Source organism: Orbicella faveolata, unplaced genomic scaffold (assembly GCF_042242905.1).
Source record: "Orbicella faveolata isolate gen_17 unplaced genomic scaffold, um_ofav_v1 contig_14, whole genome shotgun sequence".
Lineage (NCBI taxonomy): Eukaryota > Metazoa > Cnidaria > Anthozoa > Scleractinia > Merulinidae > Orbicella > Orbicella faveolata.
The window spans coordinates 1,207,820-1,348,475 of record NW_028301541.1 but is presented as its reverse complement, the minus strand read 5'-3'; the positions used below and the strand labels follow the sequence as shown (position 1 = coordinate 1,348,475).

The 140,656-nt window shown below is 42.7% G+C and overlaps 8 protein-coding genes, 2 long non-coding RNA genes, 1 other non-coding gene and 2 pseudogenes across 12 annotated transcripts; 8 read left to right on the top strand and 5 right to left on the bottom strand.

Annotated features, from left to right (window-relative positions):
- Window positions 1-48,521: 48,521 nt before the first annotated feature.
- Trnah-gug (transfer RNA histidin (anticodon GUG)) lies at window positions 48,522-48,593 on the bottom strand. Its single transcript has one exon. It is a non-coding gene; the product is annotated as a tRNA-His (tRNA).
- Window positions 48,594-50,381: 1,788 nt separating this feature from the next.
- On the top strand, window positions 50,382-51,940 carry LOC149113592 (uncharacterized). The gene has a single exon (XM_089286142.1). The coding sequence runs from the start codon at window positions 50,655-50,657 to the stop codon at window positions 51,474-51,476; it is 822 nt and encodes a 273-aa protein (XP_089142268.1). The 5' UTR covers window positions 50,382-50,654; the 3' UTR covers window positions 51,477-51,940.
- Window positions 51,941-52,898: 958 nt separating this feature from the next.
- On the top strand, window positions 52,899-54,158 carry LOC149113591 (uncharacterized). Its single transcript, XM_089286141.1, has one exon. It carries the CDS (start codon window positions 53,012-53,014, stop codon window positions 54,101-54,103), a length of 1,092 nt encoding a protein of 363 aa, XP_089142267.1. The 5' UTR covers window positions 52,899-53,011; the 3' UTR covers window positions 54,104-54,158.
- Window positions 54,159-54,175: 17 nt separating this feature from the next.
- Window positions 54,176-55,311, top strand: LOC149113590 (uncharacterized). The gene has a single exon (XM_089286139.1). The coding sequence runs from the start codon at window positions 54,273-54,275 to the stop codon at window positions 55,134-55,136; it is 864 nt and encodes a 287-aa protein (XP_089142265.1). The 5' UTR covers window positions 54,176-54,272; the 3' UTR covers window positions 55,137-55,311.
- An 869-nt stretch (window positions 55,312-56,180) lies between these two features.
- Window positions 56,181-58,009, top strand: LOC149113589 (uncharacterized protein F54H12.2-like). Its single transcript, XM_089286138.1, has one exon. It carries the CDS (start codon window positions 56,618-56,620, stop codon window positions 58,007-58,009), a length of 1,392 nt encoding a protein of 463 aa, XP_089142264.1. The 5' UTR covers window positions 56,181-56,617.
- Window positions 58,010-59,315: 1,306 nt separating this feature from the next.
- On the top strand, window positions 59,316-61,248 carry LOC149113588 (uncharacterized; annotated as a pseudogene).
- Window positions 61,249-61,438: 190 nt separating this feature from the next.
- LOC149113587 (uncharacterized) lies at window positions 61,439-62,767 on the top strand. The gene has a single exon (XM_089286137.1). It carries the CDS (start codon window positions 61,791-61,793, stop codon window positions 62,286-62,288), a length of 498 nt encoding a protein of 165 aa, XP_089142263.1. The 5' UTR covers window positions 61,439-61,790; the 3' UTR covers window positions 62,289-62,767.
- Window positions 62,768-64,676: 1,909 nt separating this feature from the next.
- Window positions 64,677-65,966, bottom strand: LOC149113586 (uncharacterized). Its single transcript, XM_089286136.1, has one exon. The coding sequence runs from the start codon at window positions 65,864-65,866 to the stop codon at window positions 64,766-64,768; it is 1,101 nt and encodes a 366-aa protein (XP_089142262.1). The 5' UTR covers window positions 65,867-65,966; the 3' UTR covers window positions 64,677-64,765.
- A 21,648-nt stretch (window positions 65,967-87,614) lies between these two features.
- On the top strand, window positions 87,615-92,829 carry LOC149113584 (uncharacterized). Its single transcript, XR_016206305.1, has 2 exons — window positions 87,615-87,696; window positions 92,493-92,829. It is a non-coding gene; the product is annotated as an uncharacterized LOC149113584 (long non-coding RNA).
- LOC149113585 (uncharacterized) lies at window positions 90,943-92,541 on the bottom strand. Its single transcript, XR_016206304.1, has 3 exons — window positions 92,433-92,541; window positions 91,520-91,607; window positions 90,943-91,194 (listed from the first exon to the last, which is right to left on the bottom strand). It is a non-coding gene; the product is annotated as an uncharacterized LOC149113585 (long non-coding RNA).
- A 16,303-nt stretch (window positions 92,830-109,132) lies between the features above and the next one.
- On the bottom strand, window positions 109,133-140,204 carry LOC149113582 (uncharacterized). The gene is made up of 19 exons (XM_089286157.1): window positions 140,183-140,204; window positions 139,648-139,732; window positions 135,589-135,698; window positions 132,065-132,132; window positions 130,096-130,149; window positions 128,712-128,883; window positions 127,713-127,837; window positions 126,935-127,087; window positions 126,368-126,702; window positions 124,926-125,202; window positions 122,598-122,932; window positions 121,836-122,118; window positions 115,228-115,363; window positions 114,192-114,315; window positions 113,107-113,194; window positions 112,040-112,063; window positions 110,698-110,827; window positions 109,819-109,921; window positions 109,133-109,324 (listed from the first exon to the last, which is right to left on the bottom strand). The coding sequence occupies exons 4-19, from the start codon at window positions 132,123-132,125 to the stop codon at window positions 109,133-109,135; spliced, it is 2,592 nt and encodes an 863-aa protein (XP_089142283.1). The 5' UTR covers window positions 132,126-132,132; window positions 135,589-135,698; window positions 139,648-139,732; window positions 140,183-140,204.
- On the bottom strand, window positions 116,928-120,767 carry LOC149113583 (uncharacterized; annotated as a pseudogene). Its single transcript, XR_016206511.1, has 3 exons — window positions 120,317-120,767; window positions 119,872-120,014; window positions 116,928-118,196 (listed from the first exon to the last, which is right to left on the bottom strand). The product of XR_016206511.1 is annotated as an uncharacterized LOC149113583 (transcript).
- Window positions 134,874-137,852, top strand: LOC110069435 (hemolymph lipopolysaccharide-binding protein-like). The gene is made up of 3 exons (XM_020776957.2): window positions 134,874-134,984; window positions 135,197-135,267; window positions 137,305-137,852. Exons 2-3 carry the CDS (start codon window positions 135,204-135,206, stop codon window positions 137,733-137,735), a joined length of 495 nt encoding a protein of 164 aa, XP_020632616.2. The 5' UTR covers window positions 134,874-134,984; window positions 135,197-135,203; the 3' UTR covers window positions 137,736-137,852.
- Window positions 140,205-140,656: the final 452 nt, after the last annotated feature.

The following is a 140,656-nucleotide window of genomic DNA, read 5'->3' as shown; positions in this document are numbered from 1 at the left end:
ACCTGACTCTGTAAGGACTGACAAATCCTGCTTGTGGTTGACAGTTGCTGAGGACTGGAACTCTATAGCACACAAATTACTTTTCATGATAGTACAGTTATATGAAATAAATTATACGTGTGAACAGTGACTGAAATTCAAAGCAATAAATTTCACCCTCAGTTCACATGATTTATTTCATAGTGATTTATAATGTAGTCATCTTTTCATAGGCTAAGATATTTGTATCTTACAGTGTACATGCTCCCAGTAGCTTTGAAGCTCTGATTGAGCAGTTGAACTGCAGTCCCTTTTCATGGGTTTGAATCCCATTGAACCCTTAACATTTTTCCTTTTTAACTACTTACCTTCTTTTGTTAACGGAATTTGCTTGACATTTCCTTTCACATGATTCTTTTGGTGTCAGAAGTAAACAGGCAGCACATTTTGACGAAAATAAGTTTAAAAAGATTATTTGAACAACTGAGTCTGTTCCTTTTTTGTGATTTTAAAAATCACGTTTATCCAATAATTGACTTGATCCTGAAGTGACTAACACATTGTAATTTGCATGGTGAGGTGTACAAGACTGCAGTCTTTTATCATGGGTTTGAATCCCATTCAAGCCTAAATTTTCACTTTTGTTAAACACTTTGCTGGCTGACCTGTCACCACATAATAACGTAATTCAGTTCAAACTCTGGAGAAAATTCTAAACAGCAAACAATTTTCACAGTATCCATATATAAGTAAGACAATTTTTTAAACGCATAACTGGCCTCGAACACTCCCAGTGGATTTGTCAGCTCAGCACTTGAAACCAATAACCTCTGGAAAGGTTATGAGTTTGAATCCCTTTGTTAGCTTAAATACATTTTAATGTTACTTGCTTTCTCAAAAAATATGACAATTTGTTTTGAACTTAAAATGTTCCAAAACGAGAGAAGAATGATTATTTATGAGATGCAGAAAACTGTTGAGAATAAATAAAAGTAGATCAGTGTGGCAGATGGGGTTTGATTGATAGGAGGCAGAAAATCCTACCAAAAAAAGAGTTGTGTAGAGTATAGACAAGAAACAACAGTCTAAATCACTGAGAATAGAGAAAGGACAAAGATGATGATGTGAGACAACAAACCACAACCTGACCTCGGGTCAAGAAAACCATTGTGTCCCAGTTTGCTGGCTAAAGTATGCCATGTTTATTGAAGTTTTCAGCAGCATGATTAGCTCAAGGAGGCAAGGAAATAAAGCTGGTCAGAGAAAATTGGTCTGCAATTTGAAAACTAATGAAACTTGAGGATAAATGTGCACCTCGAAAAGCATCAATTTGGAGGAAGATGTTTAAGTATCCAGAAAGGGAACAAAACTGTAGACCAATTCTTTGTGAGGTTGAGAAGAGTGAAATCTCAAAAATAACAGAAAATTTATAATCATCAATTCTTGATATGTCAGGGGTATGTGGGTGTTCTGTCTAGCAAGAAACTGAATAGTGTTAAACCTGAGATACTGCTGAGACGAGAATAGCTCAGTATTTTTAGCAAACATTGTTTAAGCCTGTATTCAAATATTGTAAGAGCAGGTAAGGCCTCAAAAGGGGAGATCCAAGTTTTGATCAGTCCACAGGAGCCAAGGGGTTGAAATTCTCTTGCATGCAGATTAGTCATGACAGGTATTTACAGCAGATGGTAAATAAGAGCAGAATCACATGATGCAATATAGTTTGGGGGCAGAGTATCTTCCATATTTTTTTTCTGTTGATTTTCCAATAGGGGAATGTGTCATCAAGTAGAGAAAGGTTTCACAAGGTGATTTCACTGAAGATAACTTGATGTGTCATTCAAAGGTGAAGTCCAAATTGTATCCAAATGTAGATTGTATGTGATTACACTCCAAATATATTGTTTGATTTACTTGAAATGGCAAACCAAGAATTGTCGGAAGTTATGATGAATATCTCCTTCACATGGCTGCAAGTAAAGTCAGCTTGGAGGGGGTAACCAATGGAGAGAGAAAAGGCTTCCCAGGCAAAATACATCATCGATGCTCCTTAAAATTTCATTGAGAGATGATTTAGATATGGAACTGAAAGCTAAATCCTGTATGTGGTTGTAGTGCTACATTGTAATTGGAGGAGTCTTCATCGCAAGAAGAGATGATCAAGTAGTATTAATGCTGCAATCAATGATGACAAGGATAATGCAGGAGTGAACTAGGAGGAACAATGTTAACTTCCAGGTGCTCTAATTCTTTAGCCACTTGAAGAAATGCAGGTCAATAGAACTGCTGTTGGAGGTTCTGGAGGCAACAAAAGGTCCCACCCTTCGACTCATCTTAATTTGATGAATCACCAGGAAGAAAACTACAAGATTTCACAGGCCTGGGGTATATTTAGGTAACAATCCCAGTGACCACAGGTTCAAGCTGTGGCATATGAGCACTTTCCTATGACAGCAGGGGGTATTGTCCTTAACTTAAAGGACAGGTCTTTTGTGTCTCTGACACAAATAGCTTCTGGCTTAGCCATGAAGCTAAGCTAGACAGCACTGAGAAACAAGCAAGCATGCAGACATTATGTGATTGAAACCAGTTTATGATGGTGATGTTTTAGTGGTGGAAAGTCTTCTCCCATTTAATTATAAGCAGGTCTTATGTCTATCTTGCTTTATCTTCCAAAGTTCCTTTCTCGGTGATCTTTCCACCCAAGAAATGTGCAGGATGTTGCGAGTTTGAAAAAGACTTTTTAATCAAAATTAGAGTGGAGCTCATGTGGGCATGGAGAACACAAGCTACTTGGTTGCAGTATTAAAGCCTGGTATCCACCAAATTTTTTGTAGATTTGATGATGAAGCACTCATTTGAAAGCATCAGCAAAGCAAATAGAAATTTACAAGGGAATGAAAACAGTCAAGAAAACCACACAGATCTTTGCTCAGCTTGTAACAACTCCTTTAATGTGAAAGAGTACAGAGCTAAATGCAGTGTTCACACAAAGGTTTGAGGCAAGCAGATTTAATGTTAGATTGAGTCTAGTCTCAATTGTGTTTGCCCCTTGTTAGGCACAGGTCTTGTACCATAGCTCTTCACTGTACTCTGTTGTTTGCAATCAGTTCAGTCTCACCCTTTTTCGTCCTGGCGCACTCCAGCTCTTTTCTCACTGTGTGTCTCCAATTGACTGTTTTGGTCTTGCTGGCTGATTTTGCCATCTCTTTTGACAAGATCATAAAGTAATTTTGATTTTGCTGCCAATGTGCCACAAATGCTGCCAAATCCTCAGGGTGCAGAATTCTGGCCTCAGATAGCCATACAACATGCAGAAATAGTTAATGGTAATGATACCTGAGGACAACCAAGCTCTACATTGTCAAAGAGAAATACTTAGAGCTCAGCAGCTGCTTATTGGACTCCCTTGTGTGTTGGTTGCATTCAGATGCAAGCTGATAAAAAAAAAAAGGCTGTAAAAGGACAGAGATAGATACACATGCTATAAGTTGTTGCATTCTGTTGCTCAAAGGTGCACCTTTACATTGTTCCATATAGTCTTACTGGTAATATTTGCAAGCAGATCATCAGATACTGAGTACATTTATTACCTTATTATTTGCATTTGCACAAGCATAATTAGCTACTGCAGTACAGTATTCTGGCCTGGTATCCATATATCAGATGTTACCACAATTTACTACATCATCAAAAGTATTGACAGAGCACAGACTGATATCACAGGAAGTCACAGAAAGACTTTTGGCTCCAATTAATGTTGCAGTGGAGGTGTTATTTGTCCAGAGCTGAACATTTTTCTGTGTCAACTTGATCACTAAATTAGCAATGTAGTCCATCCAATGATAAGTGAGGAGTCTGGTTAATTGTTGTGGTATATGTATTCCAGAAAGAAGAAAAATTGTAGGTTGTATTAAAGAATCACACTCCTCTAGTGTGACTGTCTGGGTGGAAGAGTCCTGAAAAGGACTGCTTTACTGAGCCTGTTAAAAGACTTAAGTTTAAAGTTTTTGTCAGAGGATTGGACATTGATGTCAGTTCATTTGAATGTATAACCAATTCAAATCATGGCTAGAGGCCATCACTATCTGTAGTCTAATGGACTGTGAACAGGGACATACAGGCAGAAAAATCAAACCTTGAAATAAAGTGTGATTCCTGAGAAATAAAAGGCATGATTACATATTGGACTAATGTAGCGGTCCCTTCATGTTCAGTGACACTGATGATCCCTTGCACTGAGCTTCCAAAACATAAACTAATTGTTCATCAGCAAGTAGAATTGTGCCAACATCGATCACCCCATGACTCAACATGACAGAACATTGCATCAAGAGCAATGTCATCTCTGCATTAAAAGTCTTTGGGTTTAAGGGCACAGTTTAAATAGGACCCTGCAGTATGCAGTGGTTGTCAAAGAACACAATGCTTCCCTCACTAGAATATTATTTCCTCTGCATGTTGACAAACACGTCAAGATGACAGACAAACTCTGTCAACTGAAGAGGCAGTGTATCATTATTGACAAATAAAGCAGCTGGACAATGAAGAATCATTTGATAGGGGTTATGAATTTACTATAGGAGAGTAAATTCTATAACTGCATCCAAATCACCTTGAGAGACTTCTCTATTCCCGCAGTGTAAAAGAGTGACTGCATAGCATTCAAAAAAGCCCCTCATCATCAAACACGATAAGCAGTTCTGTTTAGTCCATCTTTCATTTCACTATCAGTCCTCACTTGTTGCTTTTGAGATGTGACCTGTTGCTTCCTGTCGGGTTCCTTTGAAATTCACATAACTGTTTAGTGTTGGTGTGTCATCCTTCTTTGCTACCAGGTTCTTTCCAAGTTTGCGGCAGAACCAGTTAAGCATGGATAAGTTTCTCCACCAAGACCATTAGTACTATTGCATCTGGAGGTCATCTGTGTTGTTGGCTGGTCAACCTCAAGGTGTTTGTTCCTCAGATTATCCTGCTCCTAGCAAAAGTTAAAACTACACACTGTTGAGGCATAATGTGGAATAGAGTTTTTTAAAACAATTTTGAAGTGACAGACAATTATCCTGGTACAATGTCTTTTGCACACTGCAGAAAAATGTTGCCCGTTAGTTTTTTTAAAACAATTTTGAAGTGACAGACAATTACCCTGGTGCAATGTTTTTAGCACACTGCTGAAAAATGTTGCCCATTATTTTTCGCATCAACAGACAATTGGGCATATAGAATCCTTCTGAAAGGAATGATCAGTGTAATCCATTATTTTTTTCAGTCATACTGCAAAAAATTGTCTATAATTTGAGCTCCTTAACAGACAATTGGCTTAAAAGCATCCAAAGGTATTATAATTGGCCTTTTGTATTTTCTTTATGACACTGGAAAAGACATACAGAGACGTATTATTCACATCACTCTGCATCATACAGGGTAGCCTCTACACATCACTGTCATCAATGAGGGCCCTGTTGTTTTAAAATAAGGATAAATGCACGGTTTGTTTTACACTGATAAGCGACATATGATCAATTTGAGCTCCTCAACAGGCAACTGTCTTGTCAATAGCTAGTGGTGGCGTCAGTTATACCTGATAAAAATAACAGTCAATAATTTATGAGCAGTGATAACTGATAAATGAATAAACTCAAATTTTGACCTCCTATGCCCACAATCGATGGTGAAAGATGGTGTAAAATTTGATCTCATTTCAGACAATTTACCTTGAATATATCACGTCAAAAATATTTTGTAAATGCCATAAATAAGGGTATATAATTTGGATCCTTCACAGACAATTGATCTTGAGTGTTTTGCATCATCTTATGTGCTGTTGAAAAAAATGGCACCTTCAGGTAATTTTTTTTTCCAATAATTCATCCACAGGCAATTCATAAAGCCTTATTTCCCAGATGGGAAAAGGATGTGATGATGATGAAGATGATGAAAGAACTTAATTGCTTAAAAATGATCCATGTAAAAAAAAAAGTCAGCAGCTAAATGGCAGAATTTATTTGTGTCATTACCTGTTTTTTTTTTAGGTTGCATTGGAAGAGGCTCTATTCTTGTGACTGGTGTCACTGGCTGTGTGGAGGCTTCCTGGAAACTTAAATGAGAGCAAAAATGTTATCATGTTCATGTTCCTATTTACAAGTACGCATGTATGACTTACCACCCAAACACACGATCCAAAATTCTCCTGGACACTGACAGATGTTAGCGTCATGTAGACAACTGTTCTCTCAAACTTCCACAAGTTTCTTCCTCATGGCTCCTGTGATGCCATTGCCCTCAGGACCACGTTGCACAGCTACACCTGTATACTAAACTGGAGATAATGCTCCCGAAAATGAGCCAGCCCTCCAAAGTGGGCCAGAAACACCTTGATTACTCACCTTATTTTTAAATTTATTTAACTGTGCGTTGGCTGCAAGTGCGCCCCCGAAAATGGGCGAACCCCCGAAAATGGGCTCAGTAAACTTTCCAAGTAACTTACCATTTGCCAAAGGAGCTGAAATTGCAAATGGTTAGTACTTAATTTATCTTCTTTTGCATTGTTCAACAATGCTTCACACCATGCATTATTGCTGTAAATTAATGTTAGCTATTAGGCTAAAAAAAGACACAGAGACACAGTTTTGTTGGATTTATTGTTTGAAATATGTTACATGTTTGCTACATTATCCCACATTAAAATGGCCGTGCCCCCGAAAATGGGCTCAGTGCGGAGAAAATACTTACAATAGTCGAAGGTCCTGAAATTGAAAATGGTTAGTACTTAATTTATCTTGTTTTGCACTGTTCAACAACAATGCTTCACACTATCCATAATTGCCTTGAATTAATCTTAGCTAATAGGTTTAAAACAATGACACAGACACACAGTTTTGTTGGATTTATTATTTAAAGTATGTTACATGTTTCCTACATTATCCACAGGACCTAATTAAGGGGATGCGCATTCCTATGTGAAAAATTTGACATCCTAAGAAACCTCAAGTGTTCCGTGTCAGTAAATGTCGACACCCCGAAATGAACACTTAGGGTGCCCTGGATGGTACATGGGGGTTATTAGCGGCTTGCTAACGAGTTATAGTCGATACCAAGCCTTTGTTTGTAAATTAGCGCCAATTGGTGTTCTGAGTCGAAAGCCGAACCGAAAACCGAATCCGAAAGCGAAATTTGTCGTCCTTAAATTACACCACATACCTGATGCCAGGGTGTAGAACTTGCCCTACCTTACATGGATTGCTGTTAAACACCAGTGCTCCTCCTCCTCTCCATGCTCATCACACGATTGGCGATAATTTAAGTTATGAAAATTTGGCGGGCAGCTGAAACTGCCATGTCAAGACAATTGGCCTAAAGTGTGAAGTGAAAACAACTGTATGGGCCATTGTGGAAACTTGAAAACTGACCTTTTTATTTGTGTGATGTTGATGTAATAATTTAGCAGACAGTTGACAAACTGCCACAACAAGACAATTGGCTTAAACCCTAAAATGTACACAATGGCCCAAAATTTTGACTGACAGTTGTGAAGCTGTCAAAATATGACATCAGACAATTGGCCTAAATGTATGCAAACGAACTAAACTGAAGTGTGTGTTTTGTCCCCTATATTCCCTCCTAAACTGCTTTGTATTCCTGGCCTTAACTATTAGCTACAACCAGAGTCAAGCCACTAAACTGCATAGGAGTAGGAAAACAGCCTTCCTCCTTTCAGCTGAATGACCTGAAATCTCCAGTTATCTACTTTTGAGTCATGTCTGCTTGAACCTTTAGGCCGAAATGGTTTTACTGATGAAAAGTTTTTTTGAAAAATTTTGGTCGAAATAGTTTCACTTGATCACAGTCCCTGTCATCAAGTAAAGCATGGAAAGAAAGTTTTTATTGCGCAGCTAAGCGGGAGACGCAGTCATGAAAATGTCGAGCTGAAGTGGATGCCGAAAATATCCACATTGTAGAGCCAGTGTCCAGTTGAACAAAGTCGAATCTTGTCCGAATAAATCCTCGAAGCAGACCCAGCATCGAGTTGAAGAAAAGTCGAATCTTGATCGAAATAACCTGAAAAGGAACCCAATGGACAAACCTTAAGGAAGGAACCACCCAAAACCTTGGGACCCAACTAACTAATCTAACTACATTAAGTTAAGCCGAATCAGAGGTTTGTTGACCTCTGGCCAAAATTTAGTGTTAAGGTTCATCCAGAGCTTTACAGTATTTTAAAACCTCCCCTACCAACCCACAATCAATGTTACCAACCAACTGCATATGTTTAGATATGCAAAAAAGTCTTCCTTCAGAATCTTCGAACTGACTCGTTCCCACTCTCCTCGTCTGAGTAAATCAGAAGTAGCAGTAGACAATGGGAAGGGGGAAAGAGAAGAGGTTACTTCATCTTCCCCACCCTTCCATTATCCTTGCATCTTATAATGTCCCCATCAGAGTCGATCGGGTCAGAGTCAGGCCTTGTCTTGCACAAGTGGACTGTATGGTGCTGAAGTGATGGACCAAGCCTGTTCCTCCTCCAAGGTCAAGAAATACTAAACCAAGGAAAGATAACAAGAACTAATTACACAAGGTATTGTGGTAACAAGTTTGCTCCAGAAATTGCAACACATCATACATACAATTAAAAACAGCTGACTGGATTAATCCTTTAAGTTCCAAGTGGAACAAAGGATGTGACTCCTGGCAAAGTTTATAAGTGTGCATTTTTTTTTTGTTCTACGTGGGAAAGGATATCACCAAGACTGATGTCACAATTTTTATAAATTTCGCTCTTTGGAATATTACAGTCTATTGTTTGTTTTATTATTATTATTATTATTGTTATTGTTATTGTTATTGTTATTGTTATTGTTATTGTTATTGTTATTGTTATTGTTATTATTATTACAGTAAAGTGATTTTGGAATCAGATTTGGTTACTGTGGATTAAAAAGACCAGTCAAACCCGTAAACTGAATTACTCGCAAATGTTTCAGCGGACTTTGAATGGGTTTACTATTCTAGTCACGAAATGTTAGGAAAACGTAGGTCTCGAATATAATGTAAGCTTCTTTGCACCTATAACTAAAAACATTTCTCGATACAACAACTATTAAGTCAATTTATTTTTCATTCAACGATGATCCAGTTATTTCCTTCAAGATTATTTACCAAATCATGTTTGTCTCATGCAGTTCGCAACAAAATATTCAGAACGCGAGTGTGCGGAGTTACATGAACTGTAAAGCGGCCGAAGTAATTAAAAGTAATTAACTCTACGTACAGAAATTAAAATTTTTGAAAGAAGCACTTTGCTTAACTCAAGTTTAAGGATTTTAAAGGAAATGGTAATTATCTGTACAGCAAACTGTTGTTGAAGTCGGTGTTAGAAACTCGAGTGTCACACAACTGATTTAAACATTTTCAGGCCGTTATTTACAACTTAAATTCAAGATCCCATAAAACCTAGGCACGATTTTAGAAAAACGGACCACTCATTTGCATCTCACTTAATTTGAATGATTCTTTTTGATATGTTAACAAGTGGCCGGTATTGTAAAATCGCTCCAAAACCAAATACGCTCATAGTCCAAAACAGAATATTGTTTACGTAGGTGCTAACAAGAAATTTGACTATAAATCGTAAGTCGCATCTTCGGATAATTATGGCGACTTTCTAAGAAATTTCCCTTTTCCCTAACTTTTAATTGCGGAATTTAGAAGCAGCAACAATAATTTAAAGAAAAGAAAAGTAATTTACCTTTATAGAGCGACTTGGAAAAAAAAAATTTCATTCCGCGAAAAACGCATAACCACTTGAGAAACATTTTGGTTCAGTTTGGCGGCAAAAGTCGCGCTTCGCGCGGGAACTCTCTAGCGTTCCTCATTTCTAGAATAATAAGGGAACTTCAAAGAAAATTTTGCGTATAAAAATAATTCCAGCTACTTTTTTTAAATTTAGCTCAAGTGTAACAAGTGAATTTCGCCTACCTGTCGATTTGTGAACTGTCAACATGGTTTTTAATCCGGCATGGCGAGGGCGAGTGTACAGCAAATTTGTGTACGGAGGTGTACGACCAATGTTCCCATTTTCTCTGGCAAACTCTGCGTACAAATACAAAATTACAATTAATTACTAAAGAGGAACTAGTTCGTACGTATAATTTTTTGAGGAAAACGTACGTGAACGGAAAGCGAGCTTTTCTTCGCCGCGAATGAAGCAACATTAACTCCCAAACATGTGTTGATTTTTGAAACATTTTGTGGCCTGAAACAATAATACACTCACATGTTTGTCGCAGTTAGCTTCTCGTAACTGCAAGAATGTTGCTGAAGCTGGTTACACCGTCAATTAAGTCGGTAAAGAATAGAAATTCCGAGCTTCTTCAGTGAAAAAAATTCACTTCCTTCGAGGTGCATGTTTGGCGGGGAATGAAATTTTGAAAGCAGCGCTTTTTTCGGCCGCACATCACGTGATGAACTACTCTACGCTGATTGGCTTGTTTCGTTGCACGGGCTTTCGTCGACTACGTCATTGACTGTCAGTGACTTTTCAATTTGATGAAAAAAGCCATTACGCAGTTTGAAATCTGTAAGTTTAAGATGTTTTAGAATTCTGTGAATATTTCCCGTTTCTTCTCGCCATTCAAGATTTTAAAGTAGACTTTCAAGGACGAAGAGGACCCGCGAAATTGAGTAATCCTTAACACCTAGGTTAAACCTTATTTCTTATTGGCTTCCTGACCCACGTGGGTAAGGTCTGGTTTCTGATTGGCTTTTTTAATTGCACTGGCCTTTAAATGGTTTTGCTATGGGTTTCTTGGGGTTTTTTATGGGAAAACACTCGAAAATACCGCACAGATAAAGGTTAAATGAACCAGCAAGTCAGTGATAAACCTTGGCGCATTTCTATACAGGTTAGCCATTTGTCCTCTGCAAAAGCCACATCGTGAAATCAAGTGTTCAAAATTCTGCATTTATGTGAGCTATATCGCTCGATTTTCTTTCATGTCTCGCAGGGGAAAGGTGCCAAAAAAAAGAAACTCTTCCTTCCACACCTCCCAAACACGCAGGAATAACGTCCCCTTATTTAAGGGCTTATTTTATATGTCGTTAGAGCATGCTTAAGAGACTTCTGTAGAACTTCCTTGTGTTTAATCACAGTATAATGTAACGTGTTTACGGAGTTAAACCAATCTTCCGTTTAGCGTACGCTTTTAGCAAGGGAAAAAGACCCACCTGGGGGAGGGTCCCGCTCATGGGAAATAAAAACTGAGATGTTTCCTGACCGATGTCCGCTCACGGGAGGTCTACATAAGGGGTGGCCTGCGTGTAACCGTAACCACGCTACTCGTAGGCCGCGTAAAGGGATGCCAAAAAATTTTGAAGCGCAAAATTCCTTACGATCATAAGCCCCCCTCTTCTCTCTCTATCACAATAAACCTCCATCGAGTCCACGGTGCATTTTTTTCAGACAATTTTTTTTTTCTCTCGATTTTGTAGTCGTTATCTCATCGCCTAGGCTCGATTACCAGTCGGCGTTGTTCGGGAAATGGAACTCGCGCTAACTTAGAAAGAAAAGAAGAAATGGCTGTGGACAAACAAGTCTTGCTGCTCTCATCAGGTTCTCCTGTGATTTCTGTAGCCCGCAGCAGCTGGTTTAGCGGGGCAGAGCTCCGATACTCAAAGCGCGATACACGAACACGGAGCGCGCGCTTGTGCTGTGCCTTTGAAACCATCTACTGTATGATGCGGCCGGCTAAACGTCCGTCACATTATGCGGGCGCGTCTCGGCCGCTTGTGTTCTCGCGCACGCCTTATGTCATCACATGCGTTTTATTTCTGTCCCTTCTCGCTTGTCGGACTAATAAAAAGGCAGAACGGCTTGTAAGGTTGTAATGTACAATTCGCTGGCATACACTTTAAAAGTACTTGGACGGAAAAGTCATACTCTTCCCAAGTATTTTGTTTACATTCCACGCGAGACTGAAAAAGACCGTGGGTTTAACGGAGTGGAGCCCTGGGGAGCAGGGTAAAAGCAAACATTTATTTTTTTTTTTGTAATATTACCTTTAAGGCGCGGTGGCTTTAGGACCCTTCAGTCTCTATATTTAACAGCACTGAGGGTTTTCTAAGCTTACAAACACCATTTGAGCAGTAGATTACACAATCTTGAAGTGGTCCGAGACTGAATGCTATGTTGAAAGCCACGTTCTAATTTATTACTCCAAGTTTCCCAGCACTTTTTCGCCAACCTCCCGGCAATTTCTAACTATTTCTTGTCTTAAAACCAATTTTTCGAGTTTAATAACGTTTTGTGTAGTACTTTGGTCCTTTTTGCGGGCTGAATATCAAGATGGACTACTGTTGGCAAGGTCCTACAGTAAAAGATATTAGATCCCAAAGGTTGAACCTAGTTTCAAGATGGAACATAAGTAATACCTATCCGAAGTTTGACATCATACTCTTTTCGACCCGTGAAAGAGACGTGATTCTATTAGCGAGAGATGAAGGTTTTGGCGACTGTGGTATCTTTTGATATCAGCCAAAAACTACCAAGGCACTACATAACAAGTTATTAGACCCAAATATTAGACGTCGTGGCAAGTTGGCAGTACGTTTACGAGCCATGACTCACATGTTAGGGATTATATTTCCATCCAATGTTTAAGAGACAGGGTTCTAATACCAAGAGATGAAATATGCGTTCGAAAAGCATTCAATGTTATATTGTTTGGAAAATAGCGAAAGCATTCCTAAAAAGTTATTACCGTGTGAAAATCCATAGTTATGCGTGCTTCTAAGTAAGTCTTGATACGTAAACCATATTACATTTGTGTTGTTTAGTTCTGCATGTGCGCAAATGTTATTTTCCGGTTGCGTGCGGGGTTAGAAAGCTAGTGATTGCAGCAGTTGTATAAAATCAAAAGGGAAACAAATTGGTAGTGTACTTCTAGCGGGGGAATTGGCAGCAGGAGATTCTGTAGTGAATTGGAAGACAACTTCAGCCCGCCGGGAAATACGCAGTCGTTTCGGTGGGAAACTGGGAAATGGAAACAGTCCTTTCCACCATTCCCGATCCAGACCTTCACTTTCTGGACTAGGTATATAAGACACGAAGCCATCAGGCATGCGCAAAAGAGAGTAGCTCTGGAGTCGAGAATGTTCTTTCCAATGGAAGGTTTTCAAATGTTGTCAAATGGTACACACTCATCCCTTCTCATTTTGTTTGCTGGTTTTCTACACACATGGTAAGCGCTCAAGATATCTAAAGTCCCTTCTTATACCGAGCAAGTTTCAAACTCACTGAGAAATAACGATTTCACTGTAACCGTCTGGGAATCCGTGAAACTTAAGAACTGGACTTGAATAAGTCGTAAAAGAAACTTCAATCATAAATCTTTTATTTATTTTTTTTCACTCGTTTACTCTCATTGCAGATTATGCGCATGCTTTTTGTGCTCCGTTCCCTTTCCGCTGACCGTTATGACCCAGACGGTGGGCTAGACGCCTGTGCCCTAGCTGCAAAACAAAATGCAAAATCATTTTATTTAACTGATAATCAATAACTGTCTCTATTAGTTCGAACTTTAATCAGCTTACAGCATTATACAGCCAACTTTCCTTGAAACTATTATTAGTCCGATACTGCTTTATTTACTCAGTTAATGTTATAAAATTTATCTTTGGCCACCAAATTTCCTACAGATAGATGAAAAACGCGAAACCAATACACAGTGGAAATCAAAAGAAAAAATAGGACTTGAATTAAGTAGGAATATCAATTCTATCTTCGAAGTGTTGTCATAATTTTTTGTGATCAATACTTTCATGGTAATTCAGACCGCTAGCTAGGAAAATTAAAACCCAAATTGGCTGTATTCGAGAAGTGAAGCGTGTTCCCATAACAACTTGAGTCTAGGGAGCCAACAACAAGGGGTCGGGTGGTAGCTCTCGCAAGGTCTCATACGAATGGCTTGATACCCTTTGAGAGGACAATAGACAAAACAACAGAAACAATGCCCCTAGCCTCAAAACAATAACAGCTGCTAGCAGGAAAAAAAATATTACAAGCTTACGAGAGCTAAAACACTTCTGACAACAAAAACAAAAAGTAAATACTATTTTGAATAGTTTCAAGTCAGCTGATCTGACCTACCTCGATAATTATTTAGATTAAATGCGGTAGTCTTTTTGTTGAACACTGCAGTTACCGTCTCCCTTCCCTTTGTAACCTTTACCTGATACACAAGCAAAACAAATATTACTCGGCGACCCTTGGAATCAATAAAACGGGGTAGAGGCAGGAGTAAAGTTTCAGTTTAGTGCTAGTAGATCATGCAGCAGGCCATTTTCTTTGGTTTTAAATTACCACGCTAAGTAATTGGCTTAAAATGGCGAAGCGACAACTTCTGGTCAGGGGATCATTTGCGGTACAATTTGGGGATGATTTGCAGTCCCGAGATCATTTACAGGCCTGTAAAACTCGTTCGCGCAGATTTTCCCGCGCATCGGGCCGACTTCATGCATTTGCTTCGAGTGTTGATTGGTTAATTGGACTGGCTACCTCCTTCATGGTTGGTCAGAGGGATGTCATCGGTTTTGGTTTTACAACACACAATTGAAAACCGCTCTAAGTGTTAACCTTTGTAGAGGCAAATTACTTCAAGTGCCAGTGCCTGAACTTTTTGAACTACGTCACTAAAGATACTTTTACGGGAAATATCACTGTACCTCTTTAAGAGTCCAATCAATTATTGTCGCTGTTCTTACCCGAATCCATTCCATAATACCCACATTAATATCCCTGAAACTGCCTTTGATGACGAGTTGGTTACTAAAGGGAGTAAACAAGAGAAAATTGGCAATAAGAACCGATTTTTATAGATTTTTCCTCCCTGTAACCGTACGGGAGATAAATTTGACGAGAGCTATCATCGGTAGTCCCAGTTCTCGATCCCAGTGCTACTCGTTTTAAAATTGCCGACCACATGACCAAAAGAAACGGAGGCACTGGGGACGAGAAAGAGGACCGGAATCGCATTTTGTGGGCGCTGCTGGAATTCTTTTTACATCAATAAATAAATAAGTAAATAAATAAATAAATAAATTAATTAATTAATTGACTACTTCCCCGATGGGGCTTTTCAGGGCCAAAGAAACCAAATGATGAAAAAATAAAGATTTTAAGGAAAACGACCAATTTTTTAAGTTTAAAAGACATGTTTCGACGGAACTTCTGTCATCTTCAGTTGAATGAATGATTACAAAGCAAATTGAATAATAAGTAGACAAAAATGCTGATTGAGACAAATAGTAACAACAGAACGTGAAAAGGTGTATATTAAAAGGATAATTTTAGATTTACATGGTGTAATTGATGATTGAGGCAAGGTAGTTCTTTTTGAATATGGATAGCCTCCTTTATCTTGAGTTGAAAGCTGGTAGTGGCGTGATCTAAAATATGAAAGCAGTCTATTGAACACAATGAGCGACAACGTTCAGAATTCTGAAGATGTTTGAAGATGTGAGAGGCCCTATCAACGGCTAAGTGCTCACGTACGCGTGTGGAAAAATGTCGGGAGGTTTCGCCGACATAACAGGCATTACAGCCCGCACATGTAAACTTATAAGCCACACGTGAACGAAGCCCGCCGGGGATAGGGTCTTTCACACCAAAAAGGTTACCTATCTTAAAGGAAGAAAAAGCTAATTTCATGTCTAAATCATTACAATAGCGCTTGATTAAGTGTCGAATCTTCTTCTGAGTGATGACAGAGAAATGGCCTATGTACGGCAGCTTAAAGTAAAACGTGGGCGAGGTGGTAAGGGGGTAGCCCCGGGGACAATGATTGCTATGGGTCCCAGTGATGTAATGGTTAACCACTTTTTCAATTAAATGGGCAGGGAAAAGGTTCTTTTTGAGAATTTCAGTAAGCTTGGTTATATCCTCGTGTAACCCCGACCAAGTGTTGTTGATCTTGTAGGCCCTGTCAACAAGAGTCCTAATGAGACCTACTTTAAATGAGTACGAGGTGAAGCTAAAATAATTAGTTAATAACCCAGTGAAGGTTTTCTTACGGTAAACCCTAGTTAGGAAGGAATTAGTGTCACTATTATCAATAAGAACATCTAGAAAGGGTAATTTGCGATTAAGTTCTTTTTCCATAGTAAACCTTATGTTGGGGTGCCTAGAGTTAATGTAGTCAAAAAATATAACAGCATCGTGCTCCGAGTGAAATAAACAAAAAGTGTCGTCAACATACCTACGATAAAATAAAATTTTAGAATATTGAAAATTTTCCAACCATAGCTTTTCATGATGCCCCATAAAAAGATTGGCTAATACGGGAGCAAGGAGAGACCCCATGGCCACACCGTCAATTTGGTCATAGAAAGAACCGTTAAATAAGAAATGGGTCTGGGCGGTGGCTACAGTGAAAAGGCTTCTAAGTTCAGGCTTACTTAACTTGAGGTCAGGATTGCCCTCGGAAATGTAATTGACCGCCAGGTCAATACATTCCTCAAGAGGTATGTTAGGAAAGAGACTTTCAACATCGAAGGAAACCATAAATTTACCAAACATAGATAAAGATTGAATGTCCTGTACAGAAGTACTACTTATTATTCAACTTGCTTTGTAATCATTCATTCAACTGAAGATGACAGAAGTTCTGTCGAAACATGTCTTTTAAACTTAAAAAATTGGTCGTTTTCCTCAAAATCTTTACGTGTCTGCTGCTATCTAGACCTTATGAAACAAATATTGCAAATGAACATAACATAGTTGCAAATCCCAACTGGAAGGAGGCAGAACACTTGGCTATTTACAAGCGTTGCCGAAGAGTTGAACTAGGGTCTACTGAGAAACAAATCCAGCTTAGTGGTCAGAGCGCCCTAACCACTCGGCCATGCCGTCTCCCCCTTTTTCACCTACAAAAGGTATCAGTTCTCTCTGATTCCAAACGTACTGTGTTTCCAGCTGCCAGGATAAACATTTGTCAATTTATTAAACATGCCAAGCCAAGCTATACCAGCCCCCCCCCCCCCTCCAGTCCCCCGACCGGGGCCCGCCATTTCTCTGCTGAAGACATGATGAACATTTCATACTCCTCTGTCGCTTTGTTGGTCAAGTATTTGAATTTAGTTTCTGTGTCATCTTCTCCTTCAATCACAACAGCCAGTGACAAAATATTTTTAGTCTCTGTGTCCGATCCGTAAACTTTGACCGAGTAGGAAACTGTTGAAATAAACAGAATGAACATGAAAGGAGCATGCAATGAAATAAGACAGGCTCCACATGCATTTTTTCTAGAATGATACGTACATATATGCATGGGTAATCGTAGACATGGAACTTCGAGTGTTCACCTCGATATCTCACGAGAGAGCTGCACTCACTCCTAAGATATAAAGTTGAACACGAGAATAGAAATTCCATATCTAAAAGCAACCATGTATTATTTTGTCTATTACATAAACATAAAAATAACGACGTTTTTGACGATTTTTGGAAGATTTCCGACCAGTTTCCGAAAAGTTTTAAGTATTCTCCAAATGATTCCTAAGCCCACGCACGTTTCCGAAGACATTTTCCGAAAATTTCCGAAGATTACCGAAGTTGCAGAAGACTTTCGAGGAACATCTGAAGATGTTTCGGTTAACACCAACAAATTTAAGTACGATGAAAGGGTCAAGGATGCCTTGATATCAAACATCACGTCATTGATATCATTACAGTTAAATTATCATAAGTTTACACACGTGTTCAGTTTCGGCTTTTCTCAGGGCTTGAAATCCTTGTAAATCACCGAAGTTATTATAATAAATACAGTTTTAAGCCGTTGACGATCGGAAGCTTTCGACTGAGAATTTCAGGTCCAAGGCCAAAACACAGCGGTTCTGAACGCAGCGGCTTCTAAGTAGATCTAAATACCCTCATTAGAATGGTTTCTTAACTTTATGTCACTAATTTCTTTCATCATATTTAAATTTATTTATATTTTTTTGCGTCATTCTCATTTACTTACTGTATGGATTAAGCCAGGTTCTAGCTGCAAAGCAAAATACGAGATAAGTTTATTAAATTGACTTCGTATAGCTGTTTGTGTTACACTTTAATATCACTATTATCACTCAGTGCGGTCAAGAGAGCATGAAGGCTCGATTTCCGCCACTCTCTCGAGTCTGGTCTACGTTCCTCCGCGAGAAGAGACGGCTGGACGCGTGAGCGGCAACTTTCGGGGGAGGGGTAAGTAAGTAAGTTTGATCCTTTATTTAAACACGATGAGATTAAAAGCATTACATGCTCGAGGGGTCATGTGTAACTGACTAGTATCTAAGTAACCTACATTGAAGTTAAAGTGGATAAAATATATCAAATGCATAATCACACTTAAAAGTAAATCCAATACAATGCATAATATATAGCGGGTAGGCGTATAAATGAGCAATCGTACAATTTTTTAACATTACTCGTGGTGTAGTCCTTAATTGCACTCGCTTTCATACGATTACCTATACTAATAATAGAGTTCAGAAAATTATCATAGGGTACTAGGAAACCTTGGGCATAGAGTGGTTTTCAATTGAGTGTCCTAAAACCAAACCCAAACCAATTACTTACCAATTAGACTACTATGGGTGCATTGGAAAGTTTTAGCTTGAATAAGGTCTAGTTTTAAGAGTACACATGGGCATTAGATTTCTAGAACAAATAATATTTTCCAGCTGTTGTTTTGGCGTCAGGACGTACCAGAATACCAGCGGATGTTGGAGGGCCATACTGGAATGGTTTCCTTGAACACTGCAGTTCGCGTTTCGTCTCCCTTTGTAACCTTCACCTGATACAAAAACAAACCAAATATTCTTTAAGTGACATGTTCTGAGCATTTGAGTAACACGAAATTAATGGCTAGTTTAGAGCTACTTATTTGTATTACTCTTACTGTAGATACCAGGTCTAAACATGCGCATATTTTCCGCCTGTTTGTCAATATAAACCAGTCTTTCGCCCACAGTGGCAAACGTAAGCAAGCAAGCATAAATGAAGTAAATAGGCAGGTAGATAGGTAGGTAGGTAAGTGAGAAAGTAACGTATTGTAGGTAATTTATGTGTCGTTCATAAATTAGTAAACGCATGGAAACAAAGTAATAATATATAACTGAGCAATGAATTGTACTAAATGTATTTTAAGTATTATATGTAGTGTATGGAATGGAATTTAATAATAATAAAAGCAGTCGTACACTGCTGTTCCTCTGTCCCTGGCCGGGATATTGTGTTGTGTTCTTGGGCAAGACACTTTACTCTCACGGAACCTTGCGATGGACTAGCATCCCATCCAGGGGGGATTAGAAATACTCCTGGTCACTTCATGCTGCTGAAACCAGGATAACCTCCGGCCTGATGGGCCACTTGGCTCGTATGCAGACTTTACCTTTTGCCCACCTACCTCGTTAAGGTTCCAGGTATCACTTCCGAAAAAGCTCTTTTTGACTCTTCTTGGTCTTATCTCAATCCTCTCCACAGTGCCTACATCAAGATCATAGAACTCTGATACAATCACGTGTAGGTTGCTTAAAAGAATAAATCAGTTGACGATAGATCTAAACTCAAATAAGTTATCTATATTCTAAATTTTACTGTTCAAATTTAGTCTGTTTGCCCCAAGTTCAGGGAACTACCATATACAAGCAGTCTCAGTTGAAAGCATTCCTGGTTGAACAAGTCCAGATATAGAGAGCTGAAATAGGGTATCAGTTTTAGGGTCAGGGGCCCGTTTCTCGAAAACTTCTCGAAAACTTTCCCGGAAACTTTTCGGGCCCGTAAAGCCATTTTTAGTTCATCTGTATCTAAAAACGGAGAAGTGTATACGCCTCAAACTTCTTGTATGAAGGGAACCTCTCTTTATATTAAGAATGTGTGAATAAAACAGCTCTGTAATCGTTAGGTTCGAGTTTTGCTATGGCTTTACAGGTCGGAACAGAGTTTCCGAGGCTTTCGAGAAACGAGCCCCAGGTCTGAAAAAGGGAATCGAAAGTCACTATACTCTGGTCTGAATTAGGGTAAGGGTTTCAAGGAACGCACTGCACATCCCCACCTAATCTCGGGGAGTCCTCCCCGGGCTTGTCTGCTACAACTTGGAACAATTAGTCCTCTCCTCAGAGTCTTAAAGTGAAGTGGGGCTATATTTCGGCCCAGAAGTTTGAAAGTGAGCCTTAAAAAAAGTTTTGCTCTGTCCATTTCACTGCAAACCAAGTCCATCAGGAGTTAGTTTAGAGTACCCGGGACTGGAAAATATCCCCCAAGTTCCAAGAAATTGAGCTGAAGTTGGTTAAAATCACGATGCGCTCAAGGCGGTTTCGGCTACTCTTTCAGTCTTAAAATGAAGTGTGGCTATATTTCGGCCTAAAAGCTCGACACCGAGTGTCCGCTCCTTTTATCGGTGTCCATTTCACTGAGAACTAAGTCCATCAGGATTTAGTTTAGAGTTTCCGGGACTGGAAAATATCCCCCAAGTTCCGGCAAATGGAGCCAAAGTTGCGGAAAATCACTAGCCGCGTAAGGTGGTGTCGGCTACTCTTTCAGTCTTAAAAAGAAGTGCGGCTATATTTCGGCTTCGAAGCTCGACACCGAGCGCGCGCTCCGTTTACCTCTGTTTATTTCACTGAGAACTAAGCTCATCAAGAGTTAGTTTAGAGTCCCCCGGACTGGAAAATATCCCCCTAGTTTCAGCTAATCAAGCCAAAGTTGCCCAAAATCACGATGCGCGTAAGGCGGTCTCAGCTACTCTTCAAGTCTTAAAATAGAGTGGGGCTATATTTCGGCCTAGAAGCTCGAAACCCAGCGTGCGCTCCTTTTACCTGTGTCCATTTCACTGAGAACTAAGGCCATCAGGAGTTAGTTTAGAGTCCCCGCGACTGCAAAATATCTCCCAAGTTTCGGCAAATCGAGCCAAAGCTGCAAAAATCACGATGCCCGTAAGGCGGTCTCGGCTACTTTTTCAGTGTTAAAATGAAGCAGGGCTATATTTCGGCCTACAAGCTAGACACCGAGAGTGCGCTATTTTTGCCTGTGTACATTTCACTGAAAACTAAGGTCGTCAGGAGTTACTTTAGAGTCCCTGGGACTGGAAAATATCCCCCAAGTTCCACAACTAAAGCCAAAGTCGCTGAAAATCACCATGCGCGTAAGTGGGTCTCGGATACTCTTTCAGTCTTAAAATGAAGTGGGGCTATATTTCGGCCTAGAAGCTCGACACCAAGCGTGCGCTACTCTTACCTGTGTCCATTTCACTAAAAACTAAGGCCATTAGCAGTTAGTTTAGAGTCCCCGACACTGGAAAATATCCCCCAATTTCCAGTAAATCGAGCTAAAGTTGCTCAAAATCTCGATGCGCGTAAGGCGGTCTCGGCTACTCTTTCAGTCTTAAAATGAAGTCGGGCTATATTTTTTGGCCTAGAAGCTCGACACCAAGCGTGGGCTCCTTTTGCCTGTGTCCATTTCACTGAAAACTAAGCCCATCAGGAGTTAGTTTAGAGTCCCTCGCACCGGAAAATATCCCCCAAGTTCCAGCAAATCGAGCCAACGTCGCTCAAAATCACGATGGGCGTAAGGCGGTCTCGGCCACTCTTTCAGTCTTAAAATGAAGTGAAGCCATTTCGGCCTAGAAGCTTGAAACCGAGCGTGCGCTCCTTTTGCCTGTGTCCATTTCACTGAAACCTAACGCCATCAGGAGTAAGTTTAGACTCCCCGAGACTGGAAAATATCCCCCAAGTTCCGGCAATTGGAGCCAAAGTACCTCAAGATCACGATGCGCGTAAGGCGGTCTCAGCTACTCTTTCAGTCTTAAAATGAAGTGGGGCTACAGTTCGGCCTAGAAGCTCGACACCGAGCGCGCGCTCCTTTTGCCTGTGTCCATTTCACTGAAAACTAAGCCCATCAGGAGTTAGTTTAGAGTCCCCGGGACTGGAAAATATTCCCCAATTTCCGAGAAATCGAGCCGAATATGAACAAAATCACAATGCGGGCAATGAAGTCTCGGCTATATTTCGGCCCAGAAGCTCGAAACGGAATGTTCAACAGATTTTGCTCTGTCCATTTCACTGCAAACGAAGGCAATCAGCAGTTAGTTTAGACTCCCCAGTACTAGAAAATATCCCCTAAGTTCCTGGAAATCGAGCAAAAGTTGGTCAAAATCACGATGCGTGGAAGGCGGTCTCGGCTACTCTATGAGTCTTAAAGTAAAGTGGGGATATATTTCGGCCCAGAAGCTCAAAAGTTAACGTTCAAACAGTTTTGCTGTGTCCATTTCACTTCAAACCAAGCACATCAGGAGTTAGTTTAGAGTCCCCGGGACTGGAAAATATCCCCCAAGTTCCGGGAAAGCGAGCCGAAGTTGGTCAAAATCACGATGCCCGTAAAACGGTCTCACCTACTCTATGGGTCTTAAAGTAGAGTGGGCCTATATTGCGGCCCAGAAGCTTGAAAGTGAGCGTTCATAGAGTTTTGCTGTGTTCATTTCACTTCAAACCAAGGCAATCAGGAGTTAGTTTAGAGCCCCCGGTAGTGGAAAATATTCCCCAAGTTCCGGGAAATTGAGCAAAAGTTGCTCAAAATAACGATGCGCGGAAGACGGTCTCGGCTACTCTTTTAGTCTTAAGGTGAAGTGGGGCTATATTTTGGCCCAGAAGCTCGAAAGCGAGCGTTCAAAAAGTTTTGCTGTGTCCATTTCACTGCAAACCAAGGCCATCAGGAGTTAGTTTAGAGTTCTCAGGACTGTAAAATATCCCCCAAGTTCCGGGAAATCGAGCGGAAGTTGCTCAAAATCACGATGCGTGTAAGGCGGTCTCGGCTAGTCTTTCAGTCTTTAGGTGAAGTGGGGCTATATGTCGGCCCAGAAGCTCTAAAGTGAGCATTCAGAAAGTTTTGCTCTGTACATTTCACTACAAACCAAGCCCATCAGGAGTTAGTTTAGAGTCCCCGGTAGTGGAAAATATTCCCCAAGTTCCGGGAAATCGAGCAAAAGTTGCTCAAAATAACGATGTGCGGAAGGCGATCTCGGCTACTCTATGAGTCTTAAAGTGAAGTGGGGCTATATTTCGGCCCAGAAGCTCGAAAGCGAGCGCTCAAAAAGTTTTGCTGTGTCAATTTCACTGCAAACCAAGGGCATCAGGAGTTAGTTTAGAGTCCTCAGGACTGGAAAATATCCCCCAAGTTCCGGGAAATCGAGTTGAAGTTGGCCAAAATCATGATGGGCGCAAGGCGGTCTCGGCCAGTCTTTCAGTCTTAAAATGAAGTGGGGCTATATTTCGGTCCAGAAGCTCGTAAGTGAGCGTTGAAAAAGTTTTGCTGTGTCCAGTTCACTACAAACCAAGGCCATCAGGAGTTAGTTTAGAGTCCCTGGGACTGGAAAATATCACCCAACTTCCGGGAAATCAAGCTAATGTTGGTCAATATCACGATGCGCGTAAGACGGTCTCGGCTACTCTATGTGTCTTAGAAAGAAGTTGGGCTATATTTCGGCCGACAAGCTCGAAATTGAGCGTTCACAAAGTTTTGCTGTGTCCATTTCACTGCAAACCAAGGCCATCAGGAGTTAGTTTGGAGTCCCCGGGACTGGAAAATATCCCCCAAGTTCCGGGAAATCGAGCGGAAGTTGGGCAAAATCACCATGCGCGCAAGGCGGTTTTGGCTAGTCTTTCAGTCTTAAAGTGAAGTTGGAATATATTTCGTCAGAGACGCTCAACAGTGAGCGTTCAAAAAGTTTTGCTGTGTCAATTTCACTGCAAATAAAGACAATCAGGAGTTAGTTTAGAGTTTTCGGGACTGGAAAATATCCCTTAAGTTTCGGGAAATCGAGCCGAAGTGGGCCAAAATCACGAAGCGCAAAAACCGGTCTCGGCTACTCTATCAGTCTTAAAGTGAAGTGAGGCTATATTTTGGCCATAAACCTCAAAAAGGAGCGTTCAAAGTGTTTTGCAGTGTCTCTTTCACTGTAAGCCAAGGTAATCAGGAGTTAGTTTAGAGTCGCCGGGACTGGAAAATATCCCCCAAGCTCCGAGAAATCGAGCGGAAGTTGGTAAAAATCACGATACGCGCAAGGCGGTCTCGGCTACTCGTTCAGTCTTAAAGTGAAGTGGGGCTATATTTCGGCCAAGAAGCTCCAAAGTGAGCGTTAGAAAAGTTTTTCTGTGTCCATTTCACTGCAAACCAAGGCCATTAGGAGTTTGTTTAGGGTCCCCGGGAGTAGAAAATATCCCCGAAGTTCCGGGAAATCGAGCCGAAGTTGGTCAAAATCACGATGCGCAGAAGGCGGTCTCGGCTACTCTTTGAGTCTTAAAATGAAGTGATGCTATATTTCAGCCAAGAAGGTCGAAACGGAGCGTTCAAAAAGTTTTGCTGTGTCAATTTCACTGCAAACCAAGGAAATCAAGAGTTAGTTTAGACTCCCCGGGACTGGAAAATATCCCTTAAGTTCCGGCAAATCGAGCCAAAGTTTCTGAAAATCAAGATGCGCGTAAGGGCTTCTCGGCTACTTTTTCAGTCTTAAAATGAAGTGGGGCTATAATTCGGCCAAGAAGCTTGACACCGAGCGTGCGCTCCTTTTACCTGTGTCCATTTCACTAAAAATTAAGGCCATCAGGAGTTAGTTTAAGTTCCCCGGGACTGGAAAATAACCCCCAAGTTCCGGGAAATCGAGCCGAAGTTGGTCAAGATCACGACGCGCGGAAGAAGGTCCCGGCTGCTCTATGAGTCTTAAAAAGACCTGGGGCTATATTTCGGCCCAGAAGCTCGAAAGGGAGGGTTGACAAAGTTTTGCTGTGTCCATTTCACTGCAAACCAAGGCCACCAGGAGTTAGTTTAGAGTTTCCCGGACTGGAAAACATCCCCCAAATTTCGGGAAATCGAGCCGAAGTTGGTCAAAATAACCATGCGCGCAAGGCGGTCTCGGCTACTCTATAAGTCTTAAAAAGAAGTGGGGCTATATTTCGGCCCAGAAGCTCGAAAGTAAGCGAAAAAAACTTTTGCTGTGTGTATTTCACCGCAAACCAAGGCAATGAGCAGTTAATTTTTGAGTCCCCGGGACACGAAAATATCGCCCAAGGTCCTGGAAATCGAGCCGAAGTTTGTCAAAATCACGATGCGCGCAAGGTGGTCTGGGCTACTCTATGAGTCGTAAAAAAAAGTCGGGCTATATTTCGGCCCAGAAGCTCGAAAGTGAGCGTTAAAAACGTTTTCCTGTGTCGATTTCACTGGAAACCAAGGCCATCAAAAGTAAGTTTAAAGTCCCGGGGACTGGAAGATATCGCCCAAGTTCCGGGATATCGGGCCGAAGTTGGTCAAATGACGATGCGCGCAAGGCGGTCTCGGCTAGTAGATGAGTCTTATTATTAAGTAGGGCTTTATTTATGCCCAGAAGCTCGAAAGGGAGCGTTCAAAAAGTTTTGCTGTGTCCATTTCACTGCAAACCAAGGCCATCAGGAATTAGTTTGGAATCCCAGGGACTGGAAAATATGCCCCAAGTTCCAGGAATTTGAGACGAAGTTGGTCAAAATCACGATGCGCGCAAGGCGGTCTCGGGTACTATATGAGTCTTAACGTGAAGTGGGGCTTTATCTCGGCCAGAAACCTCGAAGGGAGCGTTCAAAAAGTTTTGCTGTGTCCATTTCACTGCAAACCAAGGCAACAAGGAGTTAGTTTAGAGTCCCCGGGACTAGAAAATATCCCCCAAGCTCCGTGAAATCGAGCCGAAGTTGGTGAAAATCACGATGCGCCTAAGGCGGTCTCGGCTACTCTTTCAGTCTTAAAATGAAGTGGGGCTTTATTGCGGCCTAGAAGCTACACACCGAGGAAGCGCTTTTTTACCTGTGTCCATTTCACTGAAAACTAAGCCCATCAGGAGTTAGTTTAGAGACCCCGGGACTGGAAAATATCCCTTAATGTCCGGCAAATCGAGCCAAAGGTTCTGAAAATCACGATGCGCGTAAGGCGCTCTCGGCTACTCTTCTAGTCTTAAAATAAAGTGGGGCTATATTTCGGCCAAGAAGCTCGACCCCCAGCGTGCGCTCCTTTTACTTGTGTCCATTTCACTGAAAACTAAGGCCTTTAGGAGTTAGTTTAGAGTCCCTGGCACTGGAAAATATCCCCCAAGTTCCGGCAAATCGAGCCAAAGTTACTCAAAATCACGATGCGCATCAGGCAGTCTCGACTACTCTTTTAGTCTTAAAATGAAGTAGGGCTATATTTCGGCCTAGAAGCTCAACACCGAGCGTATCCTTCTTTTACCTGTGTCCATTTCACTGCAAACCAAGGCCATGAGGAGTTAGTTTAGAGACTCCGGCCTGGAAAATATCTCCCAAGTTCCTGGAAATGGAGCCGAAGTTGGTGAAAATCACGATGCGCGTAACGTGGTCTCGGCTACTCTTTCAGTTTTAAAGTGAAGTGGGGCTATATTTCGACCTAGAAGCTCGAAAGTGAGCGTTCAATCGTTTTACCTTTGTCCATTTCACTGCAAACCAAGGCCATCAGGAGTTAGTTTAGGGTTCCCGGGTTTGCAAAATATGTTCAAAATTCCGGGAAATCGAGCCGAAGTCGGTCAAAGTCACATTCCGCGTAAGGCGATCTCGGCTACTCTTTCAGTCTTAAAGTGGAGTTGGGCTATATTTCGGCGCAGAGGCTCGAAAGTGAGCGTTCAAAAAGTTTTTCTGTGTCCATTTCACTGCAAACCAAGGCCATAAGGAGTTCGGTTAGAGTCCCCCGGACTGGAAAATATCCCCTAAGTTCCGGAAAATCGAGCCGAAGTTGGTCAATATCACGATGCGCGTAAGGCGGTCTCGGCTACTCTTTTAGTCTTAAAGTGAACTCGGGCGATATTTCGACCCAGAAGCTCGAAAGGGAGTGTTCAAAAAATTTTGCTCTGTCCATTTCACTGCAAACCAAGGCCATCAGGAGTTAGTTTAGGGTTCCCGGGTTTGCAAAATATGTCCAAAATTCCGGGAAATCGAGCCGAAGTCGGTCAAAGTCACATTCCGCGTAAGGCGATCTCGGCTACTCTTTCAGTCTTAAAGTGGAGTTGGGCTATATTTCGGCGCAGAGGCTCGAAAGTGAGCGTTCAAAAAGTTTTTCTGTGTCCATTTCACTGCAAACCAAGGCCATAAGGAGTTTGGTTAGAGTCCCCCGGACTGGAAAATATCCCCTAAGTTCCGGAAAATCGAGCCGAAGTTGGTCAATATCACGATGCGCGTAAGGCGGTCTCGGCTACTCTTTTAGTCTTAAAGTGAACTCGGGCGATATTTCGACCCAGAAGCTCGAAAGGGAGTGTTCAAAAAATTTTGCTCTGTCCATTTCACTGCAAACCAAGGCCATCAGGAGTTAGTTTAGGGTTCCCGGGTTTGCAAAATATGTCCAAAATTCCGGGAAATCGAGCCGAAGTCGGTCAAAGTCACATTCCGCGTAAGGCGATCTCGGCTACTCTTTCAGTCTTAAAGTGGAGTTGGGCTATATTTCGGCGCAGAGGCTCGAAAGTGAGCGTTCAAAAAGTTTTTCTGTGTCCATTTCACTGCAAACCAAGGCCATAAGGAGTTTGGTTAGAGTCCCCCGGACTGGAAAATATCCCCTAAGTTCCGGAAAATCGAGCCGAAGTTGGTCAATATCACGATGCGCGTAAGGCGGTCTCGGCTACTCTTTTAGTCTTAAAGTGAACTCGGGCGATATTTCGACCCAGAAGCTCGAAAGGGAGTGTTCAAAAAATTTTGCTCTGTCCATTTCACTGCAAACCAAGGCCATCAGGAGTTAGTTTAGGGTTCCCGGGTTTGCAAAATATGTCCAAAATTCCGGGAAATCGAGCCGAAGTCGGTCAAAGTCACATTCCGCGTAAGGCGATCTCGGCTACTCTTTCAGTCTTAAAGTGGAGTTGGGCTATATTTCGGCGCAGAGGCTCGAAAGTGAGCGTTCAAAAAGTTTTTCTGTGTCCATTTCACTGCAAACCAAGGCCATAAGGAGTTTGGTTAGAGTCCCCCGGACTGGAAAATATCCCCTAAGTTCCGGAAAATCGAGCCGAAGTTGGTCAATATCACGATGCGCGTAAGGCGGTCTCGGCTACTCTTTTAGTCTTAAAGTGAACTCGGGCGATATTTCGACCCAGAAGCTCGAAAGGGAGTGTTCAAAAAATTTTGCTCTGTCCATTTCACTGCAAACCAAGGCCATCAGGAGTTAGTGTAGAGTCCCCGGGACTGGAAAATATCCCCGAAGTTGGTCAAAATCACGATGCGCGCAAGGCGGTCTCGGCTACTCTATAAGTCTTAAAGTGAAGTGGGGCTATATTTCGGCCCAGAAGCTCAAAAGTGAGTGTTCAAAAAGTTTTGCTGTGTCCCTTTCACTGCAAACCAAGGCCATCAACTGTTACTTTAGACTCCATAGGACTGGAAAAAATCCCCCAACTTCCGGGAAATATAGCCAAAGTTGGTCAAAATCACGATGCGCGCAGGGCGGTCTCGGCTACTCTATGAGTCTTAAAGTGAAGTGGGGCTATATTTCGGCCCAGAAGCTCGAACGTGAGCGTTCAAAAAGTTTTGCTGTGTCTATTTCACTGCCAACCAGAGCCATCAGGAGTTAGTTTAGAGTCCCCGGGACTGGAAAATATCCCCCAACTTCCGGGAGATCGAGCCGAAGTTTTTCAAAATCACGATGCATGCACGGCGGTCTCGGCCACTCTATGAGTCTTAAAGTGAAGTGGGAATATATTTCGGCCAAGGAGCTTGAAAGTAAGCGTTTAAAAAGTTTTGCTGTGTCCATTTTACTGCCAACCACGGCCATCAGGAGATAGGGTAGAGTCCCCTCGAATGGAAAATATCCCTTAAGTTCCGGCAAATCGAGCCAAGGTTGCTCGAAATCACGATGCGCGTAAGGCGGTTTCGGCAACTCTTTTAGTTTTAAAATGAAGTGGGGCTATATTTCGGTGTAGAAGCTCGACACCGAGCGTGCGGTCCTTTCACCTGTGTCCATTTCACTGAGAACTAAGGCCATTAAGAGTTAGTTTAGAGTCCCCGGAACTGGAAAATATCCCCCAAGTTGAGGCAAATCGAGCCAAAGTTGCTTAAAATCACGATGCGCCTAAGGCGGTCTCGGCTACTCTTTCAGTCTTAAAATAAAGTGTGGCTATATTTCGGGCCTAGAACCTCGACACGGAGCGTGGGCTCCGTTGACCTGTGTTCATTTCACCGCGAACTAAGGCCATCAGGAGTTAGTTTAGAGTTCCCGGGACTGGAAAATATTCCCCAAGCTCCGGCAAATCGAGCCAAAGTTGGTGAAAATCACGATGCGCGTAAGGCGGTCTCCGCTATTCTTTCAGTCTTAAAATTAAGTGGGGCTATATTTTGGCCTAGAAGCTCGACACCGAGCGTGCGTAACTTTTACCTGTGTCCATTTCACTGAAACCTAAGGCCCTCAGGAGTTAGTTTAAAGTCCCCGGGACCGGAAAATATACCCCAAGTTCAGGCAAATCGAGCCAAAGTTGCTTAAAATCACGATGCGTGTAAGGCTGTCTCGGCTACTCTTTCAGTCTTAAAATGAAGTGGGGCTTCATTACGGACTAGAAGCTTGAAATCGAGCGGCGCTCCTTATACCTCTATCTATTTCACTAAAAACTAAGGCTATCAGGAGGTAGTTTAGAGTCCTCGCGACGGGAAAATATCCCCCAAGTTCCGGGAAATCAAGCCGAAGTTAGTCAAAATTACGATGCGGACAAGGCGGTCTCGGCTAATCTATGAGTCTTAGAGTGAAGTGGAGCTATATTTTGGCCCCGAAGCTCGAAAGTAAGCGTTCAAAAAGTTTCGCTGCGTCCATTTCACTTCAAACCAAGGCCATCAGGAGATAGTTTAGGGACCCCGAAACTGGAAAATATCCCCCAAGTTCCAGGAAATCGAGCCAAAGTTGGTCAAAATCACGACGCGCGCAAGGCGGTCTCGGCTACTCAATGAGTCTTAAAGTGAAGTGGGGCTATATTTTGGCTCTGAACCTCGAAAGTGAGCGTTCAAAAAGTTTTTCTGTGTCTATTTCACTCCAAACCAGGGCCATGAGGAGTTAGGTTAGAGTCCCCGGAACTGGAAATATCCCCCAAATTCCGGCAAATCGAGCCAAAGTTGGTCAAAATCACCATGCGCGCAAGGCGGTCTCGGCTACTCTATGAGTCTTAAAGTGAAATAAGGCTATATTTCGGCCCAGAAGCTTGAAAGTGAGCGTTTAAAAAGTTTTGCTGTGTCCATTTTACTGCAAACCAAGGCAATCAGGAGTTAGTTTAGAGTCCCCTGGACTGGAAAATATCCCCTAAGTTCTGGCAAATTGAGCCGAAGTTGGTGAAAATCACGATGCGCGCAAGACGGTCTCGGTTACTCTATGAGTCTTAAAGTGAAGTGGGGCTATATTTGGGCCTAGAAGCTCGACACCCAGCGTGGGCTCCTTTTACCTGTGTCCATTTCACTGAAAACTAAGGCCATAAGGAGTTAGTTTAGAGTCTCCAGGACTGGAAAATTTCCCCAAGTTCCGTGAAATCAGGCTAAAGTTGCTCAAAAGCACTATGCGCGTAAAGCGGTATCAGCAACTCTTTCAGTCTTAAAATGAAGTGGGGCTTTATTTCGGCCTAGAAGCGCGACACCCAGCGTGCGCTCCTTTTACCTGTGTCCATTTCAGTAAAACTAAGGCAATAAGGCTTTCGTTTTAGTCCCCGGGAGTTGAAAATATCCCCCAAGTTCCGGCAAATCGAGCCAAAGATGCTCAAAATCACGATGCGCGAAAGGCGGTCTCCGCTACTCTTTCAGTCTTAAAATAAAGTGGGCCTATATTTCGGCCTAGAAGCTTGAGACCTAGCGTGAAGTCCTTTTACCTGTGTCCATTTCACTGCAAACCAAGCCCATCAGGAGTTAGTTTAGAGTCCGCGGGACTGGAAAATATCCCCCAAGTTCCGGGAAATGGAGCCGAAGTTGGTGAAAATCACGATGCGCGCAAGGCGGCTCGGCTACTCTATGAGTCTTAAAGTAAAGTGGGGCTATATTTGGGCCTAGAAGCTCGACACCCAGCGTGCGCTCCTTTTACCTGTGTCCATTTCAGTGAAAACTAAGGCCCTCAGGAGTTAGGTTAGAGTCACCGGGAATGGAAAAAGTCCCTCAAGTTCCAGCAAATCGAGCCAAAGTTAGTCAAAATCACGCGTTAAGGCGGTCTCGGCTACTCTTTCAGTTTTAAAATGAAGTGGGCCTATATTTCAGCCTAGAAGCTCGACACTGAGCGTGCGCGCCTTTTGCCTGTGTCCATTTCACTGAAAACTAAGGCCATCAGGAGTTAGTGTAGAGTCCCAGGGATTGGAAAATATTTCCCAAGTTCCGGCAAATCGAGCCAAAGTTGCTGAAAATCACGATGCGCGTAAGGCGGTCTCCGCTATTCTTTCAGTCTTAAAATGAAGTGGGGCCATATTTCGCCCTAGAAGCTCGACACCGAGCGTGCGCTCCTTTTCCCTGTGTCCATTTCACTGAAAACTAAGGGAATCAGGAGTTAATTTAGAGTCCCAGAGACTGGAAAATATCCCCCAAGTTCCGGCAAATCGAGCCACAGTTGGTCAAAATCACGATGCGCGTAACGCGGTCTCGGCTACTGTTTCAGTCTTAAAATGAAGTGGGGCTATATTTCGGCTTACAGGCTTGACACCGAGCGTGCGCTCCTTTTCCCTGTGTCCATTTCACTGAAACCTAAGGCCATCAGGAGTAAGTTTAGAGTCCTCGGGAATGCAAAATATCCACCAAGTTCCAACAAATCGAGCCAAAGTTGCTCAAAATCACGATGCCCGTAAGGAGGTCTCGGCTACTCGATGAGTCTTTAATTGAAGTGGGGCTATATTTCGTTCAGAAGCTCGAAACCAAATGTTCAAAACCTTTTGCTGTGTCCTTTTCACTGCAAACCAACGCAATCAGGAGTTAGTTTAGAGTCCCGGGGACTAGAAAATATCCCCTAAGTTCCTGGAAATCGAGCCGAAGTTGGTCAAAATAACGATGCGCGCAAGGCGGTCTCAGCTACTCTATGAGTCTTACAGTGAAGTGGGGCTATATTTCGGCCCAGAAGGTCGAAAGTGAGGGTTCAAAAAGTTTTGCTGTGTCCGATTCACTGCAAACCAAGGCCATAAGGAGTTAGTTTAGAGTCCCCGGGACTGGAAAATATCCCCAGAGTTCCTGCAAATCGAACCGAAGATGGTGAAAATCACGATGTGGGGAAGGCGGTCTCGGCTACTCTTTCATTCTTAAAGTAAAGTGGGGCTATATTTCGGCCTAGAAGCCCGAAACCGAGCGTGCGAGGGTTTTACCTCTCTTTATTTCACCGCAAACCAAGGCCATCAGGAGTTAGTTTACAGTCCCCGGGACTCGGAAATATCCCCCAAGTTTCTGCAATAGAGCCGAAGTTGGTCAAAATGACGATGCGCGCAAGGCAGTCTCGGGTACTCTTTCAGTCTTAAAATGAAGTGGGGCCATATTTCGGCCCAGAAGATCGAAAGTGAGCGTTCAAAAAGTTTTGCTTTGTCCATTTCACTGCAAGCCAAGGCCATTAGGAGTGAAAAATATCCCTCAAGCTCCGGGAAATCCAGCCGAAGTTGGTCAAAATCACGACGCCGGCAATGCGGTCTCAGCTACTCTTTCAGTCTTAAAGTGAAGTGGGGCTATATTTCGGCCCAGAAGCTCGAAACTGAGCCTTCAAAAAGTTTTGCTGTTTCCATTTCACTGCAAACTAAGGCCATCAGGAGTTAGCTCAGAGTCCCCGGGACTGGAAAATATCCCCCAAGTTCCGTTAAATCGAGCCGAAGTTGGTGAAAATCACTATGCGCGTAAACCGGTCTCGGCTACTCTTTCAGTCATAAAGTGAAGTGGGGCTATATTTCGGCCCACAAGCTCGAAAGTGAGCGTTCAAAAAGCTTTGCTGTGTCCGATTCACTGCAAACCAAGGCCATCAGGAGTTAGCTTAGAGTCCCTGGGACTGGAAAATATCCCCCAACTTCCGGGAAATCAAGCTAATTTTGGTCAAAAGTTAGTTTAGAGTCCCCAGGACTGTAAAATATCCCCCAAGTTCCGGGAAATCGAGCGGAAGTATCTCAAAAGAACGATGCGCGGAAGGCGATCTCGGTTACTCTATGAGTCTTAAAGTGAAGTGGGGCTATATTTCGGCCCAGAAGCTCGAAAGCGAGCGTTCAAAAAGTTTTGCTGTGTCCATTTCACTGAAAACCAAGGGTCACAGGACTTAGTTTAGAGTCCTCAGGACTGGAAAATATCGCCCAAGTTCCGGGAAATCGAGCAAAAGTTGCTCAAAATAACGATGCGCGGAAGGCGATCTCGGTTACTCTATGAGTCTTAAAGTGAAGTGGGGCTATATTTCGAACCAGAAGCTCGAAAGCGAGCGTTGAAAAAGTTTTGCTTTGTCCATTTCACTGCAAACCAAGGCCACCAGGAGTTAGTTTAGAGTCCTCAGGACTGGAAAATATCCCCCAAGTTCCGGGAAATCGAGCTGAAGTTGGTCAAAATCATGATGCGCGCAGGGCGGTCTCGGCTAGTCTTTCAGTCTTAAAGTGACGTGGGGCTATATTTCGGTTCAGAAGCTCGTAAGTGAGCGTTGAAAAAGTTTTTCTGTGTCCATTTCACTGGAAACCAAGGCCAGCAGGTGTTAGTTTAGAGTCCCTGGAAGATGACTCCCAAGTTGCAGGAAATCGAGCCGAAGCTGTTCAAAATCACGATGCACGCACGGCGGTTTTCGCAACTGTATGAGTCTTAAAAGGAAGTGGGGTTATCTTTCGGCCTTGAAGCTCGAGACGGAGCGTTCAAAAAGTTTTGCTGTGTCCAATTGACTGGAAACCAAGGCCATCACCATTTTGTTTAGAGTCCCTGGGACTCGAAAATATGCCCCAAGTTCAGGGAAATCGAGCCGAAGTTGGTGAAAATCACGATGCGCGCAAGGCCGTCTCGGCTAGTCTTTGAGTCTTAGAGTAAAGTGGGGCTATATTTCGGCCCAGAAGCTCGAAAGTGGGCGTTGAAAAAGTTTTGCTGTGTCAGTTTCACTGCAAACCAAGGCCATAAGGAGTTAGTTTAGAGTGCCCAGGACTGTAAAATAACTCCCAAGTTCCAGCAAATTGAGCCAAATTTGCTGAAAATCACGATGCGCATAAGGCAGTCTCGGCTACTCTTTTAGTCTTAAAATGAAGTGGGGCTGTATTTCGGCCTAGAAGCTCGACACCCAGCGTGCGCTCCTTTTACCTGTGTCCATTTCAGTGAAAACTTAGGCCATCAGGAATTAGTTTAGAGTCCCCGGGACTGGAAAATATCTCCCAAGTCACGGCAAATCAAGCCAAAGTTGCTCAAAATCACGATGCGCGTAAGGTGGTCTCGGCTACTCGTTCAGTCTTAAAATGAAATGGGGCTATAGTTTTGTCTAGAAGCTCGACACCCAGCGTGCGCTCCTTTTACCTTGTCTATTTTACTGAAAACTAAGGCCATCAGGAGTTGGTTTAAAGTTCCCGGGACGGGAAAATATCCCCCGACTTCCGGCAAATGGAGCCAAAGTTGCTGAAAATCTTGATGCGCATAAGGCGGTCTCGGCTTCTCTTTCAGTCTTAAAATGAAGTGGGGCTGTAATTCGGCCGAGAAGCTCGAAACCCAGCGTGCGCTCCTTTTATCTGTGTCCATTTCACTAAAAACTAAGGCCATCAGGAGTCCGTTTAGAGTCCCCGGGACTGAAAAATATCCCCCAAGTTCCGGAACATCGAGCCGAAGTCGGCCAAAATCAAAATGCGGGCAAGGCGGTCTCGGCTTCTCTATCAGTCTTAAAGTGAAGTGGGGCTATATTTTGGCCCAGAAGCTCGATAGCGAGCGTTCAAAAAGTTTGGCTGTGACCTTTTCACTGCAAACCAAGGGCATCATGAGTTAGTTTAGAATCCTGAGGTCTGGAAAATATCCCTCAAGTTCCTAGAAATCGAGCTGAAGTTGGGCAAAATCATGATGCGCGTAAGGCGGTCTCGGCTACTCTATGAGTCTTAAAATAAGGTGCGGCTATATTTCGGCCCAGAAGCTCGAAACTAAGCAGTTAAAAAGTTTTGCTCTGTCCATTTCACTGCAAACCAAGGCCAGCAGGTGTTAGTTTAGAATCCCCGGACCTGAAAAATAACTCCCAAGTTCCAGGAAATCGAGCCGTAGTTTGTCAAAATCACGATGCGCGCAGGGCGGTTTTCGAAACTCTATGAGTCTTAAAGCGACGTAGGGGGTATCTTTCCGCCCAGAAGCTCGGGACCGAGCGTTCAAAAAGTTTTGCTGTGTCCAATTGACTGCAAACAGAGGCCATCAACAGTTTGTTTGGAGTTCCTGGCACTAGAAAATATGCCCCAAGTTCAGGGAAATCGAGCCGAAGTTGGTGAAAATCACGATGCGCGCAAGGCCGTCTCGGTTAGTCTTTGATTCTTAATGTAAAGTGGGGCTGTATTTCGGCCCAGAAGTTCGAAAGTGAGCGTTCAAAAATTTTTGCTGTGTCCATTTCACTGCAAACCAAGGCATTCAGGAGTTAGTTTAGAGTCCCCAGGACTGTAAAATAACCCCCAAGTTCCAGCAAATTGAGCCAAATTTGCTGAAAATCACGATGCGCACAAGGCACTCTCGGCTACTCTTTGTCTTAAAATGAAGTAGGGCTATATTTCGACCTAGAAGCTCGACACCCAGCGTGCGCTCCTTTTACCAGTGTCCATTTCAGTGAAAACTTAGGCCATCCAGAATTACTTTAGAGTTTTCGGGACTGGAAAATATCCCCCAAATCACGGCAAATCAAGCCAAAGTTGCTCAAAATCACGATGCGCGTAGGGCGGTCTCGGCTACTCTTTTAATCTTAAAATGAAGTAGGGCTATATTTCGGCCGTGAAGCTCCACACCCAGCGTGCGCTCCTTTTACCTGTGTCCATTTCACTGAAAACTAAGGCCATCAGGAGTTAGTTTAGAGTCCCCGGGACTGGAAAATATCCCCCAAGTTCCGGGAAATCGAGCCAAAGTTGCTCAAAATCACGATGTGCGTAAGGCGTTCTCGGCTACTCTTCCAGTCTTAAAATGAAGTGGGGCTATATGTTGGCCTAGAGGCTCGACACCCAGCGTGCGCTCCTTTTACCTGTGTCCATTTCACTGAAAACCAAGAACATGAGGAGTTGGTTTAAAGTTCCCGGGACTGGAAAATATCCCCCAACTTCCGGCAAATGGAGCCAGAGCTGCTCAAAATCTCGATGCGCGTAAGGCGGTCTCGGCTATTCTTTCAGTCTTAAAATGAAGTGGGGCTATAATTCGGCCTAGAAGCTCGACACCAAGCGTGCGCTCCTTTTACCTGTCTCCGTTTCACTGAAAACTAAGGCCATTAGGAGTTAGTTTAGAGTCCGCGGGATTGCAAAATATCCCCCAAGTTCCGGCAAATCGAGCAAAAGTTGCTCAAAATCACGATGCGCGTAAGGCGGTCTCGGCTACTCATTCTGTGTTAAAATAAAGTGGGGCTATATTTTGGCATAGAAGCTCGACACAGAGCGTGGCTCCTTTTACCTGTGTCCATTTCACTGAAATCTAAGGTAATCAAGAGTTATTTTAGAGTGCCCGGGACTGGAAAATATCACCCAGGCTCGCGCAAATCAAGCCAAAGTTGCTTAAAATCAGGATGCCCGTAAGGCGGTCTCGGCTACTCTATGAGTCTTAAAGTGAAGTGGGGCTATATTTCGACCCAGAAGCTCAAAAGTGAGCCTTCAAAAAGTTTTGCTGTGTCCATTTCACTGCAAACCAACGGTTTTAGGAGTTAGTTTAAAGTCCCCGGAAGTGGAAAATATCCCTCAAGTTCAGAGATATCGAGCCAAAGTTGCTTAAAATCACGATGCGCGAAACGCGGTCTCGGCTGTTCTATGACTCTTAAAGTAAAGTGGAGCTATATTTCGGCCCGGAAGCTCGAAAGGGAGTGTTAAAAAAGTTTTTCTGTATCCATTTCACTGCAAACCAAGGCGATCAGGAGTTAGTTTACAGTCCCCGGGAATTTAAAATATCCCCCAATTCCGGCAACTCCAGCCGAAGTTGGTCAAAATCACGATGCGGGGAAGGTAGTCTCGGCTACTGTATGTGTCTCAAAAGTGAAGTGGGGCTATATTTCAGCCCAGAAGGTCGAAAGGGAGCGCTCAAAAAGGTTTGCTGTGTCCATTTCACTGCAAACTAAGGCCATCAGCAGTTAGTTTAGCGTCCCGAGGACTGGAAAATATCCCCGAAGTTCCGGTAAATCGAGCCGAAGTTAGTCAAAATTACAATGCGCGCAAGGCGGTCTCGGCTACTCTAGGAGTCTTAAAGTGAAGTGGGCCTATATTTCGGCCTAGAACTTTGAAAGTGAGCGTTAAAGAAGTTTTTCTGCGTCTCTTTCACTGCAAACCAAGGCCATAAGGAGTTAGTTTAGAGTCCCCGGGACTGGAAAATATCCGCCAAGGTCCTGGAAATGGAGCCGAAGTTGGTGAAAGTCACGATGCGCGCAAGGCGCTCTCGGCTACTCTATGAGCCTTAAAGTGAAGTGGGGCTATATTTCGTCCCAGAGGCTCGAAAGTGAGCGTTAAAAAAGTTTTCCTTTGTCAATTTCACTGCAAACCAAGGCCATGAAGAGTTAGTTTACAATCCCCGGGACTGGAAAATATCCCCCAAGCTCCGGGAAATCGTGCTGAAGTTGGTGAAAATCACAGACCGCGGAAAGCGGTCTCGGCTACTCAATGAGTCTTAAAGTGAAGTTAGGCTATATTTCGGCCCAGAAGCTCAAAAATGATAGTCCAAAAAGTTTTGCGGCGTCCATTTTACTGCAAACCAAGGCCATCAGGAGTTAGTTTAGAGTCCCTGGGACTGGAAAATATCTTCTAACTTCCGGGAAATCGCGCCAAAGTTGGTCAAAGTCACGATGCGCGCAAGGCCGTCTCGGCTACTCTATAAGACTTAAAGTGAAGTGGGGGTATATTTTGGCCCAGAAGCTTGAAAGTGAGCCTTTAAAAAGTTTTCCTTTGTCCCTTTTACTGCAAACCAAAACCATCAGGAGTTAGTTTAGAGTCCCCGGGACTGGAAAATATTCCCCAAGTTCCGGGAAATAGAGCTGAATTTGGTGAAAATCACGATGCGCTCAAGGCGGCTCGGCTACTCTATGAGTCTTAAAGTGAGGTGGGGCTATATTTGGACCTAGAAGCTCGACACCCAGTGTGCGCTCCTTTTACGTGTGTCCATTTCAGTGAAAACTAAGGCCATCAGGAGTTAGTTTAGAGTACCCGGGACTGGAAAAAGTCCCTCAAGTTCCGGCAAGTCGGGCCAAAGTTGCTCAAAATGACGATGCGCGTAAGGCGGTCTCGGCTACTCTTTTAGTGTTGAAATGAAGTGGGGCAATATTTCGGTCTAGAAGCTTGAAACCCAGCGTAAGCTACTTTTACCTGTGTCCATTTCACTGAAAACTAAGGGCATCAGGAGTTAGTTTAGAGTGCCCGGGACTGGAAAATATCACCCAAGCTCGCGCAAATCAAGCCAAAGTTGCTTAAAATCAGGATGCCCGTAAGGCGGTCTCGGCTACTCTATGAGTCTTAAAGTGAAGTGGGGCTATATTTCGACCCAGAAGCTCAAAAGTGAGCCTTCAAAAAGTTTTGCTGTGTCCATTTCACTGCAAACCAACGGTTTTAGGAGTTAGTTTAGAGTCCCCGGAAGTGGAAAATATCCCTCAAATTCAGAGAAATCGAGCTAAAGTTGCTTAAAATCACGATGCGCGAAACGCGGTCTCGGCTGTTCTATGAGTCTTAAAGTAAGGTGGGGCTATATTTCGGCCCGCAAGCTCGAAAGGGAGTGTTAAAAAAGTTTTTCTGTATCCATTTCACTGCAAACCAAGGCGATCAGGAGTTAGTTTACAGTCCCCGGGAATTTAAAATATCCCCCAATTCCGGCAACTCCAGCCGAAGTTGGTCAAAATCACGATGCGCGGAAGGTAATCTCGGCTACTGTATGTGTCTCAAAAGTGAAGTGGGGCTATATTTCAGCCCAGAAGGTCGAAAGGGAGCGCTTAAAAAGGTTTGCTGTGTCCATTTCACTGCAAACTAAGGCCATCAGCAGTTAAGTTAGCGTCCCGAGGACTGGAAAATATCCCCGAAGTTCCGGTAAATCGAGCCGAAGTTAGTCAAAATTACGATGCGCGCAAGGCGGTCTCGGCTAGTCTAGGAGTCTTAAAGTGAAGTGGGCCTATATTTCGGCCTAGAACTTTGAAAGTGAGCGTTAAAGAAGTTTTTCTGTGTCTCTTTCACTGCAAACCAAGGCTATAAGGAGTTAGTTTAGAGTCCCCGGGACTGGAAAATATCCGCCAAGGTCCTGGAAATGGAGCCGAAATGGTGAAAATGGTGAAAGTCACGATGCGCGCAAGGCGCTCTTGGCTACTCTATGAGTCTTAAAGTGAAGTGGGGCTATATTTCGTCCCAGATGCTCGAAAGTGAGCGTTAAAAAAGTTTTCCTGTGTCAATTTCACTGCAAACCAAGGCCATGAAGAGTTAGTTTACAGTCCCCGGGACTGGAAAATATCCCCCAGGCTCCAGGAAATCGAGCCGAAGTTGGTGAAAATCACGGAGCGCGGAAAGCGGTCTCGGCTACTCAATGAGTCTTAAAGTGAAGTGGGGCTATATTTCGGCCCAGAAGCTCGAAAATGATAGTTCAAAAAGTTTTGCGGCGTGCATTTTACTGCAAACCAAGGCCATCAGGAGTTAGTTTAGAGTCCCCGGGACTGGAAAATATCATTCAAGTTCCGGCAATTCGAACCAAAATTGCTCAAAAGCACGGTGCGCGTAAGGCGGTCTCGGCTACTCTTTCAGTCTTAAAATAAAGTGGGGCTATATTTCGGCCTAGAACCTCGACACGCAGCGTGCGCTTCTTTTACCTGTATCCATTTCACTGAAAACTAAGGCCATCAAGGGTTAATTAAGAGTCCCTGGGACTGGAAAATATCCCCTAAGTTCCGGCAAATCAAGCCAAAGTTGCTGAAAATCACGATGCGCGTAAGGCGGTCTCGGCTACTGTTTCAGTCTTAAAATAAAGTGGGGCAATATTTCGGTCTAGAAGCTCGACACCGAGGAAGCGCTTCTTTTACCTGTGTCCATTTCACTGAAAACTAAGCCCATCAGGAGTTAGTTTAGAGTCCCTGGGACTGGAAAATATCGCTCAATGTCCGGCAAATCGAGCCAAAGTTACCCAAAATCACGATGCGCGTCAGGCAGTCTCGGCTATTCTTTTAGTCTTAAAATGAAGTAGGGCTATATTTCGGCCTAGAAGCTCAACACCGAGCGTATCCTTCTTTTACCTGTGTCCATTTCACTGAAAACTAAGGCCATCAGGAGTTAGTTTAGAGTCCCTGGGACTGGAAAATATCTCCCAACTTTCGGCAAATCGAGCCAAAATTGCTCAAAATCACGCTGGGCGTGAGGCGGTCTCGGCTACTCTTTGAGTCTTAAAATGAAGTGGGCCTATATTTCGGACTGGAACAACGACACCGAGCATGCGCTCCTTTTGCCTGTGTCCATTTCAGTGAAAACTAAGGCCATTAGGAGTTAGTTTAGAGTCTCCGAGACTGGAAAATTTCCCCCAAGTTCCGGGAAATCGAGCCAAAGTTTGTCAAAATCACGATGCGCGTAAGGCGGTGTCAACTACTCTCTCAGTTTTAAAGTGAAGTTGGGCTATAGTTCGGTCCAGAAGCTCGAAAGTAATCGTTCAAAAGGTTTTGCTGTGTCCATTTCACTGCAAACCAAGGCCATCAGGAGTGAAAATATGCCCCAACCTCCGGGAAATCCAGCCGAAGTTGGTCAAAATCACGATGCGCGTAAGGCGGTGTCGGCTACTCTTTCAGTCTTAAGGTGAAGTGGGGCTATATTTCGGCCTAGCAGCTCCAAAGTGACCGTGCGATCGTTTTACAGTTATCCATTTCACTGCAAACCAAGGTCATCAGGAGTTAGTTTAGACTTGCCAGGTTTGGAAAATATCTCCAAAGTTCCGGGAAATCGAGCCGAAGTCGGTCAAAATCACAATTCGCGTAAGGCGATCTCGGCTACTTTTTCAGTCTTAAAGTGAAGTTGGGCTATATTTCGGCCCAGAAGCTCGAAAGTGAACGTTCAAAAAGTTTTTGTGTGTCCATTTCACTGCAAAGCAAGGCCATAAGGAGTTAGTCTAGAGTCCCCGGGCCTGGAAAATATCCCCCAAGTTCCTGGAAATCGAGCCGAAGTTGGTGAAAATCACGATGCGCGTAAGGTGGTCTCGGCTACTCTTTCCGTCTTAAAGTGAGGTGGGGCTATATTTCGGCCTAGAACCTCGAAAGTGAGCGTTCAGTCGTTTTACCTTTGTCCATTTCACTGCAAACCAAGGCCATCAGGTGTTAGTTTAGGGTTCCCGGGTTTGCAAAATATCTCCAAAATTCCGGGAAATCACATTCCGGGTAAGGCGATCTCGGCTACTCTTTCAGTCTTAAAGTGAAGTTGAGCTATATTTCGGCCCAGAAGCTCGAAAGTGACCGTTCAAAAAGTTTTTCTGTGTCCTTTTCACTGCAAACCAAGGCCATAAGGAGTTTGGTTAGAGACCCCGGGACTGGAAAATATCCCCGAAGGTCCTGGAAATCGAGCCGAAGTTGGTCGATATCACGATGCGCGTGAGGCGGTCTCGGCTACCCTATGAGTCCTAAAGTGAAGTGGGGCTAAATTTCAGCCCAGAAGCTCGAAAGTGAGCGTTCAAAAAGTTTTTCTGTGTCCATTTCACTGCAAACCAAGGCCATCAGGAGTTAGTTTACAGTCCCCGGGACTGAAAAATATCCCCCAAGTTCCGGGAAATTGAGCCGAAGTTGAGAAAAATTACTATGCGCGGAAGGCAGTTTTTGCTAGTCTTTAAGTCTTAAGGTGAAGTGGGAGTATATTTCGGCCCAGGCGCTCGACAGATAGGGTTTAAAAGGTTTTGCTCTGTCCATTTTACTGCAAACCAAGACCATCAGGAGTTAGTTTAGAGTTCCCGGGACTGAAAAATATCACTTAAGTTTCGGGAAATCGAGCCGAGGTTGGCCTAAATCACGATGCGCGCAAGGCGGTCTCGCCCAGTCTTCTAGTCGTAAAGTGAAGTGGGGCTATATTTCGACCCAGAAGCTCGAAAGTGAAAGTTCAAAAGGTTTTGCTGTGTCGATTTCACTGCAAACCAAGGCCACCAGGAGTTAGTTTAGAGTGCCCGAAACTGAAAAATATCCCCCAAGTTCCGGGAAATCGAGCCGAAGTTGGTCAAAATCACGATTTGCGCAAGGCGGTCTCGGCTACCCTACGAGTCTTAAAGTAAAGTGGGGCTTTATTTCGGCCCAGAAGCTCGAAAGGGAGCGTTCAAAAGGTTTTGCTGTGTCCATTTCACTGAAAAGCAAGTACATAAGGAGTAAGTTTAGAGTCCCCGGGACTGGACTATATCCCCCAATTTCCGGGAAATTGGGCCGAAGTTCGTCAAAATCACCATGCGCGCAAGGCAGTCTCGGCTACTCTATCAGTCTTAAAGTGAAGTGAGGGTATATTTCAGCCATGAACCTAGAAAACGAGCGTGTTAAGGTTAAGTGGGGCTAGATTTCGGCCCAGAAGCTCGAAAGTGAGCGTTCAAAAAGTTTTGCAGTGTCCCTTTCATTGCAAACCAAGTCGATCAGGAGTTAGTTTAGAGTCCCAGGGACTGGAAAAAATCCCCGAAGTTCCGAGAATTCGAGACGAAGTTGGTTAAAATCACGATGCGCGAGAGGCGGGCTCGGCTACTCTATAAGTCTTAAAAAGAAGTGGGGCTATATTTCGGCTCAGAAACTCGAAAACGAGCGTTCAAAAAGTTTTGCTGTGTCCATTTCACTGCAAACCAAGGCCACGAGGAGTTAGTTTAGAGTCCCCGGGACTGGAAAATATCCGCCAAGTTCCGGGAAATCGAGCGTAAGTTGGTCAAAATCACGATGCGCGCAAGGCGGTCTCGGCCACTCTATGAGTCTTAAGTTATCAGTAAGGGGAAAATTTGCAATTTTGTATAATTTTACTTTTTTAAGCGGTTGGATAAATCATAAAGTAATCTTTAAGATAAAAAAAACTCCACGAAAAAATCTTATTTCTGCCGCTAGTTGTTGCGCGAGAAAGATTGTTTTGCATATTAATTACTTAATTGAGAGTTGACAAGTTCTGTCAAATGAATTAATTATCGAGGCAAGAAGTCACATGACATCAAGATCATGCTGAGTTGACACGCGATTCGCGCGCCATAATCAGTGGCAGATGTCTTCGAAGAAGACAAAGCGATCTTGCCCGTTTTCACCGGCTAAAGGAAGGCCAAAGAAGGCGAAAAACACTTTCAACAAAGAGTGGGCCGCTAAATTAGCGGAAAGCGGCAAAGGGTTCGTTTTACAATCAAGAAAAATTGCTGGATGAACGTGACAACGATCGCGATCACGAAGCCAGCGAGCAAGCCAAAATGAGCGCAAGCCGCGCTAAAATACTGTCGCAAGAAACTGTCGAAGCAGAGGAGATTGACGACCCAGCTATTGTCATTTCTTCCAGTATCTTTGCCTTTGCATCAACATCAGTCGATGTAGTCCCGTTTACGACGTCCTCTCCAGCGTTTCCCTTTGTGCGCTTGCATTTTCTCGGGAACCTTCTACGGGCCTTCGGCATGTTAACAGTGGCATGGTCATAATTTTGAAGATTAGTCAACCGATACGTAAAATTTCGAACGTTAATATAGTAAATCAAAAGATAATTTCACGTTTACTAACTTTGGAATTCTGACTTCACACATGAAAAAGCGGTTTATTCACTGGTGAATAATTTACCGCGCGCCGTCGCGGAAATTTGTACCTGTTCCATGTTAACTGTCACAGTCCTATTGTTATACAGAAAGTTGATTCCTCTGCGGTGTCTCCCTTGGTGTGATAATCTCTTAACACTTGGATGCCGCCGAATTTTATTTTTTCTCTGTTTCTCGAAAGTAAAAAATAGGCGAGTTGTACGTGCATTTCGAGTTCCAGGTCGGCAGCCCCTGGACCAAATTGGCTGAAATTCGGAGAGAATGTTGTCAGAACTATCGCCGACAAAACTGTGTCTGCGAATTCTGATTACTCTTTTCATTAAAAAGTTATGCCTTTTTTTCGCGGGCAGTCCTATTTTTTTCCCTTTTCTAACTTTATCCTCTTGTAAAATAATAACAAACGCATGTGCCAAAAATCTGAGACACGGTTTTTGAGGTCAAGGTGTGAAGAAACGGATGCCATGTTAATCGTTTTCTCCGACCTAAATTTAGCGGGCGTATACCTTGATTTATAGGTTCGTGAAGCTTTGTAAATATATTCACATTTTCGAAACACGGTAAATTTTTACCGTTTTAAACAGGTCAGGTCATAATCTGTAGTTATTAAGCTTCCAGTAAATATACAGTTTATATGGGTTTTTGTTAAAGCCACGAACGCTAGAGCGGACCGCGCGCGGATGGTCAAATGGGTTATACTAATACCTTAAAGTAAAGTGGGGTTTTCTTTCGGCCCAGAAGCTCGAAAGGAAAGGTTAAAAAAGTTTTGCTGTGTCCATTTCACTTCAAAACAAGGCAATCACGAGTTAGTATAGAGTCCTCAGGACTGGAAAATATCCCCTAAGTTCCGGGAAAATGCGCCGAAGTTGGTCAAAATCGCGATGCGCGCAGGGCGGTGTCGGCTACTCTTTTAGTCTTGAAATGAAGAGGTGCTATATTTCGGCCTAGAAGCTCGAAACCCAGCGTGCGCTACTTTTACCTGTGTCCATTTCACTGAAAACTAAGGCCATCAGGAGTTAGTTTAGAGTCCCCGGGACTGGAAAATATCCCTCAAGTTCCGGCAAATCGAGCCAAAGTTTCTTAAAATCACAATGCGTGTAAGGCGGTCTCGTCCACTTTTGCAGTCTTAAAATAAAGTGGGATTATATTTCGGCATAGAAGCTCGACACCCAGCGTGTGCTTCTTTCACCTGTGTCCATTTCACTGAAAACTAAGGCCATCAGGAGTTAGTTTAGAGTCCCCGAGACTGGAAAATATCCTCCAATTTCCAGCAAATCGACCCAAAGTTGGTGAAAATCACGATGCGCGTAAGGCGGTCTCGGCTACTCTTTTAGTCTTAAAATGAGGTGGGGGTATATTTTGGCCTAGAAGCTCGACTCCCAGCGTGCGCTCCTATTACCTGTGTCCATTTCACTGAAAACTAAGGCCATCAGGAGTTAGTTTAGAGTCGTCAGGACTGGAAAATATCATCCAAGTTCCGGCAAATCGAGCCAAAGTTGCTAAAAATCACGTTGCGCGTAAGGCGCTCTCGGCTACTTTTTTAGTCTCAAAATGAAGTGGGGCTATATTTCGGCCTAGAAGCTCGACACCCAGCGTGCGCCCCTTTTCCCTGTGTCCATTTCACCGAAAACTAAGGCCATCAGGAGTTAGTTTAGAGTCCCCGGGACTGGAAAAGATTGCCCAAGTTCCGGCAAATCGAGCCAAAGTTGCTCAAAATTATAATGCGCTTAAGGCGGTCTCGGCTACTCTTTCAGTTTTAGAATAAAATGGGGCTATATTTCTTCGTAGCAGCTCGACACCGAGCGTGCGCTCCTTTTACCTGTGCCCATTTCACTCAAAACTAAGGCCATCAGGAGTTAGGTTAGAGTCGCCGGGGCTGGAAAATATCCCCCAAGTTCCGGCAAATCGAGCCAAAGTTGATGAAAATCACGATGGGCGTACGGCGGTCTTGGCTACTCTTTAAGTCTTAAAGTGAAGTGCGGCTATATTTCGGTCCAGAAGCTCGAAAGTGAGCGTTCAAAAAGTTTTGCAGTGTGCATTTCACTGTAAACCAAGGCCATAACGAGTTAGTTTAGAGTCCCCGGGAATGGAAAATATCCTTCAAGTTCTGGGAAATCGAGCCGAAGTTGGTCAAAATCACAATGCGCGTAAGGCGGTCTTGCTACTGTTTCAGTCTTAAAGTGAAGTGGGGCTATATTTCGGCCCAGAAGCTCGAAAGTGAGCGTTCAAAAAGTTATGCTGTGTCCATTTCACTGCTAATCAAGGGCATCATAAGCTAGTTTAGAGTCCCCGGGACTGGAAAATATGCCCCAAGTTCCGGCAAATCGAGGCGAAGTTGGTCAAAAGCACGGTGCGCGTAAGGCGGTCTCGGCTACTCTTTCAGTCTTATGTGAAGTGGGGCTACTTTTCGGCCGATAAGCTCGAAACCGAGCGTTCAACAAGTTTTGCTGTGTCCCTTTCACTGCAAACCAAGGCCAGCAAGAGCTAGTTTAGAGTCTCCGGGACTGGAGAATATCCTCCAAGTTCCGGGGAATCGAGCTGAAGTTGGTCAAAATCACGATGCGCGTAAGGCGGTCTTGCTACTGTTTCAGTCTTAAAGTGAATTGGGGCTATATTTCAGCCCAGAAGCTCGAAAGTGAGCGTTCATAAAGTTTTTCTGTGTCCATTTTACTGCAAACCAAGGCCATCAGGAGTTAGTTTAGATTTCCCGGGAATGGAAAATATACCCCAAGTTCCGGCAAATCGAGCCGAAGTTGGTCAAAATAACGATGCGCGTAACGCGGTCTCGGCTACTCTTTCAGTCTTAAAGTGAAGTGCGGCTATATCTCGGCCCAGAAGCTCGAACCCGAACATGCGATCGTTTTACCTGTGTCCATTTCACTGCAAACCAAGGCCATCAGGAGTTAGCTTAGACTCTCCGGGACTCGAAAATAACCCCAAGTTCCTTGGTCAAAATCACGATGCGCGTATTGCGGTCTTGGCTACTCTTTCAGTCTTAAAGTAAAGTGGGGCTATATTTCGGCCCAGAAGCTCGAAAGTGAGTGTTTAAAATGTTTTTCTCTCTCTATTTCACTGTAAACCAAAGCCATCAGGAGTTACTTTAGAGTCCTCGGGGCTGGAAAATATCTTCACAATTCCGGGAAATCGAGTTGAAGATGGTCAAAATCACGATGCGCGTAAGGCGGTCTCGGCTACTCTTTAAGTCTTAAAGTGAAGTGGGGCGATATTTCCGCTTAGAAGTTCAAAATTGAGCGTTCAAAACGTTTTGCTGTGTCCATTTCACTGCAAGCCAAGGCCATCCGGAGTGGAAAATATCCCCCAACCTCCTGGAAATCTAGCTGAAGATGGTCAAAATCACGATGCGCGTAACGCGGTCTCAGCTACTCTTTAAGTCTTAAAGTGAAGTGGGGCTATAGTTCGGCCCAGAAGCTCGAAAGTGAGCATTCAAAAAGTTTTGCTGTGTCCATATCACTGCAAGCCAAGGCCATCAGGATTGGAAAATACCTCCCAAGCTCCGGGAAATCCAGCCGAAGTTGGTGAAAATCACGATGCGCGTAACGCGGTCTCGGCTACTCTTTCAGTCTTAAAGTAAAATGGGGCTATAGTTCGGCCCAGGAGCTCGAAAGTGAGCGTTCAAAAAGTTTTGCTGTGTCCATTTCACTGCAAGCCAAGGCCATCAGGATTGGAAAATATCCCCCAAGCTCCGGGAAATCCAGCCGAAGTTGGTGAAAATCACGATTCGCGTAAGGCGCGTCTCGGCTACTCTTTCAGTGTTAAAGTGAAGTGGGGCTATATTTCGGCCTAGAAGCTTGAAACTGAGCGTGCCATCGTTTTACATGTGTCTATTTCACTGCACACCAAGGCCAGTAGTAAAGGACGTCTGTAGGGGCGGTAACCAATCAGAAGGCAGTGCATATCATTAAAATTGGCTCTCGACCAATCAGATGGCAGTATTTTCGATTTGCATAAACAAGATGGCCGCCATTTTTCGCACATACCCAAATAAGGAGAATATGAGATCGAGGTTGTGACGCGCATGTCCAAATAAGGCGATAGCCAATCCACGATATCGAGGTTCGGATGGAAGAAATAAAAGGGTTTGCGTGAGTGTGGAGTGAGTATTGTTGTTTTGAGATCGACGATAATAAGACATGTCTTCAGAGGAGAGCAAGACGAAGGCGGATGAGGTTTCTGAAGAGGAGAAGATAGAAGAACTTGCCGCGAGGGTGATGGATGCTGTTCATGACGGTATTCTTGGAAAGATAATGAAATGCGCCGTTTCTTACGCTATGGATGTCGTTCTGAGGAAAGAGGTGGTGAAGCTGGCGGATGAGGTGATGAGGTTCAGAAGAATGCTGTCTGAGAAGATGTTTGATGACCAGTCCATCTCGTTTAAAGACCCTGTGTGTTTGGAGAAGTTGTCGGATGGATTTGAGGACGGATGGGAAGTGTGGAAGAGCAGTTGGGAGGACCGAGACGAGTTGGCGTACCGAGCATTTATCAAACAAATTGTAAAAAAATCACCACCACCACCAGAATCAGAGGAGTGAAAAAACATTTTTATTCATGCCTGTAACACTAATAAAGATCCTTTAACGAGAGAATGTACATGGTTTGTTGCGTGATTTTTTCGTCGGGGTGGGGTTCGTCCAAACGGATTTTACAGGCCAGGGGTCTCTAAAAAGAAAAAAGAAAAAATTTAATGCCCCGACCAGGAATCGAACCTGGGTCTTTGAGGCCACAACTCAACGTCTTAACCATTAGACCATCGAAGCGCTTACCTCTTTAGGACTTGGTTTTGGGATTGTCATCGGGAGGCAGTCCGAAATTCACGGCTTTGCAATGAGGGCAGAGTCTTTCGGAGGGTTTCAACCGCTCAGTGTGGAGGGCTTTACAGGTTCCGTGAAAGAATTGGTCGCAACAGGGTGTCAGGAAGTAGTCTCTGATACTGTGTTTGAAAGTGTATCCTTCCTTGCACCATAGACATTGAGGGTTAGGAAATCGAGACATGGAGTCTGAAAATAGAACAAAAACAACTTTTTATTGGTCATTCCACTTATTACAGGGTGGGACGTGTGCACGGTCCTATTGACCGGCGCCCTCTTTTTCTTCGGGATATCAATCAATAAACGATTATTATAGTACTTTCAACCATTGTGATCAAGTAACGATGCGAGCCATGATCGACGCGGAGGACAAATTACCCAACGTGTAAATAGTGTGAAATAAAAATCAGAGTGTGTTTTTACAAAAAAAACTGTGTGTGTCTTTTTCTTAGTTTGGGGCCTGTCCATTGATCAGTATGGCTTCGGCGACTCCTCGTGGGTATTCGTCGATCCATTGAAAGAACTTGCAGGTACGCTTGGGACACTTGAGATAGAGCCTGTCTGGGTTGGACTGGGAGTGGGAGGTGGCTAAGACCAGGGATTTGCTGCATAGACATCGGAAACGAGCCGGGTCGATGTTCCTGTAGCAGGGGTGGGTCTGTTCTTCGACGCGTCTCAGGTAAGTGCCCACCTCTTTGACGCCACAGGTCACATAACACTTGGTGTAGAATCTGGAAGAGGGGCATCGGTAATACTCCCACCAGGTACCACCGTCTGGGGTTTTCACTCTTCCATATTCCATGGGTACCATACAACGCGGGCAAGTGGGATCTTGGGGTTTCAGTTGGTTCAGGAACTGATCGGGGTCGAATTCCTCCAACACTTGGACTTCGGTGAATTCTCCTCGGTCATCCACTTCAGGTGATACTTCTACGAGGTCGTCTTTCTTGAATTTGTCGAGTCCCATGGCTTCCAGGACTTGCACGGTTCGAGGAGGTGAGTCTCTGATCACGGTCATGCATCCGCCTTGAATGGCAGGTAGCTTTGAGTCTGTGAAGATAGAGAACGAGTTAGTATCCCAACAAGGTGTTTTCACGTCGCATGGTTTCTAGGATGTGGGTGGTTTTTCGCACGTTCTTGGGGGTCGGTCTTTGCCTTCGCTTGCGATGGTTACTTTTCATTTGGCTTCTACATTCTTGACGTTGGATCGAAAAGGCGCTCCAGGGTCGCGAGAAGCCTTTGAGAGGGACGGTGGTCCAACTGACCGAGTCCGGGGTGATTTCTTTGAAGAGGACGCGTTCGTTGAAACGGAGTCTGGCACGAGGTTTTTTGAATAACCATCTATCTAAAGTGGATTGTAGTTGTTTACCTCCTACTTCTCCTTCCACTCTCTGGGGCAAGAGCAGTTCCAGTTTCTTTTTGGACGATTTTTTCTTTTTCCTGACGGGTTCGACGTGTGAATCCATGACGACTTCTGCTGAAAAGTGACTCGTGATGGAATGCGTGGTTCGACTTTATGGACGTTTTTGACGACCAATCAGTGACGTGTGGTGTGATGGGATCATGTGACGGTCTTCGTTCCGATTGGCGGGATCTGAAGTGGGCACGTGATCCGGGAAAGTACGGAGTGAAAGTGGATCCACGGCGCGGGTATAAAAGGAGCCCGTTGGACGCAGTGAATCATTCTCGACTTGCTCTTGACGCGGTGATGACCTGTAGGATTTTGACTGACAGGGACTTTGAAGAGATCCTTGAAGATCTGAGACAGCAGTTGAATCGAGCTTCTGACGTTTTGGATACAATCGAAAAAGAAGGCGAAAGACCGTTACACGGGAGGATAATTGAATTGGAGTTACGTCTTGTCTCTCCTTTGTACTATAGGCTCCAGAGGCACTTGATTGACTGGTGCGACCGTAGTTGCTATCCTCATTTGTCGGACTTGCAGATCACGAAGCGAGCGGATCGAAAAGGAAAGAAGTTTAACGAGTTTGTCTGAGGGTGGGTTTCAAGATGACTTACTATAGCAACTCGAACCAGATTCGGGACCTCGTGGAGCAGATCGTGGATCAGAAGGTACACACTTTAAGAGATCTCGATGCCATTCCGGATGTCAGAGTGGACATGTACATTTTTGACAATCTCTTCGAACCGTTAGGTCAAATACCCGATAGTCTGTGGTCTTTTGAGCTCTTGATGAGACGTCGTCCTGACTGGGGTGGTACGATTTTGGAGATGATGAAGAAGAACGAACACGTGTTTTTGTTCTGTGGTGAGTGGTGTCGCGTGATGTACAGAAGTGGTAGCGGTCAATTCAAATTCGTTCATTGTCGGGATCCCTCCCTGGACGCCGAGCGCGCCTGTTTGATCGCCACGAATAACCTCACGTACATGATGAGCGATGTCATCCGTGATCTGTTTGAACCCTTGCGGTTCGCTCGCGACCTGTCACGACGGGTGAGGGAGTCAGACCAGAGTCCCAAGGTGGAGGAGATACTGACGTTCAACAGGTGCGCTCACAAGGAAACGTGTCTGAAGTTGGAAGAGTTGATCTACGATATCATGCGTCAGCGTGATCTGTGGAAGGATCGGTTTTTCTTCCGTGCCCTTGAAGCGGAGGAGGATGACCTGTGTGGTGAGTGTAGAGAGAGTATCCGTCAAGCATTCTATGTGAAGGGGGACGAGGAGGAAGCCCTGAAGTGGAGACCCGGTAAATGTGATTGGAGAAATTGTAAATATTATGCCATGGATACCTATGAGGAAGACTGTGATAATGAGTACGGTCAAGATTGTAAGAACACGAACTATGCTCATTACTTTTCAGATTCGGACTAAGTCTTTTTTTCGCCTTCTTTTTCGTGTTATCCAATCAGAGTCGATTTTTACGTAAGAACCAATCAGGCACGACGTTTTTTGTACATATAAGAAAGTGTGAATAAAGAATTGGGTTCAAATCATTATGTCTCATGCTTTGAGTTGGTTGATCTCGAGAATGTGTACGACCATAGCCGATCGATGGTGTTGGACGACCTTGTGTTCCAAGTGCACTAGTGTCTACGAGCGATACGGTCAGGGTGAACCCATCCCCGACCATTTCAGCGATTCGCCCTTGGAGGTGTTTGACTATACCGACGTCGAACCCAACGTGATGCGTTTTGTCGTTTATATCTTGTGGTTGAAACGGCAACCCGATTCATTTAAGAAGTATCTCGAGGTACGGGAGCAACGTTTCGAGTTGTGGAGACAGTGCGTGTACAAACTTTATCGACTATGAAGAAAGGTCAAAAGAAGAAGCAAAAGCCGCTTTCGACCGGGACGTTACTGGGACGGTATCGGGATCCTTCCAGACCCGGTAGTCTGGGCGGTCTGACGCGATTCGCCCGGGCCAATAAGATCTCGGTACAACGTGCTCGCGAGGTCCTGCAACGGGATTTGAGGTACACGTTGCACAAACCCAGACGTCGTCGTTTTCCCACGGTCCCGGTGGTGGTGTTCGGCATCGACGAGCAGTGGACGGCCGACCTGATCGAGGTGATCAATATTTCGAGGTACAATCGAGGGTATCGTTATCTCTTGACGGTGGTGGACGTGTTTTCCAAGCACGCCTGGGTCCAACCCTTGAAGAGCAAGACGGGTAAAGCGGTGACGGAAGCCATGACAAAGATCTTGAAAGGAGGTAGAAAACCCCTCAATCTTCAGACGGACGACGGGAAGGAATTCTACAACAAGACGTTTCAGGATTTGATGAAGCAGAAAGGCATTCATCATTTTTCGACGCGTGGGGATACGAAATCCAGTGTGGTGGAACGGTTCAATCGGACCCTGAAAGAACGTTTGTACCGATACTTCACCGTGAAGAATACGATGACGTTTGTGCCCGTGTTACAAGATCTGGTCCGAGGGTACAATCGATCGTATCATCGCAGTATCAAGATGGCTCCCGATCAAGTGACCTTAGCCAATAGCGAGGACGTGTGGGAGACTCTTTACGGGAAGAAAAAGGGAAAAAAATCGAGACGACCTCCGCTGAAAGTCGGGGATCGTGTGAGACTGAACAAGAAGTTCCGACAGTTCAAGAAAGGGTATTTACCCGGTTGGACCGAAGAGGTGTTTGTGATACGCCGAGTGCGTCCTGGGAAGGTCACCACGTACAAGGTGGAAGAATGGGACGGCACGGCGGTCGAAGGCACGTTTTACGCGCAAGATTTGCAAAAGGTGGACGTGAAAGACGACGATCTGTTCCGCATCGACAAGATCGTCAAACGAAAAGGGGATAAAGTCTTGGTGCGTTGGAAAGGTTGGCCAGTCAAGTACGACAGTTGGGTGGATAAAAAAGGCTTGTACGTGACCCAAAAGCCCAAGACGAAAAAATGAAAGACTTTTACGTGCAGTTGATGAGCAATGCCAGTACGAGCGAGTTCACGGACAACAAGGCCCACAGTTTCAAGAACCGTCTGCCGTATCCGCTCCTGTTTGAATCCGACAAGGAATGGAAAGTTGGATTGGCGAGCGTGTCTTACCCGATTCCTCCGTCACGACCGCATCAAGTACCAGTCCCTCAAGCGCACGACTTTGACGACGACGACTACGTGTTCGGTATGGAGTGGACCATTGAAACGTTCAGGTTGCTAGACGACGGGATTACGTGGCGTCCTTCGCGATACCCCGTGACATTTGACGTCTACGGGAAGGAACTGAACCGCGTCCGACACAAAGTGACGAGCGGCAGATCTCTCATGCAATACCTCATCAATCGTTTTCACGAACGCCTGTATCATTACATGGATCATGCGGGTGAAAGTCTACGAGCACCGGACGGGAAAAAATACTACCCCGTGTTCCGCTGGGAGGGGAACGATTTGATTATCGACAACACCGACACGTTCCTCGACGAGTCCGGAGACAGACATCGTCCCAGAGTGTACTTTGGTTCTAAACTGGTCAAGAAGTTGGGTTTGATTCGCGAGGAATCGTATTACTCCGTTCACTTGGACGTGAATATGATCAAGATCTTTCCCAGCGACAAAGTCCCGTCTTATTTCAAGAAAGAGTGGACCGACCATCGCGACAATCGATCTCGCGAATTTTGGAGTATGCTCAGCACTGGGTCGTTACAGCTCAGTCCCTATTGCAACTGGCGCTTCAGTTACTTGGACGAGGAATACGCCAAGACCTATCGGGGAGTCGTCGTTCATCCGGACGTCCCTCCGCCTCGCAGTCCCATGTACCTGTATTCGAATGTGGGTCGTAGCACCATCACGGGGAATCGAGTCACGGATCTCTTGAGAGAAGTCCCCCACGACTCGCTCAAGACGACGTACGAACCGACTCAGATTCAATATAAACCCGTGCGCAGCAACGTCTTGGATATAGTGGAGGTGCAGTTGGCCGAGAACGACGGAAGACTGGTGGACTTTACCTCGGGCGTGACGTCGGTGACATTACACTTCAAGTATGAATGAGTCTGTCGACGACTTTTACGTGCAACTGATGAGCAATGCCAGCACGAGCGAGTTCCCGGACATCAAGGCCCACAGTTTCAAGAACCGTCTGCCGAACCCGTTGCAGTTGAGAGAGTCGGGATGGAAAGTGGGTATCAGCGACCTCTCGTTTCCGTCCGCGACGCGTAAGATGGACTTGAAAGATTCTCTTCTGTTTGAAATCTGGTGGATCGACATGGTGAACGCCTCCATAAACCTATACAGCCGGGTCTCTTCAGCGACGCGAGAAAGCGATTTGGAATTCACGCCGAGGACCGGTACCGAGTTGATGAACGCGATACGAGATCGATACCTGCATAGGTTGAGATCTAGAACGGATGCCGACGTGACGATGTACAAGAAAAAGAGCAAACCCGACGATCCCACCGAATTGCTGTACACGGTCATGCATCGGGCCGAGCATGGAGAATGCGTCCTGGACAATTCGAGAACGTGCCTCAGCCTCCTGATCAACGGTAAACGCGTCTACCCGCAAATGAACATCGGCATCGAATTGGCCAAGAAGATGAAATGGGTCAAGATGGGAACCTTGCAAAACGGTCGACCGGGTTACGTCTTGGGACCCCACTTGAGGAAAGAATTTCCCAAGGAAGTCGTACCCACGGCCACGGACTTGGTCATAGGACAGAATGACGGGGACGAACTCTTTTACAAGATCGACCCGGACACCTTACATTTGAGTTGTTTCATCAATTGGGTGTTCACGGATTTGGATCGCAGTTACGAAGAGGCGTTCGGTCACGAGCGTCGTTCCTTGTTCGTGTATTCGAATGTGGGACAGAGTATGGTGACGGGGAATCAAGTTACGCACCTGTTGAAACAGGTTCGTTACGATCCTGACGTGATCGACCTTCAACCGAGACACATCCTATATCTACCGGTGCGCACGACCTTTTTGGACATTGTCGAGACGCAGGTATCTGAGAACGACGGTCGACTGGTGGACTTTGCGTCGGGCGTGACCACGATCACGTTGCATTTCAAGAAAGGATGAGTGATTTTTACGTCAGCTTACCCAGTCACAGCAGTAAGAGCGAGTTCCCGGACAACAAGTCGAACCATTTCAAGATCAGGTTACCACACCCCTTACGCCTGAATGGAGACGGAGGATGGAGAGTGGGAATGAGTAGCATCTCTCTACCTGACGCGAGAGTGACGATCTCATCCCTGTCGAATGAAGAAGGTGAAGCTAAGGTTGTATTGGCTTTCACATTATGGCGACGAGTTGATCAACCTACTTCGAACATCTATACGGTGGGAAGAGCCTCATTCGACACTGAAGACCTCAAGGAGGTATTTTACAACGTGAGTGGTGTTGGATTCATGAAATCCATGATCGCTTATTTCGAGCGACAACGCATCTACGCGAATAATGGTCCTAAATTGGGATCCCAATACTTCAACAGTGATGGTAAAAGAACCTACGTCAAGTTCAAGTGGGAAGGCGAAGACCTTGTTACAGACAATAATGACATCTTAAGGCCCTACAGTGACCAGCCGGCCTTGTGGTTCAACGTCGCTTTGGCTGAGAAATTGGGATGGATCAAGAAGGATGGAGATAATTACAGTCTGGGACCTAACTTACAGATTGAATTTTTTGAAGATAAAATTCCTGATATTGGCGTCGTGTCTGACTTACATGACGATGATGGCTTTCCTGTGTTTTGGTCTGTCTCATTACCTATTAAGGGTCAAAAATATTTGAAACTCAGCATCTATTGCAATTGGCGTTTTCTGAACCTGAACAAGGCTTTCGAGGTCTTGGTGGGAAGCAGTTCGCGTTCCTTGTTCGTCTACTCGGACGTGGCTAGAAGTGGCGTGGTGGAAAATCAAGTCACGGATTTACTGAGAGAGGTCAACTTGATTCGAAGAGGTGCGGGTGTCCAGTATTTCGAGCCTTACCACATTCAATATATTCCCGTGCGCAAAGACCTCATTGACATAATAGAGGTGCAAGTGGCTGAGACAACTGGAGAACTGACGACCTTTGGACCTGGCAATACGATCGTGACGTTACACTTTAAGAAAGAATGATCGGTGGAACGTTGGTACGATTTCATCCCGATAAAATGAGGCAATCCGGAGACGGATTCGGCATGGCTTGGAGAGGTGTCAAGAAACGAGGTCCCGGCATTCTCCGAGACTTTATCACCGAGGCGGCCACGGAAGGTCTGAAAGGTTTAAATTCGGGCAGCAAGGGAGGAAAGCCCAATTGGAGAGGTGGACTCGCCGGGGTCAAGAGAGGAGCGACACGGGCCGTGAAACGTAAAGCGACGCAAGAGATCAAACGGGCGTTGGCGAAAAAAGTGAGAAAAGACCTCTTTGGAGTATGAATCCCATTTACTCGAGGCGCGTGAGACTTATCCCGATACGACGAACGTATAAAGGCGGATCGATCTTCCCGTCCCGATCAAAACGCCCGAACTATCGTTGGGTGCAGTCGGCCCTGAGAAGGAGACGAAGACGACGACGTAGATGATGACGGACCTCGTGGCTCATGCCCGTTCGGCGGGGGTTCGTAACCCTCGTCTGAACATGTTCAGTACCCCTCCCACGGATGTCAGCATGTCGTCTCGACGGTTGGTGAGAATCAACCCGTTCAATACGGGGATCAACCCCGTGACCTTCCAAGTCGATCCGCAAGAAGACTTTATCGACTTGAACGAGAGTTTCTTCGAAGTGGAATTGACCGTTAAGAAAAGTGACGCGACGAATCTGTTGACAGCGGATGTCATGGGACTCGCCAACAATCTGGCCCACACCCTCTTCAAACAGATCAATGTGAGATTGAATGGGACTCTCATCAGCCCCCAGACGGATACTTACCACCTCAAAGCCTACATCGAGACCCTGTTGAACCACGACCGAGACGACGGTGAATCGATCCTAACACCCAGCGGATGGTACAACTGTCTCGGTGTACCCGACGACGGAGATGCCGATGAATTGACAGCCAACGCGATGGATTTTACTACTCCTCACGCTGAATATACTGCTTTAACCCAAGATCTCAAGAATTTGGTCCAGGGACGATCCCAGTTTCTGGACGGAGAAGCCGTGACTTTGAGGTTCAAACCTTTCCTGGAAGTGTTTCATCTCAGCAAATTACTGTTACCTGGCGTGCAGATCCAGATCGACATGTACTTCAATGCCCCAGCCCTGTGGACCATCCGATGGCATGGTACTGATACTCTGAGACTGACTGAAGCCGACGTGAAAGTGAGATTGTTCCTGTCTCAAGTGAGAGTGACTCCCTCGGTGTACCGAGAGATCATGACCAGCCTGAAAGGAGGAAGAGTGGCCACTTACCCCACGGTGAGAGGTGAAATTCGCACTTACTCGCATCCCAACGACAATCGTCATTTCGAGTGCAGCAATCCTTTCCACAGTAAGCTACCTAATCGGTTAGTGGTGTTGTTGATGAAACAAACTGCCTTCAACGGAACTGTGACCATCAATCCGTTCAATTTCGGAAAATTCAGTCTGGCTTCCATCAAACAATTGGTGAGAGGTGAAGAATACCCCTACGAGACCTTGGAGCTCGATCACGATGGGGACAGTAAAGATCAGAGAGGTTACTACAGATTCCTCCAAGCCTCAGGAGCGTTGTGCAGGGGAAAAGGAAACATGGTCCGAAAAGTGGATTGGGGGGACGGCAAGAGATGCAACATGTTTGTATTTGACAACACGGCCAATGGATGTTTGGACAGTCCAGTGTTGAACCCCAAGCAAGAAGGTGAACTGCGTCTGGTGATCGATTTCGGAGCCAATCCTGGACAAAACCTGACTATCTTGTTGTACGGCGAATTCGAGAATTTGCTGGAGATCAACGAGAACCGAGTCGTCATCTACGACGTGTACCAATGAGAAGAAAAAATGGAGAAAGTAGCCTTGAATAATATACAATTGGATCATTTGGCCCGGACGAATCCGTCCCTACGCTGTGTCTTTTACGGCACGGTCCCTTGCGATCGGCTTCCCAGGACAGTCCCTCAAGAAGGACCGACCGCTTACATCGTGAACACGGACCCTCACGACAAACCGGGCGTGCATTGGATCGCTTTGTGGGCCGACAAGAACAAGTGCGAGATCCTGGACAGTTACGGTCTACCGTTGGACGCGTACGGAACCGCCGAACCGATCCAAGAATGGTTGGATCGTCATTTCAATTACCAGATTCACAACGGCAAGAGTCTGCAGTCCCTGTTCAGCCAGAGTTGCGGCGGTTACGCCCTGATGTTCCTGATCGACCGAGCCGAAGGTCGGGACATGAACGAGTTCTTGAATCGTTTTAAGAAAAACGAGTTTGTGGAGAACGATCGTAAAGTAGGACACATGGTAGAACGTCTGATCGTGGACGAGTTGGCCTGGCGCAAGATTTGTAAAACCCCGTGTCACCAGGACACGTGCGGTTCCTCCCGAGGAGTGCGTCATTTGTTATAAAGTAAGCTGTTCGAATAAAAAGTGTTCATTTTTGAGAAAAGGATGTTGCGTAGTGAAGGCAGATGGTTCCAGCGATTCCTAGAACTGTGTCGAAAAGAGAGTACGAAATTGTCCTCGGACAATCCTCTTCGACAGGTCATGGAACGCATTTTCGATTGCGACAGTTACCGTCGAGTCCGATTCATACTGTACCTGGAAAAAGATGATTGGCTTCGATACGTTCTGTTCCACTTGCGCATGAAAGCCAGACTTCAAACGAACGCTAGTCGAGATTACAAGTGTTACCCTTATTGGCACGTGCTTCGCTACGGCAATAAGTCCTTACGCCATCACTTTGCGAGTGCATAAAAAGGTGCGACGGAAAATGAAATGGTTCATTATGGATTTACTGACAAAACAAGACACATCATGGCTCTTCAGTTTCAAGGGCATAGACATTTGGACGACGTGATAGCCAGGTTAGAAAAACGCTATGGAAAAGCGGGCGGAAAGACGCCTCAACCCAGTGAGGCTCATTTCAAGAAAAACCAACCGCCAAAACGACAGCTCAATCTGAAAATACTTCAACCCGCCAAAAGACAAGTGTCATTTCAACCGCCGTCTGTCCTGGACACCGGTGCATTACCAGCGACGGTGACCACGCGTAGGAAACCCAAGAGAGCCGCGCCCGCCAAGCCGAAGCTTTCCGTGAAAGAAGATAGGAAAAGAAGAATGAAAAAGAGACATTGGTACGAGGACAAGTTTGGAGATTTGAGTAAATTCGCCAAGAAAAAACCTCGAAAAAAGAGATCGGCGCCTGCCAAGAAAAAAGGACGTCCCAAGAGAGCCGCTGCCAAGAGGGCCATGGCCAAGATCAGGAGTCGGGCCAAGAAAAAACCCATCTGTTTCAATCGTAAGGTCACCCTATTGGGTCTGTTGAAACGCATCCCGGCCGTCAAGACCCCATTGGCCAAGTTGTTCGGATAAAAACGGAACGTCTCGAGACCATGGACCATTTCATGATCATGGAACGACGCAAAGCGTTTCAATTTCACACGCCGTCGAGTTTGTTGATAGCGGGTCCGTCGGGGTGCGGCAAGACGGTGTTCACGACCAAACTGCTCTTGGAGAACGGCGACTTGTTCCAACAGACACCGAAGAGTATTCATTACTGCTACGGATCGTGGCAAGACGGTTTCCAAAAGCTCAAGAAGGGTGGAGTCAAGTTTTACGAAGGCATCCCCGACAGCGAACAGTTACCCCGATGGTTTCCCGGAGGGGGCGTGTTGGTCCTGGACGATCTGATGGACGAGGGGGGTAACGACAAGCGCGTGTTGGATCTCTTCACCAAACATTCGCATCATCGGAACATCACGGTGATCTACCTGTGTCAGGATCTATTCCCCAACGGAAAATTCGCCAAGACCATTTCCAGAAACGCGCATTACATCGCGGCCTTCAAGAACCCTCGGGATCAGTTGGGGATACGGAATTTACTTCTGCAATCGTTTCCCACGCAATGGCAAGAGGTGTTGGACACGTTTCGCAAGGTCACCGATCGACCTTACGGTTACATGCTATTGGATCTTCATCCAGCCAGTCAGGACGATCAACGTGTCCTCAGCCATGTGTTAAAAGACGAAGGATTCGTCCGATGCCATCAGTTTGCAACCCCATCATGTTGAGGAGCGAGGTCGAGTGGTTTCCGCTATTCATTCACCTGTGTAAAAACAGGCTCAAATACATCATGAATCCCCACGAGCTGGACTACGAACCGATGAGACAGGTCACGGAATGCGAGAGTTACCGTCAAGTACGGTCCATCATAAACGCATATAATGGTGAAGGTTTCGACTATTTGGTTCATAAACAACGAGAACTCGCCGAGAAGAAGATAGAAAGAGAGAGGCACATGGATAAAAATGAGCTCTTATGGTAGTGACGATTTCAACTTCTCGGCTCTGGAAGATTATTCGCCTTGGGGGACACCGGCTCGGACGAGTACTCCGATTCCGCCTGCCGCGGGTGTGGGTGCGAGTCTGAACACTCCTCCTTCACTGCGATCGTCACTGGCGACACCGCCCCTGCCCAATGTCTCGCCCGTCGGAGTGGGGACCGCTGGCTCGGGTGCACCGCAGACCAACGTCACGGTGGGTGTCGGCAGTGCTGGATCGGTGTCGCGCGCCAATGTCACGGCAGGTGTTGGTGCACCACGAATAACATCCGCCACACCTTTGGCACGAGCCGTTCGAGGAGGGAAACGACCGAGACGCGTCCCACGTCAAAATACACCGACGTCCTCCAGTGATTCCGGAAGCCACAGAAGAAGTAGCGCTAGTGGTAGCGGTGGAAGAGGCAGAGGCAGTGGCAGAGGCGGAGGCGGAGGCAGAGGTGGAGGCGGAGGCGGAGGCGGAGGCAGAGGAGGTGGAGGCGGAAGTGGTAGTGACTCCACACCGCCTTCGTCGATTCGATCGGGTCGAGGAGGAAGAAGAAGAAGGCGAGGAGACTGTGTTCTCGACCAAGCCCAGATGCAACAACAATTGGAAGAGATTTTACGCCAACAACAACAGACAGCCGCGGGTCGTCGCATTGCGGGCATCACGACCACCAACACGATCACGACTACCTATAAAAACGGACAACGTCCTACCGTCACACGCAATTCGACCAGTGTACATAACTGAGAACAACCATGAGAAGACGCCGTCGTCGACCGAAAAGGAGAAAGCAATGGGGCGGTGCTCTTGCGAATGCCCTGTCTGCGATGTTACCCATTGGTAAAGGGGCTGCTTGGGATTGGCCAAAGCGTTGGGTGGTCGCGCTGTGAAAACAGGCATCCGAGCTGGAACGACCGCTGCCATTGGTGTTGTGGGAGTGGGCGTGGGTCGCGGGATCCGAAGACTTGTGAGACTTAAGAAAAGACGACCCCCTCGTCGATGAAAAACCATTCGAATCAAGATGTTGAGGAGTGAAGTCGAGTGGTTCCCCTACTTTTTGCATCTATGCCGATGCTCTCGCTCTTACTGGGATGCGACCAGCATGGATCACGAAGACATGAAACGGATCGCGGACGAGTGCGATAGTTACCGACAAGTCCAGGACATCCTGAACCAATCCGTGGAAACCGCCTTCAAGGACGAGATCTGGGAATACAAGCAACAAGCTAAAAGGATCGAACGTCCCGACAGAAAGTCAGACTACGTTTGGCACTGGTTAGAGAAGAGTCATGAGTACTTCGGTCTGTTTATTGGATGAACCTTTCAACACCGTGGTGGATTTGGATTCCCTGAAATGTTTGGACGTCTTGTACGCTTTCTACCACAAGTATTGGTGGTGTCGAAGGCAGATGTTCGGTTACTACAAGTTGTGTAACGCCATTCTCAACGGACTGGCCTTACTGACGGTGGCCGTGAGTATCGTCTTGGGATCCGTGTGGAAAGATGGGTACACGGTGGTAGGATTGACGGCTTTCGCCACCTTACTGAAAGGATGGAACGATTTCAAGAAGTATTCGTTCAAGATGGACATGGCCCAATTCGCTTACACGACGTACGAAAAGACGCTGACAGAACTCAGGAACTACGCTCTGGGTGGCGTGGAGGAATTGGATGGGTTTTTGACCAAGATGCAAACGTTGGACGACGTGGTGACGGATTTCACATCTCCCACGTACGACCGATACGTTCGAGACTACGCCCTACGATTTCGTCACGTGCCGCTATAAAAAAACGACATCGCGGTCATCCTCTTCATTCAGAACCAACATGCCCAAGAGGTCAAGGAGAAAGAAAGCGTCTTCGAGAAGGCGTAAAACCGCTAAAACCACTAAAAGAAGACGGTACCAAAGGGGAGAAGGGATCGGCACTGTGGTGGCGGGTTTACCCAAGGCGGCTTGGGGTATCACCAAAGGCATAGAAAGCCTGAGAGCCAAACAAGAACGGGCGCATACCAAAAGGATGCAGGAACGAATGAGACGAGGTGAAAAAATTCCACACAAGGGCGAAGAGTTCCGATGCTCCATCATGTGAAAATAAAAGGACGAGACTAGCCGTCGTACACCTCACTCGTCACCATGACAGCACGTAGGAGGAGGAGACGAAGAAGGAGACAGAAAGGGGGTGATTTGGCGAGTATGATGAGAGCCGCGGGTATGGGTGCTCTGGCTGGACCCTTCGGTTTAATGGACAGACATATCCATAAGAACAGGGGAAAGATCGAAAGAGTCTTACGCAGGGTACCCTTTCAAACGGCCTTCAGGCGTCGAGGAAAGCGATAAAAGGAGTACGTCAATCCACTCGTGTGCATAAGTCCACGATGAAGCGGTTACGACGACAACGTCCTTTCCTGACGCGCGTCCTGAAAGAAGCCAATCGGAACAAACGTCAACGGATGTTGCAATTCGCCGACAAAGATCAGATCAACGCCATCAGCGAGATGGTTCTCAATTTGCTGAAAAAGAGGATCCCCATCAACGCAACGACTTATGGGAAACTGAAAAGACATAAAAGGGTTCTGCGCGAAGTGGGTAGACGCAAAAACTCTCTCAAGCGTCGAAGAGAACATCTCCTCACCCAAAACGGAGCAGGGTTCTGGAGCGGTTTGCACGGTTGTTTCAAAGCATGTTGTGTACGGTGAAAGGACGCAGTGAGGACGGTTACCCGCTGGAGGGGATCGACGTCATACCCAATTTCCCACCGAGAGAAGACGAGTCCCACAATACCATTCCTAAACTCGTGCAGTTGTTGCAAGACGCCAATCGTCGCGAAGCCCGATGGAAAGACTCGTACGAGTACTTGAACAAGAGGTACCACGACCTGTATCAAGAATACATGGCTTTAAAGTTCAGTGACTTCTGCCAAACCTGTCAAACGAAACGAGATACCACGCCGCCCGGTGGGTGCATCGAGTTGTGCAGGGAGTGCGGTAAAGGCAAGCGAACCGTTCGAAGTCTCGAACTCGAGTTGGAAAAGAAAGACGAATCCATACGGTACTGGCAAGACTGTTACGAGACGGCCTTGAGAGAATTGTCCGAGTTTCCTGACACGACCTTGAGTCAGAAGGTATGAACGAAGTCATGATGGTACCCGTTCAAGAATTCAATCGTCTGCAAGATTATTACAAGGGTAAAATCAGCCAGAATGCCTTGTTGAACAAAGCCGGACGTCTGGCCGCCGAAGAACATCTCATCCTGAACGACAAACGCATCCCCGACAGCATGGCCGTCAAGATGACCAAACCCATCGCCTCCGAGGAAGGGAAACTGGTGAAACGTATACGGACGGGTAAAAGCGGTCCCATCTCGTACCAGGGAACGACAGAACCCGAAGGCATGGTCGACGCACCCGTCGAAACTCTGTTGAAACAGATCCTCAAGGGAGTCAACCAACCAGCCGCAGCCCCCGTAATCATCCCGCCACAACCCCTTTCTACGACAGGACTGAAAAAGGAGCTGAAAACCCCCATACCCTCCACGTCAGGTTTTAAAAAGGAGAAGAAAACCCCCAAACCCTTCAGTCCATTCGAACAGGTCACGCTAGGTAAAACTCCCCTATCGTCCAAGAAAAAAGCACCCATCTCCGATAGAGCCAGACGTGTACTGAAATCACTCGGTATCGACTACGACGACGGTGGTTACAGTCCCAAAGGCAAGTCAAAGAAGTACAAGAAGGCCAAACCGTCAGCCGCAGAAAAGTTACAAGCAGGGTGGGAAGATTTCGAAGACCCCTGGAGAAGGGGACTGGACTATGACTCGGATTAAGAAGAGGAAAAAGGCACCTCCACCCCCGAGGAGAAGTACCCGACGTCGACGTCAACGAGGGTATGGGATCGACATCCAAAAATGGTTGGCCAAGACTGGGATCGAGTTTCATTGGCCCGGTTATCAGTACATGGGACCTGGTACCAAACTGAAGAAACGTCTGGCGCGTGGAGACCCCGGGATCAACCGTCTGGACCGACTAGCCAAACAACACGACATTGACTATTCCAGGGCCAAGAACTTACAGGACAAATGGGATGCCGACACCAAGATGATCCAGGCCATCGACAAATTACCCGGACGTAAAACCATGACAGAACGCATTGTTAAGAAAATCATGCAGACCAAGAAACGTTGGAAATTGTAAAACCTTTTATTGTTGTTGTTGTAATTAAAGTTACACACGCTTTGTTGTTTTTCAAAAAAAGAGTCTCTTTTTTTCTTTAAGACGAAAATAAATAATGTTCCAATTGATCCATAAGTTCGACGGTGACTGAGAAATGGCAACGGTTCTGTTCTACTGTATCCTCGCGTTCAAACTGCGCGAACCAGCGTCCCATGTCATGAAGCATGGATGACATCTCGTCAAGCTCACTAGCTATTTCCACGATCATCTTTTCCATTTCTTGTTCTTTTCGTACTCGTTTCACTCGGTTTTCTTCTGCGACTCTCCTGTTTTTCCTGATTTCCGAAAGTCTCCGTTTTACAGGATCCTCGGGTTCCGCTAACATGCGTTCTAACTCTGCTACCAACCCTTCATCAGGCTCAGAGTCAGAGTCAGAGGAGGAGGAATAAGACAACCGCCTCCCACGGCGTTGCGGTGGGAGTAATGCCTGTGGTGCTGCAGTGGTATTGGTGGTAGTGCTCTTAGCGGCGGTGGTCGTGCTCTTAGCGGCGGTGTTCGTGCTCTTAGCGGCGGTGGTCGTGCTCTTAGCGGCGGTGGTCGTGCTCTTAGCGGCGGTGGGGAAATAAGACACCACCCTCCCACGGCGTTGCGGTGGGGGTAATGCCTGTGGTGCTGCAGTGGTAATGGTGGTACTAGTGTTGGTTGGTGGTAGTGTTGCAGTGGTAATGGTGGTAGTGCTCTTAGCGGCGGTGATAGTGGTGTTCCTTTGTGGTAATGTCGATAGTGGCGGTAGTGTTGCAGTGGTAATGGCGGTTGTAGTGGTTTTGGTTGGTGGTAGTGTTGCAGTGGTAATGGTGATCGTGCTCTTAGCGGCGATGGTCGTGGTGTTGGATGGCGTTAGTGTTCCCCTGAAATCCCTCAGCTCAACCCGACCTCCAAACAAACCCCGAAGAATTTCATCCGGATCGTAATCATGCTCTTCCCACTGTCGTGTTGCAGGTAAACGGGAGCGACGTTTGCGTTCCCTATAACGATTCAACGCGTCGCGCACCTTGTCGTGTATCTCGCCCCGTTTTCGTGCACGATACCGTCTCTTCTGCTCGCGAACTTTCTCCGGATTTCTTTTCTTCCACTCTCGCACGAACTCTCTTCTTCTCACTCTCTGTCGTTTCAATGCTTCAGCGGAGCGGGCAGGCATGGTCTTCCGTAATGGACGCTCATACAAGTTCTAAAATGGGCGTGGAGAATAATCGTGCTCTATCTATCTACTATATCTCTCTATATCTCTATATCTCTATATATCTATATATCTATATATCTCTATATCTCTATATCTACTATATCTCATTTAAAAGAGCATAAAAAATACTCTCTAGAAAAAAAAGTTTTCCTTCATGGAAGCTAGTAGTAATTTTTAAACAATTTAAATAAATTAAACTTCACAAAAAAAAAAAAAAAATCAAAAAAAAAATCAAAAAAAAATCAAAAAAAAAAAAAAAAAAAATCTCGCATTTCCGTCACCATGGCAACAGCCAGTTGAATATTAACTCGAATCGAGTTACGCGTCTTTTCGAAAAGTGTGTTTACTCAACAAAACGAAGCTTTTTTCCAAAGTTCCTGAGCTCTACGATCCCAAAAACGATTCAAGACACATAATTCAAGAATTATTTGAGATTGCAAACGGAAAAACGGCGGTCCGAAGGGAATTTGAATTTGAATTTGAATTTGAGTAGCACATGGCGAAGGTCATGCAAGCTCACTTACCTAAAATTTTCGCTTCTAATTTCTTGCTAACCGTAAAATTACATTCGTATTTACTTCAAATACCTTTAGGAATGTTGTCCGCTTCCGAAAACATCTTCAGGACGTTGAAATGATGCACATCGCTCGCTCGCTCAACAAAACGCCGCCATTTTGACTTAAAATTGGGTGATTTCGCAATGTCGTCATGTAAGCCACATTGAAGCATTCCACGTGAAACTAGTCATGTGAAGATCGGGGACGGCGCGGATTCGCCTTATGAAGATCTGTCCAACCAATCACAGATCGAGACCAAGTCACGTGTTAACCAGACCCAGGGGATAGGGGGGTATACCCCCACTCGGTCGGAGACTGGGGGCGGGTCGAGTGGGAGTTACCCCCTATCCCTCTCTCAGTCGGAGACTTGGGGCGGGTCGAGTGGGGGTTACACCCTATACCTCTCTCAGTCGGAGACTTGGGGCGGGTCGAGTGGGGGGTTACCCCCCTATCCCTCTCTCAGTCGGAGACTGGACCCCCGTTTCACCGTAGGTATAAAAAAGATCGGTTCGAACCGTTCAAGTCACTCTGAGTTTTTGACTTGTATCGAGCGCTGGAAAAAAATCATGGCACAAGAGCTGACCGACGAGGAGATGAACCAACAGATGGATCAATATGAATCAGTGACCGATGAAGAGATGAACCAACTTATGGATCAATATGAAGCAGTGAGTATGACGTGTACCCTATGTAAGAAAGTAATCTTTAGAACTCTAACCCTAATCTTTTTCATAGAGTTACTGGGATTGGCTACCGGAAGAACTAAAGCGTTACGTACTTGACTTAGCAACTTGGCAAAGCATACGCGATAGAAGGAACAATGATCAAATGAGAAACCTTCACAGAGAAATCTCGAAATATGACCAACTGAAAAGACAATGGTTTTACGGACACATAGAAATACGACCGCCTAAATGCCGCCCAAACTTCTGTAATTGTAACGCGGATTATGAAATATATGGACATTGTATCAACAAGCGTGGCGAGAAAAGGAGTTTCTATATAGGAAATAGTTTCAGGAACGCGTTATATGACTTAGAAAATAAAAAGCGATGTTGTCGGCTACTTTTTGGAGACCTGACAATAAAAACTGACTAATTAAAAAACGTTGTGTTTGTTGTCTTTTACAGAACAGACGGACCTACGACGAAGCCTTCCCCTCCGACGACGATGACGACGACCGAGCGATGCTCCAAACCGGAGGTGGTGCAAGACCACCTCTAGAATTCGAATTAAGACCCATAGGCGCTCGACGTCACTGGCGAAACGTCCTCAACAAACAACGATTCGAAGCCACGCTCAGACAACACAAAGACGTGACTCGCGAGGAGAATCTAGGTCAAGAATTGACTCGGGCCCTTCAACGAACCATCGAGCAACAAATCGCTCAGGATCCTACCCTGACACCCGACTCCACGGTTCATTTCACCATGCAGTCCCGCGCCTTCACGCACGCCTTTCAATCCACCACCTTCACCGTGCGAGAATTCGAAGCAGGGAGTGAAAGACTAGACACTTATCTCCAGTCTCTCGCGGCCAAACTCAACTCCAACGAAGAATTCACCCCCGACGACACGTTTACCATGGAAACCACTTTCATACGTACCCCAGGTCGTGGCAGTGGAAAAAAACGATACAAACCGAGTTGCGCCGCCGTGCGGAACATCGTCAAACGGTCGCGCGTGACCATCAAAAACAAAGATAATCTCTGCTGCGCTCGCGCCATCGTCACCATGAAAGCCCGGGTTGACGCGAACGAGAATTCGCGTGACCAAGATTACCACAATCTCAAACAGGGTTATCCTGTCCAAGAGCGATTGGCCAAAGACCTCCACCGTCGAGCCAACGTTCCCGAAGGACCTTGCGGCATTCCCGAACTGCAAAAGTTTCAGGCCGCGTTACCTGGCTACCAGCTCAAAGTCATGTCCATCGACCCACCCCACATGGTCATCTACGCGGGACCCGAACCCTCGACCAAGATCATTCGTCTCATCAAAGAAGGCGATCACTACGACGGATGCAATTCGTTCAAGGGATTCCTCAACAATTCCTACTTCTGCGACGAATGCAATCGAGGCTACGATCACGAGGACTTCAAACATCATTCCTGCCTCGATAAATGGTGTCCCGCCTGCAAACGAAAAGACTGCCCCGATTTCATCGAGAAAAAACGACCCCTAGCTCCAGGCAAGTTTCCCGAACCCACCTCACCATGCCATTTGTGTCACAGACAATTCTTCGGAGACCGATGCTACAACGACCACTTGCAACGGCAGAGTCTCAGCATCCCCTCCATCTGCAACACTTACAAAAAGTGTGAGAAGTGTTGCCACGTCTACGAATGTAAACGCAGGACAGGACGAGGAGGTGGCCGTCCTTCCATCGATCACAAGTGCAGATGGGGCGAATGTCACATCTGCGAAAAACAAGTCCATCTGCCGACGCACCGATGTTACATCCAACGCATCCCCGAAGACGAAGACGAGCCCAAAAAGAAACGCGTCCCCCGCGACAAAGTCAACGGTCGACCCTTCGAAGAACCCGATCCAGACGATCCAGACACGTGCGTCTGGGTGGACAGAGACCCGCCCCTTCAAGTGTACTGCGACTACGAAGCCATCACCGACGCCGAAGGGAATCAGACACCCATTCTACTCTGCCTGGAAGACGACGAAAATGAGACATGCTACTCCTTCTACGGCCCCGACTGCACCGCCGACATGTTCGACCAACTCGAAGACCTCGCCGTCGACCAGGACAATGACGAACGGGACGTCATCGTAATCTTTCACAATCTCAAAGGCTACGACGGGATGTTCATCCTGCAACACTGTTACGCCACCCATCGAGAAGTCACCGACCAAATCACCGTCGGCACCAAGATACTGTCCCTAAGATCCGACAGACTGACTTTCAAAGATTCCCTGTGCTTCCTCCCGTTCCCGCTGGCCAACTTTCCAGTCACCTTCGGAATCCAAGAACTGCGCAAAGGATTCTTCCCGCACAAATTCAACACCCTAGAAAACCAAGCGTACGAAGGTCCCATGCCACCGCGAGACATGTACGATCCCGACGGCATGTCCGCCAAAAAGAAAGCCGAGTTCGAACAGTGGTACCAAGAGAAAGTCGACAACGACTACCATTTCGTCTTACGGGAAGAAATGGAAGCCTACTGCGAGTCGGACGTCAAACTCCTCAAAGCAGGCTGCCGAAAGTTCCGGCAAGAATTCAAACAAAAAGCCGACTTTGACCCCATGGAGAAATGCGTCACCATCGCCTCAGCATGCAACCGGTTCTGGCGCAAGAAACTCGTCCCGCTCAACACCATCGCCTCCAGACCCCCACGAGGATGGCACGGTGCCCGATCCAATCAGTCCGTCAAAGCCCTGAAATGGCTAGCCTGGCAAGAACACTCATTGCAACGCACGGATCATGGCGATCGCATACGCACCATGCGAAACGGAGGTGAAGTCCGACTGGACGGTCATCTCGTGGACGGATACGATCCGACCACTCGAACCGTCTACGAATTCCACGGATGTCTATGGCACGGATGTCCTCGCTGTTTCCCAACCAATCGAAACAGACATCCCATCTGTCACGCCGATCGCACTCTAGACGAAGTCTACGAGTCCACACTCCTCAAACACGACCTTCTCAGTCGTCAAGGTTACCAGCTCTGCGTCAAGTGGGAATGCGCCTGGAACCTAGAAGTCAAAACCAACCCTGATCTCAACCAGTTTCTAGACACGTTCGAAATCGTCGAACCGCTCGAACCCAGAGAAGCTTTCTTCGGAGGGCGCACGAACGCTGTCAAACTACATCACTTGGCCGACGTGGCTCGAGGAGAGAAAATCAAGTACATCGACGTAACGTCGCTCTACCCCTGGGTCAACAAGGGAAGCGAATACCCCGTAGGACAACCTCAAGTCATTGTCAACCCCGACGACCAAGACATCCATCACTACTTCGGCATGGCCAAAGTGGACATACTACCACCTCACGAACTTTACCATCCCGTTCTACCTTTTAAGCACGAGAAAAAACTCACCTTCCCACTCTGCCGATCGTGCGTGGAAGACGAAATGTCCAAACCCCTCTTAGAGAAATCACATCGCTGCCCTCACACGGCCGAGCAACGCACGCTACGAGGGACCTGGTGCACACCCGAAATCCAGAAAGCCGTTGCCATGGGATACACGCTCATCAAGATCCACGAAGTCTACCATTTCCCACCCAGACAACGCCGTACAGGACTCTTTGCCGATTACGTGAACACCTGGCTAAAAATCAAACAGGAATCCGCTGGCTACCCGAGCTGGTGTCACACCCCCCAAGACAAGACACGGTACGTGCAACAATACCAACAGAAGGAAGGCATCGCTCTCGATCCGGCCATGATCCAAAAAAACCCCGGACGCAAAGCCACCGCCAAACTCATGCTCAACTCCTTCTGGGGCAAGTTCGGCGAAAACCTACACAAACCCACTACCCAAGTCGTCTACACCACAGCACAACTCTTCGTCCTCGTTTCCAATCACTTCAACGACATAAAACAAGTCAGAATCACCAACGACGAAGCCCTAGAGGTCGTCTACACCGAACTCGAAGACAACCAACCCGATAACGGACGAATCAACATCTTCGTCGCCGCTTTCACCACCTGTTGGGCTCGACTCAAATTATACAGCTACCTGGAACTGTTAAAGTACCAAGTTCTCTACTTTGACACCGATTCCGTCATCTACTCGCACAAACCAGGTCAAGCCGATGTCCCGCTAGGCGATTACCTCGGAGAGATGACCAACGAGCTCGACGACGACGACTTCATTACCACTTTCACCTCCGCTGGACCCAAGAATTACGGGTACAAAACCCACCAAGGTAAAGTCTGCTGCAAAGTCCGAGGCTTCTCACTCAATGTACGAGGAGCCCAACAACTCAATTACGACGTCATGGAACAAAATCTCCTCGACGAACTCGAACAACCTCTCGAGGACGGTGAACGACGCAACATCCCCGTCGTCAACCCCAACTTCTTCTGGAGAAACCCAGCCACCAAACATCTCAAGGTCATCACACGAATCAAACGCTACGGACTCGTCTTCGACAAACGCGTCGTAGACACGAACACTTTCAAATCGTTTCCATACGGTTACTCACCAATGTAACTTCCTGTAAAATCAATAAAAAATCAATTGTTAAAACTCACTTCCTGTCTATCGCCTTATTTGGACATGTACGTCACAACCTCGATCTCATATTCTCCTTATTTGGACATGTTGCCCTTATTTGGGTATGTGCGAAAAATGGCGGCCATCTTGTTTATGCAAATCGAAAATACTGCCATTTGATTGGTCGAGAGCCAATTTTAATGATATGCACTGCCTTCTGATTGGTTACCGCCCCTATAGACGTCCTTTACTACTAAGGCCATCAAGAGTTAGTTTACAGTTCCCCGGACTGGAAAATATCGCCAAAGTTCCGGGAAATAGAGCCGAAGTTGGTCAAAATCACAATGCGCGTAAGGGGATCTCGGCTACTCTTTCAGTCTTAAAGTAAAGTGGGGCTATATTTCGGCCCAGGAGCTCCAAAGTGCGCGTTTAAGAGGTTTTGCTTTGTCCAATTCACTGCAAAACAAGGTCATCAGGAGTTAGTTTAAAGTACCCGGGACTGGAAAATATCCCCCAAGTTCCGGGAAATTGAGCTGAAGTTGGTCAAAATCAAGATGCGCGCAAGGTGGTTTCGGCTACTCTATGGGTCTTAAAGTGAAGTGGGGCTATATTTCGGCACAGAACCTCGAAAGGGAGCGTTAACAAAGTTTTGCTGTGTCAATTTCACTGCAAACCAAGGCCATCAGGAGTTAGTTTAGAGTCCCCGGGAATGGAAAATATTCACCATTTTCCGGCAAATCGAGCCAAAGTTGCTCGAAATCACGATGCGCGTAAAACGGTCTTGGCTACTCTTTTAGTCTTAAAATAAAGTGGGGCTATATTTCGGCCTAGAAGCTCGACACCAAGCGTGCCCTTCGTTTGCCTGTGTCCATTTCACTTAAAACTAAGGCCATCAGCAGTTAGTTTATAGTCCCCCGGACTGGAATATTTCGCCCAAGTTCCGGCAAATCGAGCCAAAGTTACTGAAAATCACGATGCGGGTAAGGTGGTCTCGGCTACTCTTTCAGTGTTAAAATAAAGTGGGGGTATATTTCGGCCTAGAAGCTCCACACCGAGCGTGCGCTTCTTTTGCCTGTGTCCTTTTCACTGAAAACTAAGGCCGTCAGGAGTTAGTTTAGAGTCCCCGGGACTGGAAAATATTCCCCAAGTTCCGGCAAATCGAGCCAAAGTTACTGAAAATCACGATGCGCGTACGGTGGTCTCGGCTACTTTTTCAGTGTTAAAATAAAGTGGGGCTATATTTCGGCCTAGAAGCTCCACACCGAGCGTGCGCTTCTTTTGCCTGTGTCCTTTTCACTGAAAACTAAGGCCGTCAGGAGTTAGTTTAGAGTCCCCGGGACTGGAAAATATTCCCCAAGTTCCGGCAAATCGAGCCAAAATTGCTGAAAATCACGATGCGCGTAGGACGGTCTCGGCTACTCTTTCAGTCTTAAAATGAAGTAGGGATATTTTTCGGCCTAGACGCTCGACACCCAGCGTGCGCTCCTTTTGCCTGTGTCCTTTTCACTGAAACCTAAGGCCATTAGGAGTTAGTTTAGAGTCCCCGGGACTAGAAATTATTTCCCAACTTCCGGCAAATCGAGCCAAAGTTGCTCAAAATAAGCATGCACGTAAGGCGGTCTCGGCCACTCTTTCAGTCTTAAAAAGAAGTGGGGCTATATTTTGTCCTAGAAGCTCGACACCGAGCGTGCGCTCCTTTAGCCTGTGTCCATTTCACTGAAAGCTAAGGTCGTCAGGAGTTAGTTTCGAGTCCCCGGGACTAGAAAATTTCCCCCAAGTTCCGGCAAATCGAGCCAAAGTTGCTGAAAATCACGATGCGCGTAAGGCGGTCTCGGCTACTCTTGCAGTCTTAAAATGCAGTAAGGTTTTTTTTCGGCCTAGAAGCTCGACACCGAGCGTGCGCTCCTTTAACCTGTGTCCTTTTCACTGAAACCCAAGACCATCAGGAGTTAGCTTAGAGAGCCCGGGACTAGAAAATATTCCCCAAGTTCCGGCAAATCGAGCCAAAGTTGCTCAAAATAATGGTGCGCGAAAGACGGTCTAGGCTACTCTTTCAGTCTTAAAATGAAGTGGGGATATATTTCGCTCTAAAAGCTCGACACCGAGCGTGCCCTCCTTTGTGTTTGTCCATTTTACTGAAAACTAAGGCCATCAGGAGTTAGTTTAGAGTCCTCGGGACTGGAAAATATCCCCCAAGTTCCGGCGAATCGAGCCAAAGTTGCTCAAAATCACGATGCGCCTAAGGCGGTCTCCGCTACTCTTTCAGTCTTCAAATGAAGTGGGGCTACATTTCGGCCTAGAAGCTTGACACCGAGAGTGAACTCCTTTTTCCTGTGTCCATTTCACTGAAAACTAAGGCCATCAGGAGTTAGGTTAGAGTCCCTGGGACTGGAAAATATCCCCCAAGTTCCGGCAATTCGAGCCAAAGTTGCTGAAAATCACGATGCGCGTAAGGCGGTCTTGGCTGCTGTTTTAGTCTTAAAATGAAGTGGGGGCTATATTTGGGCCTAGAAGCTCGACACTGAGCGAGCGCTCCTTTTACCTGTGTCCATGTCACTGAAAGCTAAGGCAATCAGGGGTTAGTTTAGAGTCCCCGGGACTGGAAAATATCCCCCAAGTTCCGGCAAATCAAGCCAAAGTTGCGGAAAATCACGTTGCGCGTAAGGCCGTCTCGGCTACTCTTGTAGTCTTAAAAAGAAGTGGGGCTATATTTCGGACTAGAAGCTCGACACCGAGTGAGGGCTCCTTTTACCTGTGTCCATTTCTCCGAAAACTAAGGCAATCAGGAGTTAGTTTAGAGTCCCCGGGACTGGAAAATATCATCCAAGTTCCGGCAGATCGAGCGAAAGTTGCTGAAAATCACGATGCGCGTAAGGCGGTCTCGGCTACTCTTTCAGTCTTAAACTGAAGTGGGGCTATATTTCGGCCTAGAAGCTGGACACCCAGCGTGCGCTCCTTTTACCTCTGTCCATTTTACTGAAAACTAAGGTCATCAGGAGTTAGTTTAGAGTCCCCGGGACTGGAAAATATTCCCCAAGTTCCGGCAAATCGAGCCAAAGTTGCTGAAAATCACGATGCGCGTAAGGCGGTCTCGGCTGCTGTTTTAGTCTTGAAATGACGTGGGGCTATATTTCGGCCTAGAAACTCGACACCCAGCGTTCGCTCGTTTTACCTGTGTCTATTTCACTGGAAACTAAGGCCATCAGGAGCTAATTTAGAGTCACCGAAACTGGAAAACATCCCCCAAGTTCCAGCAAATCGACCCAAAGTTGCTCAAAATCACGATGCGCCTAAGGCGGTCTTGGCGTTTCTTTCAGTCTTTTAAGATGCTTTGCTTTTCAATATTTTAGTGTATCTCATATTTCAGTTATTCCTATATAATCGTTTCATATTTGAGAATCAGTTTCTTTATTTTTAATTTTCAACTTGTGTTTTTCTTTTATTTTGTAAAAGTATTTATATGAGGGCCACTGGTTTTTCACTTATTACTGTTGTGTGCTACCCTCAATAAATAAAGTTGATGATGATGATGATGATGATTATTATTATTATTCTACGTCGTATCAGTTTATGCTTTTGTATTCTTCATTTTTAAGGGTGTCACCCCGTGGAAAAAGTCTTACCCAACGGAGAAACGAAGATTTGCGAAAACAATCCACACTAGAAAGACGTAACTCCGTAAATCCGATTTCCAAGAGCTTGGACGATATTTCCGAGTCCTAGGGACTCAAAACGAACTCGAGAAGACCATGGCGTTCAGTGAAATCGGCAGAGGAAAAATAATTGCAAGCTTGGTTATGTGCAGACTGGCCGAAATATAACCCTCTTCAACTCGCTTAGAGACTGGAAAGTCGTAGAGACCGGGCTATGCCCACCTTGATTTTGACCTACTTAGGGTCGATTTCCAAGAGCCTCGACAATAAATCCGAGTTCCAGGGACTTTGAACTAACTCGAGAAGGCCTTGGCTTTCAGTGTAATCGGCAGAGGAAAAATAATCGCAAGCTTGTTTATGTGCAGTCTGGCCGAAATATATAGCCTCTGTTAAACTCACTTAGAGACTGGAAAGTTGCAGAGACCGGGCTACGCACACCTTGATTTTGACCTAGTTAGGGTCAATTTCAGAGAGCTTCGACGATAAATTCGAGTCCCAGGGACTTATAACTAACTCGAGAAGGCCTCGGCTTGCAGTGAAATAGGCAGAGTAAGAATAATCTTAAGCTTGGTTATGTGCATGCTGGCCGAAATATATAGCCCCGGTTAAATTCATTGCGCGCTTCAACACTTCTTTAAGTGCGTAGTTTAACACTCTTTAAATGGAGCACTTTGAGAGTCCTTAAGGTGGCTGAACACAGTTTTTGATGCCTGAGTTTCATTCACCTTTTTCTCTAAAACCCTTGATCCCTCGGTCGTCAAAAATGGCAGCAAGCAAGTTAACAACACAAACTTTGGTTTTTTGGAGTCACTAAGTCAGTTAATATTTCGGCCAGACTCCTCATAAGTAAGCGTTCAATAATTTTTCTTCTGGGAAATTCACTGAAAACCAAAGTCTTTCCGAATTACTTTACAGTCCCTGAGACTCGGAAATATGTCAGAAGATCCTGGAAATCGACCCAAAAATGGTCAAAATCACCCTGCGCGTAGCCCGGTCTCGGCCACTTTCTAGCCATAGTCACTAAGTGAGTTATTAGTATTTCGCCCAGACTGCTCATAAGTAAGCGTTCAATAATATTTCTTCTGGCCATTTCACTGAAAAGCAAAGTCTTCTCGAATTAGTTTAGAGTCCCTGGGACTCGGAAATATGGCCCAATTCCTGGAAATCGGCCCAAAGTTGGTCAAAATCACGCTGCGCGCCCGGTCTCGGCGACTTTCTACTCACAATCACTAAGTGAGTTAATATTTGGGCCAGACTACTCATAAGTAAGCCTTCAATTATTTTTCTCCTGGCCATTTCACTGCAAACCAAAGTCTTCGCGAATTAGTTTAGAGTTTTTAGGACTCGGAAATATCGCTCAAGTTCCTGGAAATCAACCCAAAGTTGGCCATAATCACCCTACGCGTAGCGGGGTCTCGGCGACTTTCTAGGCATAGTCACTAAGTCAGCTAATATTTTGGCTAGACTGCTCATAAGTAAACGTTCAATTTTTCTTCTTCTGGCCATTTCACTGAAAACCAAAGTCTTCTCGAATTAGTTTAGAGTTCCTAGGATTGGGAAATATCGCCCAAGTTCCTAGAAATCGACCCAAAGTTGGTCAAAATCACGCTGCGCGTAGCCCGGTCTCGGCGACTTTCTAGTTATAGTCACTAAGTGAGTTAATATTTCGGCTAGACTGCTCATAACTAAGCGTTCAATTATTTTTGTTCTGGCCATTTCACTGCAAATCAAAGTCTTGTCGAATTAGTTTAGACTTCCCAAGACTGGGAAATATCGCTTAAGTCTCTGGAAATTGGCCCAAAGTTGGTCAAAATCACCCTGCGCGTAGCGCGGTCACGGCGACGTTCAAGTCATACTCACTGAGACAATTAATATTTCGGCTAGACTGCTCATTAGAAAGCGTTCAATTATTTTTCTTCTTGCCATTTCACTGAGAACCAAAGTCTTCTCGAATTAGTTTAGAGTTCCTCGGATTGGGAAATATTGCCCAACTTCCTAGAAATCGGCCCAAAGTTGGTAAAAATCACCCTGCGCGCAGCCCGATCTCGGCGACTTTCTAGTCATACTCACTAAGTCAGTTTAGTGGGGCTATATTTCGACCATATTAACTCATATTGCTCCAAAGTAAGCGTTCAATTATTTTTCCTCTCTCCATTTGACTGAAAACCAAAGTCTTCCGGAATTAGTTTAGAGTCCCTAGGGCTGGGAAATATCGCCCAAGTTCCTGCAAATCGACCTAAAGTTGGTCAAAATCACGTTGCGCGCAAGGCGGTTTCGTCCACTTTTTCAGTGTTAAAATTAAGTGGGACTATATTTCGGCCAGATTTCTCCAAAGTAACCGTTCAATTATTTTTCCTCTGTCCATTTGAGTAAAAACCAAAGTCTTCCAGAATTAGTTTAGAGTCCCTATGGCTGGGAAATATCGCTCAAGTTTCTCCAAATCGACCCAAAGTTGGTCAAAATCACGCTGCGCGCAAGGCGGTTTCGGCGACTTTTTCAGTCTTAAAATTAAGTGGGGCCATATTTCGGTCAGATTGCTCCAAAGTAAGCGTTCAAATATTTTTCCTCTGTCCATTTGACAGAAAACCAAAGTCTTCTGGAATTAGTTGAGAGTCGCTAGGGCTGGATCGCGATTTTGACCAACTTTGGCTCGATTTCGCGGAACTTGGGGGATATTTTCCAGTCCTGGGGACTTTAAACTAACTCGGGATGGCCTTGGTCATCACTGAAATGGACAGAGGAAAAATATTTGAATGCTCGGTTTCGAGCTTCTAGGCCGAAATATAACCTAATGTAATTTGTGATAATCGGTATTGACATAAATTAATATTTTGCCATCACGGAACAGAGAACTGGGTGGGAGAGTAGTACGCGAAGGCTCATGGGTAGTACGTTTGTAAAAAGAGACGGTTGAGAAACTTGTGACATTCTACGGTCAGCCTTGCCACTAGCACTTTCCCATAAGGTTTATTTCTTCTCTTCATCACTTTTCCTTGGCTATTTATGGAGGAAGCAGGCGTCAGGAAAGTCATCGCTGAAAACAACCAAGATCTTATCGTTCAGATCAAAGATCTCATAAATACTTCGATTTCTGACCTCAAACGGTCTAACGAGTCCATCACTTCCCAACAGATGTCAGAGATTAAGAGGCTGAAGCGAGATTCCGTTCCTCACATCAACAAAAAGAGCAATGAGGAGCAGTACAAGGCTAGGTACAAGGCTAGGTATAAGGCTAGGTACAAGGCCAGTACAAGGCCACTAGCACTTTCCCATAAGGTTTATTTTTATTGTGAAATTAGCGTCATATGATTTGTTTTTTTCATTCAGTTGCTTATAGGTCAACGTTAAAACCCCAAAGGTGGCGCCACTGCATTTGGTCGGGGGTACACGGTCCCTATTTTTCCTAACAAAAGGTTTTTGGGGTTTACGTGTCCGGCTTTGGCGCATGTAGGACTTTACTTAATGTATCTCTTATCCACTTTGTTCTAAGCTTATTGTCGCAAATAAAACACATCTTGGGCCTGGCTGACCAACGCGCCCATGCCTCAACCTTTCAGTGTCTTCGCTTGTGTAGTGAAGGCAAAATCTTCATTTTAAGACTGATAGAGTAGCCAAAACCGCCTTACGCACATCGTCATTTTGACCAACTTTGGCTCGATTTCCCGGAACTTGGTGGATATGTTCCAGTCCCGGGGAGTTTAAACTAACTCGTTATGGCCTTGCTTTTCAGTGAAATGGACAGAGGAAAAATACTTGAACGCTCGGTTTCGAGCTTCTAGGCCGAAATATAGCCCCACTTCATTTTAAGACTGAAAGAGTAGCCGAGACCGATTTACCCGCAACGTGATTTTGACCAACTTTGGCTCGATTTCCCGGAACTTCAGGAATAGTTTTTTTAGTCCCGGGGACTCTAAACTAACTTCTGATGGCCTTGGTTTGCAGAGAAATGGACACAGGTAAAACGATCGCACGCTCGCTTTGGAGCTAATTTCTAGCCCCAAAATAGCCCCACTTCATTTTAACACTGAAAAAAGGCAGCCGAGACCGGCTTACGCGCAGCGTAATTTTGACCACCTTTGGCTCGATTTCCCACAACTTGGGAGACATTTTCCAGTCCCGGGGACTCTAAACTAACTCGTGACGGTGTTGGTTTTCAGAGAAATGGACAGAGGAAAAATATTTGAACGCTCGGTTTTAAGCTTCTAGGCCGAAATATAGCCCCACTTCATTTTAAGACTGAAAGAGTAGCCGAGACCGGCTTACGGGCAGCGTGATTTTTACCTACTTTGGCTCGATTTCCCGGAGCTTGGCGGATATTTCCCAGTCCTGCGGACTCTAAACTAACTTCTGATCGCCTTGCTTTGCAGAAAAATGGACACAGGTAAAACAGTTGCACGCTCGGTTTCGAGCTTTTAGGCCGAAATATGCCCCCACTTCATTTTAAGACGGAAAGAATAGCCTAGACCGCCTTACGCCCATCGTGATTTTTACCAACTTTGGCTGTAACTGCTGATGGCCTTGGTTTGCAGAGAAATGGACACAGGTAAAACGATCGCACGCTCGGTTTCGAGCTTTCAGGCCGAAGTGTAGCCCCACTTTATTTTGAGACTAAAGAGCAGCCGAGATCACCTCCCGCGCATCGTGATTTTGACCAACTTTGGCTCGATTTCCCGGAACCTGGGGGATATTTTCCAATTTCCGGGACTGTAAACTAACTCCTGATGGCCTTAGTTTGCAGAAAAATAGACACAGGTAAAATGATTGCTCGCTGGGTCTCGAGCTCTTATGCCGAAATATAGCCCCACCTCACTTTGAGACTGATAGAGTAGCCGACACCGCCTTACGCGCATCGTGATTTTGACCAACTTCGGCTAGATTTGCCGGAACTTGGGGGATATTTTCCAGTCCCGGGGACTCTAAACTAACTTCTGATGGCCTTGGTTTGCAGTGAAATGGACACAGCAAAAATATTTGAACGCTCACTTTCGAGCTAGCCGGGACCAACTAACACGCCTCGTGATTTTGACCAAGTTCGGCTTGATTTCCCGGAGCTTGGGGGATATTTTCCAATCCCGTAGACTCTAAACTAACTCCTGTATTCCTTGGTTTGCAGTGAAATGGAGACACCAAAAATTTCTGAACGCTTTCCTTCGACCTTCTTAGCCGAAATATAGCCCCACTTCACTTTAAGACTGATAGAGTAGCCAAAACCGCCTTACGCGCTTCGTGATTTTGACCAACTTCGACTCGATTTCCCGGAACTTGCGGGATATTTTCCAGCCCCGGGGACTCTAAACTAACTCCTGATGGGCTTAGTTTGCAGTTAAATAGACAGAGCAAAAATTTTTGAACGCTCACGTTCCAGCTTCTGGGCCGAAAGATAGCCCCACTTCTTTTTAAGACTTATAGAGTTGCCGAGACCGCCTTACGCGCCTGGTGATTTTGACCAACTTCGGCTAGATTTGCCGAAACTTGGGGAATATTTTCCAGTTCCGGGGACTCTAAATTAACTCCTGATGGCCTTGTTTTGCAGTGAAAAGGACAGAGCAAAAATTTCTGAACGCTCACTATCCAGTATCTGGGCCAAGATATAGCCCCACTTTACTTTGATAGGGTAGCCGTGAGCCGAAAGTGAGCGTTCAAAAATTTTTGCTCAGTCCATTTCAATGCAAACCGAGGTCATTACGAGAAAGTTTAGAGTCCCCGGGACTGGAAAATATTACCCAAGTTCCGGGAAATCAAGCCGAAGTTGGTCAAAATCACGATGCGCGTAAGGCGGTTTCGGCTACTCTATCAGTCTTAAGGTGAAGTGGGGCTATATTTCGGCCAACAAGCTCGAAAGTGAGAGTTCAAATATTTTTGCTCTGTCCATTTTTCTGCAAACCAAGGCCATCGGGAGTTACTTTAGAGTCCCTGGGACTGTAAAATGTCTCCCAAGCTCCGGGAAATCGACCCGAAGTTGGTCAAAATCACGAGGCGCGTAAGGCGGTCGCGGCTATTCTATCAGTCTTAAAGTGAAGTGGGGGTATATTTCGGCCTAGAAGCTCGAAAGGGAGCGTTCAAATATTTTTGCTCTGTCGATTTCACTCCAAACCAAAGCCACCAGGAATTAGTTTACAGTCCCCGGGACTGGAAAACATCTCCCAAGTTCCGCGAAATCGACCCGAAGTTGGTCAAAATAACGGGGCGCGTAAGGCGGTCTCGAGCTTCTGGGCCGAAATATAGCCCCACTTCACTTTAAGACTGATAGAGTAGCGGAGACCGATTGATTCGCCTCGTGATTTTGACCAATTTCGGCTCGATTTGCCCGAACTTGGGGGATATTTTCCAGTCTTGGGGACTCTAAACTAACTCCTGATGGCCTTGGTTTGCAGTGACATGGACGGAGCAAAAATATTTGAACGCTCACTTTCGAGCTTCTGGGCCGAAATATAGTCTCACTTTACTTTAAGACTGATAGAGTAGCCTAGACCGCCTTACGCGCCTCGTGATTTTGACCAACTTCGGCTCGATTTCCCGGAACTTGGGGGATATTTTCCAGTCGCAGGGACTCTAAACTAACTCCTGATGGCCTTGGTTTGCAGTGAAATGGACACAGCAAAAATTTTAGAACGCGCACTTTTGAGCTTCTGGCACGAAATATAGCCCCACTTCACGTTAAGGCTTAAAGATTAGCGAGACCGCATTTCGGGCATCGTGATTTTGCCAACTTCGGCTCGATTTCTCGAAACTTGGGAGATATTTTCCAGTCCCGGGGACTCTGAACTAACCCCTAATGGCTTTGGTTTGCAGTGAAATGGACACAGCAAAAATTTTCGAACGCTCACTTTCGAGCTTCTGGGCCGAAATATAGCCCCACTTCACCTTAAGACTGATAGAGTAGCCAAGACCTCCTTACGCGCATCGTGATTTTGACCAACTTCGGCTCGATTTCCCGGAACTTGAGAGATATTTTCCAGTCCCGGGGACTCTAAAGGAACTCCTGATGGCCTTGGTTTGAAGTGAAATGGACAGAGCAAAAATATTTGAACGCTCACTTTAGAGCTTCTGGGCCGAAATATAGCCTTACTTCACTTTAAGACTAATAGAGTAGCCGAGACCGCATTACGCCCATCGCTATTTTGACCAATTTCGGGTCAATTTCCCGGAACTTGGGGGATATTTTTAAGTTCCGGGGACTCTAAACTAACTCCTGATATCCTTGGTTTGCAGTGAAATGGACACAGGTAAAACGATCGCACGCTCGGTTTCGAACTTTTAGGCCAAAATATAGCCGCACTTCAATTTAAGAGTGAAAGAGTAGCCGAGACCACCTTGCGCGCATAGTGATCTTGACCAACTTTGGGTCGATTTGCCGGAACTTGGGGAATATTTTCCAGTCCCGGAGACTCTAAACTAACTCCTGATGGCCTTGGTTTGCAGATTAATGGACACAGATAAAACGATCGCACGCTCGGTTTCGAGGTTTTAGCCCGAAATATAGCCCCACTTTATTTCTAAACTGAAAGAATAGCCTAGACCGCCTTACGCGCATCGTGATCTTGACCAACTTGGGCTCGATTTCGCGGAACATGGGGGATATTTTCCAGTCCCGGGCACTCTAAACTAACTCCTGATGATTTTGGTATGCAGTGAAATGGACAGAGCAAAAATATTTGAACGCTTACTTTCGAGCTTCTGGGGCGAAATATAGCCCCACTTCACTTTAAGACTGATAGAGTTGTAGGCGCCAGAATTTGTGACATTTGTTCGTGCTTCTTGTTTCGTGTTTGGTGTTAAGTTTTGCGTAATTAGCTTCTTTTGTTTTGTGCCCTTTTGTATATGTTATGTTCATTTGCATACTCTATAAGTTCGGTTCGTGTGTAATTTATTTCAGTTAGTAGCGTCATTGGGTTCTGCGAGCGTCGCTGGTTTTCGGTTCGTCTTTGGTTCATCACATTCGTCTTGTAAGTTTCTTCGTTTATTTCGCTTTGCCGCTTTTCTGCATTCTTCATGTTCGGTCGTTGTTAGTTATTTTATGTTCATTCCTGTGCTTGTAATTTTGTTATTTTCAGTTACCGTGTTTCGATCATTGGTTGGAATAAATTTCTATGTTAATGGAAGATCCGAAACCAGTTAAAAGCGTGTGCGACTTTAAGAGTAGCCAAGACCACCTTCGGCGCCTCGTGATTTTAACCAACTTCGGCTCGATTTCCCGGAACTTGGGTGATATTTCCCAGTCCCGGGGACTCTAAACTAAGTCCTGATGGCCTTGGTATGCGGTGAAATAAACAGACCAAAACTTTTTGAACGCTTACTTTCGAGCTTCTGGGCCGAAATATAGGCCCACTTCACTTTAAGACTGATAGAGAAGCCAAGACCGCCTTACGCGCATTGTGATTTTGACCAAGTTCGGCTCGATTTCCGAGAACCTGGGGGATATTTTCCAGTTCCGGGGACTCTAAATTAACTCCTGATGGCCTTGGTTTGCAGTGAAATGGACAGACCAAAATTTTTTGAACGCGTACTTTCGAGCTTCTGGGCCAGAATAGAGCCCCATTTCACGTTAAGACTGATAGAGTAGCGGAGACCGCCTTACGCGCCTCGTGATTTTGACCAACTTCGGCTCGATTTCCCGAAACTTGGGGGATATTTTCCAGTCTAGGGAACTCTAAACTAACTCCTGATGGCCTTGGTTTGCAGTAAAATGGACAGAGCAAAAATTCTTGAACGCTCATTTTCGAGCTTCTTGGCCAAAATATAGCCCCACTTCTTTTTAAGAATGATAGAGTAGCCGAGACCGCCTTACGCGCCTCGTGATTTTGACCAACTTCGGCTCAATTTGCCGCAACTTCGGGGATACTTTCCAGTCTGGGGAACTCTACACTAACTCCTGATGGCCTTGGTTTGCAGTAAAATGGACAGAGCAAAAATTTTTGAACGCTCATTTTCGAGCTTCTTGGCCAAAATATAGCCCCACTTCTTTTTAAGAAGGATAGAGTAGCCGAGACCACCTTACGCGCCTCGTGATTTTGACCATCTTCGGCTTGATTTCCCGGAACTTGGGGGATATTTTCCAGTCCCTGGGTCTCAAAAACTAACTCCTGATGGCGTTGGTTTCCAGTGGAATGGACAGAGCAAAATTTTTGAACGCTCACTTTCGAGCTTCTGGGCCGAAATATAGCCCCACTTCACTTTAAGACTGATAGAGTAGCCGAGACCGCATTCCGCGCCTCGTGACTTTGACCAACTTCGGCTCGATTTCCGGGAACTTGGGGCATATTTTCCCGTCCCGGGGACTCTAAGCTAACTCCTGATGGCTATGGTATGCACTGAGTGAAATGGACAGAGCAAAAATATTTGAACGCTCACTTTAGAGCTTCTGGGTCGAAATATGGCCCCACTTCACTTTAAGACTGATAGAGTAGTCGAGACCACCTTCCGCGACTCGTGATTTTAACCAACTCCGGCTATATTTCCGGGACCTTAGGGGATATTTTCCAGTCCCGGGGACTCTAAACTAACTTCTGATGGCCTTAGCTTGCGGTGAAATGCACAGAGCAAAAATTTTTGAACGCTTCCTTTCGAGCTTCTGGGCCGAATTATAGGCCCACTTCACTTTAAGACTGATAGAGTAGCCAAGACCGCCTTACGCGCATTGTGAATTTAACCAACTTCGGCTCAATTTGCCGCAACTTCGGGGATACTTTCCAGTCTGGGGAACTCTACACTAACTCCTGATGGCCTTGGTTTGCAGTAAAATGGACAGAGCAAAAATTTTTGAACGCTCATTTTCAAGCTTCTTGGCCAAAATATAGCCCCACTTCTTTTTAAGAATGATAGAGTAGCCGAGACCGCCTTACGCGCCTCGTGATTTTGACCATCTTCGCCTCGATTTCCCGGAACTTGGGGGGATATTTTCCAGTCCCGAGGACTCTAAAATAACTCCTTATAGCCTTGGTTTGCAGTGAAATGGATAGAGCAAAAATTTTTGAACGCTCACGTTCGAGCTTCTTTGCTGAAATATAGCCCTACTTTACTTTAAGACTGGTAGAGTAGCGGAGACCGCCTTACGCGCCTTGTGATTTTGACAAACTTCGGCTCGATTACCCAAAACTTGGGGGATATTTTCCAGTCCGACGGACTCTAAACTAACTCCTGATGGCCTTGGTTTGGAGTGAAATGGACAGAGCAAAAATATTTAAATGCCCACTTTCGAGCTTCTTGGCCAAAATATAGCCTCACTTCATTTTAAGACTGATAGAGTAGCCGAGACCGCCTTACGCGCATCGTGATTTTGACCAACTTCGCCTCGATTACTTGGAACTTGGGAAATATTTTCCAGTCGCGGGGACTCTAAACTAACTCCTGATTGCCTTCGTTTGTAGAGAAATGAACAGAGCAAAAATTTTTGAACGCTCAATTTCGAGCTTCTGGGCCAAAACATACCCCCACTTCACTTTAAGACTAATAGGGGTAGGCGAGGCCGCCTTACGCGCCTCGTGATTTTGACCAACTTGGGCTCGATTTCTTGGAACTTGAGAAATATTTTCCAGTCCCGGGGACTCTATACTAACTCCTGATGGCCTTGGTTTGCAGTGAAATGGACAGAGCAAAAATTTTTGAACGCTCACTTTCGAGCTTCTGGGACGAAATATAGCCCCACTTCACTTCAAGACTGATAGAGTAGCCGAGACCGCCTCACGCGCCTCATGATTTTGACCAACTTCGGCTCGATTACCCAAAACTTGGAAGATATTTTCCAGTCCCAGGGACTCTAAATTAACTCCTGATGGCCTTGGTTTGCAGTGAAATGGACAGAGCAAAAATATTTGAACGCTCACTTTCGAGCTTCTGGGCCCAAATATGGACCCACTTTACTTTAAGACTAATTGAGCAGCGGAGACCGCCTTACGCGCCTCGTAATTTTAACCAACTTCGGCTCGATTTCTTAAAACTTGGGGGATATTTTTTAGTCCCGTGGACTCTAAACTAACTCCTGATGGTCTTTGTTTGCAGTGAAATGGACCGAGCAAAAATATTTGAACGCTCACTTTCGAGCTTCTGGGCCGAAATATAGCCTTACTTCACTTTAAGAGGTGCCCTCTGTAATTTTCAACTATGGCCATTTGGACCAGAAAAAATCAAATTCCTCAAACTTTCTCAGATGAATGGTCTAGATAAGTGATTCACAAAAATATAACTTTCAGTTCAATTCGATTCGTATTTTAGCGCTGGGGCCACTATCTTGGTTTTGCCCCTCTGAGAGGGCTTTTAGCGGCCATTTTAGGGCACATTTTTAACAATTTGCCATACAAAGAAAACGATCTAACTCCGGGTAAAAACCCTTTATTCGAGACAAGCAAATGTTTCTTGTTACATTGAGAGGCTGTTTTGGCAATTTGATCATCACTTGATTTTTCTACAGAGTTTTAAATTTCTTCCCTTTCGGACTACTCATGAAGCACCATAAAAAAGGCGAAGTTTAAAGGAAAATATCACCAAAAGTACATCACTTGAGATCCCAAAACTACCCTCCACTTAAAGAGCAATGTCTCACCTGTAAAAACATGCAATAAAATTTTGGGGCAGTTAAAACTGTAAAATGTTAGAAGAAGAAGTTTAAGCTGTGTTTTTGTCAACAAAGACCGCCGTCCTAATTAGCATAATAATGTGAAAATAACGATGCACAGAGAAAAAAATGATATATTCCACTTATCTCGCGACATGGCGACAACTGGATGTTCCACGATGCCTCATTTTATATTTCCAGGATGAGAAGAAATGGTACCATTAGATGTTCAAGAGTCTTTATTCGGTGAATTACACATACATCAGACCGATTTCAATGTCATCTCCTAATGTTCATAATAAACTCTTATATTTCGGCCATAACTCTTTTAAGAGTTAAAATATTTATTACACTTGGGGCTAGCTCTTCGTATGGTAAGAAAGGACAGAAGAGGAGAAGAAGACCCTGCCCGCATCGTAGCGAATTCTGAATCAGTGCGTCCAAATTTTGGACGCAAAATACTGACTGGCTGAGATTCTAGAACGTTGATATGGCGACACTTTCCACCTATTCCACCGGTGATCGGTCTCCACCCGTGGGGGACACGGGCGCACCGAAACACCCACGGCTGGAGATTGAGCCTATGTTCAGAGCCACTTGTGCCGAAATTGCAGAATATTTTATTTTGGACTTAAAATAATGTTTGGCTGAGATTGATGCATTGGCATGGTGAGGTTATCCAACTTACAGGACCTTATGCTGTGTGGCTGAGCGACCCACCGCCCAAGACATTTTGTCCTCCCTCGCCCCAACTTTCACGCGGTCAAACTAAACGCACTTTTGCCTTCCTTTGCTTGATAGTTTTGTGAACACCTTCAAACACTGGTATGACTATTGCAGCTTATGATCGAAGGTAAGCATGACGAGTTTGATTTCAACGAAGGTGGTATAAACTCGTAAAGTGATCTCAAGCTGTAGTTATTCTTTTTCACCACGGTTTTTGCTAGGGTAAAGTATTTTCTGCGATTGTAATGCTCGCCCTTCTGATCGATTTCCACTCGTGTCGTGTGATTTCAATGGCTCAGGTATAACTTTGATTATTTCTTTCACGGTCCGCACCATTCCACTCCTGGAGAAAATAAATACAGAGTGGGATTAAAGTCATCCAGCCGAGGGGGGCGGGGGGACTCCCATATGAAAAGGTCGTACTCTTCCTTTAGTGGAAGGGGTATAAACCCGGGGTTGCGGGGGAGGGGGGGGGGGGGGCTGCTCCAAATGGTATCGTTTTTCAGGCGTATTGATCATAAACAGGGTATCGATTTTGGCCACTTGTCATCATTAATAGGGTGTGGTTTTTGCACCCTAGTCTTGAATTAGGTATGTTCTTTTAGAAGAAGCTACCTTTTCATCATTATCGATAACACCATCGACAAAAGCCTTCGTAGATTATGTTTGAGGCAACTGTGTCAGCCACAACAGTCATAACTACGATATCCAACTTTGCTCAGGCCCATAAATAGGGTAGGTAAAACACAGATTTTGGTCATAGATAGGGTAAGGGTTTTGGGAAGCGGGCTGCACACCCTCACCCAATTCTTCCCAGAAGTACCCCCTCGCCCCCCCCCCCCCCCCCCCCCCAGGGCGGGCTCCTTTGCTGAGCAGGGGCTGGAAGTAAAGCTTATTCCATTTAAAGTGGTACTACGGTTATCAGTTGAGTAAGGCACATCAAAAGTTTGGCGACCAAGTTTCAACGTTCAACTTGTGTTGTTGTTACGGGCAACTGGCTTCATTTCTAATAGCAACCTGTCAGCCATTGACATCATTGGCAGCAAAGCACACGAAATTGCAAGCGACAATATTTTTACCATTGGAAATGAGGAAAGTTGCCTGTGGTAACACTGTAATTTCAAGTCTAAAACTTCATCACCAAAGCTCCGTCGTGCCTTACTTAACTGATAAGCGTACTACCTTTTAGGGGTCAAAATAAAACTCAAGCCATTCCCAGGTTGGTCTCCTTTAAGGGTTCAGTCCAAATTTTCTGACGAGCATCCTCGACCTGTCCCCTCCGGGTCATACAGATCATTGGACAGGCGGCAGTTAGTGTTAGCTAGCTCCCTACAGGTGATATGGGCAAAGTGGAGCTGCTTTCCCCCTTGAAGAAATTTTGAGCAGAAGTAAAACAACAGTTACATGTATTGCCATAAAATAATTATTATTTTTATTATTAATAATTTAAAGGTAATAAATTCATTCTTGTTGATTTTAAAAAAGTAGTAACTGAGGATGATTTGTTAAACATATTCTTGTGAGGCAAATTGAAAATTATGGAATAATTTATTGGAATACACAGCAACACTATAGTGGTGAAATGTTGGATGCAAAAAAACAGAAAAAACTCCTGAACTGGAGAAAACTGGAAACATATTCTCCCAGCCACTGCATTTTACCTAAACTTCTGGAGTTTACAGGTCAAAATAGCTCTAAGTGTACCTTAGTCAAACACGGTCCAATTTATTATAAATTTTATACATATACACAAATACATATTAATAGTGGTGAAATTCCGGATGCACAAACCAGTAAAAAGTCAATCAGAGAAAAACTGGAAGCATATTCTCCAAACCACTGCACCTCACCCTAAACCTCTGGGTTGAGGCTATGAAAACTCTTGCATGTATACAATTAATCGTTGATGAATAAAACTAAACCTAAGCAATAACAAAACAATCCCAAGTACTGTACAGAACGGGTCAGCATCAAGTAAAGAATAATTATCTTTCAAGGATACATGTTATAAATAACAATGTAAAAGGACATTAATATCATGACTAGCACATCAAAGGTTCATGTAACTTAGCTGGCTGCAAACACTTGAGTGAGATTGTGAAAACTCAGAAACCCAGTTACCCTAACCTTTTAACTCAAATACCTGGTTCTTTTCCCTGACCCAAACCCTACTCCCTCATCCATACCCTAGTCCAGACCCAAATCCCTAACTCTAGCCTGTTACACCCAATCCCCAACTCCAACCCTTTCCCTTCACCAAGTCCCAAGCCCAAATTCCTGGCCCAAACCTTAACCCTAATCCCAATAACCAAAACTCCTTGCCCTTGGAACCCTAAACCCCCAACAGTCCCAATCCATCCCAGGTCCCCAAATTTTGAGTTCACACTGACTAACTTTCATGTCTGTCCAGCAGGCTAGTCATAAAAATTCATGGCCAATTTAATTTCTTTACTGTAAATATTTGACTTCTCATAAATGACGAAAGTAACTTGAATCAATACTGCAAAAACCTAGGGCCTAACAGCTGACCAGAACTTGTACTTTACTTTGCATAGTTAAAAAGAAATTTTCTCTTCAGCAAAAGAATGTTCAATTTTGTTCTTACTAGCATTTTAAAACTCATGAAAACTGCCAAGTATCAGGTAGACTTGAATTTTAAAGCAGATTTAAATCATGCAAAAAGGTTTTTTATTCTTTTTTTCTTTTTTTCAATGCATACTGGAACATGTAGAACTCTCCATGAGTTACTAAGAGCATTAGTTGTTGTTCAGGGTTATGTTACACTGTATTATCAGCTTAGCTTTTAAAGTTAATCAAGAAGAGTTCATAATGTCCAGATGTTTCCTTTCGAACTTCTAATGATAATAATTAATATCAATTGATTAATCTTGTGATTTAAAATTCGAGTCTACCTTCAATTTAATGATCTTGATATTCACTACGCAGACTCTGACAGAAATCAAGTTATTGACATAATGAGTTCATTTTGTCCAGTTTTGCCAACAAGCTTAATTGTCATGTCTGTATTAGTTTCGTTTCAGAAGACAAATCTAATCACATACAGAAGTAGGTCTTTAACATCAAATGAAATTTCTAATTTATAAGAACTCTCCTGAGCTATCCTTATATATCAAAAAGAATAACTTTCAAGAGTCTATTCAAAAATTATAGCTTGCAGGAAGCTAAAATTTTTGAATAGAAAAAATTCATCAAGCTATTATTTTGAAATAATTGCATTCAAGCTATCATTTCATTGATGATAGCATCAGGCTATTATTTCTTAATAATGCTTGACTGTTACTGTTAAATATTAGCATTTTAAGCTATTTATTTGACTTTAAATAAATAGCTTTGTTGCTATTATTTGTAGAAAACAAGAATATTAATTTTTTAGAATTTTCATTTGATGCACAACATGTGGCTAATTGCTGTCTACTGAAAAGAAATAGCATGACAAACATAATTAATAATGAAAATAAATTAAGAATTATAAGTCCTCCAGAACACTTTTGCATTGTCTTGATCGTCTGCTGACATCTTCAGTGAGTCATCATCAAGTTGCTTGTCCTTTGTGTGATCCAGTGATTTTCCTTTCTCCTGTCCAGCAATCATCTGTGATCATTGACTGAAAATAACAAAACGAAAATCACCATACCTTGACACGTGACTTTTGTTAGTGAATTAATTGTTCTCAGACTCATTTCTTGCAAATGGGCATAAAATCATGTAACTAGGACTGCCTGTAAAACATACAATGTTTCTGCACAGGAATAAATTTCTTCCCTTGCTTGAGAAATGTTAGAAACTGTTGATTATGGAGATTTTAGCATTCAATTATGTGTACATGTACATAAAATTTAGAAGGTCTAAGTAAACAATGTTTACGAGTCAAAGAGTATATAATTGTTAACAACATAAGGGAAGTATCAAAACAACAAACAGGTACTTACTCTTCATGTGTCGTCCTGCACTGTGTCACCAACACCATGATTTGCATAATAGGTTCAGTTCCTGCAAATTTTGTTGTTTGACCATGGCCTAAGAAGAGAGAGAATGTCGTTACACTTGGACTCCCTTGCTGACCTCTCTAGTTTATCGTGGCATCTGTGATTGAGTGTCGATCGATACCCTCAATTGATACACTCGATGGACACTCAATCAACACCTCGGTTGACACTCGATCGACATTTTGGTTGACAGTCGGTCGAGAGTAGACTAATTTTCAATCGATGCACATATGTTGGTCAACACTCGGCCAACTATCATCTGGCTGTTGATTCAGTGTCGATTCAGTGTCGATTAAGTATTGATCGAGATGTAAATCAAGGGTATATATCCAGAGTTTCATTGGACACTTAACCACAGGTTGCTTTGGTGCACATGATCCGTTCATGCTTGTGCTTGTGTTTCAATTAATGATTGCTGAAAATTAGTTTTGAAGGGATCCTGCAAGTATAATAATCATAAGGACCTATTTTGTGAAGAAAAAATATTTTAACTAAAGGGCTTCAACTACATGTAAAAGAATACAACCTTTAGAAATGGAAAGAACATTCAATGCAATTAGCAACATCGATGACATTCATGTAGCTTGACTGAGCAGTGACATTTAAGGAAAACTATAGTGGTTTGCAAGTTTAACAAAATTTTGAGGATTTTATATAAAAAGTTGACAGTACATCTAACTGGAGATCAAGGTCTTGCTCTCCAAAAATTTTCTGTTAATAATAAATAATAGCCTGTCTTATAAACATTTCATGTCTCTTTGTGAACTCTGACATTGTTTTGTCATAGTGTAGACCAGGAAAGGTTGGATAATTAGTGATTAATGATAACCATGATTAATATACTGTATTTTTTTACCTTTCAAGACCAGGGTAGCTTGCTTATGTTAATTTTTTATTTTTCTTCAATTCCTCTCAGGTTGATCCAACTGGGCTGCTGTTCTATTGCCTCTTGTGACTATGGCATCATGATGAGCTGCATAACAGGTACACATCTGGAAATTCTTGTATAAGCAGTCATCTCAGACAAATTTTGACATGGAGCTAAAATGTGCAAGAAAACGAATGTTACTGACAAGGTATCAGAAATGTAATTTTCATTAGGTCTGAATACCTCGTGTCTGATTATCAATAAAGACTGGTATTCGTTTGTTAAGTCTGAAAAATATAAAATACTAGTTCTACAGATGACATTGTACAGTCTCTTCTTGACTTTTAGACTAAATCAAAATATTTCAATAAAAGCTTTCAAAGCAGTTAGAGCAGAGTGGTTTTTGGCACTAACTTTTATGATTACTTAACGCTCCTATTTTATGTTGAGGCCAACATTTTTATTAATTTGGCCCAGTAGTAGGTGAATAATTGGTCAGGAACATAATTTACTTCTAAGAGCAGTGATATCACACATGCATTAGAATGGCTTTAATATGCCTTGTGGTTAGTGGCACTGTCTTAAACTTGTGTAATATAAGGTGATTACTAGCTAGCTGTTATGACTGGGATGTAGAATTCTTGTATATACGCTGTACCTGGCTTGGCTGGCTTTCAAACTTGACTGCATGGTATAGGCTTGCAGTTAGATAGGCTTTCAAACTTGACTGCATGGTAATGCAGCTAGATCCACTGTCCTGGCTGGCCTATTAGCAGACGGTCCAACTTGACTGCAGTGTATAGGCTAACATTGAGGTCCGTGGTCCTAGTTGGTCCTGACTGCTTTGTTTAGTCAGATCCATTGTCCTGGCTGGCCTGTTACATGGTCCTAGTTGGTCCTGACTACTCTATGAAGACAGCTGCACTGTCCTGGTTGGTCCTGATGGTCTGACTTGACTGCTCTTTATGGGTTGACAGATCCACTGTCCTGGTTGGTCCTGATGGTCTGACTTGACTGCTCTCTTTGGGCTGACAGATTCACTGTCCTGGTTGGTCCTGATGGTCTGGCTTGAACGCTCTGTATGGGCTGACTGATCCACTGTCCTGGTTGGTCCTGATGGTCCGACTTGACTGCTCTCTTTGGGCTGACAGATCCACTGTCCAATCCACTGTCCTGGCTGGTTGGTCCTGATGATGGTCTGACTTGACTGCTCTGCATGGGCCGACAGATCCACTGTCCTGGTTGGTCCTGATGGTCTGACTTGACTGCTCTGCATGGACTGACAGATCCACTGTCCTGGCTGGTCCTGATGGTCTGACTTGACTGCTCTCCATGGGCTGACAGATCCACTGTCCTGGTTGGTCCTGATGGTCTGACCTGACTCTGTAAGGACTGACAAATCCTGCTTGTGGTTGACAGTTGCTGAGGACTGGAACTCTATAGCACACAAATTACTTTTCATGATAGTACAGTTATATGAAATAAATCATACATGTGAACAGTGACTGAAATTCAAAGCAGTGAATTTCACCCTCAGTTTACATGATTTATTTCATAGTGATTTATCATGTAGTCTTCTTTTCATAGGCTAAGATATTTGTATCTTACATGCTCCCAGTAGCTTTGAAGCTCTGATTGAGCAGTTGAACTGCAGTCCCTTTTCATGGGTTTGAATCCCATTGAACCCTTAACATTTTTCCTTTTTAACTACTTACCTTCTTTTGTTAACGGAATTTGCTTGAAATTTCCTTTCACATGATTCTTTTGGTGTCAGAAGTAAACAGGCATCACATTTTGATGAAAATAAGTTTAAAAAGATTATTTGAACAACTCTGTTCCTTTTAAAAATCAAGTTTATCCAATAATTGACTTGATCCTGAAGTGACTAACACATTGTAATTTGCACGGTGAGGTGTACAAGACTGCAGTCTTTTATCGTGGGTTTGAATCCCATTCAAGCCTAAATTTTCACTTTTGTTAAACACTTTGCTGGCTGACCTGTCACTACATAATAACATAATTCAGTTCAAACTCTGGAGAAAATTCTGAACAGCAAACAATTTTCACAGTATCCATATATAGGTAAGACAATTTTTTAAACACTGTAAGTGGCCTCAAACACTTCCAGTGGATTTGACAGCTCAGCACTTGAAACCAATAACCTATGGAAAGATTATGGGTTTGAATCCCTTTGTTAGCTTGAATACATTTTGTTACTTGCTTTCCCAAAAAAATATGACAGTTTGTTTTGAAGTTAAAATGTTCCAAAACGGGAGAAGAATGATTATTTATGAAATGCGGAAAACTGTTGAGAATAAATAAAAATAGATCAGTGTGGCAGATGGGGTTTGACTGATAGGAGTCAGAAAATCCTACCAAAAAAGAGTTGTGTAGAGTATAGACAAGCAACAACAGCCTAAATCACTTAGAATAGAGAAAGGACAAAGATGATGATGTGAGACAACAAACCACAACCTGACCCTCAGGTCAAGAAAACCATCGTGTCCCAGTTTGCTGGCTTAAGTATGCCATGTTTATTGAAGTTTTCAGCAGCATGATTAGCTCAAGGAGGCAAGCAAATAAAGCTGGTCAGAGACAATTGGTCTGCAATTTGAAAACTAATGAAACTTGAGGACAGATGTGCACTTCAAAAAGCATCAATTTGGAGGAAGATGTTTGAGTATCCAGAAAGGGAACAAAACTATAGACCAATTCTATGTGAGGTTGTGAAGAGTGAATTCTCAAAAATAACAGAAAATTTATAATCATCAATTCTTGATATGTCAGGGGCATGTGAGTGTTCTGTCTAGCAAGAAATTGAATAGTGTTAAACCTGAGATACTGCTGAGAAGAGAATAGCTCAGTATTTTTAGCAAACATTGTTTAAACCAGTATTGAAATATTGTAAGAGTAGGTAAGGCCTCAAAAGGGGTGATCCAAGCTTTGATCAGTCCACAGGAGCCAAGGGGTTGAAATTCTCTTGCATGCAGATCAGTCATGACAGGTATTTACAGCATACAGCAAATAAGAGCAGAATCACACAATGCAATCTAGTTTGGGGCAGATTATCTTCCATATTTTTTTTCCCATTGATTTTCCAATAGGGGGATGTGTCATCAAGTAGAGAAAGGTTTCACAAGATGATTGCACTGAAGATTACCTGATGTGTCATGTAAAGGTGAAGTCCAAATTGTATCCAGGTGTAGATTGTATGTGATTACACTCCAAATATATTGTTTGATTTGCTTTAAATGGCAAACCAGGAATTGTTGTAAGTTATGATGAATACATCCTTCTAATGACTGCAAGCAAAGTCAGCTTGCAGGGGGTAACCAATGAAGAGAGAAAAGGCTGCCCAGGCAAAATATATCATCAATGCTCTTTAAAATCTCATTGAGAGATGATTAAGATATGGAACTGAAAGCTAAATCCTGTCTGTGGCTGCAGTGCAACATTGTAATTGGTGGAGTCTTCATCGCAAGAAGAGATGATCAAGTAGTATTTAAATGCTGCAATCAGTGATGACAAGGATAATGCATGAGTGAACTAGGAGGAACCATGTCAACTTCCAGGTGCTCTAATTCTTTAGCCACTTGAAGAAATGCAGGTCAATAGAGCTGCTGTTGGAGGTTCTGGAGACAACAAAAGGTCCCACCCCTCCACTCATCTTTAATTTGATGAATCACCAGGAAGAAAACTAGAAGATTTTGCAGGCCTGGGGTATATTTAGGCAAGGATCCCAGTGACCACAGGTTCAAGCTGTGGCATATGAGCACTTTGCTATGACAGCAGGGGGTAGTGCCCTTAAAGGACAGGTCTTTTGTGTCTCTGACACAAATAGCTTCTGGCTTAGCCATGAAGCTAGACAGCATTGAGAAACAAGCAGCCATGCAGACATTAAGTGACTGAAACCAGTTTTTGATGGTGATGTTTCAGTGGTGGACAGTCTTCTCCCATTGAATTAAGCAGGTCCAATGTCTATCTTGCCTTATTTTCTTCCAAAGTTCCTTTCTCGGTGATCTTTCCTCCCAGGAAATGTGCAGGATGTTGTGAGTAAGCTGTAAGTTCTGCTATTTATTGGATGTGAGACACAAAATAAACATCTTCCAGGTCCCTCAGACACTCAAGCACCATTATTAATTTACAGGTTTCCTGTTAAGATGTGCAGCTTGCTCTTTAATAACTAATGTAATGAAATTAGATTAGGTCTCCACAGCAGTCTGAAATAATCTTCCTGTCCACCATGAGGTCCATATTTACAGTAAGTTCCACCATCTTTCTGTAATTTTGCTGATGCACACTTGATTAATCTCTATCCAATGTCTGATATCTCTAGCAAGCTCTTTGCCATCTTGAATGAGATTACTGTTGTCCTCCAGTGGCCCCACTTTTGTAGAAACATACCAGAGCTGTTTACATTGTAGTGTACATTCTAGTCAAGGGTGATGTGATGTGATGTGATGGTCAGGGCCAGAGCCAGTCAGAGCAATGTAATCTGGAAAATCATGGTCCAAGTTGGCTTTAAAGGACTGAACTGAATTATTGCAAGTAGGGAAAGTAACAAATAAGCCATACCTATGCACACTGTACTCTGTGGTTCAGTGGGGGCAGCTGCATTGTGATTGTTGTTGGTAGTCTTTGAGCAAAGACATTTAATCAAAATTAGAGTGGAGCTCATGTGGGCATGGAGAAATATTTGCACTTCAATTCACAGAACACAAGCTACTTGGTTGCAGTATTAAAGCTTGGTATCCACTAAATTTTTTGTAGATTTGATGATGAAGCACTCGTTGAAAGCATCAGCAAAGCAAATAGAAATTTACAAGTGAATGAAAACACAGTCAATAACATCAAGTTCTACAGTCTGTCAGAAAGATCAAATAACCACTTAAGTTTCAGCATTAAATTCACATAGTTGTTTTGTGATGATTAGAGCTAGGCCAAATGAGCTTTTTCAGTCTGTTGTAGAAATGAGAATAACTGCAGAGTTTTTCCGCGCAGTTTTTATTCAAGCACAGATCTTTACTCAGCTTATAACAACTCCTTTAATGTGGATGAGTACAGAGCTAAATGCAGTGTTGACACAAAGGTTTGAGGCAAGCAGATTTAATGTTAGATTGAGTCTTAGTCTCAATTGTGTTTGCCCCTTGTGAGGCACAGGTCTTGTACCATACATGTAGCTCTTCACTGTACTCTGTTGTTTGCAATCAGTTCAGTCTCACCCTTTTTTGCCCTGGTGCACTCCAACTCTTTTGTCACTGTGTGTCTTCATGATTGTTTTGGTCTTGCTGGCCGATTTTGCCATCTCTTTTGACAAGATCATTAAGTAATTTTAATTTTGCTGCCAATGTGCCACATCACATCTTCAGGGTGCAGAATTCTGGCCTTAGATAGCCATACAACATGCACAAATAGTACTGGACTGGTAATGATACCTGAGGACAACCAAGCTCTACATTGTGAAAGAGAAAGACTTAGAGCTCAACAGCTGCTTACTGGACTCCCTTGTGTGTTGGTTGCATTCAGATGCAAGCTGATAAAAACAAAGGCTGTAAAAGGACAGTGATAGATACACATGCAATAACTTGTTGCATTCTGTTGCTCAAAGGTGCACCTTTACATTATTCCATATAGTGTTACTGGTAATATTCGCAAGCAGATCATCAGATACTGAGTACATTTATTACCTTATTATTTGCATTTGCACAAGCATAATTAGCTACTGCAGTGCAGTATTCTGGCCTGGTATCCATATATCAGATGTTACCACAATTTACTACATCATCAAAAGCATTGACAGAGGACAGACTGATAGCACAGGAAGTCACAGAAAGACTTTTGGCTCCAATTAATTAATGTTGCAGTGGAGGTCTTATTTGTCCAGAGCTGAACATTTTTCCGTGTCAACTCGATCACTAAATTAGCAATGTAGTCCATCCAACAATAAGTGAGGAGTCTAGTTAATTGTTGTGGTATATGTATTCCAGAAAGAAGAAAAATTGTAGGTTGTAAAGAATCACACTCCTCTAGTGTGACTGTCTGGGTGGAAGAGTCCTGAAAAGGACTGCTTAACTGAGCCTGTAAAAGACTTAAGTTTAAAGTCTTTGTCAGAGGATTGGAAATTGATGTCAGTTCATTTGAATGTATAACCAATTCAAATCATGGCTAGAGGCCATCACTATCTGTAGTCTAATGGACTGTGAACAGGGACATACAGGCAGAAAAATCAAACCTTGAAATAAAGTGTGATTCCTGATAAGCCACTGAAGTACAGTATTCTGACCTGGTATCCATGTATCAGATGTTATCAGGTGTACCAGATGTTACAAGCAGAAAAATCAAACCTTGAAATAAATTGTGATTCCTGATAAGCCACTGAAGTACAGTATTCTGGCCTATTCCGTGTATCAGATTTTACCAGGTGTACTAGATGTTACAGGCAGAAAAATCAAACCTTGAAAGAAAGTGTGATTCTTGAGAAATACAAGGCATGATTACCATATTGGACTAATGTAGCGGCCCCTGCTCAGCGACACTGATGATCCCTTGCACAGCTTCCAAAACATAAACTAATTGTTCATCAGTGAGTAGAATTGTGCCAACATCGATCACCCCATGACTTACATGTAACATGACAAAACATTGCATCAAGAGTAATGTCATCTCTGCATTAAAAGTCTTTGGGTTCAAGGGCACAGTTTAAATAGGACCCTGCAGTATGCAGTGGTTTGTCAAAGAACACAATGCTTCCCTGACTAGAATATTATTTCCTCTGCATGTTGACAAACATGTCAAGATGACAGACAAACTCTGCCAACTGAAGAGGCAGCATATCATTATTGACAAAGAAAGTGGCTGGACAATGAAGAGTCATTTGATAGGGGTTATGACTTTACTACAGGAGAGTAAATTCTATAACTGCATCCAAATCACCTTGAGAGACTTCTCTATTCCAGCAGAGTAAAAGAGTGACTGCATTAAGCATTCAAAAAAGCCCCTCACCATCAAACATGACAAGCAGTTCCATTTAGTCCATCTTTCATTTCACTATCAGTCCTCACTAATGTTGCTTTTGAGATGTGACCTGTTACTTCCTGTCGGGTTCCTTTGAAATGCACATAACTGTTTAGTGTTGGTGTGTCATCCTTCTTTGCTACCAGGTTCTTTCCAAGTTTGCGGCAGAACCAGTTTAAAGCATGGATAAGTTTCTCCACTGAGACCATTGGTACTATGGTGTCTGGAGGTCATCTGTGTTGTTGGCTGCTCAACCTCAAGGTTGTTGTTCCTCAGATTATCCTGCTCCTAGCAAAAGTTAAAACTACACACTGTTGAGGCATAATGTGGAATAAAGCTTTTTAAAACAATTTTGAAGCGACAGACAATTATCCTGGTGCAATGTTTTTTGCACACTGCTGAAAAATGTTGCCCATTATTTTTCCCATCAACAGACAATTGGGCATATAGCATCCTTCCAAAAGGAATAATCCATGTAATCCATTATTTTTTTCAGTTATACTGCAAAACACTGTCTATAATTTGAGCTCCTTGACAGACAATTGGCTTAAAAGCATCCAAAGGTATTATAATTGGCCTTTTGTATTTTCTTTATGACATTGGAAAAGACATACAGAGACATATTATTCACATCACTTGGCATCATACAGGGTAGCCTCTACACATCACTGTCATCAATGAGGGCCCTGTTGTCTTAAAATAAGGATAAATGCACTGTTGTTTTACGCTGATAAGCGACATATGATCAATTTGAGCTCCTCAACAGATAACTGTCTTGTCAATAGCTAGTGGTGACATCAGTTGTACCTGATAAAAATAACAGTCAATAATTTAGTAGTGATAACTGATTAATGAATAAACCAAAATTTTGACCTCCTCTGCCCACAGTCGATGGTGAAAGATGGTGTAAAATTTGATCTCATTTCAGACAATTTACCTTGAATATATTGTGTCAAAAATATTTTGTAAATGCCATAAATAAGGGTATATAATTTGGTTCCTTCACAGACAATTGATCTTGAGTGTTTTGCATCATCTTTTGTGCTGCTGAAAAAAAAATGGCACCTTCAGGTGATTTTTTTTTCCAATAATTCATCCACAGGCAATTCATAAAGCCTTATTTCCCAGATGGGAAAAGGATGTGATGATGATGAAGATGATGAAAGAACTTAATTACTTAAAAAGGATCCATGGAAGAAAAAAAAGTCAGCAGCTAAATGGCAGAATTTATTTGTGTCATTACCTGTTTTTTTGTTAGGTTGCATTGGAAGAGGCTCTACTCTTGTGACTGGTGTCACTGGCTGTGTGGAGGCTTCCTGGAAACTTAAATGAGAGCACAAATGTTATCATGTTCATTTTCCTATTTACATGTATGCATGTATGACTTACCACCCAAACATACATGATCCAAAATCCTCCTGGAAACTCAGACAGATGTTAATTTCATGTAGACAACTGTTCTCTCAAACTTCCTCAAGTTCCTTCCTCATGGCTCCTGTGATGGTGTTGCCCTCAGGACCATGTTGCACAGCTACACCCGTATACTAGACTGGAGATATTGCTCCCGAAAATGAGCCAGCCCTTAAAAGTGGGCCAGAAATGCCTTGACTACTCACCTTATTTTTAAATTTGTTTAACTGTGAGTTGGCTGCAAGTGCGCCCCCGAAAATGGGCTCAAGTAACTTACCATTTGCAAATGGTTAGTACGAAATTTGTCTTGTTTTGCATCGTTCAACAATGCTTCACACAATGCATTATTGCTGTAAATTAATGTTAGTCATTAGGCTAAAAAAAGACACAGAGACACAGTTTTGGTGGATTTATTGTTTGAAATATATTACATGTTTGCTACATTATGCTACACTAACATGGGCGTGCCCCCGAAAATGGGCTCAGTGCAGATAAAATACTTACCATAGTCGAAGGTCCTGAAATTGAAAATGGTTAGTACTTAATTTATCTTGTTTTGCACTGTTCAACAATGCTTCACACTATCCATAACTGCCTTGAATTAATCTTAGCTAATAGGTTTAAAAAAATGACACAGACGCACAGTTTTGTTGGATTTATTATTTAAAGTATGTTACATGTTTCCTACATTATCCACAGGACCTAATTAAGGGGACGCGCATTCCTATGTGAAAATTTGACATCCTAAGAAACCTCAAGTGTTCTGTGTCAGTAAATGTCGACACCCCGAAATGAACACTTAGGGTGCCCCGGATGGTACACAGGGGTTATTAGCGGCTTGCTAACGAGTTATAGTCGATACCAAGCCTTTGTTTGTAAATTAGCGCCAATTGGTGTTCCGAGTTGAAAGCCGAATCCGAAAGCGAAATTTGTCGTCCTTAAATTACACCACGTACCTGATGCCAGGGTGTAGAACTTGCCCTACCTTACATGGATTGCTGTTAAACACCAGTGCTCCTCCTCCTCTCCATGCTCATCACAAGATTGGCGATAATTTAAGTTATGAAAATTTGGCACGCAGTTGAAACTGCCGTGTCAAGACAATTGGCCTAAAGTGTCAAGTGAAAACAACTGTATGGGCCATTGTGGAAACTTGAAAACTGACCTTTTTATTTGTGTGATGTTGATGTAATAATTTAGCAGACAGTTGACAAACTGCCACAACAAGACAATTGGCTTAAACCCTAAAATGTACACAATGGCCCAAAATTTTGACTGACAGTTGTGAAGCTGTCAAAATATGACATCAGACAATTGGCCTAAATGTATGCAAACAAACTAAACTGAAGTGTGTGTTTTGTCCCCTATATTCCCTCCTAAACTGCTTTGTATTCCTGGCCTTAACTATTAGCTACAACCAGAGTCAAGCCACTAAACTGCATAGGAGTAGGAAAACAGCCTTGCTCCTTTCAGCTGAATAACCTGAAATCTCCAGTTATCTACTTTTGAGTCATGTCTGGTTGAACCTTTAGGCCCAAATGGTTTTACTGATGAAAAGTTTTTTGAAAAATTTTGGTCGAAATAGTTTCACTTGATCACAGTCCCTGTCATCAAGTAAAGCATGGAAAGAAAGTTTTTATTGCGCAGCTAAGCGGGAGACGCAGTCATGAAAATGTCGAGCCAAAGTGGATGCTGAAAATATCCACATTGTAGAGCCAGTGTCCAGTTGAACAAAGTCGAATCTTGTCCGAATAAATCCTCGAAGCAGACCCAGCATCGAGTTGAAGAAAAGTCGAATCTTGATCGAAATAACCTGAAAAGGAACCCAATGGACAAACCTTAAGGGAGGAACCACCCAAAACCTTGGGACCCAACTAACTAATCTAACTACATTAAGTTAAGCCGAATCAGAGGTTTGTTGACCTCTGGCCGAAATTTAGTGTTAAGGTTCATCCAGAGCTTTACAGTATTTTAAAACCTCCCCTACCAACCCACAATCAATGTTACCAACCAACTGCATATGTTTAGATATGCAAAAAAGTCTTCCTTCAGAATCTTCGAACTGACTCGTTCCCACTCTCCTCGTCTGAGTAAATCGTAAGTAGCAGTAGACAATGGGAAGGAGCAAAGAGAAGAGGTTACTTCATCTTCCCCACCCTTCCATTATCCTTGCATCTTATAATGTCCCCATCAGAGTCGATAGGGTCAGAGTCAGGCCTTGTCTTGCACAGGTGGACTGTATGGTGCTGAAGTGATGGACCAAGCCTGTTCCTCCTCCAAGGTCAAGAAACACTAAACCAAGGAAAGATAACAAGAACTAATTACACAAGGTATGCTGGTAACAAGTTTGCTCCAGAAATTGCAACACATCATACATACAATTAAAAACAGCTGACTGGATTAATCCTTTATTAAGTTCCAAGTGGAACAAAGGATGTGACTCCTGGCAAAGTTTATAAGTGTGCATTTCTTTTTTGTTCTACGTGGGAAAGGATATCACCAAGACTGATGTCACAATTTTTATAAATTTCACTCTTTGGAATATTACAATCTACTGTTTGTTTTTTATTATTATGGTTATTGTTATTATTATTATTATTATTATTATTATTATTACTATTATTATTGTTATTGTTATTGTTATTATTATTATTACAGTAAAGTGATTTTGGCATCAGATTTGGTTACTGTGGATTAAAAAGACCAGTCAAACCCGTAAATTGAATCACTCGCAAATGTTTCAGCGGACTTTGAATGGGTTACTATTCTAGTCACGAAATGTTAGGAAAACGTAGGTCTCGAATATAATGTAAGCTTCTTTGCACCTATAATTAAAAACACATTTCTCGATACAACAACTATTAAGTCAGTTTATTTTTCATTGAACGATGATCCAGTTATTTCCTTCAAGGTTATTTACCAAATCATGTTTGTCTCATGCAGTTCGCAACAAAATATTCAGAACGCGAGTGTGCGGAGTTACATGAACTGTAAAGCGGCCGAAGTAATTAAAAGTAATTAACTCTACGTACAGAAATTAAAATTTTTGAAAGAAGCACTTTGCTTAACTCAAGTTTAAGGATTTTCAAGGAAATGGTAATTATCTTTACAGCAAACTGTTGTTGAAGTCGGTGTTAGAAACTCGAGTGTCACACAACTGATTTAAACATTTTCAGGCCGTTATTTACAACTTAAATTCAAGATCCCATAAAACCTAGGCTCGATTTTAGAAAAACGGAACACTCATTTGCATCTCACTTAATTTGAATGATTCTTTTTGATATGTTAACAAGTGGCCCGGTATTGTAAAATCGCTCCAAAACCAAATACGCTCATAGTCCAAAACAGAATATTGTTTACGTAGGTGCTAACAAGAAATTTGACTATAAATCGTAAGTCGCATCTTCGGATAATTATGGCGACTTTCTAAGGAATTTCACTTTTCCCTAACTTTTAATTGCGGAATTTAGAAGCAGCAACAATAATTTAAAGAAAAGAAAAGTAATTTACCTTTATAGAACGACTTGGAAAAAAAAAATTTCATTCCGCGAAAAACGCATAACCACTTGAGAAACATTTTGGTTCAGTTTGGCGGCAAAAGTCGCGCTTCGCGCGGGAACTCTCTAGCGTTCCTCATTTCTAGAATTATAAGGGAACTTGAAAGAAAATTTGGCGTATAAAAATAATTCCAGCTACTTTTTTTAAATTTAGCTCAAGTGTAACAAGTGAATTTCGCCTACCTGTCGATTTGTGAACTGTCAACATGGTTTTTAATCCGGCATGGCGAGGGCGAGTGTACAGCAAATTTGTGCACGGAGGTGTACGACCAATGTTCTCATTTTCTCTGGCAAACTCTGCGTACAAATACAAAATTACAATTAATTACTAAAGAGGAACTAGTTCGTACGTATGATTTTTTGAGGAAAACGTACGTGAACGGAAAACGAACTTTTCTTCGCCGCGAATGAAGCAACATTAACTCGCAAACATGTGTTGATTTTTGAAACATTTTGTGGCCTGAAACAATAATACACTCACATGTTTATCGCAGTTAGCTTCTCGTAACTGCAAGAATGTTGCTGAAGCTGGTTACACCGTCAATTAAGTCGGTAAAGAATAGAAATTCCGAGCTTCTTCAGTGAAAAAAATTCACTTCCTTCGAGGTGCATGTTTGGCGGGGAATGAAATTTTGAAAGCAGCGCTTTTTTCGGCCGCGCATCACGTGATAAACTACTCTACGCTGATTGGCTTGTTTCGTTGCACGGGCTTTCGTCGACTACGTCATTGACTGTCAGTGACTTTCAATTTGATGAAAAAAGCCATTACGCAGTTTGAAATCTGTAAGTTTAAGGTGTTTTAGAAGATATAACTGCGAATTCTGTGAATATTTCCAGTTTCTTCTCGCCATTCAAGGTTTTAAAGTAGACTTTCGAGGACGAAGAGGACCCGTGAAATTGACTAATCCTGAACACCTAGGTTAAACCTTATTTCTTATTGGGTTCCTGACCCACGTGGATTAGGTCTGGTTTCTGATTGGCTTCAATTGCACTGGCCTTTAAATGGTTTTGCTATGGGTTTCTTGGGGTTTCTTATGGGAAAACACTCGAAAATACCGCACAGATAAAGGTTAAATGAACCAGCAAGTCAGTGATAAACCTTGGCGCATTTCTATACAGTTTAGCAATTTGTCCTCTGCAAAAGCCACAACGTGAAATGTTCAAAATTCTGCATTTATGTGAGCTATATCGCTAGATTTTCTGTCATGTCTCGCAGGGGAAAAGTACCTGATAGGTGAAAAAAAAAAAAAAAAAAGAAACTCTTCCTCCCACACCTCCCAAACACGCAGAAATAACGTCCCCTTATTTACGGACTTATTTTATATGTCGTTAGAACATGCTTTAGAGACTTCTGTAGAACTTCCTTGTGTTTAATCACAGTATAATGTAACGTGTTTACGAAGTTAGACAAATCTTCCGTTTAGCGTACGCTTTTAGGACTTGAAAAAGACCCACCTGGCAGAGGGTTCGGCTCATGGGAAGTAAAACCTGAGGTGTTTCTGGACAAGGTGTCCGCTCACGGGGGGTGTACGTAAGGGGTGGCCTGTGTGTAACCTTAACCACGCTACTCGTAGACTGCGTAAAGGGATACCAAAAATTTTTGAACGCAAAATTCCTTACGATCATAAGCCCCCCTCTTCACTCTGTAACACAATAAACCTCCATCGAGTCCACGGTGCATTTTTTTCAGACAATTTTTTTTTGTCTCGATTTTGTAGTCGTTATCTCATCGCCTAGGCTCGATTACCAGTCGGCGTTGTTCGGGAAATGGAACTCGCGCTAACTTAGAAAGAAAAGAAGAAATGGTTGTGGACAAACAAGTCTTGCTGCTCTCATAAGGTTCTCCTGTAGCCTGCAGCAGGTGGTTTAGCGGGGCAGAGCTCCGATACTCAAAGCACGATACACGAACACGGAGCGCGCGCTAGTGCTTTGCCCTTGAAACCATCTGCGGTATGATGCGGCCGGCTAAACGTCCGTCACATTATGCGGGCGCGTCTCGGCCGCTCGTGTTCTCGCGCAGGCCTTATGTCATCACATGCGTTTTATTTCTGTCCCTTCTCGCTTGACGGACTAATAAAAAGGCAGAACGGGTTGTAAGGTTCACAATGTCCAATTCGCTGGCATACACTTTTAAATTACTTGGACGGAAAAGTCATACTCTTCCCAAGTGTTTTGTTTATATTCCACGCGAGACTGAAAAAGACCGTGCGTTTAACGGAGTGGAGCCCTGGGGAGCAGGGTAAAAGCAAACATTTATTTTTTTTTTTGTAATATTACCTTTAAGGCGCGGTGGCTTTAGTACCCCTCGGTCTCTATATTTAACAGCACTGAGGGTTTTCTAAGCTTACAAACACCATTTGAGCGGTAGATTACACAATCTTGAAGTGGTCCGAGACTGAATGCTATGTTGAAAGCCATGTTCTAATTTATTACTCCAAGTTTCCCAGCACTTTTTCTCCAACCTCCCGGCAGCTTCCAACCAATTCTTGTCTTAAAACTATGTCCACTTTTTCGAGTCTAATAACGTTTTGTGTTGTACCTTGGTCCTTTTTGCGGGCTGAATATCAAGATGGACTACTGTTGGCAAGGTCCTACAGTAAAAGATATTAGATCCCAAAGGTTGAATTTAGTTTCAAGATGGTGGAATATAAGTTATATCTGTCCGAAGTTTGACATCATACTCCTTTCGACCCGTCAAAGAGACGTGATTCTATTGGCGATAGATGAAGTTTTTGGCGACTGTGGTCTTTTTTGATATCAGCCAAAAACTGCCAAGGCAGTACGTAACAAGTTATTCGACCCAAAAATTAGACCTCCTGGCAAGTTGGCAGTACGTTTACGAGCCATGACTCACATGTTAGGGATTATATTTCCATAAAATGTTTAAGAGACAGGGTTCTAATACCAAGAGGTGGAATATGGGTTCGAAAAGCATTCAATGTTATATTGTTTGGAAAATAGCGAAAGCATTCCTAAAAAGGTATTACCGTGTGCAAATCCATAGTTATGCCTACCTCTAAGTAAGTCTTGATTCGTAAACCAGATTACATTTGTGTTGTTTAGTTCTGCATGTGCGCAAATGATATTTTCCGGTTGCGTGCGGGGTTAGAAAGCTAGTGATTGCAGCAGTTGTATAAAATCAAAAAGGGAAACAAATTGGTAGTGTACTTCTAGCGGGGGAATTGGCAGCAGGAGATTCTGTAGTGAATTGGAAGACAGCTTCAGCCCGCCGGGAAATACGCAGTCGTTTCGGTGGGAAACTGGGAAATGGAAACAGTCCTTTCCACCATTCCCGCTCCAGACCTTCGCTTCCTGAACTAGGTAAGACACGAAGCCATCAGGCATGCGCAAAAGAGAGTAGCTCTGAGGTCGATAATGTCCTTTCCAATGGAAGGTTTTCAAATGTTGTCAAATGGTACACACTCATCCCTTCTCATTTTGTTTGCTGGTTTTCTACACAGATGGTAAGCGCTCAAGATATCTAAAGTCCCTACTTATACCGAGCAAGTTTCAAACTCATTGAGATATAACGATTTCACTGTAACCGTCTGGGCGTCTGAGAAACTTAAAACCTGGACTTGAATAAGTCGAAAAAGAAACTTCGATTATAAATCTTTTATTTATTTTTTTTTTCACTCATTTCCTTTCATTGCGGATTATGCGCATGCTTTTTGTGCTCCATTCCCATTCCGCTGACCGTTAAGACCCAGACGGCGGGCTGGACGCCTTTGGTCTAGCTGCGAAACAAAATGCAAAATCATTTTATTTAACTGATAATCAATAACTTTATTATATCTCTCAGTTGGTACGCGCACTGTGATTGATTTTAAATTTTAAAGCTGTTTTTGTTGCTAAAACGTTTCGTTACTTATCGCCAAGTCTTCTTAACTTTTATAGCAAGTAAAAGTTTAAAGCTTTCCTTCACTTTGAATTGTGTATTAAAACGTACTTACGACTTAACAATGATTTCATATTGACTCGTTTTGCTTCCGACGTGCGTCAAAAATTTGAAGCCGTTACGCGCGCGTAAAAATAATTTGTTCCCGAAACCATCAGACATACAGTAGAGATATAATAACTATGTTACTAACCTCGTCTTGTCGGTCCGTACTATAAGTTACGGATCCTCCTTTTTCCCCCCTCGATTTATGGTCCGCGCGCTTCGCGCTTGGGCCATAACTTACAGTGCGGTCCGTAACTTACAGTACGGCCCTCGAACTCGGTTAGTAAGAGGTATGTTTGTCTTGGGTCGAAATTTAATCAGCTTATAGCATTATACAGCTACCTTTCCTTGAAACTATTATTAGTCCGAGACTGCTTTATTTACTGTTATACAATTTATCTTTAGCCACCAAATTTCCTCTAGGTAGATGAAAAACACGAAACCAATACACAGTGGAAATCAAAAGAAAAAATAGGACTTGAATGAAGTCGGAATATCAATTCTGTCTTCGAAGTACTGTCATAATTTTTTTATCAATACTTTCATGGTAATTTATACCGTTAGCTAGGAAAATTAAAACCCAAATTGGCTGTATTCGAGAAGTGAAGCGTATTCCCATAACAACTTGAGTCATTAAGGAGCCAACAACAAGGGGTCGAGTGGCAGCTCTCGCAAGGTCTCATACGAATGGCTTGATACCCTTTGAGAGGACAATAGAAAAAACAACAGAAACAATGCCCCTAGCCTCAAAACAATAACAGCTGCTAGCAAGGAAAAAATATTACAAGCTTACGAGAGCTACTACACTTCTGACAACAAGAACAAAAAGTAAATACTATTTTGAATAGTTTCAAGTCAGCTGATCTTAACCTACCTCGATAACTATTTAGAGTCCATGCTCTAATCTTTTCATTGAACACTGCAGTTGCCGTTTCCTCTCCCTTTGTAATCTTTGCCTGATACACAAGCAAAACAAATGTTACTCGACGACACTTGGAATTTATAAAACGGGGTAACGGCAATAATGCAGTGTTAGTTTAGTGCTAGTAGATCATCGAGCAGATCACTTACTTTGGTTTTAAATTACCACGCTAAGTAATTGGCTTAAAATGGCGCAGCGACAATTTCTGGTCCGGAGGATCATTTGCGGTACAATTTGGGGATGATTTGCAGTTCCGGGATCATTTGCGGGCCTGCACAACTCGTTCGCACAGATTTTCCCGCGCTTCGGGCCGGTTACACGCGTCTGCTTCGAGTGTTGATTGGTTAATTCGACTGTCTACCTCCTTCATGATTGGTCAGAGGGATGTCATCGGTTTTGGTTTTACAACACACAATTGAAAACCGCTCTTAGTGTTAACCTTTGTAGGGCAACATTACTTCAAGTACCAGTGCCTGAACTGTTTAAACGACGTCACTAAAAATACTTTTACCGGAAATATGACTGTACCTCTTTAAGAATCCAATCAACTGTTGTCCATGCTTGTACCAGAATCCACTCCATGGTACCCACGTTAATATCCCTGAAACTGGCACTGATGACGAGTTGGTTGCTAAAGGGAGTAAATAAGTGAAAAAAAAAACGATAGCAACCGGTTTTTACAGATTTTCCCTCCGTGTAATCGTGAGAGAGGTAAATTTGACGAGAGTAATCGTCGGCAATTTTGAAAGGAAGCCCAGTTCTCGACCCCGGTACTACTCGTTTTAAAATCGCCGACCATGTGACCAAAAGAAACGGAGGCTCTGGGGACGAGAATGAGGAAGCCCCAAGAGGAATCGGAATCGCGCTTTGTGGGCGCGGATGCAATTTTTTTTACATAGTGAAATAAATAAATATCTTAATTGACCACTCTCCCAATGGGACTTTTCAGGGCCATAGAAACCAAATGATGAAATAAATAATGCAAATAAACATAACATGGTTAAAAATCCCAACTGGAAAAAGGCAGCCACTTGTAGTTTTAAAAGCGTGGCGCAAGAGTTGAACAAGGGCCTACCGAGAGACAACTCCAGCTTAGTGGTCAGAGCGGAACTTGAACCTGCGACCTCCGATTTCAATTTTTTTTTCAACTCCGGCGCCATAACCACTCGGCCATGCCGTCTCCCCCCTTCTTCACCCATAAAAGGTATCAGTTCTCTCTGAGATATCATTCGAGACGTATTGTGTTTCCAGCTGCCAGGATAAACATTGGTCATTTTATTAAACGTGTTAAGCTATACCAAACCAGGAGTTTTATCCACAAACAGGTGCGATGATAACCCCCTAGGTCTCCCCCCCCCCGACCGGGACCCCGACAGTTCGGCTGAAGACATGATGAACAGTTCATACCCTTCTGTTGCTTTGTTGGTGAAGCGTTTAAATTTAGTTTCTTTGCCATCTTCTCCTCCAATCCCAACAACCAGTGAGAGAATATTCTCAGCCTCTGTGTCCGATCCGTAAACTTTGACCCAGTAGGAAACTGTTGAAATAAACAGCATTAATATGAAAGGAGTATGTAATGAAATGAGACAGGCTTCACATTTATCTCCTCTAGAATAGTATGTATATGCATGGGCGCGTGTAGATATGGAACTTCGAGCTGCGCTCACTCGTGAGATATATAGAGGATATTACACGGTGGCGAGAAGATACGATTTTTGTATTGTCCTTGCCACAAGAACATAAAATTCATATGTTCGAGCTAACGTGTAATGTTCTATATGTTCTGTTCTATATATAGACATACTGATGACAGCGTTTTTGACGATTTTCCGAAGATTTCCGACCACTTTCCGAAGAGTTCCGAAGATTCGCCAAAACTTGTCCGAAGGTCACACGAATGTTGCCGAACATTTTCCAAAGATTTTCGAAGATTGCCGAAGACTTTCAAGGAAGACCAGAAGATGTTTCGATGATACACCAACGAATTTAAGAACAATTTTTAAGAGACAAACTTGATATCAGTGAAATCATCGATATCTTCACTAGTGAGGATATGGAAAACACGCCACTCAAGTCCCGGATGTGGTTTCGTATGAATTTTACGTGTGGTGTATTTTCCAGTAAAACATGTACACTCGTGTCTATATAATGAAAAGTTAAACACGAGAATAGAAATTCCATATCTACAAGCAACCATGTATCCTTTTGTTTATTATATAAGGATAAAAATAACGACGTTTTTGACGATTTTTGGAAGATTTCCGACTAGTTTCCGAAATTTTTCAAGTATTCTTCAAATTATTCCTGAGCCACACGCACGTTTCCGAAGACATTTTCCGAAAATTTCCGAAGATTACCGAAGTTGCAGAAGACATTCGAGGAAGATCTGAAGATGTTTCGATCAACACCAACAAATTTAAGTACAGTGAAAGGGTCAAGCATGACGTGATATCAAACATTACGTCACTGATATCATTACAGTTAAATTATCGTAAGTTTACATGAGTTCAATTGCGACTTTTCTCAGGGCTGGAAATCCTTGTAAATCACCGCAGTTAATATAATAAATAAATTTTTAAGCCGTTGACGATTGAAAGCTTTCGACTGAGAATTTCAGGTCCCAGGCCAAAACACAGTGGTTCTGAACGCAGCGGTTTCTAAGTAGCTCTAAATACCCTCATTAGAACGGTTTCTTTCATCATACTACAAATTTATTTATACTTTTTTTCGTAATTCCCATTCTACTTACCGTATGGATTAAGCCAGGCTCTAGCTGCAAAGTAAAATACGTGATAAGTTTATTAAATTGACTTCATAAAGCTGTTTGTGTTACACTTTAATATCATAATGCCCAGCTGCCGCTATTATTACTCAGTGCGATCAAGAGAGCATGAGTAGGAGAATTATTCTCCCACACTCACGTCAGCCTTCTCTGATGAAGGCTCGATTTCCGCCGCTCTCTCGAGTCTGGTCTACGTTCCTCCGCGAGAAGAGACGGCTGGACGCGTGAGCGGCAACTTTCGGGGGCGGACCGTATAATGAACAAGCAATAAATGAGCAATTGTACAATTTTGAGAGAATTTTTTAATCCTTAATTTCACTCGCTTTCATATGATTACCGTATACTAATAACAGATTTCAGAAAATTATCGTAGGGCATTGGGAATCGTAAGGCATATATCAAAGATGTGCAAAAAGTATTATTGCAAAGTTAAAAGTGTACTGTTAGAAAAGTTCAAATATGACGTGAAGAACGGTTTCTTCTATTTTGACGTAGGATCTTAATATTACATTTGGGCATGGACAGAAAAAAGACTTTCCAAAGAGGAAAAAACATACGGCAGCTTAGTCTTTTTCGTTCTTATTTTTGTTTTTTTAAGGTGTTCTTTAATTTTTTTTTGTGAAGGTGAATTCATCAACATGACACGAGCGTGGGACAAAGAAAAATTCTGAGTCCCCGACAGGAATCGAACCCATGACCTCCCGAACACCGGGCGGGCGCTCTATCCACTGAGCTACGAGAACTCATGGAGAGCAAGGTCATTTGACTGAGTTCATATATGACAGGTGTCCTGCATACTGCTAGGATCAACACTATCAATTCATTACCGAGCTTAAAATTCATCATTTTTATTAACTTTAATTTTTTTCTTTCGTTATTTTTTTTTCTGGTTTTGTTGGCCGTTTACTGGTCTATGGGTGCGTTGGAAAGTTTTAGCTTGAATAAGGTCCAGTTTTAAGAGTACGCATAGGCATTAGATTTCTAAATTAAATATTATTTTCCAGTTGTTGTGAAGTTTTGGCATTAGGACTTACTGGAATACCAGCGGATGCTTGACGGCCATGCTGGAATGGTTTCCTTGAACAATGCAGTTCGCGTTTCGTCTCCCTTTGTAACCTTCACCTGATACAAAAACAAACCAAATATTCTTTAAGTGACATGTTCTTGGCATTTGAGTAGGGTAAAGGTTAAGTCTGCATACGAGCCAGATGGCCCAGATGGCCAGAGCTTATCCCGGTTTCTGTAGCATGAAGCGACTAGGAATATTTCTACTTCCCTCCGGATGGGATGCTAGTCCATCGCAGGATTACCCCCAGCATTAAACTCGCCAGTACACATGGGTACACCTGGGTGGAGAGAGGCACTGTGAGAGTAAAGTGTCTTGCCCAAGAACACAACACAATGTCCCCGAACCATGGCTCGAAGCCGATCCGGAGTCGAGCGCATTACTCATGAGACCACCGCGCCTCCACAAGTAGCACAACATTAATGGCTAGTTTAGAGCTAGATGTTTGTATTACTTTTACTGCAGATACCAGGTCTAAAAATGCGCATATTTTCCGTTTGTTTGTCGATACAAACCAGTCATTCACCTACGGTGGCAAACTTAAGTAAGCAAACGAGTAATTAAGCAACTAGGCAGGTAGATAGATAGAGGTAGATAGCTAAGTGAGGAAGTATTGTATTGTAGGTAATTTATGTTTTGTTTGTTCAAACCTTAATTTTTTTCAGGCTTTAATTTACAATTAGCTTAAGTTGTGTGCATAACTGCGATGATCAATCATGTCTTCATAATTTTCTCCGCAGTTCAAATATACTGATGATCTTTCATATGTTCACTTGTATTCTTCATCATCTACGGGTATATTACGAACTCACAATAATTACGATCAGCTCCCAGTTGGCTTGATAGCTCAGTTGCTAGAGCACTGCACCGGTGTCGCAGAGATCATGGGTTCAAATCCCGTTCAAGCCTGACTTTTTTTTAGGCTTTAAATAATTTCACAGTTGCTTAAGTTTTGTATATAACTGCGATGATCAATCATGTCTTCATATATATTTCTTCGCAGTTCTAATATATGATCCTTCATGTATTCACTTGTAAATTACATCGCTGTACCTCGTTAAGGATCCAGGTACCACTTCCGAAAAAGGTGTCTTGGACTCTTCTTGGTTTTATCTCAATCCTCTTCACAGTGCCCACATCAAGATCATAGAACTCTGATACAATCACGTTTAGGCTACTAAAATAATAAAACGATTGACGAAGTCATCGATATGCTAAAATTTACAGTTCAAATTTCTTTGTCTGCTAGAAAGTTCAGAGAACTTCCATATCTAAGCAGTCTCCATTGAAGGCATTCCGGGTTGAACGGGTCCAATATAGAGTTTAAATAGGGTATTCATTTTAAGGTCAGGTCTGAAATTCATGTTTTGGTCTGAATTAGGGTAAAAGTTTCAACAAACGCACCGCACATCCCCGCCTGAGGCTCTCGGAATGCCCTCACGGCTTTGCCTTCTACTGCTTGAAACCATTAGTTCTCTCCTGAGAGGGAAGTTGTTGCCAGAAACCCACCCTAGCAAAACGGCTGCATCAGATATCAGAGTCACCAGTATCTCAACGGAACCTGACATTCGAAAAGAACAGATCTAGACGCACTTATAAAAAATCTTAGAAACGATGTAAAAACTGTTCAATCGCTGTACTTTGACATAAAATCTGTTATACCGAACTACTGGGATTTAACAATTTTGACATCGTTTCTAAGACTTCTTTTTAACTGGGTCTTAGAAGGAAACGGAATCGCGTTTTGTGGACGCGGTTCGAATTTATTTTCGTCCTTACTACGATTATCTGTTGAGAAAGACGCGACGAAAGTTTGGTGACCAGGTTTTAACGTTCAACTTGTGTTATTGTCCTGGGCAACTGGCTCCGTTTCCAGTGGCAACTTGAAAACATATTTTGTTCCAAACATTACACCCTAAAAGGTGCTAGAATAATTATATCTCTAGTCTCTATTGTTAAAAGGGAAAACGACTAAACGACACAAAGCTAGAAAAGATGACTACGAAAAGGTACGTCAAACACTCCCGTCACTGTGACATGTCCCCCCGCACCCTGAGCACCGAGGAACACAAAGGATAATATATCATACTTTTCCCTGACTTGTGTTGTCTCGTGCAAGACATGATCCGCAGTTTTCTGTTTCCCTTGTCCTTTGATCCTTACAGTCAGTTCGTAGTCACTTCTCACGTGCGAGTCCGGGGTGTAAACCTTCACCGTGTACTTAACTATTGGAAAAAAAAATGTTGCTATGAAATTTGTTAGTAGGCGCATAGAAACTAGCTAGAGTACACATACATCTCTTTTACGTTGGCATAGTTGAACTGGAAGGTACTCGCCTGCCAGGCCCTGTTATTATTCTGAATTTTGTATTAAATATTTATCAATTATTCACGAGTACGCATTACATTGGATAGCCAATGAGGAACTTCAAATCATCTCATATCCAAAGAGCGCGACTACGGTGAAATAATTTTTTTCACTAAAAACGCCCCAAAAATATAAAAACCTAAGATGATATATAAAAAAGACGCTATTAACTGTAGAGCATGGTATGATGGCTCACATACCATGATGGCTAAGCCGTTGAAAGCTCTTAAATTGCATTATCCAATGATCATTTTCTAATTTGTTGATTAAAAACTGGATCATTGGATAATGCATTTCAAGGGTTTTCAATGGCTCAGCCATAATGGTATAGATACCTCTTACTAAGCGAGTTCGAGGGCCGTACTGTAAGTTACGGACCGAATTTTATCCCATCGATTTAAGGCCTAAGCGAGAAGCGCGCGGGCCATAAATCGAAGGGGGAAAACGAGGATCCGTAACTTACAATACGGACCGAAAAAAAAGAGGTTGGTAAGATATTTATTATATCTCTACCGTGTGTCTGACGGGTTCCGGAACGATTTCTATTCACGCGGAACAGCTTCAAATTTCTGACGCACCTCGAAAGCGAAACGAGCCAATTTGAAATCGTTGGTCAGTGACTCTTAAGTCGTCAGCAGGTTTTAATACCACATTTCAGAAATTAAAGAACGTTTTAAATTTTACTTGCTTAAAAAGTTAAGAACAGTTGGCGAAAAATCACGAAACATTTTGGCAACAAAAACAGCTTTAAATTTTAGCGGGCTGTACAGTAGAATACGGCCCGCTAAATTGACCAATCACAGCGCGCGCACCTACTGTCATTATTTTCCCCCAAATCTGTGACACACTCCAGACATTCTTGACACAGCCAAACAGTAAATTTTATTCGCGCACTTTACACAGTACATCAATCTTTCACATTAGTAAAATACATTTGTTCGTGTTCTCAAAAAATTCTGTGTTTTTGGGTGTAATTAACACGAGCGTTAATTTCCTATAATAAGATACTTTTTCAGACATTGTCAGGGACTGAATAACATTTTGCCCTGAAACTTGGTCAAGATTTGGAAAACTGGGCGGCACTTCCCCATTCGCCAAAAATCAATTACTATTCGTATTTTGCCCCCATGGGCTCCCCCTACCCTCCCGACCCATCAAGAAGAGAGATTAATTGGAAAATTAAACGAGACTTACCTGTAAGTTGAAGTTTGATATGGATTCCATCCCATCATCACGAAGTGTAAAGGGATCACATGAGATTGCACCATCCAATCCCAGAATTCAAAATTTGAGAGAGTGAACAAATGCGACACATAATTGGTCATAAAATCCTAGGTGGGTCCAGACAGAAAATATACAGGGTGGGCATGTGACCCCTTTACACTTCGTGATGATGGGATAGAATCCATATTAAACTTCAACTTACAGGTAAGTCTCGTTTAATTTTCCAATTCTATCCCATCATCCTCAGTGTAGGGATCCCATGAGATGTTGAGAGACAGCATTTGTGAACCCAAATATTCGAACTCAACAAGTTTAATGACCAAGAGAACTATCAAACAGTAAAGACTGTATGATCATCATTGCATAGAAACTACAGTTTTCACAATGAACTATTTAAAATAGTAGTAGCATAAGTGCCCTATTTTTGCACCTCTTTCTGATAATACTGCACAAAGGTACATTCACTGGACCAGCCTGCTGTACGAAGAATGGTTGCCAGGGGAACATTTTTAACCCAACGTGAAATTGTACTTTTACTAACTGACCTATAGGGTCTCACAAAACTGATAAATAGGTTTGTAATCTCGCCCCGAAGAGGTTTTGTCCGAGTTAAATACTGCTTTACATCTGAAACTGGACAAAGCCGTTGATCAGGAGAATAAGCTGGAAATTCAAGTTCATAAAGATGATGACCTGGTCTGCTTTGTTTCAACTTGTCTCCTATAGAAACTTTAACAATGGAATCAGTAATAGACATATTACGAATATCGAGTAAGTGAACAGTTTGTATCCTCTGGGCTGATAAGAGGGTTAACAAAGTCACAGTTTTAAAAGTTAACATTTTAAGGTCCAGTTTTCCGTTTGGAGATTGGCTTCTGATAAAACTGAGCAGCAAAACTGGATCCCAGGTAACTGTGTATCGTGGAAAAGAGGGCTTCCCTTGAAAACCCCTTTCATGAACTGTTTGGTAAGGGGTAGTTCCCCAAAAGGAACTCCAGCTTGAGGAGGTAATACTTGCGATAATGCAGATCTGGCAGTGTTGAGCGCACTGTAACCTAAGCCCTGTTCAAACAATTCAGCCAAGGAATCCAGAGCCTTTACGGAAGAAACTGAGCAGGGATCAAAAACCCTTTTTCTGCAAAAACTGTACCACTTTTTAAGGTAGACCTGGTATTGTTTTTGAGTGGTTCCTCTCCAGGAATTGAGGATAACTGCTGAAGCTTTCTCTGAAACTCCTCTTGTTCGCAAAGAATCCCGGACAACCTGCATGCCATTAGTTTTAGCTTGTTGTGGAGTGGGTGTCTCAGATGACGATTTGTTGGAAGTGTCAGTAAATAAGGGGAACATGGTAGAAGAACTGGATGATCTACTAACATCCGCAGCAGACGAGGAAACCAGATCTGAGTGGTCCAAAGTGGGACAATGATTATACCGTGTGATTGATCCTGCTCTGCTTTCTGTAGTACCCTGTTGATTACAGCAAAAGGAGGAAACGCATAAAAATTTTGCTCCTTCCAGGTAATTGAAAAAGCATCAATTGCAAAGGCCTCTGGGTCTGGTTTCCATGAGACAAAAGGTCTAAACTGAAAATTGAGTCTTGATGCAAAAAGGTCTATTGAGGGTTTACCCCAGAAAGAAGAAATGAAGAAATCTTGTTAAAAACAAGTGGGTCAAGTTTCCATTCAATGTCTTGATTCGCTATCAGCTATGACATTAAGTTTTCCCGGGATGTGGGCTGCGGTAATCCACAAGTTTCGTTCAATATACCACAGCCACAAATCTCTTGTTAGCTGATTGCATGAAATAGTTCTTCTGCCCATGTTATTAATGTAAGAAATTGCGGTTGTATTGTCAATCATTGCCTTGATATGACAATTTCTTAGACTAAGACAGAAAGTTTTAAGTGTGAAAAAACAAGCCAAAATCTCAAGATAATTAATGTGGTTTGTCTGTTCTTCCTCTGAAAAAAGACCTCCAGTAGACACATAATTCATGACCCCACCTCAGCCAGTCAAGGATGCATTAGAGTAAATAGTGACACTGGGGCCGCCGTGGGATACCCGATTGAAAGTGGTATGTGCGCATGTTATCCACCAGTTTAGATCAGACTTTGATGTGTCTGAAAGAGTCACGACAGCATCAAAATTACCATTGTTGGCTTTTAAGGCCATTGTTTTGTCAAGCTCTAACTGTCTATAAAATAGTGGACCATGCATGACACCTGGAAAACTGGAGACCATTAAGCCAATCAGTTCAGACACTTCCCTAATTGAGGGTGATTGTTTTCCAAGTATTTTTTTAGCTTTTGTGACTAATTTTGTAGCCTTGCCTGGTGTCAAGGCGACAGTCATGGCAATTGAATTCAAAACAAAACCCAGGGAAGTGATTTAATCTGTCTTGGTTCAAAAACAGATTTCTCTTGGTTCAAAATGATCCCAAGATCTCCAAAAAGGTTGGTGGTGGCAGCAACATTAGTGTCACAATCTGCAAAGGCGCCTCCTTGAAGGTATGAGTCATCAATGTAACCCACATTTTCAAATCCGTGGGATCGTAGCGTAGCATAAACAGGTTTAAGTATTTTAGTAAATATCCTAGGTGCACTACTTAAACCATTTGGAAGGCAGGTATATTGGAAAAGTTGGTTTTTCCAAATGAATCTCAGATATTTCCGGTGATTTGCATTGACTGGCACTGAATAATAAGCATCTTTTAAGTCAATGGTAGGCATAAAGCAATTTGGGGTCATTAGAGTGATAGCATTCTTAAGATTCTCCATTTTGAACTGGTGATATTCTACTAATTGATTCAGTTGTTTGAGATTCAGAATAAGGCGATGAGAGCCATCTTTCTTTGGGCGTACGAAATCATTAGAAATGTACTCTCCAGTTGAGTGTGTGGTCTTCTCAATGATCCCCCTTTCAAGAAAACATTCAATTTGTTGATCAATGATCTCTACCTCCAATGGATTGAAATTGTACTGGCTGGGTATAAAAAACTGAGTGGGTTGCTCGTTAAAGTCAATTGTGACCCTTCTAATAGCATTGAGGATCCTTTGATCTGAGGTGATGGTTTTCCATTTGGAAAGAAAATTTTTCAATCTACCTGCCGTGCATGGATTGAATGTATAGAGTGGGATGCTCACCTGGCTTCCCAATTGATCAGGAGTTACTTTGTGTGTTCCACACGGGCTCCTTTGTGTGCTTTGAATTTTGAAGGTGGTTTCCTCCGTTGTCCTTGGCCTTGGAACAAAAAATGATTTTGACGATTCGGATATGATCCTTGTCTCTTAAAATTATTGGATCCATGTTGGGAAAATGTGCCATACTTTGAATATGATACTCGCTGGCTGACTTTGTTGGTTTCGCTTATTTCCTTGACTGCCTTGGGCAGGTCATCTCCAAATAAAAATTTTGATATTGGAGTTTGAGAGCTGCAAAGTTGTTTATAGTGTTCATTAAGATCTGGTCTGATCAGCTCTCGTCTGATAAGGTTGGCTTCATAAACAGAATGTGAAATAAGAGTCAATGAATCCAAAGTAAACCGGAGGAAACATGATACATCTTCCTTGCTGATATTTTGAGGTTTACTTTTCAAAGCCAAGAGTTTGTCTGTCAAACTAATGATCGGATGCATGCTCTTGAGCATGCTAGTTTCGATCTTTTGCATTAAATCTCTTGATTTTGAGCTGGATCTCATTTTAGCCCAAATTTCAGGGTTGACTCTTATACTTACTAATTTTTGACAATTCTGAGGTCTGTTGTATTTTCCCAGCTTTTCTTTAGCGTTGTCCTCGGACAACATCGTTTTGACCATTTTGTCAACAAGATTTGCTAACTGTAAACTAACTGGATCACTCACAGCTCCTTCCGAGTCATAAATCTTTGACAGTGCAGCGAGAACATTGTCCTCATCTTCTGCTGGTTTTTCTGGCGTCTTGTCCTCACTGACAAGCTTTTCGTTCGTACGCCTCGTCCACGTGGACTGACTCGATCTCGTCATCAATCTCGTGCTCATCAGCATCTGATTCGCTGAGCTCATCTCTTTTCCTCTTCCGGGATGTACCGCTCCCAGAGGAGTGCATAAATTCTTTCACAGTCGATACCATATCGGTAATCGCTGTCCCTGACGAGGCTAGAGATGCTGTTTGGTGTTCTTGGAGTGTTTTAAGGCCTTCCATGACCGCCTCATGTTGAGTGTGCGAATGAGCACGTGGTTTTCTTGTAGCAGAAACGTTCGGCAACGTGGCCTTTCGTTTGGAACTGCTCCCTTTTGAAACCTGTGGTTTGGGTAAAGTTTTTTCCCTCTGCAGCTCCGGTCAAGCGATTCAACAGAGGTTAAATCCTCCAAATCTTCCGAACGAAAAACGTTGTCTTCGTTCTCATCTGCCATTTTGAACCCTCGGCGTGGAGCCGTACAAAACACCGTGTGTTTGTCGTCGAACGAAGGAAAACAGGAGAAAACCGTGGTTTTCTGTGAACCCTAAGATAGCCGAGGTCAGATTTTGTGCTTTCTAAGTGTCCGTTGAGCAAAAATTGGAAATTTTTGCTAATGTTTTGAAGAGTTAAATTCGTACACGTTTTCTCTCTAAGCGGGAAACGACGTGCATTGAATTCTGGGATTGGATGATGCAATCTCATGGGATCCCTACACTGAGGATGATGGGATAGAATTACTCATGAAGGCCATTGCATTGTTGTTCCTAATAAGGATGCATTCCTTTGGGGTAATCCTGGTCAGGATCAATGATCCAAGATCACTTGTATCATGGGGCATTTAAAGACTATAAATCGTTTATCAGAGTGGATTCATCGGTTCCTTTGATCCACCAAGATCCGAGAGATCTTAGACAATTGTTCCCTGATCAAGAAGATCCCAAAAGAATGCACCCTTATATACGGGGTATAGAAAGATAAAGTTCTTATTCTCGTTTTTTCAACTGCCCATAATTCACTCTGTTTGCCCCCCAGATTTGTTATAAACTATTATTTTTAAATGCTCTTTTGAGGTCTGCATATAACCAAGAGCATTTATGCAAAACTTTTGGGGCAAACAGAGTGAATTATGGGGAGTTGTGAAAATAGAGAATGAATTAAATAACATTCTTACCAAAGCAGCCAACCAATCGTTTCACGCGAAATGCCAGGAGATCCGCAATGTTGTTATAACTGGTGACCCTCACCGCATTTGTATCTATGACGTCATCTGGCTTAGAGACGATGCCTTTCAACTCTTGTATTCGTGATGCTTTCTCAGTGTTGTGAATAAGGACACCAATAATATTGATGCTGTTGTCTTCTTTCAACGACTTTGCTGTTTGCTCGAGTGTGGAGGTGTCCATAATGTTACCATTCTCATTCTGTGCGTTCCCGTCTGAGAATATGACTAGAATCTTGAACATTGAGGACGATTTATTAACACTGACATTTTGAACAAAAGTCTTTGGAATTTAAGACCTGCCATCTTGCAGTGAGTTTCTGGTTTTGCAATTATACAACTGAGGCCAGGGGCCCGTTTCTCGAAAGGCCTGGAAACCTTTCGGGCCCGCAAAGCCATTTTTAGTTAATCGGTATTTAAAGAAAGAGAGTTGTATTCGCCTGAAACTTGTATGAAGGAAACCTCTGTTGGTATTAAGAATATGTACATAAAACAGCTCTGTAGTCATAAGGTTTGAAATTTTGCTACAGGTTTTCGGGTGGAAAATCTTTTCGGGACCATCGAGAAACTGGCCCTCGGTTGTTATAGTATTTTCCCCAAATTTTTTCTCTTTTTGATATGAACTTTGATAAAAGTCAGAGATAATGCAGATAACTTGAATTTGTTCATCACAAAGTCTGACCAGAAGAGAAAATAGCCAAAAGTAAAACTCACCTTTGCCGTATCGTCTTTTCTGTCGTCAGGACGCTTTTCAAACTGTTTCAAAACCATTTTACTCAAGGCAAGATCTAGCAGGTTAAAGCCGCTTCCTCCATGTTGGTATTCGCTGTCCATGTAACTGACTGTGTTATGTGCGCTTCCAAAACAACTCATTCGCCGCGACGTAGCGTACTTTGCCATAGCAAACTTGAAGTAAGTTGACACACTGCGTAGTTTAAGCATTAGTTTTTTCAATACGGTTTTAATGTTTCCAACTGTCTTTGAGGAAATACCTTGACTGTCTTGAATCAAAAAAATCACATCCGTCTTGTCCATGCAAAAGTAAACGCCTGCAAGTAGACAACATTATCTCTGTTTTGTTTTTTATTGCAGAACTTGTGGACAATCACGAGCTGTTCTTTAATCTACTGTTCAACCATGTGTTAATAAATTAAGGTGTGGTCACTGGTATTTTATTTCAATGGGCGCTGAATAAGATATGATGCATAGCCATCTTGTCGCAATGCACCTCTTTCAGCTGTAAGAAATTAAGCCTAATATTTGTTCTTGTTCTTGTTTTGATTTTGCCATTTATAAATATATTTACAACATACCAATGTACAAGACAAGGAAGCCCAGAGAAACCAATAAGGCTTATGTAAAGGACTACCTTAAAGACTTAAAAAAGGAATAAGCACACTAAGAGAAGTAAATTATACTTATACCAAGCAAGATAACTTAAGTTTATAGTTAAACACAGCAATACCAGAGGCATTTTGAATTTCATTGCTGAGAGAATTAAATAATTCGGGGCCTTGAAAAAGGAGTGAGAATTTCTTTACATTTGCTCCCTAGTAGGAGCAAATAGTAGTAAAAACAGGTTCATTGAAACTTTCAGGACGGCGATTTTTGCAAAGGTACATAACTTTACCTATTTGAAATTTGATAATGTTTTCAAATTATAAGATTTTGAACCTCACAAAAACAGGATTGGTGTGTGCATTAAAAGTACAAGATTGCATTGTACTCATTTATTATAGAGGATTAATTAATTATAGAAGATTAATCTGTCTACATAGTCTTTCGTAACAAGTGGTAGCTTTTATATTAAATTGTTAATGCCTGATATATTTACCGTGTTTTTAAATAAAGATGATGATGATGATGATGATGATGATGATAATAATAATAAAGATCTTTCAACAGGGAGCCCACTTCACATACATGTGGTTTTCAGTGGGGCCCTGCAAAAATAAAATTGCAAAAGCTAAAGAAATAGTAGATTAAAAATAATAATAACATTTAACCATTGTACTAATAGAAATATAGAAAACAGTTTAAAAAAATGATAATTAAAAATTAAGAAATACCCCTAATTTGACTTTTAAAATTAAAAATACTAATACTGTTCCTAACTTCATCGGGTAAAGTGTTCCATTCATTAACGGCATTGTAAATAAAACGCTTTTGTCCCCAGGAGCGACGGGATGGAGGCTTACAAATTTTGTCTTTACTTCTCGTGTTATACCCATGAATATCTTTAAAACTACAAAAATTAAAATCCCAGTCAATTAAACCATTTAAGGCTTTAAAAATTAAAATCATGCGATGAAAACTTCTTCTTCTCTTCATGTTCTCCCAGCCGAGCTGTACAAGTGCCTCTGTAGCAGATGAATGCATTGGCTCGTCAAGAACAATCCTCGCAGCTGTGTTTTGCAGTACTTGGATTTTATTCATTAGGATTACATTGTTTTTGTCTCCCCATGTAACATCCGCACAGTCTAATAACGGTATTATGGTCGTCTTAACAAAAAGTTCCCTGATGTTCCTCGGAAGAAAACACTTAATTCTTCGTAATAAACCCAATCTTTGCGACACTTTGGTACAGAGGTGTTCCACATGGTCTGACCAAGTCAGATTCTCATTTATGATGACGCCCAGATACTGATAAGAACTCACTCTATCCAACTTCTTATCCATGATTGACAAAGTGACATCATTAAATGAATTCAATGATGATGATGTTTCATTGGTTTTGAAACAAAAGATACATTTGCAAAGTATTATTTGGCGCGACTTTTTTAACTTTAGAAACTGCAAGGATTTGGATAACGACAAATTTCGCCCTCAAATTGGTTCGAAACTTAGAATGTTTGCTGGTAATCCCATTTAAAAATTCCAAGGAGTGTTCCTGAATTGCTACTTCTCTTCCCCTCCCCGCCCCCCTCCCCTCCCCCCGTACTGGGAGAAACCTACTTAAGAAGGCCATTGTAATTTACTTCCCAGTCCTATACAAAGAGATAAAAAGATAAAGTTCCAACAGAACAAAGCTGAGCTTCTTACCATAAGAACAAGCGAATTCCCTTATTTGGGTTGCTAGGAGATCTGCGATCTTCTCAAGGTAAGCAGAAAAATCGGCTGCTATAGCGTCATCTGGTTCAGTGACGATGCCTTTTAACTCTTGTATTCGTGGTGCTTTCTCGGTGTTGGGAATAAGAACACCAGCTATTTTGATGTTGTTATCGACTCTCAACATTTTGGCTGTTTTCTCAAGCATGAAGGTGTCCATAATGTCCCCATTCTCATCCACCGTGTTCCCGTCTGAGAATAAGACTAGAATCTTGATCAAAATTGGAAAAGAGTTTGTGAATACGAAGAATGAAAAACAGAATTGACGACTTGAATAACAGACTTTCGAATTTGAGACCCGCTATCTCGCAATATGTTCCTATTTTGTAATAATATAACTAAGGTTCGAGTTTTATAAAATTATTCTCGAATCTTTTATCTTCCTTATTTTAAAAAAGGGAAGACTAAGGCTATGCTCTTTGGAACTGCGAAATGAGGGAAACGAGCTTAATATCTCTGTTAATGGGGCATGTATCAACAATGTCGTTTGTTTACAAGTACTTGGGCGTTGACCTAGACCCAAATTTGAACCTTACATCACACTTTGATTGAACTCACTAGAAAGCACCAGGCAGAGCTAACCTCTCAAGGCTAATCCGTTCGTCGACGGACCAAGAATGTGCTGCAACAATCTACAAAACAATGATCTTGCCTATTTTTACACACTGCATATTACTTGCTCTTGGTTGGTCAGACACGCGAAAAAGTCTGATAAAGAACATTGAACAACGAAGTTTGAAAATTATTGGTAACAGCTATCTAAAACTACCATCAGCAGAGAACTTAATTAAGCGCAAAAGCAGTCAGTTTGTCTTCGACTGTGTTCAAAATAATGTTTGCACCCCCTTTAAGACCTACTTTGAAAGATCACTTCACTCTAAGAACACAGGGAACAATGGTTTATCGGTGAAACTACCTAAAGTTCGCTTTGAATTTGGAAAGAAGATCTTTCACTATCAAGGAGACAAGATTTTTAATAAACTACCAATCAAATTTTAAGGCCCTATGCGTCCGATGGCGCGATGAGGACTGATGATAATGACCAATCGAATTTAGACCTATAACTTCAAGATTTCCATTTAGCATAAGCTTTAGTGAGCATTTTTACTAATTTTGCACGCCTTTTTTTTTTTTTTTACCTTTTTTTACCTTATTTTCACTATAGTTTCTTTTACAGGACCTCTCTGATAACAGTGTTGAATACACTCATGGGTCATCCTGTTTAAATATTCGTTATTGTTATTGTTATTATTATTATCATTATTATCATGATTATCATGATTATCATTATCATGAAAGTCAGAGAAAATTGAGATTTGAATTTGGTGGTCACACAGTTTAGATCAACTCGTAAAAATGCTAAAAGTAAATCTCACCTTTGCCGTGTCCGTTTTTCTGTCGCCAGGACGCTTTTCAAACTGTTTCAAGACCATTTTACTCAGGGCAAGTTTTAACCGGTTACGACCGCTTCCTCCGTATTGGTATTCCTTGTCTATGTAACTGATTGCTTTATCTGCGCTCCCAAAACAACTAATTCGCCGCGAAGTAGCGTACTTTGCCAGAGCAAATTTGAAGTTAGTTGATTCACTGCTTAGTTGAGTCAGCATTCTTTTCACCAAGGTTTTAATGTTTTTAACTGTCGCTGAGGAAATACCTTGACTGTCTTGAATGAGAACAATCACATCCGCCTTGGTGTTGCAAACAGGACTGTCTGTAATAGACCGCATTATTAGCAGATCAATTCAATAGGTTTAAACATGGCATAAATGTGGCCTAATTTGTTCCTTATAAGTCAGAAGGTGTATTTTTGTTGACAGAACTTTCCCGCACTCATTCGGTCTTTATTGTATACCAAAAGTCTACTAAGAAATAGAGAAAAAATTTATTCAAAGTTTCGAATGAATTACGATGCAAATCATTTAGTCCTGGAACTAAAATGTTACCTGTGATATTGCATTGCTGATGTAAGATGTTGTCCATATCAATCTCCCTTTTATAGTTTCCCATACACCGAACCATCTCCATGTCGCAAAGACATACAGCATGCCTGCACTTCTTCTCTTTCATAAGGCTTGCAGAATAGTCACTCACTGGAGCTGCATTGACAATTAGGTAAATCTTACTAAGCATGATTACCAGTGAGGCAGGGTTGTTCAAAGCCCGATTAAGCTAATCCAGAATTAGCGAAAATTTTGATTTCAGTTTTGAAACTTTTCGGTGAGGTTTACTGTTTTTATTGTTCGAGGTAAATTTATCTCAACTCAAGCAGTGAAGTGCGAAGCGTACGTAATCATGCCCCGTTTAATAACAATTTTTAAACAAGTTTTAGTCTCATTTTATCGAAGGTATTTTCACTTGTGTTCTTCTTTATCACTTTGAGTTAATACTTTTTCTCAGAATTAAAAAAACATTTTACCCTGACCAAACCTCTCGAACACAACAACAATTCATCAAGTTTAGAGGCAGGAAATCATGGTCGGGACAGTGTCTGGATATCCGATCTTAATTAGCATAGATTTTACGATTTTATTTCTCCGTTTTCTCCTTAAGTCTAGTTTCCATTAAGATGGTATATCAAACACTTAAGACAGTGTTTGACAACATTTCCAAACACCTCGAAGCTCTAAAAAAGTACTCCGCTACGCGTCGTATTTTCAACTAACTTCTCGGGGTTTGGAAATGTGGTCAAATACGGTCCTTCGTGTTTGATATGTTACTTACAACACTTGTTGGTATCTTTGTTGTAGAGGAATTGTTTCGCTTTATACACAATTCGCCCAAAAACATTACACTTGTCCGGATCTTTATCAAGGTCCATCTCACATAAATCGTGAACTTTGCAGCAGCTGATGAAAATAACCAAATAAATAATGAACGAGAAAAAGGAACAAAAGGGGAAAAGAAACTATAGGGGGAACCAAGCTAAAAGGAAATATGGAAATATATGGTACAGGAATGATTAATTTGAAATCAAACCGTGAAGTTAAACAGACACCAATAAGTAATTTGCGCGCGCTTAAAGGAAAACGTCAGGGTTTTCATACAATTTCTAACATGCTTACTTATGCTTTTAGTGGTCAGCACTACTAAAAGCAAAAATAACAGTGAATGGCATTTTTTTTCTGTGAAATTGCCTTAAATCTGGCAGAGTAGTTGTAATAATTTGGTTTGCTTGGCGTCAGTTTTTAAACAAAGACAAAATATACCAATTTGCCAAAAAAAAAAAAAAAAAAAAAAGAAATTAACTGTAGAACCCCTATTTTATTTCGTGTTTCCAATGTTAATCAGACCAGACTTTTATGTTCTGATTTTAAAAATGGAAGATCTGATCGAACGAGTTTCAGACCAATCTAACCTGCTATACCCTGTAAAATATCAAGCTCTATGAAGGAGATATAATTTACTCTTATAGCGTCGTTGCTTTTTGAGTCTCATTTGTTCTCTAACGCCTTTTGTTAAGACTTTATTATAAGTCCAATTCTCGAATATATTATAGGATTTTAGGTCAATTCTCGAGTATATTATAGGATTTTAGGTCTTAAATTTCAAGAAGCATTGTTAGTTTTAATTCTCAATTTGTAAGTTGCAAGAAGTCATCTAATTCTAATACACTTTTGACTATTTTTATAGAAAAGGTGCAATATAAGTAATAAATGTTATTGTTATTGTTATTGTTATTGTTATTGTTATTGTTATGGTATGGAGGAAGTCCATACTTACTAATCAAAGTTGTCCACGTATTTTCCATGTCCACGTGGACCACACCAACAACCGTAAGTGAAAAGATTACAAACGTTAGTTCTCCCTGTCGCTCTTTGAACCAATTTTTCCATTAAGAGATACCTTGGTTGTTTGGGTAAGCCAGGACATGCTCTTCTCTCTCTTCTCCCCTCTGAAAAATAAAATTTATAATTCTGTTCTAATATTTTGGGAATACCGATACAGAGTCGATTCCTTTCTTTTTTGAAGAAAGCTGATTTAATTGTTTTTGCCAGAAGATATCGGATTTGAAATCTGAAATAAATGTAATTTACGAAAATCGGATAGAAAGTGAGTAACTTTATTTGTGTGTCAAATTCATCAAACACGATAGGCGTTACTTGGGGACACGCTGTAGAAATTACTAGAAATAACTAAAAACTTACACCAGCTACTAGATAGTTAATACAAATGCTAATAGAATCCTTCAACATACAAAAATCACTAAAACTAAAACTAAAAATCACTAAAACTTACATCATCTGCTATATAGTTACTAAAAATACTAATAAAATACTTCAATATGCAACAATGTAAATTTTTTAAAAATATAAAACAAATGAATGCTAAGAATATTATAAAACTAGTACTAATAGAAAACTGTGTATATAAAAGTGTGTGTAACTAACTGTTACATACAACACATGTTTGACAGCCGCTGGACTCTAATAATGTTAGGTCGTTTCTTATTTCTCTAGACAGAAAAGGTCTAAAAGGTCTCCTGTCAGACACAAACTAAATCACGTTTCTTTTCTATCTAATATAGCATTTTATGAGAGAAAAGTGATCAGAAAAACGGAGGTTTTGGTTTCTGAAATGAAAAGAAGTCAAGATTTTACTCTGTTTTTCCTGACATTAGCTGACAAGACACCGTAGATGAAAATCTCTTACACATAATAGTAAACTGGTATGTAAAAGAAGAACGTGTCTTGAGAGAGAATATCAGCAAATCATTTCAGTTCAGCGACAGTACAAAATTAAAATCCGCACTCCAAGCACGAAGGGAGCGCATTGAAAAAAATTATCATTCGATGTACTTTTCATCTTCTAAATCTGTTTTGCTGCAAATAATATTCTGCTTATGCGTAATTCTAACCACGCTCTTGAGTGAAGAATGGCAGATCGCTTCCTTTAGCTGATTTAAATATGAAAAAAAAATTGTTGATCCAATGATAAAACAATTATTGAACTCGGTTATTGCAAAATATCGTGATTTATCAGTGTATCGCAGATCAAATAATTGATCTGCTCGCCACTGACAAATCACGATATTTTGGTCAACGTCGTCCAATAATTGTTAAACATCAGCCGGCCAGCCTGGCCTACAGAAACCATCAAGACTTACCCTCTGTCAGACTTGTTTCTTTTAGTCGATTATGTTTGATAGATGATGCTCCACCTTGTGAAAGAAACCTTTTCGTATTAAAAATTTTGTAACGTATTTATCTCTGAATAGGAGGTGAAACAGGAATATACAATATTCTTAAAATCGTTAGAGGATTCAAAAATAAATAAAAAGATCGTAAAAAAGTAGAGTAACAGCAATTTTTGAAAAAGAAACAAAATTTTTCATTTTACAAAAGTAAGTAAGTAAGTAACTTTATTTGAACTCGGGTTGATGAGGCATGTTTCGACATTCCTATGTCATCTTCAGTTGTAAATGTTCGACGGTTGTACATTTGAATTTGCATATTTGGTAAAATAAAAAATGTTGTTTCCTCTTTAAAAATAAAAAGATAAATTAGTTGATCTATTAACGGAAGCAACCTACTAAGTACTACCCATGTGGAGGAATGCCACGATAAATAGTTTGATGGCGGCTCAAAGGTGGCTCAATGGTAATGCATTCTTAACAATTTTCCACACCATTTTAGGCCCAATACCGCTTATTAACCGCGCGGCCATGGGCCGAGCGCGGTTCTAGGTTTACCCGTGGTTTATTATTTTTTTTTTTGTCGGTGACCAGACGCAGACCTCCGCTCGGCCAAACTTTGAGTAACGGAACGTGTGATGTTTTTCCGCCAGAAGCTGTTAAAACATAAATACACGGACAATTTTACGGATATTGTTTTCTTTTTTGTGGGTAAAATATATTTTCTTTTTTTGTTATCAAAGCGTTGGATTTAAAGGGAATAATAAATACGGTGAAAAAAGGTATTACGTCAGCCATGGAATGCGCTGACGTTGCAGCTTTCACTTTCGCTACGTGACAAATAAGATCGTGTTTACTTTGCAAGTTTATTTCGGCAGAAGCGACGGTCATTAATTTATTTGTAATTTTGCCAGTATTTCTTGCGGTTTTAGGCAAATGAAGTAAATCCTTTGACTGTTTCATCGCAGCGAGTTCATAGATCGGAAGCAAAATTAAATATTTGCAAACCAAGCAAAGAACGTGTCAGAACGTGCGAAGATTACGTCATTGATAGGGAAATAACCACCGTACTAAAGATAGCCGTAGATAACGCAATTCTTGAATTATGTGACTCGTGTGACTTCTTTGCTAGCCCTTAACTCAAGGGAAAAAAACAGTTAAATTTAATCGTGACTTTAAAGAAAGAAAGCGGTTTGTAATAGTGTTCATCATATCTTCATGCCCATACATATCCCGAAGAAAGTTCCAGATTAAGACTATTACGTCATCGGAGATGTCACAACGGCTACGACTGATGGCGCGATAATAGAGTTTGTGTTGATCAAGTGCTGTGATGTCTACAGTAATCAATGAATCATCAAAGATTGCTTTGGAATATGCACTGCGTTGCGACTGTAGTACTAAGAAAACAGTTAAATTTTAAAAGCGCGGTTATAAGATCTAACAGATCTTCTTGTTACAAGTGCACAAAACTCTTATAAGTCACATATCTTTTTATTATCTGAAACATGTTCCTCCAGAAACAAAATTTTAATTGAAAGATGTTTTAATGGAAAACACAAATTAATTATTAAACAAAAAACAGTTTGGATTTTCCGTGGTAATCTTAGTTTTTCTCCTTTCATAGAACTTGAGATTTTACGAAAATATTTCCCAAGTTAGATCGATCCGAATTTCTTCCAATCAAATCTTCGAAATATTTTTTAATATACATATGCACCAAATTAAAAAAAAAAAAAACAAGAGGTAAATAAGTACGTAAGATCCTTTATTTTAACACGATGAGATTCAAAGCATTGCATACTTTAGGGGTCATGTGTAACTACCCAATACTTAATTGACCTACAAGTTAAAGTGGATAAAATATGCTTAATCAGACTTGAAAGTAAAACCAATACAATACAGTTTATAATTTAAAATAATTTAAAATAATTTGTCATACCATAACTTAAACTCATTAGAAGGATTCCCCATCCCACCAAAACGGCGGAGACAATCTTCATCTCTGTCCTTCGTAAAGAAACATGATACAAGCTTAGTGACCTCGCGGTACAGTGTCAAATAGATATATTCTTTGTTTGACGCAAATTTCTGTAAGCGTAACACAGCTTACGCAGTAGTGTAATATCGCTTTACTGACGTGAGTTCTAACGCAACATTGCTAATATATATGTTTTTCACAGCGTATAATACTTCAATAACAAAGATTTGAACGTAAAACTGATGATTTAGGAAGGTGGCTGGCAACAGTTTCTAGTACTTTTCCAACAACATTTTCGAGTCAGTGGTCAAACTTTTTCACTATACGGACCGGCCCTGGGGTCCGTTTCTCGAAAGGCCCCGGAAAATTTTCGGGCCCGTAAAGCCATTCTTAGTCCAACTGTATCTAAAGACCGAGAAGTGTATACGCCTGAAACTTCTTGTATGAAGGGAACTTCTCTTGATATTAGGAACATGTGAATTAAACAGCTCTGTAATCGTAAGGTTCAAGATTTTGCTATGGCTTTACGGGCCCGAAAAGTTTCCAGGGCTTTCGAGAAACGGGCCCCTGAGTCGGTAAATAACTTATTTATTTCCCGCTCTCTCTTATCGCTTTATCACAAAGTTATGGCACCTTTAAAGCAGTCGCCACAAGGTATTTTTTCATGACTACATGACTGAGGCGCAGTTAGAGCCCATTGATGAAATGATACCTAAGTGTGTTACTAGAAAATTCATGTACTTTACATTAGCGGTGACTTGTTAGCTTCTCGAAAAACTTTAATTTTACGAAGTTTCGTGACTGCAGAGTCATTTTAAGCTTCCGATTTTGAAACTGATGTACTCTGTTCTGTCCACCACAGGACATCGCGTGTCTGTCTTGATCTTTAAGGTACATTTCATAAATTACCACCGTAACACAAAGAAATAATCTGAAAATGTTTCTTATATAATTAGAGCCAGTTAAGATCAAGTCTTTTATGTCAAACTGGACAGCCTTTTATTCTTACAATTTCTAAATTGTTATAGTCAGACATTGAATCATCTACTCGAGTTTGTGCTTCAGTGGATGAGACATTGATATTTCTAAAGGATAAACATCACTTTAATTTGATTTGAAGAAAGGTGTAAAAATGTACTGAAAAAGAAATATCTTGATGAACGAATCCAAATTGGGACATACCTTTGGCTAAAACCAGGAAATATCAATTTGTATTGTAAGGTCCCCCGTTGGCGATGTGTTCCTGTGAGTCTTCTAAGCTCGTGAAAAATAAAGCCAGTTCACAGAAAATAACCATATGAACAGGTAATTGCCAAAAATCCGCCCTCACCCTCAATTTTTAATTATGTGAAATGTAAATAAACAGTTAAGCGTCAAACCTGAACCTGCAAAACGAAGCAGGAAAAAATATTTTGACGAATCCGAATTCCTGTTCTCTGTTGAATGTTTTTGTGATGAAATAAGCTCTAGAGAATTTCAGCTCGTTTTATTTCTCGAAAGCTCTTCTAGACAAAAATTAGTTTCTAAATATCAACTTCTTTGAAATGTGCGGATCGACAATTATCAATATAATCACCTTTCTAAAATACTGTTCAACCTACCGTAAACGACCACTCAAGATGTCAAGCCTAGGTAGTCGCTCAGGGGAGGTGGTCGCTTATGAGAGATTAGACCACATTGGGTCAAAATTTTTCCTCTTAACATGTAGTAACTGAAGAGACTTACCCCATGTTTTAAATGTTTTATTCGCGTGAAAAGGCAATTTCGAGAAAAATGCGGTACTTTACATTGAGAAATTTCCGTCTCTTGTCGAACCCAGGAATGCGATAATGTGACAACACCTTATTATCCTATTTCTGCTCTGTTGTCTGTCAAGTGGTCTTGAAAACAAACGAAAATTTCAAACGTTTAGCTCTAAAAGTGGTCGCGGTCGCTTACGAGAGGTGGTCACTTACAAGAGGTTCCAAATGTAGTGATTTGACTTGGAAACTGTTGATATTTTGGAATACTGATCGCTGAGGAGAGGTGGTCGCTTGAAATGAGTCGAAAAAATGTTTCATGACATCCCCAAACTAAGACAGAGATGAAACTCAAATGCGCAGCGCAGTATTGTTAACGAAATAGAGGTAAATAGAAGGTAAAGGGAGAAACAAATCATAAAAAATAAATGCTGACAAAGGCCAGATTTCTCAAAAACCGTAAGAATTAGTAATTCCTTTGTTTAATTTGAGAAAATGTTACGAATGATACACAGTACCGTTCGATCAAATATTTTGTATATAAAAACTCATGATCTCAACAATTCTTTTCGCGGAATTCACTTTAGTTTTAAAGAAACAGCTAATTCATGATTTGTTTAGTCGGGCGTCCATGCTTTTATTGACCAAAAACGAAATATATTGACCTGTTAAGAGTACAAGTACCTGCTTATTTCACGCCTACCAAGTACATATGAGCCACGAAACGCTCAATCGAATACTAATTATATATTTTTTAAAATAAATAAACCTTTAAACTGAACAGACTGCGGCAAGAAGGGAATAAAGTTCTAGTGTAATTACGTTATTATTTAAGGGAGACGAATTTAAATTAAACGATCTCAACTCGTTTAAAAAACTAACGACTTTTCCCTGAACAGACTGCTCTCTTTACTAATTAGTTTGTCTTGCTGCAAGCAGCATGACAAGACACGAGCCTAGCCAAGCATACTGTGTCAAACTTGTAAACAATTTTGTCACTTATAAAAAATTTATTGTGGAGCTAAGATAGAGTCCTAAATTCTACTGCACCTTTGTGTAAGTGTAGAATATTAATTTGTTTACTACACCGTAGTAAGTTTTAGTCTTAAAGTCGAGAAACTGGCTACGGTAAATTCTCCAACGTAAGTTGCAGGTCTAACGCCTCACTTAGCGTTCGCGTTTTTGATGATAGACTTTTATCTACTTTTAATTTGCTAAATTTGTTTTATTTAACCTGGATTGCTCTATCGTTCTCTAGTAGAATACCGTGATACTTTTAACTGGCATAAGTTGAAGGTTAGAAAAGAAAGATGCAGCTATTTTTTTCGTCTAATTTTAACTTAATCTTTTTCAGGTTGAAGATGAAGTCAGTGGTGATTTTCAAGTTCATCCTGATGTTCTTTCTTATTTCACATCTACCAAAAGGTTAGAACTTTCGAATTGCTCTTTATTGATTTAAATGTTACGGAGAATTTCGTCTGATGCATATGAAACTCAGTTATTCACATAAATCCAACTGTTGCAATCAATGTAGCCGGAGCGTGAACAAGGGAATTGCCGTCCATTACATGAATTCCAGTTCAAGTAAAGAATTTTAGTTAAAATATCGAATTACTAGATCTTTCTTGTTTTAGCCTGACCACCATTAGAAAGATTTACCTATATTTTCTAGTTGTTTTCAATAAAAAAAATTATTTTACTCATCCTTGTTGATTATCAGATGACTGTAACGATCTCAAGTGTTACCTTTACTGTCTCGAATCCAACGCACGCTCGACGAATAATTGAAAATTATAAATCGGTTTAATTTGAAGACTTTCCAAAACTTGTGTTGTATCGTGAATATAATCTGTCACCTGAAACAGAGCAAATAATCTTAAGTATTTCACCTGTTCGAGAACGAGAAAAGGATGTAAACAAATGCTTCTATCCATATATCATGTTAGGACGATATTCCAAAATTCATATTCCAAACTATACCCAAGTACCAACTGGACCAGTTACGGGGGTGTGAAGAAGTCACTCGGATGGCCGACAAAATTGACCGAAGTTCGTCTCTTATTGGTTTTCCACATACTTTCATGCTATCTGGTACACAAAATTTTACTAACTTCAATTCTACTTGTGGATTTGCAACACAATTTATATGTAATTTGTATGTGTGTACAAGTTTAATTTCAGATTTTGATATTTGAAGGTGACTCTAAATTTCCTTTCTATTAAAGTCTGTCCTTGATTGTTGGAAGAAAGGCATGAACGAGTTGATTGTAAAACAAGTCAAATTAAGAAAAGTATCATATAGAATGAATAAAGCAACGTGTTTCTTCCTTAATTAGTTTTCTATAATTTTTTTGTTTGGAGTACAATATCGCCTCGTATGAAAAACTTTCGTTCTAAGCAGTAAGCTCCTCGATTAAAGATTCATCCAATAAAATAGTAATCTGCGAAGTACCATTTCTTGTTAGATGAAGATATTTTAATTTCATGGCAAGTAAGGACAGCAAAGACAGTTTAATTCACTTACAGGTTACCTTGCGTGTTTTCAAATCGCCCGCTAGTTTGAATTTGACCCGCGCACGTCAACAGTGACCGACAAATGAGCCTACGTGTTCCCAAGGAGGACTTCCTCATATATCGCGCTTTCGTGTTTAAGATCACTCCCGGCTTCAGAAATCCGAGAAGGGTCTAGAAATGGCCAATTACACGACGCGAAGTTTACTCACGAGCCCAGAAGGCTTTGCACGCACTTTTGTCCTCCACGAGAATGTCTACGCAAACGCGTAGTAACATCTTACGGGGAGGAATTGGGTACAAATATCTAACATAACTTGAATGAGACTATCCGGGGAGATTACCCCTTATCCTCTCTCGTCGGGGGAGGGGGTCATTTTTAGTAACCGTCTCCATTCCCCGGCTTTCTATTGTAATGATACATGTACGTAGTAAGAAATTGAGAAACCTTTTCACGGGTTTTGATGCCACCTTGTTTGGGGGGTCAAACATGAAAAAAGTATGGTAAATGTGGGGGAAAAATAGAGAATCTAATGTCTAACAACCCAAGAAAAATTCGAGTTTTGAAATATTTATAAATTAAAAACAAACGATAACAGGTTAAAGAACTTATTGGTCAAATTTTAGGGAATAGCCTCGCTAGAAATGCCGAGATTAAAGTTTTCATTTTTCCATTCATTTGTTTGTAACGCCGTGTCAGAATTTCTTGGAAAATTTAGATAAATTTGCATGAAAGAGTTTAAAAAAGAAATTCATCGCTCTGTGCTCTTCAAATTTAAAGAAAAAGACCTTCTCCTGGATAAAAAAAAATCTTCAGAACCTCAACGCTCAAATTATTGGGCATCCAGCTTTTAACTTTTCCCATACATTTAATTTAATTTTTGCTGTGTTTTTGCAGTTACCGCTTGTTTCTAATTAAAGTTCTAATGACTATGTGATGAAACATTCCAGCTGTGGACTGTAGCGCCAGCAATGTAAACGACTGCTACACTTTCCATGACGTTGACAGTACATGGGACGAAGCCCGTGACGCGTGCAGTGACATGGGAGCTCACCTAGTTACCATGGAGACGACAGACGAGTGGAACAAAGTGAAGGGCTTCCTCGCAGAAAAAATTAAGGAGGCCGGTAGTTACACTCACTATTACATTGGACTCCGTAAAGAAAGTGGAACGTGGAAATGGACCGACGCAGGATCGCCTGGTGTAACTGTGACAACAGACGACAGTCGCTGGCAGGAAGGCCAGCCTACTGGTGATGCTGACCCAAGGCAAATTTGTGGGGAAATCTGGTATCCCAGTGCAGGGCTTAAAGGGCTTAATGATATCCTATGCAATCATAAATTTAAGGCTTCACGTGGATACATCTGTGAAAATTATTAAATTAAACCAAGGTTAACTGAGTTGACCTAATCAATTAAATGTCGAAATCAGTATAAAAGGGAGTAAATTGTAAGCTTAATAAAGCGAACTGAATAAAAATAAACAAAAGAGTTTTGATTTCTTCGTTTATTTCTTTTCTTCTTGGCCAAGGAGAAAGCGGTGTATGTGTCAAACTGAGTTAACCTGATCAATTAAATGTCGAAATCAGTATATAAGGGAGTAAATTGTAAGCTTAATAAAGCGAACGCAGACGTATTTCCGGCTGTCGCTTGTCTCCGCCGAAAATAACGTCTGCGAACCCGAGCCAGGAAACGATTTCTGTGACGTTATGACTTTTGTTTCTCCTTGGCCAATCAGATTCCATGATAACGTGAAACTCGAGTGCTCCTCGCAGCGAATACCTCGCGCAGTAGTTCTGGGGCTAATTGAACTAAACTGTGATTGGCTTAAAATTTCTACGTCAGAGAGATAGTTTCCTGGCTCGGGTTCGCAGACGTTATTTTTCGGCGGAGACTAGCGACAGCCGGAAATACGTCTGCGTTCGCAGGCTAAGGAGAAAGCGGTGTACGTTCCATGGAAGAAAAGATCAAGCATTCTATCGACACCAACTTCTGGTCCTGTTTCTCCTTTCAAATTTCCATGTATATGTTGAGTGAAAAGATATTAGTTTTATTGATATCTCAGACGGTGAACGAGGGAGTTGTTTATTTTGTTCTCGCTAGTGTTCAGAGTTCTCTAGTTCTCGTATAGTTCTGCCGTATAGGGAATCATGCGCTTACCAGTACAATAGAACATAGGTTTGGCAACTCTATTGACCAATCAGAACGTGCTTAGTGTCTCAGTTATTTTATAAAGGTAAATTGCTATAAACAACTTTTACTGTTATGGCAAAAAGGGCAAAAATTCAATAGTCCAACAATTTATTCTTTCAAGTACTACCATTTATTCTTTATTTTTAATTCTTTCCTTTCATGACAACTTATGCGCATGCTTTTTAAAGCTTTGTTCCTATTCCCCTGGCGTTTTTCCCACGCTTTGGAGTTGGTCTCCTGCTTTTTGCAGTACTCCTGCAAAACGAAATGCGAAACCATTTTAGTTAACTGAAAATTAAGAGCTGTTTATCTTGTTGCGAAATTTAATCAATTTAAGCATTACATAGCCATCGTTCCCGAAACTATTGCTAGCCCGAAACCGATTAATTTATTGATTTAACATTATCTTATAAGGTAGTTGGGATTTTTAATAAGTTTCTTTCTAATTTAAAATATTTGCTTGCTCATTTCAGTGTCCTCAATTAGTCGGCATACGCAGTGCCAAACTCTTACACACTGAATAAAGCGAGGAACTTAGATCTTAATAATTCAACTTTAATTGTGATTTTAGGTTTTTATCTAAGTATCTGAAGTGTGTACATATGACATTTTTCTTATCTCCCCCCATTTTATTAACCCTTCAGTCTTGCAGTGATGGGTATATTCCTTTACAGGACCCCCCTTATTATGTAGATGTGATTTATTTGTTCATTTATTCATTTATTATTTATTTAGTTGAAAATTGCAAAACCAATGCGCAGTGGAGATCACAAGGAAAAATAAGATTTGAATTAAGAGAGATCAACAATCCCACTTTCAAATTACTATCGTCAATAATTAATTTTGTTGCTGGTTGAGAGGCAACTGTCCCATATTGGCTGAATATAGACCCGCTCCATTTAACAGCTTGAATCGAGCAAGCCAACATAAAACGATTCTCCCTAAGACAGCTGTTCTAAACTTCAATTAAAGTTTTAAGACGTTCTTCTGGGCTAGAGATAAAACTTCTGCAAGAAGAACAAGTTTTAAAAGGGAAACGTGGCCATCACAATTCAAAAACAATAAATATTTTCTATAGCAAGGTTTTTGCGCTGACTTACGATATATCCAGTGGACATCCTCGGCTCGTATCTTTCCACCACTGAACATTGCAGTTACCGTTTCCCCATCCTTTGTTACCTTCATCTGATACACAAACAACAGAATACTTAAAAGGACCTACGACATGGTTTGTACATGTTGAAAAGGTCAGAAAAATTTAGGCTAAATTTTTCAAGTTCGTCGTTTGTAATCCGTATCAATCTTCTCCATCCTTCAACCATCTTTGTTCCTTTATTGCGTATCGTTATCTCTTTGTTGTTTTCCATTTTAGTTTACTACTATTTTCAGGTTTCCTTCAACTTGGAAGTCATTTTGTACGTGGCTAAAACAACTCAAAATACAGTGGCTGTTATTCTTCAGAATCACTTTTACAGTGTGGAATCACCGTTAGGAATAAATAGAACAAAGCATCTCCCGAAAATGATAACCTGATGTTTCTGTTGCCGCTACTACAGGTACCGGTGTCTATACCTCTTAAAACGACGTCGCTAGAATTAAAAAAAAAAGAATTTTACCGGGATAATATAACAGTACCTTTTGAATGGCCCAATTAGCCGTCACTGTTGGCTCTATCCAAATCCCTGACACCGCACCCACGTTACGATCAACGAAACTGGCTTTGATGACAAGTTTGTCTCTAAGGGGAATAAATAATCGGCAATGGTTCGAAAATTACTGTTTTGCAAAAATGAAATTTCAATGAAAGTTGCAATTTCAGAGAAAATGCCAATTGTAATTGACATTTTCTCTTGGAACGATTGGTTCTCTCCTGAACGGAAAGCGGTGGAAAAATACCACATGATTGAGTTAAAGTAACATAGCAGCATGTTTCCCTCTACTGTTTTTATCCTGGATAAGTAAGATAGGTAAATAAAGTCTCCATTCTAGCTCAACAGCCCTCGAGACAGGCGCGTAATTATCTTCTGTTTTCGTAGCATGAAGGGACTAGGAGTATTTCCACCCCTACTGGATGGGTTGCAAGACCATTTCAGGGTTACCCTTATTACA

Coding starts and splice junctions, on each gene's coding strand:
- LOC149113587 (XM_089286137.1), top strand. CDS start 61,791: ATGAGTACTTCGGTCTGTTTATTGGATGAACCTTTCAACACCGTGGTG.
- LOC110069435 (XM_020776957.2), top strand. CDS start 135,204: ATGAAGTCAGTGGTGATTTTCAAGTTCATCCTGATGTTCTTTCTTATT. Junction 135,268..137,304: donor TATTTCACATCTACCAAAAG/GTTAGAACTTTC, acceptor GAAACATTCCAG/CTGTGGACTGTAGCGCCAGC.
- LOC149113591 (XM_089286141.1), top strand. CDS start 53,012: ATGAAAGACTTTTACGTGCAGTTGATGAGCAATGCCAGTACGAGCGAG.
- LOC149113582 (XM_089286157.1), bottom strand. CDS start 132,125: ATGAAGATTGTCTCCGCCGTTTTGGTGGGATGGGGAATCCTTCTAATG. Junction 130,150..132,064: donor TCTAATGAGTTTAAGTTATG/GTATGACAAATT, acceptor TTCTTTCACAAG/GTGGAGCATCATCTATCAAA. Junction 122,933..124,925: donor GGAATTCGCTTGTTCTTATG/GTAAGAAGCTCA, acceptor GTCTACTTGCAG/GCGTTTACTTTTGCATGGAC.
- LOC149113589 (XM_089286138.1), top strand. CDS start 56,618: ATGATGACGGACCTCGTGGCTCATGCCCGTTCGGCGGGGGTTCGTAAC.
- LOC149113590 (XM_089286139.1), top strand. CDS start 54,273: ATGGACTTGAAAGATTCTCTTCTGTTTGAAATCTGGTGGATCGACATG.
- LOC149113586 (XM_089286136.1), bottom strand. CDS start 65,866: ATGCCTGCCCGCTCCGCTGAAGCATTGAAACGACAGAGAGTGAGAAGA.
- LOC149113592 (XM_089286142.1), top strand. CDS start 50,655: ATGACTTACTATAGCAACTCGAACCAGATTCGGGACCTCGTGGAGCAG.